This window comes from Tauraco erythrolophus, chromosome 4 (assembly GCF_009769465.1).
Source record: "Tauraco erythrolophus isolate bTauEry1 chromosome 4, bTauEry1.pri, whole genome shotgun sequence".
Lineage (NCBI taxonomy): Eukaryota > Metazoa > Chordata > Aves > Musophagiformes > Musophagidae > Tauraco > Tauraco erythrolophus.
In genome coordinates this window covers 44548914-44693092 of record NC_141468.1, presented here as the reverse complement: position 1 = coordinate 44693092, position 144179 = coordinate 44548914, and the positions used below count along the sequence as shown (strand labels likewise).

Here is a 144179-nt window from a genome sequence, read left to right as displayed (position 1 = left end):
ATATAGAGTTGAGAAAAAATGCTAGAAAAATATTTGTTTACTCCAAAATCAGTCCCATGGTGTCTATAAGGTAGGCTAAACAAGCACATTATAGATTTTCTCAGGGAGTGTCAGAAAGCAATGTTGTAAGTAATTTAAATTGCTTATATCTAGATATGAGATGGTATTGTATTGCAAGGAGATGCATGAAAGATGTAGAAATAAAAAACCTGGAAGAATTAGAACAGCTAATCTTTATGATGTCTGAGTAACAAAGAGTGAGGATAGGAAATACACACTAGAATCTTGCCTGCAGACACACCTTCAGCTAAATGATTACTTAAATTGGTTTATCTAATGTAACACCCTTATACAGAAATCCATGTTATTTTAACAGTTATTTGTTTGAATAGCCAGCTTGAGAAAAATGAACATAAAACAACTTAAGGCTGCCTACATATCAGCCTGCACTGGTGTAATTAAATGACTTTGAAAATGTCATTGAATTCTGTGCATGGATAAGACTTAAAATATCTCACTGGATACTGCTTGATCAAAATAGCCAAAAATACTTCCGGGGACTTTACTGATATCAGCTCCATCATTTTGGAAATTAAAGTTAGAGAAAAATCCATTTTTTCTGTCAGCATTTACAGGCCTTTGAGTGAAATGATTGTAAACATATCCATGCTTTGTATCTGGTACCAGACCTCTTGTATGGAAGAGGGGGAGGGAACGGGTTGCATTCGTTTTAATGAGGTACCTTGTTCTAGCATTGTGGAAACCTGTCCACCTATTGTCAAGTTTTGATACAGTTTACAAATACACAGAGGAGACACAAGAAGAGTTTTTTCTGCTGGATTCCGTAGATTGGAAGGGCACACCAGGCACATATCGCAGGTCTACAGGAGCTGAACATGGTTTTCCACCTTTATAGTTGAAGCGTTGTAACTCACAGCAACACGGTGAGCTGTGAGACCATTTCTCCCATGGTCACTTTATCAAAAGGATAAATAAGAGCCAGAAAATTTAACACCAGATGAGAGGCAAGGAACAAGTCGTGAAGAAATCTGTGCTGGCCTAACAAACAGAGCGTACAGAGTGTTTTACTTCTTAGCCTGTTTTAAGCCCATCCACCCAGTTAGCAAGGGAAGCAGCCTCACATGAAAGGCCAACAAATTGCTTACGAACAACTTCTTAAGCCACGTCTTAGGCGAGGAAAACCCTACAACCAGAAGAAGGCAAGTTCCTGAAGGGCCTAGATTAAAAAACCCCAGGAGATTCTTGAAAAACAAGTCTCCTGATCTCAGCAAACAATTGTGAGGCTCCAGAGCAATTAGATCTTGTCCCTCTACAGAGAAAATTTTCCCCTGATGCTATGAGGATCTACTCCATCACCACAAAGGAGACAAATCTGGTCCTAAAATTTGTGGTATGGCAGCTAGCCAAACTAAGGGCCAAATAATTGAATCTCTCTTCCCCTGCCCTCACCACTTTGCTCCTTGAGACACCTAGGAATCTCAGCACCACTCAGGTTTATGCACACAGGGCTACACATCCCCCAAAACTTTCATTAGAAGAACATCAGTGTCTGAGGAATGCAGTAAGAGCCAGGAAATGACCAAGAAAAGGGTACCTGTGCCGATTAGTTTCATCGTGTACATATGGCAAGATGCAGCCTTCACACAGTGCAATTACTCTTTCAGGCCAGGACTCCTGCCTGATACAGTGAAGAGGACATACCTGCCTTGGGGACAAGCAAAGAGTAAGTAAACAATAGTTGAGGTGTCTTCAAAGATCAAATCAGGGATATTTTTAAAGGTAATATATGCTAGTAATAACATTCAGACACTGGAAACATTTATTCAATTTCCAAATCATGTTCCAAAGGTCACCATCATTAAAAATACGTAAAGCTTTTTAATTAGGAAAAACCTGCGCCCATCAGGAGAGAGAATAATTCTCACCTGAGCCTACCGTTATGAAATCAGCAGGTTAGAGTCACTGCCTCTCACATTCTGCTTAGCTTTCCTTCATCTATAGGTGTCTTCCCTCACCCACAAACTCTTTTCCTCCCAAACCCTAGAGGTGAACCCTGTTCACTCTATTTTTTTCCTACAGCCTTTTCTCTCTCAGACTGCGTCATCTCATATTGCTCCGTCTCTGCAATTGAGACAATTGCAGGTACTTCCTTCACCTTGTGTCTTGCACCCCCCCTCCAAGTAAAAATTTCCTTGAACAAAACTCAACATGTCGCAAAACCGATCTGCATTTAATGTAATTTATTCTAGACATGATTGTAGAAATCCAAGCCAAAGCCCCAGATACAAGCAGCATGAAAACAGCTTCCTATTGCCAGCAACAGAGTAAGGAGCTGCGAATCCTTTTTTTCTGACAGTATGTTATTTATAGTAAGCAGGCAAGCACAGGGGTGACTGCAAGTGACTCCAGGCCAAACAGAATGACGGTGAAATCTCTCAGGATATGAGCTCATCATCACTCCCTCTCACTGTAAAGCACAGAAAAACAGGGAATGAGGATTTCCTGCCTGATACTCCAAGCTTTCAAATAGCCTGTTCCTCTACCTCGATACGAATATAACACAAAGCAGGCATTTCTTCCTGCAACGGAGTAATCAGCAAAATGCTGAGGCATGGGTTTTTCTGAGGGTTAAGTGCAGTGTCCTGTGCTTTTTGGCAAAAACCCTTGCAGTTTGGGATGAGTTTCCCTGCCACCTCCTAATGAGTTATAATACCCAAGATGCTGAAAGAAATAGCAGGCAGATGGAGCTAGTGATTTATGTGTCGTTGGGAACAGAGGATAAGAGATAGTGTTTATAGGAGCCATCTGTGAGCTTTATACACTGATCCTACAGACCATTCATTATATTTGGGCTTGACACCAGCAAGAGGATCTTTCAGTACAGAAGCGGCAGTGAACTATGGTGAAAGTGTAGTAAGATCAGTTGTAATGAAGATTTGAAGCTCCCTGGGAAGAGTAGCTTACCTCAGCCTTTTGCTGAAGAAGGAAGCTCCTGCTGAAGCTACCCCAATGTATTACTCACAGATATACTAGTCTTTTCAGAGTAAATTTTTCCTGTGTTCGAGAAACAAAGTCATAAATCCTGGCATGCTTATCCTCTGTAAATTGGATCAAATCCTTTGACTTTCTACTTCAATATTTCCACCTATGAAAAAAAGAGGATACTTATGGCATCCTATTATTATTACCCAGCTGGCATGAATTGAGTAATTAACTAAGGTACAGACCCTGCCTACAAAAGGTGGGCCATTTTCTCCTGGCTGTGGGAGATGCAATGGCATCCTTAGAGCTGTAGCCCAGGCTGGTGAGCAACAACTGGTGACCCTGATGTGATACATCTGAGAGACCCTGAAGACTGTGACTCCAACTCCCTCGTGAGAGCCAAAAGAGCCAGAGCTGGAGCGAGAGTCCTTTGGTGAAGAAGGTAAAGCTGCAAGCCCTGATGTGATATTCATGGGAGGGAAGTGTGCTGGAGTTGGAATGAATGGACTGGGTCTCTGCTTACTGCAAAGCTGTCTTGAAAAAACTTTGAAAACAAAAAACTGTAAAACAAAAAGGGGGAATTATGGCATCCTATTATTATCACCCAGCTGGCATGAATTGAGTAATTAACTAATTAACTAAGGTTTAGACCCTGCCTACAAAAGGTGGGCCATTTTCTCCTGGCTCTGGAAGATGCAGCAGCATCCTTGGAGCTGCAGCCCAGGCTGGTGAGCAACAGATACTTTATTTACCTCATACAGATAATGTGGGCATGTTTTTATATTTCTGTATTGTTTTTAACATGTGAATGCACTCTACAGTGGAATATGGTGCATATTACTTTGAAAGGCTGCTAGCCCATATTTTAGGCCATATGAAGCATGTGTTTTAAACCTGTTGGGGTTTTTTATCTACAGTAGAGATGGGTCCAAATTGTGGTAATTCAGACAAGGCTCACACTGTACCAAAACACTGTGTTATTTAGACTTGGAGTGCAGGGTCAGATCTATCTCCTATGAACAGACACTGTTCATGCTTTAGAAAATACTCAATGAAAAGTTAAATTAGAAAAAGATATAAATGTTAGTTTAATATAGCAGTGTACTGATGTATTAGAACTAGAAAATAATGATCAAGTGAGATCTTCTGAGTGCTCACAAGCGCTTTAAGGTTCTCTCTGCCCATCCACACAGCAAAATTTGTCATGACTTTCTTTCCAAAATGCATCCTAATAACCACCCTTTTACATGGGAAGAGTAGAAAGGATAAAAAGAGTATAAAGTAAAAATCCCACAGCATCCAGATAAGGGTAGAATCCCAGCCCCATTGAATTTAGTCAGGAGTTTGACAGGCCTCCTGCTTTAGCACTTTAGGATGGAAAATTTTAACAACGTCCTTTTGTTATCCCTCAGCCTATGGTCCATGGATCTGGGTAAGCAACATTGTGTTCTGGACTTAAAACAGAAGGAGGACTATTGCGGTGCATCCTCATGGCTCTCCAAAACTACAAGCTGGAAAGCACTGAAACAAATGTGGAAATCTATCTGAGGGACATTTTGCCTTATAATTCAGTACAGGAAAGGAGGGCCCGGAGCTAAAATGCCTCTTCACTGTTATAGATAAATCTTCAGTGACATCTTGAAAAATCCTGAGCAAGCTGGGACAGTCCTGACGTTGAGAAAATGAGTTCCAGGAAGTTTTGTTTAAATCTAGACATTGTAGCATTAAGATATCAACTTAGCAAGGAAAAAAACCCAACATATACTTGTAGTACTAATGGCAAACTGATTTCTGAGATTGTCCTTCACCTGAGGTCTCTGCAAGTAAAGCAAGAGAAGGAAAAAGATGTGTCTCTGGGGCTTTAGACTAAGATCACTTAAGAAGGCAACGCACTTTTGCAACCATTCACCACCCTCTTGAAGTGGTATCACAACTAATGTTTTCTGTAGTACATGATTTGCAAAAGTAGAAGAAAACAGGTCAAGCAAGAATTTCTCTTTTTTGAGAGAAAACTTAGACTTCTGTGGACAAAAGTTGTGCTTCTGTGGACAACTGTTGACCACAAACCGTTGTGGTCAACGGTTCAATGTCCATGTGGAGGCCTGTGACGAGTGGTGTTCCTCAGGGGTTGGTACTGGGACCAGTGCTATTTAACATCTTTGTTGGAGACATGGACAGTGCGGTTGAGTGCACCCTCAGCAAGTTTGCAGATGACACCAAGTTGTGTGGTGTTGTGGACATGCTGGAGGGAAGGGATGCCATCCAGAGGGACCTTGACAGGCTGGAGAGATGGGCCTGTGAGAACCTCATGAAGTTCAACAAGACCAAGTGCAAGGTCCTGCACGTGAGTCGGGGCAATCCCAAGCACAAGTACAGGCTGGGCGGAGAATGGATTGAGAGCAGCCCTGAGGAAAAGGACTTGGGAGTGCTGGTGGATGAGAAGCTCAACATGAGCTGGCAATGTGTGCTGGCAGCCCAGAAAGCCAACCGTATCCTGGGCTGTATCAAAAGGAGCGTGGCCAGCAGGTCGAGGGAAGTGATTCTGCCCTTCTACTCTTCTCTCGTGAGACCCCACCTGGAATCCTGTGTTCAGCTCTGGAGTCCCCAGCACAAGAAGGACATGGAGCTACTGGAACGAGTCCAGAGGAGGGCCACGAAGATGATCCAAGGGCTGGAGCACCTCTGCTATCAAGATAGACTGAGAGAGTTGGGGCTATTGAGCCTGGAGAAGAGGAGGCTCTCGGGTGATCTTATAGCAGCTTTCCAGTACCTAAAGGGGGCCTACAGGAAAGCTGGAGAGGGACTTTTTACAAGGACATGTAGTGATAGGACAAAGGGCAACGGATTTAAACTGAAAGAGGGGAGATTTAGGTTAGATATAAGAAAGAAATTCTTTACATTGAGGGTGGTGAGGTACTGGAACAGGTTGCCCAGAGAAGTTGTGGATGCCCCATCCCTGGAAGCGTTCAAGGCCAGGTTGGTTGAGGTTTTGGGCAACCTGGTGTAGTGGAGGATTTCCCTGCCCATGGCAGTGGGGTTGGAACTAGACGGTCTTTGAGGTCCCTTCCACCCCTAACCATTCTATGATTCTATGAAAAATAAACTTAGCTAACGCTTGATTACATTATTTTTTACAAGTGAGTGCCCTAACAGGGGCAGAGAACCTGGAAAGTATTTTGCCCCGATTTTGGTTTGTACCACGTGGAGCCATATGTTGCAGAAAGGTTCAGGAAGAGGCAGTCTCTACCCCATCATCAACAGGCTGACTGCTTTTGGCAGATGCAAAGTTGTACCTGATAGAAGACAGAGGAGGGTATTTAGAGGTGGAAACGTGCAATTACACCTGGATTTGGACTGGATGTAATTAGTAGCATTTCAGAATTTTTCAGTTTAAAATTTTTTAAAAGCAACATTTTCTTTTTAAATTTTTTTGCGTGTATATGACCAGTGGTATCAACAGTTCCATCAACAGCCTGCCTAGCCATTTTTGCAGTACCATATGAAACCATGGATTTACCAGAGGAAAAGGGTTTTATGCCTCTGTTAGGGTTGTGGATGTCGTGGAAGATGCTGCTGGGGACATGCAGCCCCAGAGAAACCTGAGGGGAAGGAGCGAGAAGGGAAGAGTGGTAGAGAGCAACCATCACACACTGACCAACACCTCCCACCTGGAACAACTAAGCATAACTCACAGTGAAACAGGGGACTAGGATGGGAGCAGGAGAGATGTTTGGCCAAACTAAAGCCTGGGGAAGGAAAGGCATTTCTCAAAGTGTTGAATTATGTTCTCTTCTTTTTTTTCCACCCGGTATCTGAATCAGTGATTGGAAGTTGGTGCTAACTGGCAGTAAATTAAGTAAAAGTTCCCTGAGTTGAGAGTGTTCTGCCTGTAACAAGACAAAGAGGAAAAAACATCCCAAACCCAGCCATCTCGCCTCCTTGCAACTCCTGGGAGTTCAGAAATACACCCACACATTTTTTTATTAATCCTACCAATGGGCTGGTTTTGCTGAGACTCACAGGTGACGTACCTATCTGCAGTTTTTCTCTCCCCCTCCCACTTGTGAAGGCTTGCCCTTCATCGTCCCACTGCCATGCAGGCTCTCTCTTTTCCTCTCGTTTGCTTTCAGGTCTCACCTCCACATTTTTTCTCTGGTGCCTATTCGTATGCCTCCCTCTGCTGTTGTTTTTTATTCTGTACTTCACAGCTGTAACATTAGTATGACGCACTGCAGGATAAAACACATTCTTCTAATGGGCAGTGCTCTTCCTAGGAGCATGGGGAGTCCTGGGGAAGGGGCAGGTGGTTTTAGTCCTACTCATAGTTACACTGCAATGATCACTCCACTGACTTAACAAAACCGTAACCATGAAGACAGGAGTGTATTCAGAATCACTACAATTTATTAGAAGTAATTATCTAAGTTCTAATTTGGCTATTTTTAGGGATGACAAGGATTACCTAATGAAGCTATTTGCTAAATTAAAACTTTCATTAAAAAAAAAATCAGGGAAACCCTGTTTTTCAGCTTTCTGAATGCAATAAGCTTGAATCTGCACCCACTCCTACAGGTGAAACTCAATTGGAAGAAGTGGGTTTATTTCTGTGGTACAGAAGTATCACAGAGCAGAATCAGATCAGAAATACACACTGGAGAATAACATAATAAAGTGTCCATTCATAGTGGGTTTTTTTTAATCATATGTTTTCATGGCTATTGAAGACAACTGGCACTGTGCAAATGCTTTCCTTTAGCAAATAAACACCATGCACAGGCTGGATGTCATGACATTACCTTTACACAAGCAAGAAATGATTAATGAATGTTTTTTAACATTTCTATTGAATATAGTCAAGTTTGTTCAAAATGAGGAATACTGTACCAACATTCTATGTGGGATTTTGTAGCTCCACCTGCAAGGCAGATATTCCCAGTTGTCTTCTGCATTTTTTCCATTCCTCCCTCTCTTGGAAAATTTTTATTACTAGAACTTGGCTTCAGTTATGTTAGCAAAAGACCTTAATTCAACAATATATTTAAGAAGATTCCAGCCTTCTTCCATCTTAGTTACATAGGGCTAAATCAAGATTGGTGGATTCCTATGTGTCTTTCTGTTTTCAGAAAAGAAACCACATGTCATGCATCACATGACACCAAACTAAGATGAGAAAAAAAAAAAAATTACTTCCAACTAGAGTAAAAACATCTGGAGTACTAGATGATTAACACAATTTTTAGTTTCCCTAAAATCTTAGGTAAGTCCTATCCATTGCAAAAAGAAGGATGTTTCACCTAAATATGACTGAAACATAACTGCTGTAAAAGTCAAGAGGGACTAGAGAGAATTATATGCATAGAATTTGGAATGGAGCACAACTATACAATGATTTCTTATTTAAATCATTTAAAGATGTTTTCTAAGCAACTGAACGTTGACTAGTGGTCAGTTGAAAAGTAATTGCTAGACACAATTCTGAAAGCAATTGGTTCTGTTAGTCATTGACAATCTCTCTTTGAGTAGAATAACACCTTTAATATCAAACGCATTCAAAAACAGTAGAAAAAAATACTAGATTCTAGCTTTCCTATTTTCCTCAAAGAAAAATTACCCACATAGGCAAGCCAGTTACCAAATATTGCCCATATAAATATTACCTGTTAGACCTACCAGTATAATTAGCAATAATAACAACCCAGCTAAGAGAGGTCAGTTTGGAACCATCACTGAGGGGTTAAACACTATCACATTCCTGAACGCCTGATTTCTAGGTATCACATGGATACTGAAATACCATTCATAAAGTAGGAGTTCCTTTCAAGAGGAAGCAGCATTTTTTGTCATGTCAATAATCTTCATGGACCACCTTAGTAGTAAGAGCATTTACCAGCTTCACTAGATTTTTGTACACTATTGGAAGCTTTCAAAATATTTTTGGTTTTAATCTGCTAGTTAGATGATTTAACTATGAATCTCGCTGCATTACACTTTTTGGAAACACTCTCTATTAAAGCTAAAAAATAATTTCCATTTATGGCCTACTCCTGGAATCTCATTCAAAAGTCTGTTTTTCACAGCAATGCCTGCCCAGTGTGCTCCTTGTCTAACCCTAATTTCATTTCAGTTTGGGTTGCTCCTTTCCATACTTTAAATTTAAAGATAGAGGAAAATTAAAGCCAGCATAACTATCACTACCAAAATACTTTCACATTAGTTTCAATACAGAACATAGAATTACGAATAGTATCACATTACCTTTAACCCTTTTCTAAAATTCACAGGAGCCACTGACAACTTTTCTGGTTTTCAAACCAGAGAATTAAGGGTAGATTATATCCCTACTTACAGATGTTGTATTAAGAGTGTATCTTCGTACTTAGTATTACTAAATTTAAGACATAACACATTGACATCCTGCTACTCAGAAAGTTCCTCTGGTAGAGAAGATTAAGGTAATTTGACATGATTTGTTCTGATTTATTAATGCCAGCTGTTGCTCATTACCTTGTTATCTTCCAGTCCTTATACATAGATAATTTATCCTTGCCTATTTCTAGGAAGTGAAAGTGGGCTAAGTGTAATTCTCTTGGTTGTGTTCTTTTCCTCTTCCATCCTTTTAAAGCTGGCCACAGTGATTTCCATTTTGCAGGCCTCTAGAATTTCCCTCATCCTTGATGATGTAGATTATCTTCTGCAAATAAAAAAAGGGCTCAGGTCTCCCAGAGTGTGGCTCATGGGTGAGTTTCATAACAACTGTACTCACACAGATAAAACCTAAAAGGAAAAGACAGCTCGGATATTTCATGAGACAGAAATGCAGAGCCATCTAGGCAACTTGCAACTAGATTTGTGGACAGCAAGGTCACAGCAGAGAGAAATGACAAGAAGTTTCCTGTAACTGGGGCAATGGTGAGTATACACATAATATTTCATTTGTGATGTTTATAGCTATTAAACATATGCTAAAACGAAGGACATCGCTCTCAGCTGACCGAGATCAGCATGTCAAGGTCCAGATGTGATGTACTGGCCTTTAATGTATTAAGAAAGTAACAAAAACATGGTGAAGACTGAAAAATAGTATTGCATAACACAGAAAGGACCTAAATCCACATGGATGAGTTGCTTTTGCATAGTTTTCTAAGCATCAGGTTTTCTTATGACAGAAATAAAGTGTCAGATAGCACAGGAGCTGTGTGGTACAAGAGCTAAAATAGAGCAAATTGCCTGAGTTGCCTTTCCCTGATCAGAAAATGTTTCATAAGCTTCTGACATGCTGGAGACCACATAATCACAACACACATTTGCAGAGGTGGATGGAGTCTTGATTCGATTGCCCTACTGCTAAATAAAAATCTTAACTAGACTCTGAGAGATGCCTGTGCTTTGCACTGAATTAATGAGTGTTTGTCTGTAAGAGGAAAATCAAACGTGACAGTAGACTTTTTTTTTTGACAAAACCCCCGAGCACTGACTAGATAACCACCCTGAACAGTGAATATATAAGGTTTGTTTTCAGTAATGATGTGCTAGAGACCAAGCATTTACAAGCTAAGTGAACTTAGCTATCTACCAAGAAAATGAAGGAACTGGTCATAAAAACTACATACATTAAGGGTGTGAATCAAGCTAGCAATCAAGGGTCAGGAAGGAGGCTTACAGCAAGACACAAACTTTAATTTGCAATCTGCTGAGGATCAATTGCAGTCGCTGCTTCAGCTGAAGCATTGATCTCAACAGCTAGTCACAAGGGAACCATATTCATAGCTGTCATGGTCTAGCTGAATGGGCTTGCTTAGCCAGCAACTGATAAAAGGTCTGAGAGAAGGGAGGGGCTGGACTCACTCTGAGTTAAAAGCACTTGCTTTTGTCCAAATTTAGGCTATAGATTAGTACTGCATCCAATATAGTAGACAGCTATTGAAAAAATAGGGGGAATGAATCATCCCAGGGAACAAAAAGAACCACAAAAGGAGACAGAGAGGAGAGCCTTGATTAAAAACCCTATTATGGAGGGACTGGTAGATATTGCCCACTGACTTGATAAGGGATCAGAAACAAGCCTCACAGCCATGGAGGTCTCTTCTATAGGTTATCTCCTTTTGGAAGAAAGGCTTATGACTTTGAGCATGTTTTCTTCTGTTCTGGACACTGAGAAGGAAAACATAAAGAACATGTCAGCAAGAAGTTCTGGAAAAGAAGGTTCAACTTGGAGCACCTTGATCTCAGTGTGCACGTGTCTTCCTTCCTTCCTGCAAAATTGACATGTGGTGGAGGAACTGTGCCAATGCGTTAGCCCTGGCCAGCAGCTCAGCACCACACAGCCACCCACTCATTCCTGCCCAGTGGGATAGGGGAGAGAATCAGAAGGGTAAATGTGAGAAAACTTGAGAATTGAGATAAAAACAGTTTAACAGGTAAAGCAAAAGCTGCGAATGCAAGCAAAGCAAAATAAGGAATTCATTCATTACTTCCATTGGTAGGCAGGTATTCAGCCATCTCCAGGAAAGCAGGGCTCCATTACGCAATTGCTTGGGAAAACAGATGCCATAACTCCTAATGTCTCCCCTTCCTCCTTTTTCCCTCAGCTTTTACTGCTGAGTGTGATGTCATATGGTATGGGATATCCCTTGGTCAGCTGGGGTCAGCTGTCCCAGCTGTGTCTCCTCTCAGCTTCTTGTGCACCCCAGCCTGCTCACTGGCACAACAGCTTGAGAAACAGAAAAGGTCTTGAATCTGTGTAAGCACTGCTCAGCAACAGCTAAAATATTGTTGTGTTATCAACACTGTTTTGGTCACAAATCCCAAACATACCCCCACAGGAGCTACTATGAAGAAAATTAACTCTCTCCCAGCCAAAACCAGTACACAATGGTACTCCAGTTATCCCACAGATCTCTGTAAAAGCTGCTGGTTTACACTCTTGACAAGCCATGCAAGTATGGAGTAAGTGCTGGACCATTTACATTCCTCCCAATCTAACATCCCACCTCTGGGAATCAGGGGGTGGCTTAATGGTAAGCTTTGAAAGGACAAACGTTAAGATCAGATGGGAGTCTCTGATCACAGTATCCATCTGAAAACAGAACACATGGACGACAGCAGGCAGGCAAGTGGGACAGTCTGTGCAGAAGACTACCACCATGTAGTCTTCTAGGTATAGTCCTGGTCACCAGCTTTTTTGCCATGGCTCTTCACCTTTACAATGAAATTGTGCTTCTGCAGTAAATGTTCTGTGAAGAAATCCAGTTGTGATGGCCTGATCACTGTGATGGTCCTGGTCCTGTAGTGGGAGAAGACTGACACCACGAAGTCTTGACAAAAAAAATACCCTTGGAAGCAGGGGAGCTGACTTTGACCAGATGCTACAGAGGCATATGCAGCACCTGCAAGAATCCTATGCTGTCAGCATTGGCTAACAAACTGAGAATAATTTAGATTGATCTCAACCTTACAGTGGTCCAGTTCAGAAACTCACTTTGGTTTTCTGTGATGCCATTAAAAGGACCAGAAGTTTCTCCATCTGTAGCGAGTATCTCATATTTTAAGAACTTTGATCACTTCATCAGTGAAGATCTTTTTCAATTTCTCACTGAAAAAGTCTTTTGGATTACATTTTTAGGTGTGTAATATTAATCATTTAATTATTTTTAGGCAGAGGAAGAATTATCTACGTTTCTACCTAGGAACAACTGCCAATGATATGCAATGCTGCAGAATCAGCCCTGTACTCTTCAGCTGCAAAGTTCAGATCTGGATTCATTAATGCCTGTGTACTCTTGGCCTAACAGGTTCTGGTCAATATTGCTGTCAAGCAGATATATGCTAAGAAGTGCACTGGGGCCTTTCACCTTCTGCCTCTTTGTTCCCTTTCTCCCTTTCAAGACCCTGGCCAATCCGAACTTCCCAAAACAAAAAGAAATGTTTCAAACCTGGGGGAGAGCTAGCCTGGTGGTGTCCCTTACACTTGAGGCATCTGGTATCTGCAGAGAGCCTTATAATGAAAAGTTATGAAATTCATTATTGGTAAAGGTTATTTCGAATCCTGGAAAGAGCTGACTTTCTATGTGACGTGAATATTTGACATCCTTTATGTACCTTTACTCTTTAGTGCAAGAGCGACGCGTTTTTTTAATCCATTTCTTCACAATACCAAATACTAACACAAAGAGTTCTGAGAAAAATGATTGCAAAGGTATGCAAGCTGAGTCGCAGGTGAAACAGGTGCATTAGGTCTCCTTGCTGCCAAGAACTCCCTCTCAGCAGGATTACTGGATTAAAATCCTACTGATACAGCTAAATATAATCTTATCAAGCTCAGTTCACTGTACATGAGAAACGTGAGGTTCTCTACATGAAAGTTGGAGGCTAAAAAGAGACAGATGGGGAGAAGGAGCTTCTCCAAGACAGCAGACGAGCTGACACAGCAGATATTTAAAGAGGACTTGTCAGACAAGAGCATACTGAAAACTGCAAAAATGACAAACTAGATCAGGGCTAAGAATACTTGAACACTGGGGATGCAAAAGAATAAAAATATGCTGGTGCTTGAAAAATACCTGAGTTGAATTAAAAATCCTATAACATCATGTCCTAAATAACTAAATATGATGCAGAAGGGCAGAACTGACATATTTCAGAGATGAGCTTAGGTCTAAAGGAAGAAGAAATGTACATAATGGCATTCTGGAGTGTCAATGCCTGTGACAGAATGAGTAGTTCTAGCATCTTATAAAATAAAAATGTGACCTAACAGTGGAGAAATAAGTTTGGATTTTTTTTTTTAAAGTTAGTGCAATGGGTGAACAGAGTACATTATGGATTACTGCGTACAAAAGTAATTTCATAAGGATAGCATTCTTAACTGTGAACAAACTGCAGACAATGAGAATTACTATAACGTAAACTAGAAATACATCAGATACCTGCAACACAGCTTTTTGAGTCAGAACTGAAATTTTCTCATCTTGTTTCTATTTCAATTAGTTCAACCACAGTCTTCAAATCAGAAAATCAAACCATTATCAGTAACATCAGTAGTTTTAAAATTTTGAAACATTTATTCTAAAATAACCATACATATCCAAACTCCATTATAAACAGGGTACTAAGTTGTCTTTTATAATAAAAATGTACTTACAACCAAATAAGGACATTTTTTAATTTTTATAAAAATTTTTATTTTACTAATGCCACAAAGCAGATAATTTCTCTAAAACAGAACGGAGCAGTGCAGTGAGGCAAGAAGTATGCAGTGACTGCAGAGCTGCTCTACAAGCAGTGCTAAGGCTTTCCCGCAGAGGGCAACGGAGGACCTCTGAAACTGGTTTTCTTTCCATGAGAAGAAGCTAAAACCATTTTAGGTGAACATTTAGCTAATAAGTCTTTTGCTGTTCTGCCAACCCGGGCTGCTTTTTAATGATAACCAAGTTTTGTTAATTATAACTAAGAGCTCAATTTTGACTTTTATTATAAACATTGTTTTCAAGCTGAGAACAAAATCCTCAATTGTCTTTGAGATGTGGGAGGCTAAAACTCCCGGGAAGAGCAAGGAAAGGGTAGCTTCCCTGAAAACATAAAAGTATTGATATCTTTCATAGTAATGTTTTTAATACAGTATCTCTAGTTTATTTCTGTGAGGGTTTTTTCTTTCTAGTTTTTACAGCTGCCTGTGCCTACAAATGTAGCAGGAAGCTAGCTATACTATCCACTTCAGAGAAACAACAACAAACCAACAACAACAAAAAAGTGGGGTGCAGAAGGCTCCCTTGCCAGGACTGCAGAATTTTCACGTTACTTCAGACTTTGCTCTTGCTTTTCGTCTTTCTCTGTTTTCCTTTACCAGTAAAGCCCCATATGGTATGTGTTACCACTAGATAATAAGATAACACCTAGCAGGATTACAATGAATAATCCTCTAGTGACTCTGCAAGTGTGTTATCTGAGAACAACGCAAATTTTCTTATCTTCTTTTCTGAATAGAGCTTGTTTGTATTCCTAAAGCATCTATCAGCCCTAATCATAGCCTGCAAAGATATGCACAACCACAAAACAAAACGCTCAGCCTTTTTGTTGTTGTTCACCTTCAACTCTAGAGTACTTTATCTTGTTTTCTGAACATGCAGTAGAGAATGCATGAACTTGAGAAGGAACCCTGAGAGGGCAGCACTGTCATAAGCTCTCATGCTCCAGGTTGAAGTTGTTCTTGCCTGCGGCTGAGCCTCGTGTCTAGCATATAGCTCTTGTGCTCACTGTTTCACTTTGCCTTTTGCAAGACTTGAGCCAGGAAGGAGCAGCTGTAGGTAACTGAGGAGAAAGGCTTGCTTCAATATATTATTGCAGATTTTACCCTGCAAGGAGGAAAGAGACTAGTTGAACTCTTTGTGGGTTCTGAGTGCACTAATAAGCCTTAATGGCTCTGAGCAGCCTCACCTGCAGCTTCTACTAGCACCCATAGGCCCGGGAGCTCTATTTAAGCTCAGCCCGGGGCCTTACCTGAGCTATGTTAGAAGAGTACTGCTTTCCAGTTCTGTTGTGTCTGTGCTACAGGAATTCTTGATCTGAGCCTTAATTTGTGGACTGACTTTCTGGCATAACTTTATCCTGGTCTTACTGCTATGGCTCTGCCTTGGTGATTGCTGGACCTGATCCTACCCATCACCAATGCATTTTGCTCCTCGCTTCACCTTGGACCTCTCTCTTCATCATCAGATTGTCTTGTGATCTGGACTCTTGGCTGAATGTGACTTCTGTCTCCAGGTCTGTCTTGCTGAAGTGCTGTGAGAGTGGATCCTGGATGGTGAGGTCCCTGAAGCTAGGTTATCCACATTGGCTCCCAGCTTGAATTAAATGTATGTGTATCGCAAACCAAAGAGCATTCCCGTAACAGCCAGGGGGACCGGAATTCCCCAAACCATGTGGATAATGAGTCCAAATCACCAATCTTGTTCTTAGGGAACAATCTTGTTCTTGTTGCTCCCCAACAACCTCAAACATCAGGTCCACCCTTGAGTTACCTGAATCCCTGCTGTTTGAAAGGGGGTGGAAATATGCCCTAATTAAAAGGCTTTTTCAAAGCTGGAACAGAACTTCTCCCCTTTCGCATAACAGTCTCTACCTCTTTCCTGACCCCTGCATTAACAGGGGTTGGTAGCTGTAGTCTTCCTACCAGAAAAACAGATCATTCTTTCCCTGATGCCTGTGGGCCTCCAGTTGTTTTATACCTGGTCACGGCTGCATACAATGCAGGCGAATGTTTTCCCTAGTGTCATTTGTGGTAACATTTAAGTATTTCTTCCACCTGACAGCCCGAATGAGTGAGGTACAAACTCCCACTGCTCCTCAGTGCTCTGTGTCCTCAAATCTGAGCACATGGTACTTTGTGTCCATTTCCCTACATTTTCCCTGTAAGAAGTCCTTTAGTACAAATTTTCTGTGACATAGTTCAGCTTTGTGCAACCTATGAAAACATCAGCATTTATGTCAATAAGTTTAAGCCATGTGAGCAGAGGCCTGAGCCTCTCCATAAACTATTGCTGGTTTGGTTTGCTGCCAGCCTCCTCCTTCTGTCACAGGCAGGAATACAAGAACTCTATAGGAGGGCACTCTAAGGAATGAGCAACAGGAGTTTACTGGCAACCTCCACGAGAAGCAGAAAGCATGGTATGGATTTACCCGGCATACTCACTAAGCAAATCAATTCCCAGCTGCGCACGACTGCCCAGTATCACATACTTTGTACATCTGAAACCGTGACCCGTCCACAGGTCTTTAGCACGACTTGAACTCCATGGTTTTTTATGGAGCTCTCAAAGTGCGAAATACAGTGTCCTTGAAAACAGCTCTAAAAGAATTGCTTTGTCACAAGGCAAGACATGAATGAGTCATGAATTGCACACGAGCAGGACTGTTTCCCAAAGCTAGACTCGGTCCGTTCGCTAGACCACGACCAGCCTTGTGAATTAAAGCTCTACAGTGAGAAAGCCTGTGTGTGTAACTTGTTGGAGTGAATTATCTCACTCCACGGCCCTCCTTTGGGGAGAAGTATTGTTTAATTATAGAAAGCTTTGTACAAAGAAACTTGATATCTAATAATAAAACCAAAATTTTTCTCTATATTCTTCAACATTTTGTACCTCTTTGCTGAGATGAAAAAGCGTCTTCTGCATACACATATCTTTCTACGAAAGCATTAAAAAGTACTGAGGAAAGAATACTCAGCCTTTTAATTAACACAGGCTATTCAAGGAACAGAATAAAAGATTGTGAGTGGAACATTAGCCCAAGATAATGGACTCCTAGCGACACTGCTACATAATTGAGGTACGGCAGATAATCCTATGAAAAATAGATCGAGCTAGAAGGCTTATTTTCAGAGCTGGAAACATTAATCCTGTGACGACTTTTCTTCGCCATTAGTTAGCAGGTCGGTGCTGAAGGTGCCAAACGTTTTCTGACTGTACTGACAGTATTTTTGAAATAAGTGGAAAGAAGATGCTCAGCATTTCCAAAAGTTATTCAATGTTTTGCAACAGTTTTCCGCCGTGTCAGCTGGCAGGTGATGAAAACCTGAGGTACATACTGATTTTATTTTCAGTATGGCAGCATATGCAAGCTGCTCACAGTGGTCTTATACTACTATGGACATGTTTAAAACCGCTAGGAAGGTATGTATTTTGAGATGGGAAAAATGATCCAAAGCAAGGTTCCTGTTGGTGTGCTAATCGGTGACCTAATTGAACCTCTTGCCGATTTATGGGTATTGTTCAGAGCATATTGTATTTCCACTGTTACTACTTTTTGGTTGATGAAGTCATCACTCAAAACCGCACGTGATGATTAATGCGATGCCGCGGTGCTGTCCGTGGCTGTGTTTGCCAGCACTATGCACATTCACAGCTTCTACTGGAAGGAACGGAGTCACCTGAAAGAAAGGGGTTTTCTTTCACCAGAGAGAAGTGCGGCCTCGGCACAGCTCCACAGGACTGTGGACCCCAGCAGCTCCCTCGCAGCTAAGCCTCCCTCCAAGTGTCCCCCAAAACGTTTCGGTTTTGCCCGTGGGACTACACGGTGCCTTTTATTCCTTGCGGAACGACGTCCGCACCGTCGTTCCCCCCTCAGCCGTTTCACAGATCCCTTCACGCTTCCCGCAGCCTCCAGCATTCTTCCTTCAGCCGCCGTTAGCGACCGGCAGCCCACCCCCCCCCCCAGCAAACCACGTTCGCTGCCGCTCCGGATCCCAGCACCCCCGGCCGCCCCGGCGGACCGCCCCAGGCCGCCGCCCCGAGGCGGCGCTGACGGCCGCCCGCCGCGTGGGGGCGCACGCCCCGTCCCGCGGCCGAGGGGGCGGTGCCGCTGACGGCCACCGCCCGACGGGGCGGGGCGCGCCTGCGCTCGCGCCCGCCGCGGCGGATGAGCGGATCAACCAGCGACCGGCCGCCGCGCGGGAGGACCGGGGCGCGCGGCTGCGCGCGCGCGAGGGAAGGAGCGGTCGGTGCCGCGCGCGGCAGGCGGAGCCCGCGGTGGGGAGGGGAGGGGAGGGGAGGGGTCGGTCCCGGCCGCCGCGCCGCCCCCCCGCCCCCGCCCCACAGGCGCACCGGCCGGGCTGTCCCTGCCCTGCCGCGCCTCCCGCCGGACCCGGCTGCGGGGAGAGGTGAGCGAGAGCTTGGCGGCAGCCGCCTCCCTGCCGGCGGGAGGACGGGCGTCCCTCGCCCCGCTGGGCCCCGGGCCGGAGTCCCCGCCTGTGCCGCAGTGGCAGGTCCGGGGCACGGGGCAGCGCCGCAGCCGCCGCGGCAAGGACCGGGGGGGGAAGGGGGGCCGTGGTGCCGCTTGGGTCCCCGCCGGAGCCGCAGCCGCGTTGCTGTCGGCGGCAGGAGGAGGTGGCGGCCGCCGTGTGCCGCCTGCCCGCGGTCTGCTGGGCGGGAAGGGTCTTCACGGAGTCCCCCGGCGTCTCCGGTAGCGGCTCGGCCTTGCGCCCAGGCGGGGGGCGGTTATTGCCGAGCTCCGGGAGGGCTCCGCGCCGGCGGTGCCCGGGGGCCGGGAGGCAGAGCTCCCTGCGCGCCGCGGTCGGGCTGCGTGGTGCGGTCGAGCCTTAGCGCCGTCGTGAAGCTCGGTTTTGTTTTAGGGCGATGGCGCGGCCCCGTGAAGCCGTGCATCTTCTCGCAGGACTTTTAAGCCGCTTCATGATCGACTTGCTTTTATTAATTGCTTAATTGCCGTGCTTGCGCCGTGGGCCCGCGAGGATCCACAAGCCACGGTTTCAAAACAGTCGGGTTAAGTACCGAACGCAGTTAAAATTTAGCTCCTTGGATTGTCGGTACCCTCCTTCCCCTCGCGCCGGGGAGGTAGTCTCCTGATGGAGCAAGGCCCTGGGGGATGACACCTAAATCCCTGTTACTGTCGCCAGTCCCGTATTGCTGCCCGCCGCCCTTCTGCTTTTAGCAGGCCGTATACGTGGCTCACTTCCAAAAGAGTGCGTTCGCCTGCTGTCTTAAGGGCGTTTTGCCTAACGTACTCGGTGGTCATTCAGACGAGCTGTAGGCGCTTGCTTGAAATAGTAGTCTCCATAAGTTGTGCGTTATAGAAATGCCGTATGGAATCTTTTTTTCTGAAAGGAGGAAAGCCTCATCAATTCCTCTGTGGCACTGGAGGCGTTTCTAACACGAGGTATTGCTGCTTGTGAGCTACTGTCCGAACACCACAGAGTTCTCGGGACTGAGAATGGGGAACCTTTTAAAACTGCTGATTTTCATCTGGAAGTTTTCTTAAGTCATTTCAACTTAATAACAGGAAATATAAATCTGTTTGATCCATTAAATGCTACACAGTTGAGACTCTGCTGATGCTTGCTTCATGTCGACCAAATTTTCGAAGTTTTGGAAAGGCAGAGGTTGATACCGAGTTGTTAGTCCACAGCAAACATTATGGGCAGTGGGGAAAAGTGTGTATGGAGTGGTGCTCCTGCTTGTCTTTGTCAGGTCTGTTCTCCAGCTAGTGAGAGTTTAGAGTTGATAATAGTATTGGCCTTAAATGAAGGAGGGGAAAAAGGAGAAGAGAAGAACATGATTTCACTTGTTTGCTATCGAGTAGCTGTAGAAGGGACTGGTGAAATAATTCGCTGTGTGCTGTTTCATTTTAGAGTTCCCTGCAAACTTATAGAATCATAGAATTCTTCATCAACAAACTTCTGAGGATGTTTGTTGTTTTAACCATGTACTAGTTTTTCTTCAAAACTCTGGAGCTTTGAAGTAATTTGTTTTGTGACTATATGACTTTCTAAAACTCAGCCGTAGAGCCCTCCTTTCTAGATGCTGGTTTAATGCTGGTTACTTCGAAATTGAAACTAGTTGCAAAAAGAAAGAGGTGTGATTATGGTCACTTGTGGGCTCTTTGGTTTAATTTTTCCGTTGTTGTGGAGTTATGAAGATGCTGTAAGTAAAGTGAATTTGTTAAGACTGATCTCACTTAGATTGAGCAATGAAGAGATCTTTCTTTTTTTCCTGCTTTAATCACGGGGCAGGGAAAGAGCTCCTTTTAAACATGCTGTTCGGTAAAATTAGTTTAAAACTGACTTTTCAGAAAAGGGCCATCCAGCTCATTTTTTTTCCCACTAATGTGAACTTCTGGGGTACTTCCAACTCTGTTTTATAAATGTCTGTTAAAGCTTGTTAACTTTTACAGCATAAGGAGGAATTTTCTTATCTTACAGGAAAAGATGTTGTACTTGTACACTTTTTACAGGGAAATGAGCCAGGACAGAAAGTCAGGCTGATGTGCTCCTGTTCTTTCATTAGCGCTTACTGTATTATCTCAGCGTTTGACTTCAAAGGGAAATAGAATGCTGAAATTAATAGAAAATTATAATGAGGGAAAAGAACTTTATTGAAGATTAATCTTTTTTTTAGATTGCTTTTTTTTTAATTCTGTTGAAGTGATCAAGAAGGGTCTTAGGTGGTGAAGTACTTATCCTTTTTCTTTTATCTGCTCTTACTCTTTCAAAGAAATATTTGTGCAATTGCCTAGTACAAGAAACTGTGCATGTTTTGTTTTCTGTGAAGTTGTGTTGCAGGCCCCTCTCCTTCCAATAAATCTTTGCATAGAGCACTCAGCCAAGATTTAATAAACTGTATCAAGTTAGTTACTAGGCTTTCATCTCTTCACTGACAACTGTTCTGCCACCTGCCTCCCACTGCATTTCCCACAACATCTGTTTCCTGAAGTCTGCAGGGGAGTTTTCTAAGGGATTTTTCTCCCTTCTCCCTCCCCATGCGGTAAAATCTCTGTCACTGTAGGATATCTGTCAAATAATTTATTTATTAGTCTCCTGGACTTGTCTTTTGGAACAGAAAAAAAATTTGTTGCAGATATGACATGCCATGATATAGTTAAAACTTCCCAATGGGCCAAGCAGTGTTTTTTTGGGAGAGGGTGTTCTTTTTTTTAATGAACCTACGTTGAGCTCTGGGTTATTCAAATTTATGATTAAACACAGGAGAACAACTTTTAGTGTTCAACAAGCTAGAGAATCATGATGGAAGACAGAAAAAGATTTTTGGTGCATAAATAGTGACAGCTGTTTTCTGGGAAACAGGGTAATGTTATTATCTAAAAGTGTGGATTTTTCTTCAATACTTGCAATGTGATAGAAGCACTATGAACACAGAAGCTGATGATCCTGTTCCCCAAACTGTAACGTGGAACTCTTGGTCAGGTGAATTGCGGTTCATAGTACAGTATGCAGTTAATAAAAATCTTGCTTCTACGGCAAACCTGCTGTTGGGGAGGAGGGGAACAGTAGCTGAAAGCTTTTTGAGGCAGGTATTTATACAGTCCCTGTTTTTACAGGAAACGGAGCAGCATAGTTCTTCACCTAGTCTGCTTTGCTGAATTGGTGAGGAAGTAAATACTATATCTAAATATCAAACAATTCTTTACTTAGTGAATGGTTTGGTTTTTTGTCCGCTCCCCTCCCATTCTGTTGTGGTCACAATGGTGCTGAATTAATAAAGCTTTTATATTTTGTTAAACAGCCTTTTCAATTAACTTTTGTTAGGTAGTTGGTGGTAATATAGTTCAGAAATACATCTCCTAAGATACAAAAGGTGATGGGCACAATCTTGGTGTTTTTTTTTTTAAAAAAAAACAACAATCAAACAAACAAAAAACCCCATGACAACAGAAAAAGTTTTTCCTAAAGGTTTTGATTCATTTTAGAGGACTGTTTCTGAATTTTGCTTGAGTGATTTCTTTTGCTATTGACTTGTGTTTTGGGTAAAGTTGATGACCTCTCTATTCAGCTTCAGCCTGTCAGTAGTTTCCTTCCTTCCCTCTGCTGCCTACAGCTCTTCCAGTGATACCGAGTGGAGAGTCATGCTCAGAGTTTACAGCTGGTGCAGTGTAAAGGGCTTTGTAAACCTCTTGCTTTTGTTGAAAACGTGTAAGCAAATATTGAGACAAGTGTGACTTTCAGAAGTTTTCTAGATGTTGGAAGGTCTAATTGTGACCTGAAAGGAGAAAAAGTAAGTTAGTTACTTTGAAAAATTAACATTCACTTTCATGGTATTGGGAATTAGTAAAGGAGATATATTGTTGCTGCTTTGTGGACTTGAAGAATCTGCATAATTTTGGGGATGTTATAAATTAACTTCTGATCAAGGAGATAATTTCTCTGCCTGAGAAACTTCATCAGTTTAGACACGGTAGAAGCAGCTCTCTGTAGCTTTGTCTTGAAACTAACGCTTAGCCAGCTCATGGGAACGGCAAGTTGCATGCTTTTCTGGTAATTTGTCTCAATCAATTCATTTTTGTGATTTCATATCATAGTAGAAAGACTTGGTGGAGCTTAACGTTTTGAGGACTGGCATTGACTTTTAAAAGGAAAGCGTATGTGCAGTGTTGAACCTCATAGACCGAGCAAGGGATGTTTAGGAAATATTGCTTGTAATAGGGCACTGATTAGCAGCAGATGCATTAGTCAGAAGTGTTTTGTTCAGAGTAGCTGGTTATGGATTGTACACAGTTGAAATTTGGTCCAGTATTTTGCTATGTTTGTTATAAAATAATGTTTTATTCCATCTGTACTCTACAACAAGAAAATCTGTTGCAGATGTAATGTGTGTGTTGTAGCATAAGAAGCCTCTTGAGAGCAGTGAAAAGCGTTTGACAGATGGTAAGACGCTTTTGGGAAGTGAGATTTTCGTTTTGAGGACGTAGCTTGGACTTCGGATGTTAGGAGAGGAATAAGTAAATCTCATTTTCTTCAGACTCTTAATTGTGGATGTGAGGTTTTACCTCAGATTGTTTGCTCAGCACAGGATGCAGCACTGATCCTTCATCCACTAAAAATGCTACGTCTGTCTCTTTGGAAGTTCTTAAGGTTCCAGTGACTTTGACACAATACGGGAGTGTGTGTATCTGATCTTTTTTCGTTCAAGCATTCATTCATCCATTTGAAAGTGTTCTCGTTGCCTCTAAGCTTGGACTAGTTCATATGCTATCTATATGTTCGTATGTTTTCCACTGCAATAATCCTGTCATCCAGTGTTTGTGTTGTAGTACGGCAGAAGCAGTTGAGATAAGGGAAAACAGCTTGTTTCTGCTGGAGTTACCTTTTGTTTGCCTGCAAACCAAAACCTTAGTATTTTGAAGGTTATTTTAAAGACCAGCAGGTTGCTTTTTAAAAGTCTAGGACTTGGGAGTGCAGCTGTATTCTTGGTAATTTAAACATGTGAAAAAGTATTTTTATTTAATTTAGTGTTCTTGCACAACTTAGGGAAGCATGCATGTGTTGGATAACTTTTTGATTGGCAGTGTTAACTGTTTAGGGAATTATGCTTCAGAAGCAAATAGGTTGGGTTTAATATTCATTTGTTTAAAGCTGACAGTAAGTGGATGGTCCAGTAAACTGAGTTGGATATTTGACTGTGGCTTCGGCTTCATTTATTTTAGGAGTAGCTTTAATAAATGATACTTTTCACCTCTCCTTTCCCCTCCAAAGTAACGAGTAACCCTGTAAATGATTTACTTGACTCTTCAATTACGGAAGCATCATTCCAAACCTGGGTTTGTCTCATGTATAGCAGTTTTTTTTTAAGTACCTGCAGAGGGCCTCATCTTGGTGGTTGGCATATTTTTCCTCAAAAAGATGTTCTTTAGATGTTGTATTTCTTAGAGATGATTTGGAGAGTTAAGACAAACAGCTTATTACTTGTAATTAGGTGATGCTACTTAGAGTGTTATTTTGCTGATAAAAGATTTGTGTGGTAAATTATAGGCTCAGCCACTGTCTAGTTCCTGAATTATAAAAGATTCCTGGCTGTATTCTAAAGGAGAAATGTGACATTTTAAGATTCAACACTTATTGCTAGGTACCCAGCAAGTTCCTTTGCTTGAAATTTTATGTGAAATTTTTTTCTAATTACTGTTAAGACACGTAATAAAAAAGTTACTTTTACAGGCAAAATAAGTGCTTTTCTAGGTAAAACATGGGTAACATTTGCTTAAATATTGCTTTGACTGATCTCATTTTCAGTTAATGTATTGAGATTTTATGGTCTTGCAGTCTTTGCAAGTTTAAAAAAAATAGTATGATGATGTTGTAAATCCGTAATTACATACTCCTCAAGTGGCACTGAATTAAGGAACGTGTTCACTTGACAGCTTAGCTTCCTGTGTTTAGTTATGGTATAGTGGAAAAGATCACTTGGTATGAGGTTACATGGTGGTGGATATAAGCCCTTTTCAGTACTAAATAGCATATTTTTTCTTTATTCTTGTGTGTTAAATTCTCTTGTAAATGCCTGCTTAAGAGCCACTATGTTTTCTTTGAAACAGTCCATAGCATGCGAGGTCCTCCATGGTCTGTTTCTGTAGGTGATGCTAATACTGTAGAGCGGATGCCTGGAGTTAGGGGAAAAATACCACTCTGTCATGCAAAGCTTTTGGAATAAATCTGCACAAGTCTGTCGCTCCCTGCGCAAGCTGTTCCTTCCAGACCCGTCCCAGAGGTGGCTGCTCGAGGGACCTGCTGCGGCGTCCTCCTCCGTGCATGGGGACGTGTGGTGGAAGGGAGCAGGGCAGGAGCCGCGTTCCTCATGCAGCGGGATGCCGGTGCTGCCGAGAGGAGAAGGTGGCAGCAGTTTGTTTGCAGTGGAGGTTTTAGTGCAACTCGTGGACCTTTGTGCTGCATAAAGCAAATACTGTTCTTAAACACCAAAGGGATAGCTGGGGTATTGTTCAGACACTAAACCAGCGAGTCTGCGTAAACTGCAGTTCGTTGTTTTGCAACGGCGGGAGTCGAATCCCGCAGCACCATACTGTGCCAGGGGAGTGGGTTTACCATTGTTTGCCGCTGGAGAACTACTCTAAGAGAAGGACTTGCAGTCTGAAAACAAATGTTTGACGTGGCTCTGGAAGATCACCATTCTCCTTCCTTGCGTGACTTTACTTTTGTCCGATAAGGGCTCCCTTATAAGGCTTTCAATGTGAGCACTTTCTTTTGCACAATCGACAGCTCTCGTGATGTTTCTTTTGGTTTTTTTTTTTCCACTGGAAAGCAATCACAAGTTTATTTGTGTCTCTGAACTGAGCTGGTTTAGGTATCAGTTTAGAGTAGCAGGTTTAGATATCCATTTAGAGTGGTGTAATCGACTGCAAATGCATGGAAAATGCTTTGGTTGAAACAGATGTATTATGACTTAATGTATATAATGCAGTCTGTGTTACTTGGGCCTGACTCTGGGTGTGAACCATTTAATTTTTTATTTCACCTCATCCTCAGACTCACATGTGTAGCATAAAAATGAGGTAGCTCATTTGCTTGATGGGTTCATGTATTTGTCCTTTCCTAGACAGTTTACTGTTGGTGTATCTCTCAACTTGCAGACAGGTGCAGATAGTCTTTGTGCTCCGTGTGTGGGAGGATGGCGGTAGTGCCGGCTCCTTGTCGGTATTGGCACCTGCACCCTGCCTGGTGAGCGTGAAGCTGCGTCTGTGGGTGTGCCTTACTGAGCAGTACCTCTCCGGAGTTACCCTTGGGAGGTAAACTCAATGTCACTGATAGTGGTGCTGGGTGGAGGTGGCATGGAGGACCAGGGAGGCTTTGTTTCAGACTTCAGTTGTTTCCAGGTGAAGAGAGCCTCTGAAGTCAACCAAGCACTTTAGAAAGCAGACCTCTCTTCCCCTGAATAATTGGATATATAATTTAATATTTTTGAAAGAACTCACCTCTCTGTGCTCTAATATTGCTAGTGCTGGTGCTACCCTATTTTTCCACTAGTTCTGGAAGCTGCTGCACTGTTTTTTTTTTGAGGGACTATTGGACACTCAAGATTACTGATTTTTTTTTTTTTTTTTTTACAATTTAGAAGACTGAGTAACTTTAAAAAAGAATAGATTTACTGCTTGCTATTTTTTAAAACCAGCACCTTGATTCTAGCTTGTAAGTAGGATTGAAGTTATACTTAACTGTCACTAACCTGTGCTGTTTTGATAAACCTTAATGCAAACAACTACATTAAAATACTAGTGATAGAAAATCATCGGGGGAAAGACGGACTTAAGGCCTGTGATATTTACAAGCAGGAAGAAACCTGTGCACTAATGCCACTTCTGTGTATTTGAATAACACACAAAATTATCTAGTTGTAAGGAGAGGTTTTAAGATGGATTTTTGAAATCATTGACAAGAATGAATGTTCTCCCTTGATGGAAAAAAGTTCTTTGTTATTAAAAAAGAAAGCCAGTAGAGGCAAGGAAGCACTGAGTAGAAAGCTTATACATGCTCATCAAGGTAGAAAACGGAATGGAGAGCAATGAACTGCCCTGTAAATGAGAGAGAAACTGGTGAAAAATAAATCTGAGAGAGTATACGGATAGGTCTGTACCATGTCAGCTGCTTGAATTAAAGATTAACTACACTCGCTTACTGTTGGTGCTTTAAAGAACAGTGCTTGATATTCCTCTCTATGCGTAAATCCATATTTTCTTTTAAGCTTAATAATCGGTTCTTTTCAGTGTCATCAGCTCCATTTGGTTCTCAGCTTGGGACAGGAAAACATGCTTTCTTTTTATGTAAACTAAGAACCAATGTAAGGAAATGAGGCCTGTGGTGTGAGAGGGTTTGTTTTTTGGTGGATTTGCATTGTTTTGTTTTTTAAATTTGTGGAAGACCTGTGTTCTGGTCAGTGTCAGACACAGAAATCTTGCCACTTTGGTTTTCAGAGGCATGTTCTTGTTGAATTAAAACAAGCTTGAGTACTTTTTTCCTAGTTTTGGCATATAAACTGTATTTGTCTTCAGTGAACTACAAAAAGTTGCCCTTGTGTATATTCTTGTTGATTTCCACTTTCTTCCCAAACAGAGCTTGATTTAGATCAAGAGGATGATTAAAGATCTGGTAGGTGGTAATTATTTTCAAGCATGAATATAAATATTCATTTTTTTGTAATAAAAAGTGGCCAGAACAGAATTTTTATGCGTAATTTTTTACTATGTGTTTTATTAATTATCATATTATATTTGATCCCTCTTTTTGAAATGAAAACTGGTTGTTTTTTCCCTATCTTAAGCCACCTCCCTCTGTGACTGACAGATTGTTTTTGTAAATACAACCCAGTCAAGAACAGAACTTATGTTGTCTTGTAATGTGAATATACAGAATAACCTCCATCATCTTAGTTGTCATATAAGCAGCATAGATGGAATCAGGACAAAAGTCAACATTCAGCTGTACTGTTTCAGTTGCTCTATTCCGTGAATGCTTCCAAGTATCACCTGTAGTCTGTCATTCAAAAAGAGAAGAAATTACTTATCTTTACATCCTATATAGATTAAATATTTGCCAATAGGAAGTTCAGAAAAATATATTGCAGCTGTTGCCATACATATCTTCCCGCATTGTAGTTCTTCTTTGTTCCCTTACGTGGGTTTATTTCTGGACTGCGTTGCTTAATTATTCTGCATAACAAATTGTGGATCCTCCTTCCTCCTTATTGCAGGTACAAGAATTCATTATGTCTCTGAAATCCTTACGAGCATGACAATTTTCATGCTGTGAACAGTTAAAAAAAATCTTATCTTTCCGTCTAATACGTTTGTTTTTCTTCAGCAGGACTCGCGACAATACCTTATGCATCAGGTTATTGAAGATCCTGCAGAAAAATTACACTACTGTGTGGCTAAGTCTGCTTTTGGAAAAAGAGACCAGTAACACTTGTGTAACGCTGTGGTCACTCGATATTGCTGAGTAGCAATGGGAGGCTCAGGCCCCTTAAACCTCTGGCTCTTTTCGGTTTTGTTTTTAATTTTAGACTTCAGGCACGAAGGCTTGTTGCACCTTCAGTAAATAGTGTAAAGGGTAACTTGACTGTGTATTGTTCATGAGAACTATAGGCTAAGGACAATGAGTTTTCAATGTTTTTTAAAATTCTCAGTGCAGAATATTTTCTGGCAGTTGACCTTTTGTGAGAATAGTACGTACAAAAGCATTCATGCTAGCAGACGTGGTGAAGGAAAGGGAAACTAGAGTGACAGATCTGATCTTGCTCTCAATGTATAGTGTCCAGAAGTGATAGTTGAAGCATGTCTGAGATATTGCACATAAGTCTGGACTATTATTCATTGTAGGCATTTTTGTAGATGTTTTTGTGGGTTTAAAAAAATTGTTATGTTTCTAGTGTTAATAATCAATTTCATTTAATCAGTTTTGGTTTTTTTACTCTTAGTTTCTTGTAGGTGTTTAAAACATAAACTGCTTGGTTAGCTGATTTCTATCTTAAAAATGTATATTTAAGCTTGGGTTGTGTTTCTTGCAAGATGAGTAGCATCTATTGTGAGTCATATGGCTCTAAGGTGTTGGGGGAAGTGTTGTAGAAGCAAGCTCTTGACTTGTAGAATGATTTTCTGGCTATAGTTTAGAGCCTCCTTAGAGATGATGTTTGAATTTGAGCCTCTATCTGTGAATTCTTGGATGGAGAGAAGGAAGAGAGGTTTTTTTTTTTGGTTGTAGATGGGTGGCTTGGTTTTTTGGTTGTTTTCATGGTTTGTAACTTGGTATAGCTGACCTTCTGCTGCAGCCTGCACTGTGTGTTCTGTGACAGGGCAGCCCAGACAGCAGAAATTCTAGAGTAATTAAAAGTAATTGCTGAACAAGTTTCCGGTTGGTGAAAACTTTGAAAAAGACCTGAGCGAAGTAAGGTGTGTGTATGTTATCGGGATTTTAACTTGCAATCTGAAAGTCCACTCTGAATCCTCTCTCCTTACTCCAGTGTCAAGAGTCCCAATAATTGAGTCTTGAAGCAGGAGGGAAGAGATGATGAGGCTTTTATGTTACCACTTAAAGGTGTAGTAGATAAAATTTTCCAACTTCACTCAGCATCTGCCCTCTTCTTGTGACGCAACCTTGCTATTGCCCTCCATACTGAATGAAAGCTTACTTTAGCTCTGGCAGGTTTTTTCTCCATCCTATTACAAGTTTATGTTTGCTTGGAATTTATTCTATGTTTTTTAAAACAATGGATTTTTTTTTTTTTATTTCCATGTTTGTTGTCTTGTAGCTACCTTTTCGATGATTGCTCTGTGTTGTTAACTGTTTCAGTTAGACTTCTCTGATTCTTTTAAATGCCTCTGCTCCTTCAGAGCTTTATTCTCAAGTTTCTGCTTGGATAACCACATTGTTTAGCATCACACGTAACTACCTTGCCTTACCATCTGATTCCATGTCCATATTAGTTTCATTTTTAGCCCCATGCACCTCTCTTTTTCTTTTTTTTTCCACTTAAGCATATAGTAGCATATTTGTTTTTCTTTTTGACTGCAGTTCTACCTGTCTTAGCAACTCAGAAACCTGGTAGTGTTCTTCTCTGTTCTTCTGCTTTGCCTTACTTTCTCTGGAGAAAAATACAGATTTTCACTGATTTGAGCTTGCCAACATACATGCATGTTTCGCTGTTTTGAAATTTTAAATATCTCTGCTTGAATCATGTGCATGGCAATCTTTGCTTGACTTGCAAAGATCATACTATTTTAACAGTGTGGGAGAAGCTGCGGTGGAGGTGCTTCCATCAGCAAGTGTCTCCTCCCTCCCCAAACAAATAACTACAAGCATAAGCTGTACAAGCAAAAATAGCAACACTCCTCCCAGTATTGTGTCCAGGGAGGCTGTTATTTGCATAAATTTATTTGCTAGGACCAACACTTGTAGGAACCCTGCTACTGATACTCATGGAATGCAGTGATACCAGTCTGCTCTCCATTGCAGCCTTGAAGTTTATGTTTGCAGACTTAATGAAGATGCCATGTTTCTGCATCTTGGCTTCTGCGTCTCCTTCATCACCATTTCCGATGTCTCATGCCTCTTGTTGTTCCCAGCAAATGTTTTGCTGAGCAGCCATGACAGTAATTTTGATCTTAAGAGAATCAGGCTGTCCTGTCTAATAGGAAGTGGAAATGCTGGTCTGTTATGAATTCTGATTTGTGAGCATTACGATGAGAAGCTCCCATGCTTGGTGTCCTGGGAGAACTTGTTTGAGCTAGCGTTTGTGTGCTTTGCTTGAGATGCATGATGAGGCTGACAGCTAGGAGAACGTTTTTAGCTGGGGAAGCATTGAAATTGCTGTTGAGGTGATTCTTAAACTATTGACTTGCTAGTGAGTGAGCTGTTTTTCTACCCATTACGAAATAAATATGAACCCACCATGATGGTGGCATGGGATTTTCATAGTTGTGCTGTACATTCAGTCTGCTTCTGATACGTGCAGCAGAATCTGTAAGAGTTGTAGTGATGGGATATAGCATACTTTGCTTTTCTCAAAGAACTGAAGTTAAAATTTTAGGAAGAAAGGGAATTGCAGATCAAGGCGGTATATACCTGAATGTATGTCACTTATGTTTTTCAGGAGCAAGCGGTGGTTCATTTTTGTTCAGCTCATGCCGTGTGTCAGAAGTGGGAAAGGTCACCTTTCAGACAAAAGTGACTGCCTCTGGGAAGTTCTGCATGGAAAGTGTGTTGCTGGCAGACTAGAGCCATCTTAAAGAAAGGAATTGGAGAGATTAGTGTGAAACTCCTATGTTTGGTGTGCAGGCCAGTATTCTCTGCAAAGTCTGTGCCCAGGTAAATTGGAAGCCCAGAGGATCCAGATGTGCATCCTTCCACATTTAAAAAGCACTTTCTAGTAAGGAATTCGAGATTATAACAGAAAACTTATTTTGATTTTGGTCAGCTGAAATAAAATGTTTGAGTGTGCTCAAATCCTATATACAGGAACAGTTTGTTGTGGGTCTCTTTTAAGGATGTTCTCTCACCTGCAGCAACATAAAATTTTTGTTTAATCGCCTTTATGGTATATGTCTTTAGCTAGTCAGCTGAGAAAGGACCAAGATTTTGTTGTTTCAAATTAACACATCTTGCATGCTTTCTTACTATGTACAGTATGTTTTGCAAATTCTTCAACTGAAGACTTGCAGCAGCCTTACAGTATATTCTGTACGTTGCACTGCTTCGCCCCAGGCTAAGGTAGAGAGCTGAGCTGTGTGAAATACTGCCATCTGCAGCACAGCTGTGTGCCCTGGCTGTCAAGGGTGACTTGGCAGCAATCAAGATAGCCTCTTACAGGAGTTAAACGCTTGAACTATGTCTTAGCTTGACGTGAAAATGATTCTGACTTTTAGCCACCTCATAAAGAGGCTTTTTTCAAATAGAATAGCTAATTCAGGCCTGTGTAAATACCTGTACAGATGCTTGTTAAGCAGTCATATTGTGTATATTTAAAAATAAATTTTAAAAATGGGAAAAAAAATTAATGCTGCTCTGAACTCCAGTAGTGAATGAAGTTATACTAAGATATAACACATAGGACAATGGAAACAGAATTCTGGTGTTAAAACTGAGTAGTAACTGTAAAATGGTGATAACCAGCTCAGATTCACTACAGAATCAGAAATGACTTTACTTAATTTTCTTTCTGTTGAAAAAGAAAAGTTGTGTTTCTACCTAGTGTTTTAGCTGGAAAAAAACCCCATGAATTTGTTTGCTCTGACATTAAACACTAATAATGATGATTAATGTGAAGGAATAGATGCAACAATAAACTATAGAGAGATCCAGATTTTTCTTCTGTTGTCATGATGCCACAGCCTCCTATACAGTATAGCATGAGAAAATTGCTATGTTATTAAAAGAGCAAAGTTTCATAGCTGGCTTAAAATCTTTTCGTATTATGTGAATTTCGAGCTCAAATGGGAAAGTGTGGAAACCAGGAATGATATTAAGCAAACCTACAGGGTGGTTTTGGTCTGCACCTGTGACAGTATTTGTCATGCAAAATAGCTCTTGTTCAGAGTCTGGATACTCTGAAAGGCTCTTCTAAGTGGCTGGACATTGCTCTGCTATAATCTTGTTCCTTTCATTATTTAGGGGTGTGACTATAATCTTCTATTCCCTTCATTATTCAGGAGTGTGGTAATAGAACAACATAATTATTGCCCCAGCTGCAACAAAACCAGGGGGTTAAAAAGAAACCAGATCATCATCTAGAGATCCACATGCATCTGAATTTCACAGCAGGTCAACATGATTTTTTCTTTTGTAAGAGGAATTATACCCATTGTAAAGTTGATAAATATATTTTTGTTTCTACAAGGAAAAAAATTTAATATTCAACAAAATGTTTTAAAGGTTCAGAACCGCTTTTGATTAGTTTAGACCACTTTGTGTGTCTAAACTGAAATGCTACCTCGCACTCAGAGATATTCTTGAAAATGGGCAATTCCTTGTAGTTTTGTGGTGTTTCTTTTTATTTTAAAGCCAGTTGGATTTACAGAGGCAATCTCCAAGGACACTCTACCGCTCTTAAATGTGCTTTTACATTTTTTCATGAAGCTTTCAATATGTAGGCGTTTAGTTGGCTGTGAGGTCTGTCTGAAGCCTTACTTTGCAATTAAGTATTGTAGCCCAGGATTTTCCATGCTTCTCACATCTAGGAAAGAAGCAGTTAGAGAGATAAGTGAGAATTCCAAGTCCACCTGCCTGTCTAGTCGTTCTGCTAATTTAAAAATGGCAATCATGGAAAAAGCACTTTTGGCAACATACATTTTAAGTAGCTTTCCTTGTCAATAGTTGATTCAAAAGGCAGAATGAATAAAGTTACCTTAGTGGGGGAGGATGAAGTTGATTTCTGTGAACTGTGCTCTGCAAGCTGGGAATGAGTTCTGGCCCATATTGATACGACTAATATCTGTTGTAATAGATAAGAGTGAAAAGGCAAAATCAAACCTCGCAGCCCACCTAGCTTATCTTTAGCCGTTGTTTCTATGCCTGTTTTTTTCTAGTAAACCTTTGGTTTTGCTAGGATTGAAGAGTTCCCTTCATCAACCTTAAATGTTTCAGGGTCTTAATGGAAAATTGAAGAATTCTTCAGTTACTGTTAAAATGTGATTTATTTATGAAATATGATTTTTACTAAAACAATTAACAGATCCTTGAAGGTGTCTAAGGAGACAATTGTGCTTTGCTTTTTTTTTTAAATCGAATGCAGTATGCCATTCTCCAATCCCAAAGTGGATAGACTGCTTAGCATTTTAATTGGTTTTCAAGCTGAATTCAGCTTTAATGTTCAAGGCTAAAGACAGGGTTATGAAGGTTAATTATACTTATCAACAGTCTATTCTCATTGCGTGTGAAGTGTTGGCACAGTGCTCTTCGGGGCGGGGGAAACTGACCTATTACTTCATGATGTAACTGGAATGCTTGTGTACTTATCTTGATTAGGTGGTTTTGATGGATAAGCTTCTCAGCTATTTTACAGTTTGGTGCTTATAAATGTCGTTGAAATATCCAAGTGGCTATTCACTTAAAACCTGGATTTTAAGAAGTTAATAGCACTCTTGGAATTTCCACGTCTTAATTTCATATTCCATGTGTGTTGCAGACAATCTGGATATGAAAAAGCTTTAAGCTATGAATGTCACAGGCTTTCTAAAAGCTATCACGAGAGTGTAAAATGTGCCATTGCATTAAGAACTACTGGCTTACAGTATTTTTTCTCAAGTTGTGACCATTAGGAGGACAGGACAGCTCATCCTTCTCTGAATTCTGCTGAGGGCTTCAAAATGAAGGAATGAAATCCTTTCTTATGGGAAAGATTGTGCAAGCCTAGGTGTTTTTGAGATTAAGGGGCTCTGCACACTTGTTGCTTTCATTGATATCAGTATTACATGTGCTTTTGCTTGACAGCTTTGGAAAAGAAACACGAACCAACAACTTTTATTCTCCTACGTGTTCATTATGAGACTTCTTGGAGAAATCAGACTTTTTAAAAATTAAAGCCTCTAGTTGTAAGTACAGTGTACCTGCTGAAATTCACTGGTTTTTATCTGTGACCACTGGTTTTGGATATTCAGTCTGGGTACTCAGTTAATAATGGATTGGAAACGCAAGACCAAACATCTCTTTTAGCTTACCACACGGTTGGAAACATGTAGTGCCAGTTATTCTTGCAGCTACTCCTGCAGGAAATCTAAATGGGTACATTCAGTTTTCCTCCGTCTGGCATCTCAGTGCGGTATGTGAAAATGAGCGTCAGAGATGGGATGTGCCCCAGGAAGCGGACTCTTGGCTATGAGTAAGGTGGGATGTATATTTCTGTTCCGTTATAGCTCTGAGACCCGAGCTGTTGCTGCCTAGCTCCATTTACATGGTGAAGCATGGAAATTAGCGTTTCATTCTTTTCCTAAATGCTAGACTTCCAAATACATGCATAAGCTGCCTTCAAGGGAATAAAATGCATAACATGATACTTAGAGGTGCAGTTAACTGCTGCGGCAGAGATAGAGGGTATTGAATTGCTTTATGCTAACATAATCTTGGTAGTTAAGCTAGCGTAATCTTGGTAGTTAAGCTAGTGTTATCTTGATATTGTGTGTGATTTTCAGTATGACAGTAAACTATAAAATGCTATTAAACTGATAACTCTTGTCAGTTTTGGTGACTATTGGAATGAGGCAATGCTGTGAAGAGAAGGATGTAGTTTTTATCCTTTAAAAAAATAAATACATTCTGTCTGGGAAGTATTCTTTCCCTTATTTATTGTAAAAACACCAACTGAATTTGCTGGAGCTCACAAGCATTGCATCCTTCCTTCCAGGCGTTTGTGTCTGTCTTCTTTATGTCCCTGGGGTTCCAAACTGTGCAGTGTCTCTCACAACCTACAGTATGTCATTCTGACTTCCCTTAACTAGCTGAGTATTGAGGGGATGGATAGAGGATGGTGGGGAAGCAGGATTCAAAACTTCATGTCACGCAGTCCTGTGGGATTGCACAACTGAGAGGACAGCATTCGCCTTAAATCACATGCTCAAGCTATCTGATGGCCCTGTTAACCCATATTATGGGAAAGAGAATTCCCAGTACTTATACAGATTGGGTGGAAGGGCAGGAGGAGGTGCCTTGCCCGTTTAATATTTGTTTGGCCCTGAATGGAATAATTCTTTGTGCAGGACTCTAGGTTTTCTCCCCTTTTAGTTTTCATCTCTGAAGCATTTCAAGGCACTTCCAAGGGAAGTATCAAGACTTTGTTTTTCTGACTGTGCTGTATGAAGTGACCTTACAACCACTCCCTGGTTGTCAAGGAACAGAACCGTATTGTCCTAACCCTGACATATACTTTCTTTTCTGCTTGAATAAATTTGGTATCTTCCATATTAGTCCCTGAAGCAGAACGTTAAGTGTACCCTGATAACATGTGGTTCTTGTCACGGAGAATCTTGGTGTTTTCTCCTAGTACCGGGAGAAAAAAAGCGTTGTGCTCTTCAGAAACAGGGTGACTTTGGGAACAAATATATTTAAACCCTGTGCTTGAGGGCTGGCTTTGAGCTGTGAAAGGTTTGGCTTCTATTTTCAGCTTTGACAAAAATTATTTTTGCTTGCTTATTGTTGCAAATAGTGTGAGCAGTTGCCTGAATTGCATTAGGCAGTGGTATTGAGCTTATTTCTGAGGACTGTGAATTGCAGGTAAGTTGTCACTTGGTGACACTTGTATCTCTTCTGTAGCTGCTTGTTGTGGCAGGTTAGGGGCTTCTCATGGCCCGAAGAAATGTCATGGGGGAGCATGTAATTCGTTGAATAGAAATGGGTGGGGAAACAAGAGTTGCTAGTGTTAGGTCACTTACCAAGTCTGCAATATTTTACAGTTCCTGTGGATCAGGTTATATTGTTTAAATGCTAGTATTCATCCTATTAAACTAAAAGCTATGTGAGATTCTTGCAGCAGTTCCAAATTAAAGTTGATCAGCAGTTACCCAGTAGCTTCAGAAGACAAGCTTGGATGTTTGGTGCTAAAAGCACTGATTCTTGTTAAGCCTGTGCAAAGGCTATTTGAAATACTTGTTTGTGACTTAAAAAAAACCCCACAAAACAACAACAATGAAAAAAACACTCATTAAAAAAAATTCCCCTTCCCCAAAAAACCTCTCAAACCAAAAAGAAACAAAAACACACAAACAAAAAAACAATCCCTTCAAAAAACCTATGAAAAATCCTGAATTGCAAACATGTAGAATAGCACTGACACCTAAAAAACCAGAAGTTAAGGTCATCAGCTCATTTTAAATTAGGCAAGCAGTAGAGTGAAAAAAACAAAACTTGGCATAAACAATGGAAATCTAAATTAGACTTTCTAAATCTTTTTAATAAACCATGATGTGTAAGCCAGATACTGTCACTGCCTGTTTGAACTTGCTGCTACTTTAAGTTAGAATTTCTAGGGTTTTTCCTATTGAAGTAGGCTCCTCTGACCTCTTGTTCTTGAATTCTCATGCAGATATCCTGTATCTTGAAATTGTGGAAACTGCCTTCTAGCAGTAGCCAAAAGAAATCCAAATGAAGGCCATTTCTTATGTCATCAACTCTATTTTAATATCAAGAAGAGACATTGCTGCCGAGACAAGAAAACTAAATTGTACATGAGAATAAACATTAGGTTCCTGTTTGAAATATCCAGTGTTTAATCCTGCAGAAAGTCCATTTCATAAAAACCTCAAGTAAGTTATAACTGTGTTGCAGCTGAGCACAGCTCGACAGACTTGTTCATCTGTTAAGTCTTCTTTCAAGCTTTTAGTCTTAGAACTTGCATTGATCTTTCTATTTTATGTGTCTCAGATTAGAGCAGAAATTAGGATTGTAATTACTCTCTTAGGTGAGCCCCTATGAAGTGTGTTCATGGTTCTCATTAGCAGGACCCAGAGTTTTCAGAAAACCCATCTCAGTTTTCTGAAACTAAGCCATTGGGGTATCAAAAAGTGATTCTGTACTTTCTGGGGAGCTCTGGAGGAGGAAACATGGTCTGTTTTATTCACTTCACGTTAGTGCTGCTCCTCAACAGTGCTTGCTAATGGAAAAACTATTACCACTGTTAGACCTTTGGAAGCCTGTAGTCTGGTGTTATTTCTAAATGAATGCAGTTAAATGGCATCACACTCAGAATTTGAATCATTATATTCTTCTTGGGCAGGTCATAGTGAGTTGCCCAATTCATACTTTGAGATTTTTTTTTTTTTTTTTCAGTGCACGGAACCAACTGCCCCACTCCCCCCCTTATGAAACTTAAGGTGTCCTTTCAGCAGGTATGAAAATTTAAAAGAGCTCTTAAGGTGTATTTCACCTCTTTAAAATGAGTTAGCCATCCTTTTCAGTTCTGAGAAGCAGCAAAATGCACAGTACAAAGAAAAGATCAAAAACCTAGTAGAATTGCCACTTGGAAAATTGGTTCTTTGCACTGACTCAATTTTGGAGGTTTGTTACTCGTTTTATGAATTTGATTTTCTTTTTGCTGTAGATCTGTGTCTACAGCAAAAATCTTAAATGATTCTCTACCCCCTCAACTCTCCATTTATTCAACAGTAACCGTTTATATTGCTTTGAACTTGAGAACCCTACTCACATTTGGATCTAGTTGAACTTGGTAGTGGACAGATACGGAACAAAAGGATAGTTTGTGCTCAAGGGAGCTTACAGTCAAACACTGACAGTGGTTAAGAGATAGAGTAAGAAAGTAAAGATCTCTTAAAAATATGCTTTGATTAGTTATTGTAATTTCTGAGAAGGCAGTGGTGGAACCTCAAGTGATACCAAAAATCTTATACTGTAGGTCACTTGTAGTCGCCTCCTTACACATTTCTGCTCTTGTGAAGGTGTGTGGGTTTTGGGTTTTTTGGGGGTTGTTGAGTATGGTCTGTCCTGCATATTCTGAGCTTTGACCTTTACAGCTGGGTGATTCAGAGGGTACATATATCCGTGAGTGTGATATCAATTTGAATTTGCGTTAGTTGCTTTGGATCTGTGTCAATTGTCCAAGAATGTACTGAGAAAGTTTTAATCACTTTTGTGGGCGACTGTTGCTCACCAGCCTGGGCTGCAGCTCCAAGGATGCCGTTGCATCTTCCGCAGCCAGAAGGAAATGGCCTGCCTTTTGTAGGCAGGGTCTATACCTTAGTTAATTAGTTCATGCCAGCTGGGTAATAATAATTGGATGCCATAATTCCCCCTTTTTGTTTTACAGTTTTTTGTTTTCAGAGTTTTTTTCAAGAAGGCTTTATGGTGAGCAGAGACCCAGTCCATTCATTCCAACTCCAGCACGCTTCCCTCCTGTGAATATCAGGTCGGGGCTTGCGGCTTTACCTTCTTCACCGAAGGACTCTCGCTCCGGCTCTTTTGGCTCTGGCTTGGGCTCTGGCGAGGGAGTCGGGGACCTCAGGGTCTCTCAGATGTATCACGTCAGGGCGGGGTCACCAGTTGTTGCTCACCAGCCTGGGCTGCAGCTCCAAGGATGCCATTGCATCTTCCACAGCCAGGAGGAAATGGCCCGCCTCTTGTAGGCAGGGTCTCAACCTTAGTTAATTAGTTAATTACATTCAGTTTCAATTCATGCCAGCTGGGTAATAATGATTGGATGCCATAATTCCCCCTTTTTGTTTTACAGTTTTTTGTTTTCAAAGGTTTTTTCAAGAAGGCTTTGCAGTGAGCAGAGACTCAGTCCATTCATTCCAACTCCAGCACGCTTCCCTCCCACGAATACCACATTGGGGCTTGCGGCTTTACCTTCTTTACTGAAGGACCCTGGCTCTGGCTCCGGCGAGGGAGTCGCAGTCCTCAGGGTCTCTCAGACGTGTCATGTCAGGGTCACCAGATGTTGCTCACCAGCCTGGGCTGCGGCTCCAAGGATGCCATTGCATCTTCGGCAGCCAGGAGGAAATGGCCCACCTTTTGTAGGCAGGGTCTATACCTTAGTTAATTACATTCAGTTTCAATCAATTCAAGCCAGCTGGGTAATAATAATTGGATGCCATAGGCGACAGTCATAGAATCATAGAATGGTTAGAGTTGGAAGGGACCTCAAAGATCATCTTGTTCCAACCTCCCTGCCATGGGCAGGGAAACCTTCCACTACACCAGGTTGCCCAAAGCCTCATCCAACCTGGCCTTGAACACTTCCGGGGATGGGGCATCTACAACTTCTCTGGGCAACCTGTTCCACTGCCTCACCACCCTCTGAGTGAAAAATTTCTTCCTTATATCTAATCTAAATCTGCCCTCTTTCGGTTTAAATCCATTGCCCCTTGTCCTATCACTACATGCCCTTGTAAAAAGTCCCTCTCCAGCTTTCCTGCAGGCCCCCTAAGTACTGGAAGGCTGCAATAAGATCACCCTGGAGCCTTCTCCAGGCTGAACAGCCCCAACTCTCTCAGCCTGTAAATCATCCTGTTACTCTAGGTGTCTAACTCCTGCAAAAAAAGAGGTAGAGACCATAAGTGAGAAAAGGGAGTGGCTCTCCTTAAGCAGAGGATTGTGTAGTCTTTTGGACACAGTCTTGAAAAATGTTCTTGTCCATCCTCCAGCAACAGAGACATTTTAAACATAAAAGGTATTGTAACATAAGTAATACATGCTCTGATGCCTGAGCTAGTTGCTTTCATGGCATTGATATTAAAACTGGAGACTGTTTGTAAACTCTTAGAAAGCAAAATGTTCTACAATGACTGTCTGACCAGGTACATATTCTGAAATCGTGACAAGCTGGAATCTTGCTTGTGTTTGCTTAAATCAGCTCAGAGAGAACCGACGTAGGAAATCAGATGCAATAGCTTTTGATGTTATAATGATGTGTCTGCATGATGGTGCTTATCTGTCCAAGCAGAGTCACTGCAGCTTCTGAAATACAGAAACTTTACAGTAGTTGAAGTTAACTTTTTACTGTATTTGCAATAAGTAAAGAGCACTCATCTAGTCACATATAGTTAATCTGGCAGTTGGTAATTCACTGATCTGCAATAGTCTGATTACTTGCCATTGTTTATATACAATCTCAGAATAGCTGAAACTTTTTTCCTTATAAAGTTGATTGTGTTCTTGACCTGCATGTGAGACTGAAAATATTTCTGTATCTATGGTCATGTTACGACCAAGATGTTTAGAGGATTTTGTCACCGAAGGTAGTATTCTGCATTGTTTTGAAGTATTAAAGTAGGCTTTCAGCATGCCCTTATTGAGGCTTTTTCAGCATGATGAATTAGTTCTTATATACTTAAAGTGTTTTCTCATATGCTTGAAATAGTAAGTGTCCTTTTTTTCGTTTGTTTTCCGTTTTAATGCTTTGACTCTGTATTTGACCATAGTGTCTGTCAAGGGGAAAAGACAAAAAATGTTCCTTTAAGGAAAAGCAAGGTTGGATTTTGTTTTGGAAAGTTCCACACAGAGGAAGTCCAGATCTATCTCGTGTCTCAGGACGGCAACTGATTCCACTTTGGCATCAGAAACGGAAGGACTTGTTCTGCCACCTGTCCATCTTGTCTGTGGAAACATCTCTGCTGATTTACCTTACTTTTACATTTCCGGAAAAAAAACTTTTAACAACAACAACATTGCTTTTCCTTTTGCCTTGGCTTGACTCCCTTCATTTCCTGCAGTAGTTTCCAGTAGGTGTTGGGTGCGTCTGCAGCTGTAGACATAGTCCGCGCTTACACAGACTGTTATGTTGGAACAGAGGTGGGTTGGGAGGTGGCCCTCAGCTGTTCTTTGCCACTGCCATGCCAGACCTGCAAGCAGAAAGGCAGATGCCAAGTCCCATGGCCTAGCTCAGTTTAAATTATCTGCATTTTGGGAGTGTCTGTTTAAAATAATTTGCAACAGTGGGAGTCCCCCTGACAGAACAGGGTTGGGGGACACCTGCACAGACAGGCTTGAGGGCAGGTCTGAAAGGCAGCAGCTGCAGTGGGGAAAGAGGAGGCAAGGACCAGGTGTGGAGGATTAGTGATGTCTTAACACCTTTCAGCTGTGTCTAGAAGAGCCTGTCACACTGCAAATTCATAGCGTTGCCAAAATGAGAGATAAGAAACCACAGGGAGTACCAGCTGGCCTCTCATCACAGTGCAGAACTGGGGTTTTTCACTCTGCTATATTAATAGGAGCATCTTGGCTTCTAATGCAAACCGCTAGATGAACATGAGTTGACTAGATATATGGGAGGATGTGTGCGTGTATGAGGCTATTAATAGTACCTTTTCAGTTGTGGAAGAAAGCTGTATGTGTGAGAAGAAAGGCAGGATTCCCTGACTTTAAATTGTTAAATTTATCATGTTGCTTTCTTAAACCTTTTTTAGCTTTGGACAGTCAAAATGCAAGGCCCAAATAGTGAATGTGCCCTTAAGTCACAGAGTGGAGTTCTGAAAGGAAAAGTTTGCAATATATCTAACCACTTAGTTTGAGTACATCTTTTTTTTCTTCAAACAAAGGCTGTCATTGACCAATTTAACCTTGTATAAAGTTCTATAAGGTCAGTGTGACATCCACTTGGTTATTTTGCTGGCTGATGCTGCAGCATCTTGAAATGTAAAAATAAAATGTTAGATTTGGCAATGTAAGGTTTGATTAAATCTTCTTTCCCTACTTTATCACAACAAAGCCCCAAAAAAATATTCTGAATATTTTATGAAGCTTCATGGATTCTCTCTGATTCAAGCTTAAATGAAAAAAAAATCCTAATGATTTATCGCCACTCTTATTCTTATGCTCAAAAGTTAGACTGAGCTGTAGGTAAAACTGGCTTGTGGAGACAAAGTGGATAATGCTCCAGGTAACTAGAAGCCTCTTAGGTGAAGACATAGCCATTTTTACCATTAAGACCAACAACTCGTTTGAATCTTGGGAGCAGTCTTGCAGAATATGCATCATGAAGACTGGGACAGGTTAGGGAGCTTTGAAGTTCATTTAAATGGTCAAAGTGCTTCAGAACACTTGGAACTTGAGCTTTTTGAGAGGATGTTGGATTTTAGTACCTGAAAATGGCTCTTACCACCTCTTCTGTACTCCTTCGTTTTTCTCAGGACAAGTTTGCCTGTGGGACACCTGCTTAAGATAGTAACTATTAAAGTTCCAGTGAGTTTTCAGAAATTTGATATCCTTTCTTGGCACTCATTGCCATCTATCACTCTCAAAAGATAGCTGAGGTATCTGGACCATGCTTCTACTTTCCAAGTTTTTTGTTTTCAAGTCTTGTTCTTAAGTGTTTCAGCTTTCCTGCTTTGCTTTTTTTTTGGTGGTGAGTTTTTTTTTTCCCTTCTGAAAACAGCAATACAGAAACAGGAAACACCTTTCTTTGCACATGGACTGTTTATTAAGGAAATGAGAAGGCAGGTGATGAAACTCAGGGTGGAAGGAAGCATTTCATAAGAAGGGTGTATTTGGTGGTGTTAAGTGATCACAGTATTCTTGGGGGACATACGTGATATAGATTTCATAGATTTCATAGATTTCTAGGTTGGAAAAGACCTTAGAGATCATCGAGTCCAACCGTCCCTAATCCCCATTAAACCATATCCTCAAGTAGCTCATCCACCCTATTCTTAAACACATCCAGGGATGGGGACTCAACCACCTCCCTGGGCAGCTTATTCCAGTGGCTGACAACCCTTTCAGAGAAGAAATACTTCCTAACATCCAACCTGAATCTCCCCTGACTAAGCTTATGCCCATTTCCTCTTGTTCTATCACCCATCACTAATGTAAAGAGCCCTTCCCCTACCTCCCCACCATCTTTTCTCAAGTATTTATAGGCTGTAATCAGGTCTCCCCTCAGCCTCCTCTTCTCCAGGCTAAACAGCCCCAACTCCCTCAGCCGCTCCTCATAAGTTTTATTTTCCAGCCCCTTGACCAGTTTAGTTGCCCTTCTTTGGACTCGCTCCAGGAGCTCAATATCTCTCTTAAAGCGAGGGGCCCAAAACTGGACACAATATTCCAGGTGCGGCCTCACCAGTGCCGAGTACAGGGGCAGGATCACTTCCCTGCTCCTGCTGGTCACACTATTCTTGATACACGCCAGTATCCCATTGGCCTTTTTGGCCACCTGGGCACACTGCTGGCTCATATCAAGCCGGTAGTCAACCAACACCCCCAGGTCCTTTTCCACCAGGCAGCTCTCCAGCCACTCCTCCCCGAGCCTATAGCGATGCTTGGGGTTTTTATACCCCAAGTGAAGGACTCTGCACTTGGCCTTATTAAAGCTCATGCCATTGGCCTCAGCCCAACGTTCCAGTCTGTTCAAATCCCTCTGGAGAGCCTCCCTACCCTCGAGCAGATCGACACAGCCTCCCAGCTTGGTGTCGTCCGCAAATTTACTGAGGGTACATTCAATCCCCTCATCCAGGTCGTTGATAAAGATGTTAAACAGAACTGGACCCAGCACTGAGCCCTGGGGAACCCCACTGGTGACCGGCCTCCAGCCGGATTTAGCCCCATTTACCACCACTCTTTGGGCCCGGCCATCCAGCCAGTTTTTAACCCAAAGGAGGGTGTACCTATCCAGGCCAGCAGTTATCAGTTTCTCCACCAGAACACTATGAGAAACTGTATCAAAGGCTTTACTGAGGTCCAGGAAAACTACATCCACAGCCCTTCCCTCGTCAACTAGGCGGGTCACCCTGTCATAGAAGGTGATCAGGTTTGATTGGCAAGACCTGCCTTTCATAAACCCATGTTGACTGGGCCTGATCACCCGGTTAACCTGTATGTGCTCATTAATAGCACTCAAGATAACCTGTTCCATGACTTTGCCCGTCACCGAGGTCAGACTGACAGGCCTGTAGTTCCCCGGATCCTCCTTCCGCCCTTTTTTGTAAATGGGGGTAACATCCGCCAGCCTCCAGTCCAGCGGAACTTCCCCAGTGAGCCAAGACTGCCCAAATATATATATATATAGTTGTTGACTCTGGTGTGGTTATACCTGGAGGAGACTTTTGAGCATTCAAACATTGCAATTCAGAGTTTACATAACCATGCAGTTCATCATCTATAACTTGTATATTATTACTGGTTTTGTCAAGCTCTCCTGACTTCACAGTAGAAGGAATTGAACCTAGAGATCTACTCAGCTCTCAAATTTCTCTTCTAGAATTGTAGAACAAAACCTCTTCCTAGTTCTTCCAAGTTCTTGTTAGCACGTGTAAGATGCTTAGTTTGAGACTTGAGGAAAATTTGTGATTTCTTTGTTTACCAGATCTTTTGCTGAATTGTGTGACCCTGTTGGCCCCACTCCATTTTTACCAGCAACTCAGCTTCAGTTCCTGCGTTCTCGGAGCTGGTCTCAGCAAACACGCGGTCCTTGGTGTGCAGTGACTCTGTGCCGTATGCCAGAAGCTGGCCTGACCTGCAGCTTGTTCACTTGGTGTGTGGGCTTGTGAACTGAGAGAGACAGTTTGTGGCCTTGCACTGCGACCTCGTCTGTACCTCCTCTGTTGCCCTGGATTCAGAGAGCCTGGAAAGGAAGGCGGGTGCCGTGATTGCCTTCTGTGCTGTTGCCGCTCCCCCGCTGCACGGAGCAAAGTGAAAGTACCTTCGCCCTCTCACGTGATTGCAGAATGACACTTGGATTGTTTGAGAGCCTCAGTTTGATCGCCCAGGTAGATTTAGGATTTAGATTTCTTTAATCTCTTAAAACTGATCGTACCCCTGTTAGCTCTTAATTTTTCTGAAACTTACTGTTCCTTATTTGTTTTTAGCACTTAGATACCTTTCTCAAGAGTAGTACCTTAAACTTCTTTATGGACTTCACTGAACTGAATGCACTGATAACCACACTTGAGAACTGCTTTACTAGGGGTCACCTGGTGATCCTGGCAGAGAGCAACGTGAACATGAGCCAGCAGCGTGCCCTTGCCACGAAGATGATGAATGATATCCTTGGATGCATTAGATAAAGTATTGCCAACAGGTCGAGGGTGGTAATCCGTCGCCTCCACTCAGCACTGGTGAGGCCACACCTTGAGTGCTGGGTCCAGTTTTGGGCTCCCCAGTGCGAGAGATGCATGGGCATACTGGAAAGTGTCCAGTGAAGGGCCATGAAGATGGTTAAAGGGCTGGATAATCTCTTATATCACAGAAGGCTAGGAGAGCTTAGACTGTTCGGCCTGGAGAAGAGAAGGCTCAGGGGGATTTCATCCATGTGTATGAATACCCAAAGGAAGGGTGTGAAGGTGACAAAGCCAGACTCTTTCCAGTGGTGTCCAGTGATAGGACAGAAGGTGATGGACACAAACTGAAACACAGTATGTTCCCTCTCAACACCAGAAAACGTGTTTTTGCTGTGAGGGTGACTAAATATGGCACACATTTCCTAGGGATGTTGTGTAGTCATCATCTTGGGAGATATTCAAAAGTTGCCTAAACACCTTCCTACAAAAGGAGGGTTGGACAAGAGGACCTCCAGAAGTCCTTTCCTACCGCAACCTTTCTATGGTACTGGTAATAATGTTTCTCTGGTACTGTTGTGATTCTGCTTTCCAGCAAGGACCTAGGTGAATTTTTACCCTTCTTGATGCCAGTGTAAATAGATTTCCTTTCTCCTAGCATGCCTCACCCATCCTTTTTGCCACACTGATCTTTGAAATCAATGTATTATGCCTGTGTCATCTTATGTGACACTCATCTTGGGCAACAGAAGTGTATTAAATTATTTTAGGCCTTAAGGAAAGAAGGCAGGTGTCCAGCAGAGCTTAGAAGGTCAGCTTTGAAGGTCAGAGCCCTGGAGAACACTTGGCCTTTGGAAAGGCCAGATCAGCATGCAGTAACCCTTTCACCATGTGCTCGGTGCAGACTGTTAGTAGGTCACGGGTGAGGCTGTCCCATGCCTCTGAGGTATGACGGTGGAGTGTAAGAGGGTACTCTGATGCTATAACAGATCACAAAACAATGTCACAGTGCAGATGCCATATCTAATGACTGTAGGTGATAGGACTTAGGGAGGAAACCAAAACCTGCCTATATAATACAGTATGCAGGTGTTCAAGTACCTTGGTCTATTGATTAAACAGAAAACGTATTAGATTCAGGGGTCATCTCTACCACTTCCACTTTGTGGCTGCACCTTGGCTGAAATTCAGGAAGGTGGTGGAGAGCAGTGAGGTTACAGGAGGCAGCATACCAAGCATCTAAACCTCCTCTGGCACAACTTGGGGCCAGTTCCTCTCATCCTGTCTCCTACTTGGGAGAAGAGACCAATGCCCAACTTGTTACAACCTCCTTTCAGGTAGTGATACAGAGAATAAGGTCTCCCCTCAGCCTCCTTTTCTCCAGGCTAAACAACTCCAGTTCCCTCAGCTGCTCCTCATAAGACTTGCGTTCCAGACCCTTCACCAGCTTCATTGCCCTTCTTTGGACCCGCTCCAGCACCTTGCTGTCTTTCTCGTAGTGAGGGGCCCAAAACTGAACTCGGTATCCAAGGTGCAGCCTCACCAGTGCTGAGTACAGGGGGACAATCACTTCCCTAGTCCAGCTGGCCACACTACTTCTGATACAAACCAGAATGCTATTGGCCTTCTTGGCCACCTGGGCACACTGCTGGCTCATATTCAGTCAGCTGTTGACCAACACCCCCAGGTCCTTTTCCACTGGGCAGCTTTCCAGCCACTCTTCCCCAAGCCTGTAGCATTGCATGGGGTTGTTGTGACTGAAGTGCAGGACCTAAGGCATACTCCTACAGCTTTTGAGATTGTTTTTTTTTGTTTGGTTGTTTTTTTTTTTTTTTAAAAGAGTGGGAGTTAGGAAGAGGTAGGAAGCCATGTAAGACATTCAAGTATGCACATTTATAGGTAGTTAGGTAAAATCATGTTCACACAGAGTAGTAATGCATGCTGTCCTTTGTTTCTATCAGAGACCCAAGCAGGGTTTTCCTGTTCTTAAGGTGCACCTAACTGAAAACCAGACTGTTAAAAAAACTATCAATGGCTGATGCAATCTGCTAAAATAAATTTACATTAAATACAGATGTTAACAGGATAGGTTGTCAATCATGTGATAAGTAGGATGTGTTTCCCTTCTGCTTTAAATATTCTGAGCTGATCACCCTAGATCGTCTTAACTGTTGAAGTACGTTATTTTGTGGTATGATTTGTCCAGTTGGCACAGCTGCTTCAAACTGAGCAATACCTTTCAAAGTGCCAGTTTATATCCATTCTCTGTAAAAGAAACATAGGTGATTAGCTGACATGCCATCATATAATTCTTTTCAGATAATTTCAGTTTACATGTGCCCTTCTGAGTATTTAAGCTCTTAAAAGTTGTGAGTTTTGAAATAAGAACTTCTATTAATTAAATCCCCAAACCAACTAGGCAGACAACCAAACTGCAGACACTTGTGAATGTGGAGAGAGCAGCAAAGGCATGTCATAAACATCCCACAAAATGTAAACAGATGATAATTTAAATTTGAAGTTGTGTCTTCAAATCTAATGGTTGGGTTAGCTGAAGTAGAAAAGAGCTCACTTACTCGTGGAAGCACCCCTCATAATAACCTGACTGCATTTACAAATAAATAAAGAAATTCCCCTTTCCCAGATTGATTAGACAGTTGTTTCAAAGACATGAAGCTCGGATGGTTGGAAGCATTCTGTAATTTTCAAAATAAATCTGTTTTCCAAGTTCATACTTACTTGCCTTTTGCCAATGTCTTTTTGCTGAGAGATCCCTTTTCCCTCTTTGATATTTATTTTGGCATATTTCAGAAGCAATATTGTTCACTTTCAGCCTTCGTTTTGCCAAGAAAAATAAGCCAAGCTGCTGTCTGCTCATAAGCTAAACAATGTGGGGGAAGGTAGTCCTTAACCGTTTCTGCACCTGCTTTACTCTGCATGTCTGTTCAAATGTGAGCCTGCAGAATTTCTCCCTCCCTCTCCCAGGTAACTTCTCTGCAGTCTTTGGGACCCTACTGGATAGTGAGTTTTCTGGGACCATGGATGACCATGGCTGCTAAGAATTAGATGTTAGGGTACCTGTCCGGTGATACTACCCTTGAGGCTGAGGTAGGGAAGGATGTAGTGGCTGTTGTCACATGAACAAATGGAGAAGCAGAATACACCAGGAGTGTTGAAAATAAAAATTATGAGTTAAAATATGTGTGTTAAAAATACAGGGGAGTTTAAAACTGTTTTATGGTGAATGTTGCTGTATGAGGAAAATTCTGTTTATTTAAATAACTGAGTATGACTGCAAGTTTGTGTAACTACAAAAGCTAACTAATTTAAATATCAGTGTAAACATCTGTTTGCAATGTCACTCATTTTTCATCCTGTTTAACACTATTTAGTGTTTCTGTAAACTGAATATGTGTGCAGCCTGTTCTTGTTGAATTCCCTGCTAATACTAGAACCTAAAATGGCTAGGAGTGGGGAGAGATGGCAAGGAGCAGCTTCCAAAAGACATCATCACCAAATTCTGCATCCCCACACTGCTGTGTGGAAGGTGCGCGTCGCAGTGCCTGTGCCCTGGGAAGCTGAGCTTCTGGGGTGAATTCCTCCTTCTGCAGTAATGCGATCTTTCGTTTTATTAATGCAAATTAAGCACTTTTAGTCATCTCCCTTCTGATGTCTACTATTTCTAATTTACATGAAAACATCTAGCCATACACTTTCCAGTTACGTGCCACCTCGATAATTACTCAGGTACTTGAGTAAGATCCTTGTCAGTTCTTTGAGTTGAGTCATAGGGAGCTATGAACTTTGCCGTTTCTTTACCACGCAGTCTTTTTGTTAAACTTCTTATTAGTGCTTCCTTTTGTGTTTTAGTGGCACATGTTATGGTAACTTACTATAGCGTGTTAATTGTGTATGTTCTTCCTAAGGCATTTTAAATTCTAATGTGCTTTACATAATACAAGAACAAAAATATGATAATAAAACCATTGAAAGCAGTTGAACAAATGTTGCTCATTATAGTGAGAGGTGTTTTCATGAGTGTGTATTTTCTGAGGCAGGCTTTGAACTGCAAGATCTTGTGGTATACTGTCCTCGTCCTCTCCTTGCACTTCTCTTGTCCTCCTGCACTCAGGACGTTCCTCAGGCTCCTTGGAAGGGGATGTGACGCCTCCTCTCATCTCTCTGTCCTCAGTTAATCTGCTTCTGTTAAAGCTTGAGCTGAAGCTATACCTTGGTGTATACCCATACCACAATATGCTAACACTGTAGCTTAAAAAACAGTCACTGTTTTCATGCTACCCTCTGTTCTTACACAAGTGTTAGTTTAGCAATCTGGCTTGTAATTTAGCTGCTTCCTGCCGCCCCCTCACCCCACCGAAGACAGGAGAAAAAAAAAAACAGGAAAAAAAAAAAGTCCTTGGGCTAATTCTCTGATCAAACACTTGCTTTGGCTGGAGAGGAGGGTGGTGTGGGCATGGCTTTGTGGAGAGTGGGACTGCAGGGTTTTCTCCCTGCAGGATACTGGATTTACTGTTTTGAACAGGTCAGCGTACAACCGTCTCATCTACTTGTGTCTTTTATTGATGGGAACCTTGGAGAGAGAAGCAGAGCAACAGGCTGTAGGTGGGCATCTCTGCAGGCATGCCATCCTGATCTGCTTCCCGCCTCAAATCCATGAAAGGAATGAATGGTTAAACTATGTTTTTTCCACCAAGTTTTGCTTGATTCCAGACCATTTTCTTGTCTCACCAGTGACTTCAAGTGTGGTGTGAATACTGAGGTTTATTGTAGCTTTCATTCTCTAGTGAAAGAAGTAAATAGGAAATGTGTGGAGAACAAGGCATTGCTTTCAGGCTGCCTGTGGTGACGGCCAGCTGTGAGTGCCTGCTCTGCCACAGATGCTCCTAGTTTGCACAAATCATTTAATTTCTGTGTCTCTGTTCCACAAAGCAAAACGTGGCTGTTTCTGGAGTTCTGCTCCAGAATAGCTTTTATATACCCAACCAGCCTATGTGCAAATACCTGTGGGCGCGAGTGGTGTGCTGCTGGCGTCTCTGAAACAAGGGGAAATACAGAGCAAAGCTTGTAGCTTTTGTGGGTTTTTCTTTCTTCCTTTCTTGCTTGCTTGTGGTGTTCTAGCATAGCTCTTCCTTATTTGATGCAAGCGTAGTTAAAAGTAAATGTCTCTGTGAGTGGCTTTTGTTTTGGCCATTTTACTTGAAAATATCTTCTCCATTCCTAAAAAGTTGTTTTTTATGGGTAATGTACGTGTTTTGCAAAGAACCGTAATATACACAGTTTACAATAGAAGACTATTTACTCTCTTAAAATGTAGAGAAGAGACAGTGTGGCTCTTAAACAGATTTCAGCCATTGAAAGTGAATTATTGTATTTTTCTTTCCCCCTCCAGGATCTCGAGTAGCAAGATGGAAGAATTCTAACTGACGGAGAGACAGACAACGTGCCCTTTCAGCATGGAGACCGTTCCAGTTGATGGGGAACTTGATAGAAATTCAGTGAGTAACTCAAGTGTGTCTTCATGTGATCAGATGAATGTGAAGATGCTTTTGCAGGGAGAGAATTAAATGGCTTGACTCTGTTCTAGTTTGACTTAAATTGATACTTTTCTGGTGAATACATTTGGAATATCACGTAGTATCACACATCGTTTACTAGATTCTCGCGATAAGGGGGCTGGATGTCAAGAAACATTCAGTTCTTGGATTTGATCCTTGGTGTCTCTGAGTCCCAAAAGAAAAAGGTATTCCTCTCAGTCTTACTAATTGGCACTTAACTAGTTAGTGACTATGGACAAAAAAAAAACCCCAAACCCAATTTCTTGGTGAAGCAAGGAGCAGAAAAGGCAGGAGGAGTGATAGTTATATGTTATCAGAGTAATTTCAGGTGTCAGAGTTGATAATCTGTGCTGATTATAAAATTTCTGAAGCAGTGAAAATACCAGCTCTTTCTTTTTAAGCACAATTTAAAAACAGGAAAGGCTAGTGGATACGATGACACTTAATCATCATCATAATGTTGAAATTATTTAAGAATTCAGTTTTTCCACAAGCTATGTTATATGGAAGCGCTCTAATAGCTGAAGCAAGAAATCTTTTTTAGTTTCGAAAGCTTCTTTCTGAGTCAAAGCACTGCCTCCCAAAGGCAGAATAGAGTATCTTTTCTGTGACTGAGGTGAAGCTCAAGTTTAACACCTCGTTGGTGACCAACTTTATTTGTGAAGGTTCAGCTATTACATGGAGCTATTAATTTGATCAAGTGTTTTATTATTGTTTTTATCTTAAGTGGTGAATTTGGAGGCAAGCTATTTTGCAGTGCATTAAGAAAATACTTGTTTTTTTTCTGTAATAAATACCTTCATTGACTTGTTGCAAGGCTGATGCATCTATATCCCAGGTGCGACATATTCTTGAGTATCATGTCAACTGTGCAACAGGATATATTTTTTCAAAAAATCCAACCTGACCATTCAGTGCTCCTTGTTTCCTAAAATAAAAAGCATTTACCAGTTTACAAAATAACTTGAAAATAACTTGAAATGTGCTAGTTTTCTTTTTGTGGCATGCCTTCACAATAGCAAGATTTTAAGAAGGTATCTTGAAACGAGGCTCTCTGTTTTACCAAGTCTGCTTCAGAAGAATGAGAAGTGTAAGGATAGATTTGCCTTTCATCCTATGTGCTTAGGCACCTCAAGTGTTATCTCAGAATAATTTTTTTTAACTGATAGTATACTGTGATTGGCTACTCTAAGCATTTATTACCAAAATACCATTTAGTGAGGTAATTCTGTCTGGCAGCTACAGTGTGAAGTGTTGCGTACGTCTTGCGCTACAGATGTTAAAAACATTTTTGAAAGCTTACCTGGAAGTCTAATATAAACTTGGTCTGGTGTACACCATAGTAAAAAAGTTGAAACTGACACATTAAAAAAAAATAAAAAAACGTATATTTTAAGAGATATTGAACCCAGTAATTTTGAAGACCTTGAGTGTGTACAAATTCTGACGCTTCCTAAAATTTTAAATTTTTTTGAAGGATCATGTTTGAGATTGCGGGTAAAGTCTGCAATACTAAACAATCTGATTTTTTTTTTTTCAAGTTCTATTTGTCTGATTAAAATTAATGAAATACATGAGTTGCAAACATGCATAAAGAACACTGATCAACATTTTGCTACACAGTTTAAGTAATTTGGGGGGTTTCTAGGAGGTACTTGAAAAAGACCGTTTTAGAGGTGTTGAGCTTTCTGGTGTGTTTTCTGCTTGCATGTAAAGGAAAAACAGAGGAGATCACAGAACTTAATATTGTGAGCTTTTCTTTCCAGATCAGTCTAGGGAGAAAAGTCTTACATGAGATGCTTTTCCTGTCTAATTATTAGGCTTATATACACTATGTCAGAACACAAATTTTATGGCAGCTCAGAAAGCTATTTTTGTAGTCTTGCGCCATTAAAGCAGTGTAAAATACTAGGCACTCTGGTTTGAATTCTTGTTTGAGAACAGTTTTTCCCTATTTTTCTAGAAAATAATAATTCAATTTAGACTGGCCTAGAACTCAGAACATCACATGGGAATGTCTGGTGTAAACCATTCTTTTTCTAAATATTTTCTTTTAGAAAACTTTCTAGTTGACTAATTTTTACCAAAACATGAATTTCATAAATACTTTGCATTTGATATAACTTTTACAGTCAGTCCTTGCTATTTAAATACATCGATAGACTTAAAAGTTCCTATTTTCCTTGAAACATAGAATAGAGATCCTTTTTACTGATCAGCTTTGTAGGTTGAGTTAGTGGTCCTGAATTTGTATGTAGCATGATCAATCTTAGTGATTTACATGTATTAGAGACTGATTTCAGGAAAAGCCTGTCTTCAGCAGGATGAAAATTCTAACTTGGCTTTAAAATGTGCATTTAAACTTTGTTAAGAATTTAGCCGTAAGTTTAGATTGTAAATCTAGTAAGTGTTTTTAACAAACTTAGCTTTTGTAGTGTAAGATTCAGAAATGCTAGCATGACATAGGTTTTTGCTTTTACCCTAATATTCAACAGGAAAAGGATTTTGTTTTATAGAACAAGTTGGCAGATATAATTTTAGGTTTAGTAGCAGTTGTTCTAAGCTTCATTTCTGAGAAATTAATGTCTAAAAATAGTGCTTTTCTGAAGCTCAGAGCTGCTTTAATCTAAAACTTTACTGGGAGGAGAGCTAGGTTTTGTATGTTTCGATAGTAACATTTTTAACTAAATGTGCCTCAGCAGAAGCTAAACCAATCATATGGTGTTGAAAACCTCCCTTGACAAAAGACATGTTCTGTAATTTGTAATGAAAGTAATCAATTAAATAAATGTGAAAATAAGGGTAGGCTGTGCCTCTGGAAATAAGTGTATGTTTCTCTTAGTTTTGTATATTTAGAATAGAAATTGTGGGAGATGATGGACATGAATACCCTGACGGCATCTTTTCAGAGAAAACATTGACCTAGTAAAGCTGTCATGTTTGGTTCCCTTAGGGGTTTGAAACTCCACTCTGCAGTGATATGAATTGCAGATGTTAGAGGTGCAACAGGCAACTGGAACACAAAGAAGTCTTTTTGGCCGAAATAGTCTCATTTCCATATCTTAACATCTTGCATCGATATTTAGAAACATATATCCTGCAACTTTTAGGTAAATCCACAGGCCCAAATAGCTCTAATGAAGAGAGGAGGTTGACCAGCAACGGAGGCAGTTTGGTGTGTAAACAGAATGTCTGTCGGAGAAGATCAGGGACAGAGTTAGCTGGGCTTGTGTTTCAGCCTCTGGCGTGGGAGCTGTTTGTACCAGTTCATAGGATTAACCATGCAATGCTAAAATATTTACATAAAAAGCCCCTGCATCGTCTCGGGTGACGGGTTGCCCTGCTCTGTGGTGTCATGTTGTATCTTGGTCAAGGCTGCTTGAGGGGCAGGCAGTGAGACGGGACCTGCTGCAGTGCTTTTTCGTTCTATTTCTTCAATGCGTAAGTACGTGCTGAGAGTGAACGTGCTGTCCGAGTCTCAGAAACTTCTGATCCTATATGTCTGTTAACAATCTATTTTTCAAGTTCTGTTGCCTTGCTTTCCAACTTTCAGTGTGAAGCCAAGCAGACCAGTGCTGAGTAGCAGTGTTCCCAGTCCTTCAGTCAGTTGCTGGATCTCTGAACAGTTACTGCAGGCTCCTCTATGTTGTTCTCCTACCAGTCACTATTCTCTTGAATCTAAAACCAGCATGGGGTAATATGGTTCCAGTCTGAACATAAATTATTTCCTAGTCTGCGTTACATTACCGGTACATTAAAAAGAAACAATTTGCCTTGAAATCTGTTGAATTCTTGAATGCCTTTCATGTACTAGTACCTAAACCTATCTGTTAAATTCATGGGTTTCCTTAGCAGTGTTTCACTCTTTGACCTAAATTTAGTCTCTGGTGGGGATAGAAGGTTGTTTACCAAATGCACTAATAATTTATTTCAGCTTCTCTTGTTTAATGAAGTCCTTTTTGCAGAAATGCAGAGTTATTAAAGAAGGGTTCCTCACCTTTCCCATGATGTGTACTGCAATTGCTGTATTCTCATGGCAGTACTTTACATTTGCACATTGCAGCATCAATTTAACACCCCTAGGCAACTGTGAGGGATGAAAATCTATGTTTTGAGCTCAGAACTCTAAGACAAGACTCCTGCTTGCTAAGATTGTTATTTTTCTTTTTGACATTTCCTGCTGTTAGTCCTGGTAACAGAGAGGCAAGATGGTTCTCTTTAAAGCAGGGCAAGGATTTCTCTCTTTTTATGGAGCAGAAGTGGGGTTTTTTTGGGAGTACAGAAGATACAGCGGGTTTGGATTTGTTTTATTTTTAAAGAGGAAATATTCATACTGATCAGTATTCCTGTTTTCTCCTCCTTTTCTGTTATTCGTGGGTTTCAAAGGTAGTAAATCCTTTAAGGCATAGGTGGAACTTACCTTACATCTGTACATGGCTGAGCACAGTGGAATCTTAGCCCTGATTGCGGTCTTGGATAGCAGTGATTTATAAAAGATTCCAGATCAAATGTCAGAAAGGAGTACAGACTATTACTATGTAATTACTCTCCCGTGGTGCCTATATTTGATGCATTCAGTGGGACAGAGATAACTCTTTATACAACTCGATTCTTTGGAAATACTTTGATATAAAATGTCCTCTTAAATTTAAAACTGCACTGCTTGTCTTGCATCCTAAGCAATTTAAAATGTTATCTGTGTGGGGAGATGAACTGCATCAGTGGCTTCTAAGTTTGTGTTTGTGTGCAAAGGCAGTTAGCCTTGGATCTGGCATTCGTGGGTGCTCACGTATTTCTGATGGCTTAGAAGTTTTATGTCTTTCCAAAACACCTGTCTGGAAGTGGAGTTTTGGAAACAAATTTTGTGTTATTTCAGCTTTCTTCAGAGCTTTAGTCTTCTGAAAACATTCCAGCTAAAAATTTCTTAAAATATATTGTGTATCAAGCCATATGAGCACTAAACTGCTGATGGAGAGGTTCCACTCAGAATTGGCAGTTGCTGTTTACTAACCATACAGGAGGATGGCTTCTAATAATGACTTCTCTATAAGCATATTTGTCAGTTTTGTTGCTTCAACTTTTCTGAACTGCTAAGTTTCTTGAGATCTTGCCTCTGATATTGAGGTGCATGTTGTGTTTTAGTTATAAACTAACACTGTTTTCATTGTCCTTCTTCTTTCCCGCTGCTGCTTTTGTGCACTTGCTTCTTCCTGGCCTGGATTTTTTTGTTTGCTGTTCTTCGTTCTTCAATTGTATGTGTGTACAGCATCATGGTGATAACAGAGACTCTCATGGACCATCAAGTAAGTGACTCCCCTCTCCTATAGTATGTTTGCGCATATGTTCATGATAGTCAGCATATATCTTTGCATATAGACTGTTGGGCTAAGTACTAAATTTTCTTCTGTATTGTAATTGAGAAACTGAAGTATGATGAAAATTTACTGTTGGAAGAGTATTTTACCTGGCATACTACTCATCTAAATATATCCCTACTTTGACTTTTTTTTTTTAAGTGGAAAAATTTTATTCTCATCTCTCTCAGTTATGGCTAGAAAATAATAAATCTTTTTTAATTACTTCCCTGGAAGAGGAAAAGATAAATTTATCAGTTTGAAATGAAACTGTCAAATGTTGTTGCAGTGTAGATATTAAAGACAGGGAAATAATGGTTCAGAAACAGTTTTATTTTCGAGCTTATCTGTAGTGCTATATGGTTCACTTAATTTCAATGAATGTACATCTTCAGAAGTGAACAGGTGTTTATACTGTAATAGTCAAATAAGGATTGGATCTGGTGTGGTGATAGGGAAAGTTTCAACATGTATACGTACGTGCGTGCACGCAGCCAAAGGCTTATTACTGACAGTGGTTCATGGGTGTTAATATGATTGGCAGAATAATTTTGCCTGGGATTAAGAGTTTGTGTATGTGGTGAAGGGAAAGATGCAGGCACAAATTCTTTCTTTTTGGTGAGAAATCTGTGCAGAAGCTATGGTCCTAGCTGATATTGTTTCTTACAGACATTCAAAAATAATGCAGAATTGAATTGTAATAATCCTTTTCCTATAACTGATGTCCATGTGGTATTTTCAAGAGTGTAGGCATTTTCACATACTCATTCTAGAATCAGAGGAACTGGGAATCTGCCACTTCGGATATCTGTTTTTTTTCATACCTATATCTGATGAAATAAATTGGTGGTAAAGACTCCAATTTGTGTTTCTTCTGATGCGTGAATCTTACTGACAAACTATATATTAGTAATTTTATGGCCAGTATGAGGAAATTGAACAAAGTATGTATTATCAACTCCAACAGTTCTATTGATATTGAAATGTGCCCTCCAAAGAGTCACGAGAAGGCTTTGATGTTTACTGAGTGATGTTACTTCTCTAAAATAACCCTCTTCTCATCTTGCAGGAGATAAATGGTACGGGTTTAAACTCACTCAGGTAAAGGAGGGGATGAACGGAGATCTTTTTTCTCTTGGATGAGTATTCTGAAGCCTGAGTGAAAGTCTAAAAATAAATCACTACTATGAGGCTTTTGAGTGGAAGGACTGGTTGGCAATGCCTACCATACCTAATGTATTTCTTGTTGGACATGTTGACCATAAGCCTACCAAATCTGTCTTTAAAGTTGCGGAGCTGGCATGTGAAACCTAAGAAGAAGTAGAATCATAGAATTGTTTGGGTTGGAAGGGACCTTTAAAAATCCTCTAGTCCAACCCCTCTGCTGTGGGGAAGGACATCTTCCACTAGATCAGTTTACTCAAAGCCCTGTCCAGCCTGACCTTGAACACTTCTGGGAATGGGGCAGTCACAGCTGCTTTGGACAACCTGTTCTGGTGTCTCACCACCCTCATTGTAAATATTTCTTCATTATGCCAATCTAAATCAATCCTCTTTCGGTTCAAAACTGTTGCCCTTTGTCCTTTCACTACAGGCTTTGGTAAAAAGTCTTTCTCCATCTTTCTTATAAGCCCCCTATATATTGAAAGACTGCTATAAGATCTCCCCAGAGCCACCTTTACTCCAGACTGAACAACCCCAGCTCTGTCACCTTTCTTCATAGGAGAGATTCTAGCCCTCTGATCATTTCTGTATGTGAGGCATTCCTCAGGAACATTTAAAAAAAAAAAAAAAATCGTATTTCGGTTTTCCTCACCAAAACTCACTAGAACGAGTGAGTACTTTGAAGATTAGTTAGAAACTGAGTGTGGGTTTTGAGGTACGCTGCAGGTACCCTGGGGACATAGGAGTCAAAAACTGTAAGTTTCAGTTTAGTATTTGTTATCACTGTTGGTGATCCTTCCATGCTTCAGATGAGTTCAAAATTAGTTATAAGGCCATCAAGCATGTTCAGTAAATGGATGACTTAAGAATGTACCATGCATTTTTATAGTGTTGATGAAATCAATCTATAAACAGCAGCAAGGAGCCTCTACAAAGTGCTGAGTTATTAATTAATATGTAGTAATTAAATCTACTCTTTTAAAAACATCTGCTTCTGAGTGGTAGGTGTTTGATGTAATGACATCTTGAAAACTCTGGTTTGTTACTAGTATAACTTTTCCACTTCTTTTTTCCTTTTCATGGTAATAGCTTGCTTTGTTTCCATCTCTGTCTCTTTCCAGAGCTTCTGCCATAAGATGCTTAAGGCATATCTTTACAGAGCTCATTAACTGCCTGAAGGTCCTGCTGATTTTACGGTTGTGATTACATAGGCACCTGTAAAAATCAGGTCATTAGTCAGTCTTTTAGAGAAAAAAGATGAAAGCCTCTTACTAGTCTTATTCACTATCCCCTGCTCAAACCAACAGGTGTGTTCTACCTTGCCTTGTCTTCCCACTCATCCCAAAGCAAAGGTCTGATCATTGGGATGAGGCATTTTGGAGGAGAGGGACAGCTTCTTCCTAGTGGCTGCTACAGCGTGGATAGACGTTTGTGATCTTAACTGGTTTATTTCCATTTGTTTAGTACTTTCATAATGCTTTGTATAAAAAGGAGATTTAAAAACTTTCCTGTGAGAATCATTCTTCAGCTTTATCAATTGAATTTCTCAAAAGCCCACTTGATTTAGGAAGTTCATCATCTTATCCCCAGGCATGTAAAGTGCTGCTGTCTTTGCAGGACCCAAAATTGAGTCTGCAGACTAATGAAGGAGCATGAATTTAATAGTGAACTTGGAGCTTGTAACTCCGTGGGTGTTACTGAGTTAACATGCCTCGGTTCAGTTCAAACTTCGGTAAAACTTGTATGCAGAGTTTGCTTTTGCTCTGAATTGCTGGCAGGTATCACCTGAGAAACGATTGCATCTCGACAGCTTAAAAAAACTTCAGAGTTTCCAAAGCTTAAAGCTTGAAAAAACTTCAGCAGTGCTGCATGCTGCTTGTTGGGAAATGAGCCTTCTGCACAGGTCGCTCGAGAAAGGGTTGTTAGTACCATCCCTGCTGCAGGGTCTCTGATGCAGCCGGCAGCGCAGCAGGCGGGGTGCCCACCCATGGGATGTTCAGCCACGGGGTGCCCAGCCACGGAGCTGGAGCGCTGCCCACAGCAGGGTGCTGCCTGGAGGCAGCTCTGGGACGGTCTGTGCAATTCCATTTCTGTGGAGCTAAATGGCCAGTGGCTCTTCAAGAGCAGCATTCAGCTAGCTGATCGAAAGTTGGTGCTACTTCAGTGCACCTTAAATATTTTGTGGTGCGGTCACTTCCCAAGACTTCAGCAACTCCCCTGCTCCCCTCCTTTCACCTTACTTGGAGCTGCATGAAAATAAAAAGCTAGTTTGGTGGTTCTACAAGAAGAGCAAAGTCAATCACTACTGTGAAGTATTGGCCTTCTGGCACTGACAGACCTGAACTCTGAATGGGTAAAATGAGCTCTTTGCTTCCCTTGTCCATCTCCTCACGTATTTTTCCTGAATAGCAGTCTGCATAGAATCATAGAATGGTTAGGGTTGGAAGGGACCTCAAAGATCATCTAGTTCCAACCCCCCTGCCATGGGCAGGGAAACCCTCCACTACACCAGGTTGCCCAAAGCCTCATCCAATCTGGCCTTGAACACTTCCAGGGATGGGGCATCCACAACTTCTCTGGGCAAACTGTTCCAGTGCCTCACCACCCTCTGAGTGAAAAATTTCTTCCTTATATCTAATCTAAATCTGCCCTCTTTCGGTTTAAATCCATTGCCCCTTGTCCTGTCACTACACGCCCTTGTAAAAAGTCCCTCTCCAGCTTTCCTGTAGGCCCCCTAAGTACTGGAAGGCTGCTATAAGATCATCCCGGAGCCTTCTCTTCTCCAGGCTCAATAGCCCCAACTCTCTCAGCCTGTCTTCATAGCAGAGGTGTTCCAGCCCTCGGATCATCTTTGTGACCTCCTCTGGACCCGTACCAGCAGCTCCATGTCCTTCTTGTACTGGGGACTCCAGAGCTGAATGCAGTATTCCAGGTGGGGTCTCACAAGAGCAGAGGGGCAGAATCACCTCCCTCAACGTGCTGGCCACGCTTCTTTTGATGCAGCCCAGGATACGGCTGGCTTTCTGGGCTGCCAGCACACATGGCCGGCTCATGTTGAGCTTCTCATCCACCAGCACTCCCAAGTCCTTTTTCTCAGGGCTGCTCTCAATCCATTCTCCGCCCAGCCTGTACTTGTGCTTGGGATTGCCCCGACCCATGTGCAGGACCTTGCACTTGGCCTTGTTGAACTTCATGAGGTTCTCACAGGCCCACCTCTCCAGCCTGTTGAGGTCCCTCTGGATGGCATCCCTTCCCTCCAGCATGTCCACAACACCACACAACTTGGTGTCATCTGCAAACTTGCTGAGGATGCACTCAATCCCACTGTCTGTCACCAACAAAGATGTTAAATAGCACTGACCCCTGAGGAACACCACTCGTCACTGGCCTCCACTTGGACATTGAACCATTGACCACAACTCTTTGAGTGCGACCATCCAGCCAATTCTTTGTCCACCGAGTGGTCCATCCATCAAAACCATGTCTTTCCAGTTTAGAGACAAGGATGTCGTGTGGGACAGTATCAAATGCTTTGGATAAGTCCAGGTAGACAATGTCAGTTGCTCTTCCCCTATCCATCAATGCTGTAACCTCATCATAGAAGGCCACCAAATTAGGCAGGATTTGCCCTTAGTGAAGCCATGTTGGCTGTCACCAATCACCTCCTTATTTTCTGTGTGCCTTAGCATAGTCGCCAGGAGGATCTGCTCCATGATCTTGCTGGGCACAGAGGTGAGACTGACTGGCCTGTAGTTCCCTGGGTCTTCTTTTTTCCCCTTTTTAAAGATGGGGGCTATGTTTCCCCTCTTCCAGTCATTGGGAACTTTGCCAGATTGCCACGACTTCTGAAATATGATGGATAGTGGCTTAGCAGCTTCATCTGCCAGTCTCCTCAGGACTCGCGGATGCACCTCATCAGGTCCCATGGACTTGTCCACCCTCAGGTTCTTTAGATGGTCTCGAACCTGATCTTCTCCTACAGTGGGCAGTTCTTCATTCTCCCAGTCCCTGCCTTTGCTTTTCGTGACTTGGGCTGTGCAGCTGGAGCTCTTGCCAGTGAAGACTGAGGCAAAGAAGTCATGGAGAACCTCAGCCTTCTCCGTATCCTGGGTTGCCAGGTCCCCTGTTTCCTTCCGGAGAGGGCCTACATTTTCCTAGATCTCTTTTTATCACTGACATATCTATAGAAGTTTTTCTTGTTGCCCTTGATGTCCCTGGCCAGATTTAACTCTATCAGGGCTTTGGCTTTCCTAACCTGATCTCTGGTTGCTCGGACAATCGCTCTGTATTCTTCCCAGGCTACCTGTTCTTGTTTCCACCCTCTGTAGGCCTTCTTTTTGTGCCCGAGAGCACAAAAGAGTGTAGTTTGTTTGGAGCAGAGCTTTAGATCATGTATCTGATGTAGAAAAATAGTACAGGTGGGTATCCTGGCATCCTTGTGTTCTTCTTAATGCCTTGTGTTTATGCTATGCTTTGCTGAAAAAATGTTTCTGGTACTGTAATAATAGTAGAAATAAAGCTAAGAGGAGCCTCTGTGCTTTGCAGATTCCATCCAGAAAATGCAACTTCTTTGTTTAGACTAGATCTTCTGTTGAACCTTTAAAACTGTTAGCAGAAAGCTTGGGAACACTTGATGAGCTATGTCGTAAATCCTAATCTTTTAGGCAGGTTCTTCTTCAGTAAGAATCTTTTGTTTCCCCCTCTGATCTCTTTCTGCGAGTAGATCTGCATCCACAGGACAGGCGTTGCTGAGTCAGCCATTCTTCCACTATCAAAAACTGTACAGTTTGTTGTATGCAGCTTAAGGAAACGTACAGACACCATAAACAGCATGGCTGGCCAGGTGGTCTTACAGATAGGTAGAAGACATCCAACAAGTCTTTCAAACTGGTAAGGTTTAAGGAGGATAACTCTTCTGCTTTAAACCTTTCCCTTCACAGAGTCTTTACATAATTGTTATTGATGCATATACTTAGGTTCATCTTAGCATTCTGGGATAGTGGCACACGTTGATCTGGCAAACCATTTCCTGGGTCAGCTGTGTTTTTGTTAGTTAAACCAAGAACTATCACAAAAGTGGCAAAGAAAGCAGGATTTTAGAAGTTAAGTAACAGCTCAGTGCTGTATCTGTATTCAGTAGTGGCTTTTCCTACCTCCTCCTAGTTTTTGTTTTCATCTTCTGTCTCATGTCTTAGACCAGTCTTGTTGGCTCCTTTCTGCTGTCTTCTCCAAAGCAAATCTCTAGTTTGAAATACTCATTTTTTAGAACAAAAAATTTTTCAATATGGCACTTTAATATCAGTTTCATAAATAGCAGTAAAGTTGCTAATAGAAATCTATGCACAAGCACATAACATCATTGAATGAGCATCCATTTTTGTATTTCAGCAGTGGTAACAAACAGCGATGAATCACAGCTTTTAACTCCAGGAAAAATGAACCAGCGCCAGGGGAAAGAAGCCTATTTTAATTTTACTCCAACCAAAGAGTTACTCCAGCCGTGTCTCAGCCCAGGAACTGCCCACAGCCATGGTAAGACAAAGCTGTTTTTTACAGAGGTTTTAAAGAACTTAAATGCTAACATTAATTAGCTGTTCCAAATGTTGATTCAAAACCACTGCCTTTCACAATAAAGAGGTAAGGAAGAAAGCATATTTCAATACTGTATGTAATTCTTTGTATCCTTATGTGTTAATCTGAAAGAGAAAAAAATGCAGTATGTGGTGCTCTAGTTTATTAAAGGATGCTATGATTTGTAGGAGAACAGTCCACATGATGGTAAATCGTTATCTGTGTGTAATCCTGTGACCGATGGTCATGTTAATGTCTCAGGTATTTAAGTTGTGTCTTTATGTGGAAGTGTTATGATATACCTCCTAAGCCTGGAACCTTTATGTAAAGATCTAACAATTACTTCTACTGAAAGATCCTTCCCTTTAGGAAAGGGAAAAAGAGTCTCAACGCTACTTTTTGCCCGCTTTCAAACAGTCTCTCTGCCTTCCTAAGCCTGTAGAAAACAAACTCTCAGTGGATCCATGTGAGCTGATCGGATGCAAAATGAAACTTGTCAGTAGATGTGTTCATAGTCTGTTTAAAAAACAAAAACCAAGCAATAGTTGCTTGTGCTTATTTGCATTTCGGACTGCTCGTATTGTCCTATTGCCTGGGATATCATTAGACGTGTTTGTTACAATGTGTGGAGTCCTTAGGGAAAACTTCAGGCTTTTTTTATTAATATTCTCTCTCCTTTTACTCTTCGCATGCTAGTCATCTATGCTTCCTTTAGTTCTTGCCGTGAGTAGTGTTCCTGAGACTCTTTTTTTTTTTTTGGTATGAGCCTCCCTAACTCCCATGGTTTGCTTTGTTAAAGTAATTATATTAGTCCATTAGAGTAATATAGGCAATTTCCTCAGGTAACTTTGAATCATTTTCTTGTTTTCCCTTTCAGTACCATTCAGAGAAAAAGAAAAAAAACTTTGAAACCAAAGATAATTGTTACCATGTTGAATCTGGTAGTCTTTTTGTGTACTTTAAGAATTATTATGGTATTATTTGTATTTTAAGAATTATTATGGTAGTATTTTCAGTGCTACCCACAGCTAGCTCTGATATATTTTCTAAAAGCTGCTGTTATCTCACTGGAACACCACTCGATGTTCTCTGGCTTGCATTGTGCTTTGTCTGGAATGATTTTCTGTAGAATATACATGTATAACTTGTTTATCACATATTTTATTATGTTTACAGAAATTTTTCGTTATTCTTTCTGTATATGTTATATGTACTGTGTTGTGTTCTTACTAGACAAATGTTGTAGTTATACTGAATATTGCTGTTAAGTCTTCCTTTTAATGTTGCTATTCCCACTAATAAAGGCAAACTTGTGCTTTTTTAAGGGCTTTCTCTCATAGGAAAGTCATTAAAACTTTGAAGGTCATTTGACCTTTGAAGGTCCCTTCCAGCCCTAACCATTCTATGATTCTATGATTCTAAAACGAGCTTGAAAAGCACTAAGACTTGATTGTACTATGTCAAACTCCTTGCAGATACTAAGTCTTCTCTTCTGATTTTTTCCCTATGGTTATTTCAGGGCTTATATAAGTGATTTTGAGATGGTTAAATGTATCTGTGCCTTTTTTAGCATCAGTTGTCACTGACTTAATCTTCTAGGAGCGCTACTAGAAATGACACTGTAGGTTCATGAAACAAAGAATTTGGCTTGCACTTAATTTCAGTAGTGAAAAGGTATGATGTGGGCTAGGCTTCATCAACCTTTAATTACTGACTTCTAGCCTATCTGCAACTCAGGAGGTGTAGGTTTGATTTTTATGGAGGTGGTTGACCCACATTTAGAAGTCAGGTGGTTATTCTGCGGTAGTTATTCTCACAGGGAAATTACAGTGCTGGTGAGAATGTGAGCGTATTACATAGGGAAAAAGAGATGCTGTGCAAGCCTGAAAAATACAAAGTAGAGCGGCATTTAGAGCGATGGAGTACTTGAGGCTGACTGTTGTAACTGAAAGCTAATTAGCAAAGGTCTTTACAATATACCCGTAATATTGTAGGATGAAAGTATGCAGAAATACAGGAAATGTTTAGATACAGTATTTAAAGGCACTTACTATGAACTAAATTGAAATGCTTTTAGTCTCTGGTGTCTGATTGCATCTGTAGGAGATGGCTAATGTAAATAAACAATTCAAAAGCATGTTAGGCACAGGACAAAAGAGAATTGAAACAGAAAAATGTATGATACAGTCTGCAGAGAACTGATTAAATGTATATAAAGGGGAGCTGTGACACAGGTACTTGGCTTTTGCCGCTGAACAGTTGGTCATTGTGGGATGCTATTCGACCACTGTTACCTAAGTTATGTTTCCTGTTGCCTGACTAAAAGAGCCTGTGTGGCGAAGCCAGTTTTGTGTAGAGTTTGTGGTTAAAAATAAACAAATTGGAAAGAAACAAACTCTGTGAAGAGGCAGTTTTTGGAGCAACCAGCACTTTGGTGTTAATGAGGAAACACCACTATGTGTGCCAGATTCTTTGGCCAGCCAGCAGCAGTCCAGGGAGAGGCATGCTCAGTGCCCATCACTTGGAAAATATACTAGAACAAGCTTAATTTGTGTCTTCTGCTTGTGTTTTAAGCACGGTCCCAATTGCAAGTATGGTAAGTATGATTAAAAGTAGGAGGGAGTGGCGGTAAACGTTTAACGTCTGTTTGGGCCATTTGCTTCTGTCGTGGTTTTAGGCTGATCCAGCAACTAAAACTCACACAGTCTCTCCTTCTCCAATAAAGTGGAGAGGAGAAAAATATAATAAAGGAACTGAGGGATGAGACAAGAACAGAGGGAGCACCCACCAACCATGGTCCTGGGCAAAACAGACGGGGCTTTCTTAAAAGCAAAACAATTTATTGATGGTTACTTAGAAGGACAAAGGGAAACAAAACCGATTACTCGAGAGGACAGAAAGAAACAAAACCAGATCTTAAAACCGACACCTTCCCCCCGCCCTTTCCTTTTCCTCCCGGCTCTACCTCCTCCCCCCAGCAGCACAGGGGGCAGGGACTGGGGGAGTGCAGGTCAGTTCATTCCGTGCTGTTACTGCCGCTTCTTTCTTAAAGGAGATGGAGTCCTTACACCCTTTTCCCCTGCTCCAGTGGATCCCCTACCCACGAGGAAAAATCCACAAACTTCTCCAGCGTGAGTCCAGTCCACTGGAAACAATCCTTCCCCACAGATTGCTCCAGTGTGGGCTTTACCACAGTCTTGGATACTTAGGGAGCTGTAGCCACTCGCTCCGGCGTGGGTCATCACACAGACTCCAGATGCCGCTCTGCCTTGTCGTGCATCCCAACACGACCATCCTCAGGCTCAGGCATCTTCTCTCCACGGGCTGCGAGTGGGTCTCTGCTCCACCGAGGCCGTCCTGGTTGCAGGGGGGCTGCCTGCCATCTCACCATCAGCCGCAGGGGAAACTCGGCTCCGGCACACCTCCTCCCGCTCCATCCTCACTGACCTGCTGTCGGTGCGGCTGTTTCTCTCAGATCTCAGTCCTCTCCAGATGAACTCAGCCCAGTGGGCACCCCGGGAGTGGGGTGCCCCCGAGTTCCCCAGCCGGCTCCGCCGCCGCCATTCTCTGTGGGCGGCGCCGGCCCGGCGCAGGCAGCTGCCCGGCCGGGAGCCAGGGAGCGGGGGCAGTGCCCTCCTCCCTTCTGTCCTCACTCCTGGGCAAAGCACCTTTTCCGGTTCCTTTGTCCCGACTTAAATAGGGCAATTCGCAGAGGCGCTGATTGGCTCAAGCCTGAGGGGGATGGGAGTCCGATCTGGTGGCCAGAACCAGGTCTGACCCGGTTCCAAAACCAGGGAGGTCACAGGGAGCAAAGCCCCTCTCCTGCCACCAGAACCCCCACCCCCTCCACATCAAACCATGACAGCTTCCTGTTTGGAACTAAGGGTGAACTATGTAATGTGTCATTGTGAAGTTGTAAGTGATACGTATTTCATGATTTTAAGTGCTCTTGTATATAAATACTGGGGTTTAATTTATGTAACCATAGTTCTGGATTTCAAAAAGCTTCTCTTTTCCTGTGCTTGGCTTCTTAGTTTAAAATATGATTTCTTCCTTCCTTGCTCCTTTCACTCTTGTGAGATGAAACGTCGTATGTCATCTGAGCCAGAGATGGGGGTCGTCTTTTTGGAGTCCACTGCGGATCTGTTTTATGAATGTGAAGTACAGCTTGATCTGGCAGCGTTATCAAGTGATTGTTCAGCAAAAGTCTTATTTATACTGTCATTGTTCTGCATATTGTTTGCAGGAAGAAGTTGCACTTTCTTATTTCACATGTTTTTAAGATTCTTGAAGGTACACTGTCCTTTATTCTGAGGATGAAGACTATCTTATCTTTTAGGCTACAGACTGGCCTTTAAAGATGTGGAGGTCAAACTCGCTTCCATAGAAAGCTTCAGCAAAGTTATTTGACAGAAATGTATTAAAAAAAAACTTATGGTGGGGATTATGCTTGTTTAATATGCTCACCAGTTTACATAGCCTTTAACACTGAAATTCTGAACTTGCTAACTCAGTTGTATATAGCATTGGTCCTGAGATAGACATGTAATTTTGTATTCTTGCGGATTTGATTTATTTCTGCCTTGCCCATCCTTAGTTAACTAGAGTGTCAGAATAAGGCAATCCTCATCATAACGCTGACAATTACAATTTGTTCTATAAAATAAATTTACTGAGCCTCCAAACATCAGTGACTTTAAGTTGGAGAATACTAAATTGCAAGTGTCATCTACTGCAAAAGCTGATAACACACAGATGTGTTGAGGTTCAAGACACACCAAAACAAATGTGAAAACTAGCTTTTTGCATCCACAACATGCAAGAAAGGGTTTAATATAGGCACAAAGTTGGCTTAACTGGACAACCTTTCACATTCTGTGTGGTACCAGCATTTCTAGAAAGCCAGCAATACAACTTTTTGTGAGAGCTCTAAGCTCAACTACACAAAGGAAAGCTTTCCAATTATGGAGCTTCTCAGCATCATAACTCAGGAACTCCTTGTGAAAGTGGCCTTGAGCAGCTCCACGTTGAGTTGATTTTGAAAACTGCTACTGATTTTCCTCAATTTTCATTGTATATGTGTTGTGGGTTAGGCTGAACCCCTCCCACAGCTGCTCACTCACCCTACCCCACCCCCAGGAATGAGGGAGAGAATTAAAGGAGAAACGGAAACCCGTGGGTTGAGATAAGAACAATTTAATACAGATGATTTAATACACAGGGTAGATGCTCACCACCCCCTCGTATGCGAAGCCCGTCTCGTCCCGAAGCTGCAATCCCGGATGAACTCGAGGCCCCGAAATAGAGAGGGGCAGAGAGAGAGAGAGTACTCCGAGAGTGGGAGTACTGGGAGAGAGAGAAAAAGAAAAGAAAACAATAGAGCAAAAGCTCAGCAAGCGCAAAAGAGCAAAAGCAGCAAAAGAGCCAAAGCGCAAAAGCCCTTCTTCCCGGCTGTCCCTCACTTTTATACTGGGCATGACACTGCATGATATGGAATACTAATTGGCCAGTTTGGCCCTCAGTCTTAAGTTCCACCACAAATCACAATGGGAATCGTCGCCCCCTTGTCCCAGCTATGCTCCCCCCTTATCCCGCCGTGCTTCTGCACTCCGGCACACTGAAAAGTCCTTGGAGTTTCACATCCAACCACAAACATCAACTTGCTATCAGCATTCTTCTCAGAGCGAGCCTCTGAGTAAAACCAAAACACGGAGCTCTTCTAGCTGCTAAAAAGAAGAGCTAACCCGGTCCCAGCTAAAACCAGGACAGTATGTTTAAGAAAGCAGTTTTCACTCAACAGCTCACTCAAATAGATTGCTTCTCAAATCAGGGTGGGAAATGATCAGTGATAAAAATTTGAAAGAATTTGCAAGATCAGACTTTCGGAAGGAAATTGTTCTTTTTTCCAACATACAGTCTTTAACTATAACTTTTGAAGTCTTTAATTGTCCTGTCATAATGTCTGCCGAGTTAGTCCTGCCTCTGACTTGTCAATGCTGTATATCGTATGTGAATGTTGCCTTCCAGTATGTTTTATGTTCAGATCGTTGTTGGTTTTCTTCTGCCTTATCTGCTAGGCAATGACACCTTCCTACTTCTCCGTGCCTTAGACATACTGAATGATTGTATTGTGGTTTTTGCTAAATATTTTATTTAGAATTGTCAGATTTGGAATTGGACCTAAATAATTCAGTAGCCTTTTGATGAAAACTTTAATGGGTTTGGTGAGTTAGCATTTGCCGTAAAGCTTTTGCTGTAATGCTTTGCTTATGTTTGTGGGATGGTGTGGTTTTAGGCTCTAGTGAGGTAGTGTGGCCTTGCCAACTCTCTAGGACCATATTTTTCTAAGTGTAGTGCAAATAGATGTTAGGACTGATAAAACATCTTTCAGTTCTAGCAGTTGACACATAGATTGAACAATGTTAATTTAGCTCATTTTCTGTGTTTGCATTCCATGGTTGAAAACGTTATTAACCGCTCATGGGTAAACAACTAAACTTTTATCAAGCTTATTTTTGGGTTTTTACTTTTTTTAAGTGTGACCAAAAGGAATCATTGACAAAACTATTTTACTACAGTTAGAAAATGAACATGAAAAATAACGAGTCCAAGACTGCTTTTTCAAAAGCTGTAGAGCAGAACTCTACTTGCTGATGTAAGCTGTTTATGTTGTTACACAAATTATCCCTGGTAAATTGGATTCTTGTAAATCTTGTTAACTCAGACTTACATCAGGATACTGCTTTATTTGTTTGATAAAATGGAATAATATAGAAATAGCGATGACTTAAAATTTATGAAAAATTCAGAAATCTCCTCAGAGAGGGTTTTTAATATTTTCTAACTTATACTGTTAAAACTTATTTTATGAAGTAAGCGTAGATGCTTAAATAATAATAAGCTGTACTTGTGGTAAAGTGAGAAATCTAGATAAGGTAGTAATAATAAAAATTCTCTAATAGCATGTTTGACAATGTCTGACTTTTCTTTTTTTTACCAGTATTTATATTGTCTGTTTATGGCTTTAGTGAGAATTTATGCTGTTCTTTGTGTGCTTTTGAGTGTATGTTACGAAGTATACATGATGAAATGCTTTTCTAGTTTTTTACTTTCTAGTGAGTTGCATATGTGTGTGTTTGCTTGAGAGACAATATCTGGACTTATTTCTTAAGAGTGTGGGGAGATGAAAATCCATGTGAAGAAGAGTGCAAAATTCACAACATTCATTATAAAAAGGTTTTGCCATTTTAGGTTTTTGTGACTTAGAGTGAGGACTCTAATTTGTACATGGCGCTAATGGGAGCATCATCCTTACTTAAACAGGAACAAATAGCAGTGGTGCTTGTGTTGACAGTATTGTATTTGATATTTTAAAACTGGCAACTCAGCAGATAACACATTACAATTTTGGAGCTCTAGTTTGTGTATTTCATATGGGGAACAGCGACCTGTGAAGACAAGCTTCCTGGCTTCCGAACTTGACTATATCAGCCTTCAGTATTTTTTCCATCTTTAGCCAAAGCATTGATGAGTTGCAGACAAGGTGAAAATGTGAGTAGTATCTGGGAAAAGTGTGTTAGGATGATAAAGATTAAGGAGGAAATATTTTACAATAATGTAAATCATTGAGCTAAATTAACCGTGTCTTGCTGTTGTCTGTTCTATCTTGGTTTGGTTTTTTTTGGGTCAGATGGTCAAGTAAAGCTAAGCAGTGAAAGTGTGTGCCCAGAAGGAGCTTAAGATAAGAAACAGGATCTGCCCCTCCTTTCCAGTAGAGTAGTAGTAGTTGTTAATTCAGTTTGCAGTATGATGAAAATGTATTCTGTGTTATGTGACTAAGAAACAGAAGTGGTTTAGGTGCAGGGAGGTGGATTGACAGTGGAAGCAGAACTATACATCTGCCAGTAATGATGATGATTGTAATGAATAGAAAGCAGGAGGGGAAGCTGTTTTTGGTGGAGAGTAAGAGCATTTTTGGCTGTGCTCAACTTGTGTGAACGTCTGTTTGCTCCAGAGTAGACATCTAAAGGACATGCCATGATTTTAATCTCTAGGATTCTGCATTTGGGGGAAAATACAAATTTAACTATTTTTGCGTGGGACAGAAGGCGCAGAGTGAAAAATATGTTTTCAAGCACTAGGTCCTAAAGAACACTTATTAACTACTGAATGGATGAGACTCCTTCAGCATGATGGGATGATAATGACCAAGAAAATGCGAGGCTTGGACATTGTTGTCTATGCAAGACAGCTAACAAGTTAAAGGTGATTTATTGTAGACCTGTACAACTTGCAGCCTTTAAAAAAAAGTTTGTTTCAGGTGTTTGGCTTATTTGCCAGCAATGGCAGCATGTTTTGTTTGTCCAGGTGGTAAGAAATATCTGGAGCTCCTGACTCATTATCCCTGTTCTGACTCCCTGGTGGTCAGTGTGCAAGAAGCTCTGGAGATGTAGGACACGTCTCCTTTTACCAGCTGTTAGAGGAAAGAGGGATTGCTGCGGTCCAGTGTAAGGAAAGATACAGCCCCGTGACAGTGAATTTGAAGCCTTTTCAAAGTATTAGCAGCAATTCCTGAGATGGACACTCGACTTCAGTGCTTTTGGCCAAGTTTCTGCCAGGAGGTCATGAGAGCCTGTTCCTTCATGTGGGTGCACCAGACTGAAGTCGCAGTGGAGAGGTGCTGTGTTGGAGCTGGAGAGAGGAATCCTGCATGCCTATGCTTACAGAAGATGTGTACATTAAGCACGGGGGAAGCTGTAACTCCACTGGTAGAATACTGAGTCCTGCTTTTCTTTCAGCTAGCACTTTCAGTGTGTTAATATTTCTTTTTGATAACAGTGTTTGGCTTGCAGATGGTAAAATCTTGCCAATCTATCTGGTTCCAAATCAAGCTATTTCCTGAATAGTTGGGTTGTGTCTAATTCTTGATAATGATTTCTGATTTTCTTCTCATGTTTCCTTTGACTTGACTCTACATCTTAGACAGATTTAGTCATGGAAGTAACTTCATACAGTCTCCTATTTCCCTCCACTATATCTCTCCTCTGAATAGAGAAACTGAAAAATGGCTAAATAATTTATTCTCTTGACACAGTAAGAACAACTTACTGCTAAGCATGTCATGCTTTTTTACTTCACTTCATCTTTCCATAAGTCTGTCTTAGCACTAGAGAGGAAACCGCTATAGGGCTTATTGAGGCCCTACAACAAGCTGGTATTTTAACACTTCCATATTAACATTAAGTATTACTTCTGAAGTCAGGCACCTTCTCTGTAGAGTAAGTGCAGGTAATGTCTTAGAAAAATATTAACGCTTTTGCTTTTTCCTGCTGCATGAGGATTCTGTCTGAAACCTTGCAAGCACTTGCACTTGGAGAGTCTTGTTCTCGCTGTATTCTTGGGAGATGTTTGTTTTCATTTGTCTTACCTTGTCTTTTGACAAAGAAGTATATGCTGAGGAAGTATTTTGTAATCAGGAGTGTATAGGAGTCATGTGGATTGGTAGTTCTTTTGGTAGTTCGGGGTTAATATCTGTTGTACTGCTGGGGGAACGTGACCCCAGTGACATGGGTGGTCACTTTTCAGTGTTCTGACAGAGTGTGTCTCATAGAGGTGAACCCCCAGTTCTGCAAAATTGTGCAACTTATTTGGAATAGCTTTAGTGATGCTTGTTTCAAATGGGATGTGAATGTGGTTCTTTTCACAGTAATCAAGGAAGAAGTTTGGCCACTAAATAATCTGGTTTTAACTTGTGTTACCAGACTGAATTTCTTGTGAAATGTTGTAAGTTCTGCTGTGTGTGGGTAGTCTCCTGAACCTATTATCTTGACCTCCTGCTTTTGTACTGTAATGCATACTCTGGCACATTCCTCTCTGCAAGTCATTGTGTGTTTATTATAACTTGCCATTTCTGAAATGCTACTCCACCCAGCGTTTGTGGCTTGGGTAAATTGCATGTGCTCCTGCCTGTGTGGGTTTTAGCTTTGTGAAAGCGTGGTACTGGGTTTGAAAGGCACAGCAGGGCTCATTACTGTGAAACTTCTCCAGCAAGTTCTCTTTCTCCATGGCAATCTCTGCAGAGCTAGTCTGCTTGAACCTGAACTGCGACCTTGAGAATTTCATAAGAGCTGGGATGAAACCTATGGAAACCTGAGCAGTGAGCAAGCCTATTTACTTTGGGTAGGAGGAGCTGAGCAGAGCGTTAGCGAGAGAGGAGATGCAGCCAAGGACAGTTGCCAACAGGGCCCAGGGAGCCTTGGTGTTCATTCATAACCGTGCTCAGGCGCGCCTCTGGAATTACTCCTCAGATAAACTGCCCTCAACTTGGAAATACCAGAGAACAGAAGTATATTTGGGGGAAAAAAGCTTGCCACTGTAAACTACCGACACAACTTGTAGTGTTGTGCTTCAGTTGTCTCTTTTCTGGATCAAATATTGGTGTCTGCAGGCAAGTATATCTTTAATACCCGTTTTATTAAATAGGAGCTTTTGTTAGATAACACTTTCACTTAAAGTCCATTTGCAAAAAACAGGTGTTGGATAAAACTCATTTATAGGTATGATAGTCTAGTAGTTTCCCTTTTCTGTTTTCTGCATACTGCAAAGAGTGTGTGTATACTACTGCATGTAGAGAATTATTTATGACCTTTTCTTTTGTTGGATGGGGAGAAGAATTCTACTGGGAAGCGTAATGTTGTCAAGATGTCAGGGTAAATTATTGTCAGACTTGAAGGGTGAGTCTAGAATGTTTCTGTCTCCTTAGCTACACCATCAGTTTTCCTTCTTTTTCTTCTCCCTTTAGCTTTTTCAGAGTTTGGTTTTAAGAAGTTTTAAGAGTTTTGGGTTTTCCTTATATACCCGTAAGGGGAAAAGGAGTATTTTTTTACTTTGCATCACTAGATAAACTCAGTTGTATTACTGCATCAGCATCAGTTTCATAATGTGTTCATTATTTTAAACTTCTAAAATCTATACAAAAAGGATTATTATATTTAAAATTTCTCAGTCACATAGTTCAGAATATATTTGATTTTAGTTCAATTTCCATGCCTGGAATTCATACCTACAATTCAGAGATGTCTTTTTTGATAAGCCTGTGGTTTATTCAGCTGTAAATACTTTTCAGTTAGAGAAATGTTTTAAAAGTAAAACCAGGCTTTGTGAAAAGTGTCCATGCACTGTTGGAATTGCTTGTCTCTTCTATTTGCCTTTGTTTTATATACTGAGATTTAAGTTTTGTCCCAGGCAATATCTTGGAAGAATGTCTTAAGCATGGGATTATGGTTTGTTTTTTCAGCCAGCATTTACTACTGAAGAAGCCCTGGTTGAGTAGCCGAGATGAGAAATGCATTCTGTCCTTTAGAAAATATGTATGACAGATAAGTTTTCCTCCTCTAAAGAGATGCTCAACAAATTGACTGAGAATGGATTTCCAGCTTCACCCCAAGATATATGAACTAAATATTTCAGTCATTTTTTTGTTATTCTTCTGATTGATTTAGGTATTGTATAAACTAGAAACCAGGAGCCTTTTTCTCACTTTCAGTGGTATATTTAGTCTAGTGCCTGCTTTCATGAAGTACTTAGCTTTTGGTGTGAGGATTATTTTTTCACATTTGGATACACTGTGGCACATACCTGATGCATTTAGGCTAGAGTTCAGGTACTCTCCTGGTTTTGCAGCCTTGTCAGCTTTGTCTGACTTCTGCAGTTGGACTTGGCTGTAGTTCTATCTGTGAGTATTTTGAAACCCTGTAAACTTCCAAGCTGTGTATGTTATTGCATTTCTAAGTATATTAATTATTAAGGCACTGGGAACTGATATCAAAAGGATAGAAGGCTTCCTGAGACGCTAGTCTAAGGTCATTAATGAATGATACTAATTCCAGTTTTATCAGCAGATTGACCTATTCTGTCTGAATTTATTTTCAGGGAGGGGAGAAGAGGAAATGATTTTTTTTTTTTTTTTTTTTTGGGGGGGGGGGGCATGTCTAATATGTGGTGGCTAATGCACCATTCCATTCTCATCTACAGAACATGCAAATAAAAGCTCTTCCAAGTCTGTGTCCTTTCAGGAATCAAATTTATTGCAAGGAATGAAAAGGGTTTCTAAGAGCTTTGGGTGGTGAATGTGTGGAGAGCAGAAATCCCTTTAGTATCACAGGCTGATACTCAAGAGTTACAATAAACTAAAATCACCTTATGGAGAGAATGCTCATTTTTATTAAATGTTACAGATTCCTTTTAATCTAACAGCCTTTTGGTTGTGTGTCAGCTGTCTCTCCAGCAACGTATGCTGCTTTGAAGTAGTTGAAGCAAATGAGCTTGTGTATACAAGTATTAGTAGGCATAATAAATCTCAAGCTGTTGAAAAGGTGGAGAACTAGTGAATTTTTACAGCCAAACCGTGTAATTAACTGTTGTACCACTGCAGGCTTAAGTAAAATATGAAGATGACTTGGTAAGGGGTAGGGAGATGAAGGAGGAAGCTTAAATTAGATTTTGTTCATTTCCCCTGCCTTTGTGGTGGTGAGACAGAGTCGTGTTTTGGCAAAAGGCACAGAGTCTGCCCCTCTTGGGTAGCTGTTGAGTTAAAGCAGAGGATACTTAGTCAGAATACCCAGCTAACAGCTTCCTTCGTTGGCAGATTGCTTCAGAGATGGGAAACGTAACATTATCTATATTGAAATTCTTAATTTTATCTACCCAAAGATTTCAGTTTCACTTCTAAATGGAGAAAAGGGCATATCAAGGAGAAAGGTTTTTAATCTGTTCTCATTTACATTTTTGGCTACGTGAAGAGTGTCAAGGGACCTGAGAGGGCTTGGAGAAAAATAAAGGAAAAACCTTCAGGATTACGTTGTTTCCTCAAACCCCTGGATGTCTAGCTGTTTTTTAGTAAAATGAACATAACGTGGCAGAGAAGCCTGTTGTGGAAGAACCTGGTAGGCTGACAGAGTCGCGCTCAGTAGTGGCTCCACAACTGGCTGGTGCAACAGCTGGAGGCACATGCAGACAAAGCAGTGGAGGTGGCCGGTGATGGAGCCTCCTGTTAGTCTGTGCGACCCTGCTGTTACCGTACAGGACACGGAAATGTCCTGATACTGGTGTCAGCAGAGTGTTTCTGGGCAGGGTCAGAGCCCTGACTCTGAAACATGAGATAGCGGACCCATTAACTGGGCAAGATAGGTCTCTAATGAGAGGATACAGTTCCTTCTGTGTGTAAAGAGAGTTTTTCTACTGCAGCTTTCTCTTGATTTTAATTAGAAAAAATAAAATGCATGTTCTGAAGAGATTTGTACCAAGGTAGTCTGCTCTGTTTTGTGGTTAAGAAGATAGATTTGGAGAAGTTTTATGTAGAGTTGTCTTTATTAAAAAAAAAAAAAAAAGGAAGAAAAAAGTGGTGTTCTCCCTTCTTGCATTTCCTCCTCCTTGTCCCAGCATTCCACTCCTTTAAGCTTTTCAACTGCTCTTTCTGTTCCTTTCGGGACATCTGAACAAGGACTGCTTCAACTGAGACAAGTATGAGACACAGTAATGGATAAATGGAGACAGGCTTGAATACATGACAGGCTCATCCTGTTTCTCCCTCTCCCTGTGCTCAAGTGAATAGAGTTTTTCACTTCTTGTACAAAAGAAGTGAAAGCTATGTATCACATATAATGGTTTCTATTAATGGCTCATATTTGTTTTTTTTCAATTATATCTTTTTTCCTTGGCATATGTTGGGACATTAGTCTCTTAAGAGGCATGAAGAAATTCTAGTGATTCATAGGATGCTGGAAGCTATAATGTTTCATAATCAGAAAAATTATTTTCAGTGTTTTCTGTATATGCCTTGCTGTATGTGTAGGTACTAATATACCTACACTCTGCACAGTTAAAACCTTTCATAGGGGTTATAAAATACTTCAGTCTACTGTATTATCCTTGAGCCAGTGTGAACTGAAATTACAGAGCTGCAAATAGTAAGTACGCTTCTTTGCATAAGCAGCTGGAGTGAACAGTATTATTTGAGGATTAATTAAATTCACAGTATCCTTGGTTTAATTTGTGGCATGCATTTCACTTTGTAAGAAGAAGAGTATGGAGTAAGGGAGAACACAAGTTCTTATTTTCAAGCCAATTCTTAGTGTCTTATTTTTCTGCTTTCCAGCAAACACAGTAGGTTTCAAAACATTTTGTCAGAAATAAGGTGTGATGGGGAAAATGGGATCAGCAGAGAAGCACCAGATGGGAGGGAAATTCCACATATGGAAGAGGATGGCCATGCACGCCAGTCGTCAAGGCAAAGAAGCAGCCGATCTAATGAGCAGTGATCGGACGAGGTTAGGGAGAGCTTATTTAACTTTGTTCTGGTAGCTAGCAGCAAGAGCAGGTTGGATCAGCTGATTTCTGGACTTGCAGCACAATTTGCTGGGCTTTTTTCTGTCTAAAATTTAAGTTGGTTCATTTAAGTGTTGTATTCATTGCGTAAAATATTTGAGGCATTAATAATAAAAAACGCTTTTTATGGAGCTTATTTGTGCAACTCTTCTAGGAGTCAGACTCGTTTGTATATATAAATACGGCAGAGTCTTAGAGAAGCAAAAGCTGTCACCTCACCTTTTAAATAAAAATAAGAAATTAAGACGTAGAAGCCATGGCAGCCAGTTGATGAAAACTGGCTAGGTAAGAGCCTGAACAGGAAAGTTCAACGTTGCTGCATAACGAAAAACATCAGCTCCCTTTTCAGATTCTTGTAGTGTTCCACAATATTGAACAGGGAAGCCACGTAGCTCGTGAGTTGTGCCATGTGCAGTATAAATTTGGAACTTGGAAGACCAACAGCAAAAAGAATTGATTTAACAAATTCTTAAAAACTTAATCATCGCTGGTTTTGTGTACTTAGAGAGCAGAGATGAGTAGGACCAAAACTGAGATGTAAAAAATGAGATGCGGTGTATTTATGGAAAAGAGAAGCTGAAGCAAAGCCATTCTGCTTTAAGTGTCCTAATGGGTTTGACGAGAGGAGTATAGTGTTGCTTGGCTCGCTGCTGATTTGGCAGCCTCTGTCTCTTCACTGCGTTTTTCACGTGTGCCCTTCGTTTGTTTCTTTTTTTTCCTTTTGTATCTTACTCATCAGAATGTGAGGTAAAAGGCTGTTACTGCAACACTCTTGTTCCAACCAGCTAATGCTAACCAGCTTTCGCAGAGAACATAATCCTTACACAAACACCTTAACTCATGAAGGAAGAGGGTCCAGTGCGACGTAGGTTTTCTTCGTGTGCTGGGATTTCATCTGTGTTTTCTTCGAGAACTGATGGCCGAAAGCTTGTCCGGAATGCTTCATTTGGAGGATATAACGAACTCTCTCCTGCTTTACCAGGTTTGTTTTGGTCTTGCATTTCTTAAAACATACAGAAGAGAATATCACTTCCACTTCAAATATTTCTACTTGAATGAAAGTAACGTACTGAGATGTTGGTAGAAATCCAAAAGAATATTACTTGTATGTGTTTAGATAACAGCACTTTGTAGTGGCAAGATTAGTAGATTGGCAAGCGAGTAAGTTAGCTTACTCTGCAGCAAATCTCTCTTTAAAATTAGTTCATGTATTTGATACTGACTGGAATGTTTGTTTCGGTTGTTTGGGCTTTTAGGACTGAAGTTCTGTGATAAGGTTTGTAAATGCCTTCCTCTCCTGTACTTTCTGCACCCCCTGCACACAATGGACTTGCTTTAAAATAGTCAGGTACAGCAGAAGGTTTTAATTCAGCTGCAAGAATCTATGTGCTTGTTGTCAGTGGTTTGACATGAAAATATGAGATAGAATGAGTTAGGGCTAGGAGCATAGCCTTGCTAAGCTCTAGTGCAAGATCTTTAAGACATTTAGCACAAGAAGGGGCTCAATCTTCTTTTGCTCAGATTTGTTCTCTTCTAAAAACCATACTGGAATATTGAAATGAATTTCTAGAGTTTCATTGTCAATAATTTGTACTTCTGATACAGGTAGCTGAATTTCAGCAGTTTACTTCAGGAAGCTTCGATGCTTGAAAACGTATTACAAGGTCACCTCTTCCTGAAAGGGGACATTGTAGAAATGGTACATTCCTACCAGAATTACGCTGTATGCGTGATTTGTCTTGTGCATGCGCACATACGGCCCATGGGGCTGGAGTGCTGGGGCAGGGGCACTGCGGGGGAATAAAATAATTTTCACTTTTTATCGTATGCTTTCTGCAGAATGGCTCACTGAATTCGTAAGCCCTGGCTCTGAAGTTGTGGAAAAGAGTTGGGGCGCAGAGCATAGGGGAGGTTGTGGGCTGGTGGTTAGGGAGCTCTCTGCATCACTGGATGATGCTGACCTGCAGAATCACTGGAGCAGCATGTGCAGCTGGGGGCAGTTGGTTGGGACACCATGTTCTATTAAACCTCATGTTTTACCCTATAACATTTCCTTTCACTCTGCTTCAGGAAACAATTAGCCTCTACTGAGAATATAACACTGAGTTTTATTCAAGCTGCTCAGGAAATAAAGATCTCAAAGCTTGAAAGCGTGGAGTTGGCAACCAGACAGATCCTCCCTACCTTTAAAATAAATGCATATAATCTGGTAATTACTGAAACACAGAGAGATTGATTTCTAGTTTGCTTCCTTCCTGTGTAGGATTCTACATTAAAGCTGATAGCTGTCTGTAAGTGGACAATGAATAGATTTCTTAAAATGCCGAACAAATGAAAAACAATTTTTAATTAAAAAAAATCAAGCGTAAACATAGAACTAAAAGATGTTTTATCTTTTGGAATCTTCCATGTATCTGAAGAATTTAAACATAAAATATTAATATGCTGGAAGGTATACTCTTCCAGTTTGGTTTAAGCAAGGAGTAGTTATTGCTTATCTAAAAGATACTAATGTATAGTTACAGTGAGGATATTCTTTGGTGGTTATTGTTTATTTTATATGGTGTTCGCAAAAGAAAACATGACCATGAGAAAATAGCTAAAAGGTCTTGACTTGCTTTTCTGATTAGTTCAGTTTCAAAATCCATGGAGGAATCTGAATTACTTAATACAGGATTGTATTCTTAAAACTGGTTGTGAGCAGACTTTTGAAAATCGGTCCATTGAAAAGACTGCTGTCTTCTGTGTTCAATTCTTTAAAAAGATTTCTTTCCTTTTTTTCCCCCTATGTTTATTATGTAACACCAATATTGGTATCTCCCACTAAGTATAGCCCATAGCTCTTGCAGAAGCATATAGTTTTTCAGCTCAATTACTTGTTCTTCACGACTGCTCATGCACACTAGTAATCAAATCAGTCTGTTTCTTGCTTTTCATTTGAAATTCAGTAATATTGTTGCTTGGCTTGCTATTTGTGATCTTTTCATTCATTGCATTGCATTTTTATTGATTCTTCTGTTTGTTGGGAAAAAGCCTCCAGTGGATGGTAATTCTTTCATTCTTTTTGGATTAAATAAATCTGGCATTAAAAAGTGACATGTTTTTTCTGATGTATTTTTCTTAAGTATCGTAATTGTCAATGTTATTTGCTGAAAGGTACAAAATCAGTATTTGAGATGTAGGAGATGTTACATGGTTGATTTTGGTGTTTCCCTTCTTTCAAGATTGGTTGAAGGAACAGATTGAGGGTGCGACTTTAAAGAATGATACTTGTGTTGTGCTTCAAAATTGAAATCCCTTAACCAAACCGTTTTGTTTTTAAGTGAACCCTACGACAGGCTTTATCCTAAAGATTCTTTAACACTGATATTACAATGTATATACTCCTAATTTTTTGTCGAAAATGATGTTTTGGAGGATTTTTTTTCTTTTGGTATTGACAGCGTGTTGCAGCTCACTCTCTGAAGAAGTGTCACTTGGTTTTGTTTCATTGGCATCTTGTATGTACAGAGATCTGGTTGTTCCATTGTTCCAGTTGCATGCACTTGTCAGGCTCTCGTCTCTGTCTGAAAGCTCATCATGAGTTTTCACGTAGATTTCTATCTGCAAGTTTTGGAAGGACTTAGTGAGTGCTCACAGTAGGAACGTACTAATGGACAGTCTCCCTTGGCCTCTAAGGTCATACCATGAAGTGTATCTGACTGCACTGGGATTTGGATCAGTTTTCACAGCCCATGGGGCCTGTGATGTTAAGACAAGGAAGGTCATGCTGGGAGACAGTCCGTTAAGACATAGTGTTGCTTTGAACACAATCCCTGATGTCCAGAACTGTTTTAGAGGCTACAGTAGTGGAACTTGTGTTTAAAATAAAAAAGTAAAAAATATCTGCAAGTGTCTTGAATAATGCTAGGACCTCAATCTGCAGGTCTGAAGGTTGACTAAAACTGCACTTGTTTGCTGTCACCTAACTCTGAAAATTGCTCTCATGAGTTAGGTAGAAAACAATATATGAACCCAAGAGATGTAATACAGAGGAAATTATGGAAAGAGACAGCGTCCTCAACACCTGAATTTCTGCGTTGTGAAATGTGAGCTCAGGTTATCTTATTTAAAAATTACTGGTTGAATTGCAGGATGGTAAACAGTAAACAAGCTAAAATATTAAGCCCCAAACCACTGCTGATAGACATTGAAAAATCCAAAACACATTCTTTTCATTAGACGCTGCCTCTAGCCTCTCATACTCTGCCAGTCTCTGCTCCAGACAGTTACTTCAGTGACTTTGTGGTGCAATTTTCAGTACCTCTGGGACAATCAAAACTACAAAGAGCAACAGCACAAAGCCTCGTTTAGAGGCACAGTTCTCTTGGCTTTGCTATTGTCTTTGTCAGAAATCCATAGAGAAAATTGGTCGTAACTGGTAGCTGGAAGGGAAAAGACAGTATTTCTTACTGATTCTATGAATATAATTGTTCTGATGCTGTTTCCTTGACCAAGTATTTCCATGGCAGTCTATATTGGCCGGAGCTTTTTGTGATTTTTCAATACAAACTTCCCTGCAGGTATTAGTATCAAACTGTTCTTGTCAGAAATGGTAAGACTGCTTATGGTATTGAGATCCTTCCATCTTAATAGAGGCTCCCCGGAAAACATGTCCGTACACTGGGTGAGGCTGTGCCTGGATCCAACACCTCAATTACTATTCATTTTTTTAACATACATTTTATCACGTAGGGAGAAAAGCCTTCTGTCTGTATTCTGAGTGAGCTTATCCCTTCTACAGAGGGAGAGGTTACAAGTAGGATGGTGTGGGATGTGAAGCTGACTGCTTGGGTTTCCTTGTAGGCTGAGACAGAGCAGGGCAAGATGTTCCAGGATCTGCAGCATCCTGACTTGGGCTCACTAGCAAACCCCTCAGACAGCACTTTACTATGCTTGTGAGTAAGGAAGGGAACAGCAAGTGTGGTGGCATGTTTATAAGTATGCAAGCACACTTCTTGGGCTTGAGATCCTGGAAGCAAGGAGGTGAGATTCAGGGAAATGCAACTGAACTTTGGTCTTTGGATCTGATTCTCTGGGATGCAGTTCTTGCTTCTGGTTTCATTGGCGATACCAATGAAAAGTGATTATGAAAATAAAAACATACATATGTTAGATAAGGACGCGTAAAGCCGTTTAAAGCTGCTGTGCTTTAGAAAGCAAGCTGTGAATTACAGCTTCTCCTGTGCAAGAACAATCCTGACTTTGCACTTTCTTGTTCGTTCCCATCACTAAGTCTTTTGTATGTGTATATAAATAAACAACTAAAAACTAGAAAGCTGTAAGAAAATGCCTGCATTGCGTTTTCAATGTAACTTGATTCCTAAGTGGGAATTTCTTTTGGGTGTGGGGATGAGGAGAAAAACCTCATTACTATGGTTCAGGTGTGTGTTTGACTGCCTAAGACTGGCATCAAATCTACTAACTTCTCAGTGAACTAAGGCAGGTGTGTCCTCTAAGGCTTGAAGCAACCTTTGTTTTCTTTCAGCACCTGATGAGTAGTGCTGTAGAAAATGTGCTTTTTTTATTTGTTGTTATATAGGAAATGTGGCTTCTGGCCTCTGGATCTTGACATGCCTTTTGGTTTGTTTCCAGATTCCCAAGTACTAGAAATCTCCTGCCTGTCTAGATACTTCTTTCCTGTGGTCAGGTAGTCTTCTGCATTATAGGTTTTCATTAGCTGAACAAACCTGTCATGGATCTGTTGGAGGAATTTAAAAACAATGGATTTAATGAACTGTGCACAGAGTGGCTTCTATGAAGACATGTGAAGGTTTCTTTCTGCGAAGCCATGTAAGGTGTTCTTTGTGTAAACATAAAATGAAGTATCAGTGTATTGCAGAATGTAATTTAAAAAAAATCTGATTGTTTAAAAAACAATCTCTGCAAAAGGTAATAAATATAAACAAAAAAAAAACCTCAAAAGACTGAACCAGATGAAAACTAAAAGGAATTTTTGATTTCTCATGTAATCTGAAGACCAACCTAATGCTTCTATAACTTAGTGAAACTTCTCAAGATGTGTATTTGTGATCAGTTAATCAATCCTGTCTTATAGTTTCTGGGTATCGTAAGTTGTGGAAGGGTGAAGATACAAGTTTGTGTTTTTTTTTTTTTAAATCCTACACTGAACAAACTACTCAACACTTCTACAGAGAGTTAATAAAAATTCTTTTGAAGCTCATAAAGTCTCCCCAGACATACACACACTCCAATGAAGAATGTGAAATCAGACTGTTTTTCTGATAAATCTTCTCATTTTAAAGATCTGAGTATCAATTGCTGTTTCAGAGTTCAGAAAATGTTCAAAGGGAAGCTCAGAAGTGCTTTTGGTGTCCATTTATGCAATTTATCTGCTGGTGTAGTGCCCTCTGGTGGGTGAAGCTCTAGGGTACTGCTGCCAGAGCCATGCAAGGCTTTTTGACTGCATGAATTATTCCTGAAATTCATGTATGACTTCATATTTATCTGCCTTCCACCTGGAGGTATGCAAATTATAACATTTTTACTTATTCAGATAAAGACCAAGTGCAAGGTCCTGCACATGGTTTGGGGCAATCCCAAGCACAAGTACAGGCTGGACGGAGATGGATTGAAAGCAGCCCTGAGAAGAAGGCCTTGGGGGTCTTGGTGGATGAGAAGCTCAACATGAGCCGGCAACATGCGCTGGCAGCCCAGAAAGCCAACCGTATCCTGGGCTGCATCCAAAGAAGCGTGGCCGGCAGGTCGAGGGAGGTGATTCTGCCCCTCTACTCTGCTCTTGTGAGACCCCACTTGCAGTATTGCATTCAGCTCTGGGAACCCCAACATAAGAAGGACCTAGACCTGTTGGAGAGGGTCCAGAAGAGGCCATGAAGATGATCAGAGACCTGGAGCACCTCTCTTATGGAGACAGGCTGAGAGAGTTGGGGCTATTCAGCCTGGAGAAGAGAAAGCTCCAGGGAGACCTTCTAGGAGCCTTCCAGTACCTAAGGGGGCCTACAAGAAAGCTGCAGAGGGACTTTTTTACAAGGGCATGATAGGACAAGGAGTAATGACTTTAAATTGAAAGAGGGTAGATTTAGATTAGATATAAGGAAGAAATTTTTTCACTCAGAGGGTGGTGAGCCACTGGAACAGGTTGCCAGAGAAGTTGTAGATCTCCCATCCCTGGAGATGTTCAAGGCCAGATTGGATGAGACTTTGAGCAGTCTGATCTGGTGGAAGGTGTCCCTGCCTGTGGCAGGGGGTTTGGAAGTAGGTGATCTTTAAGGTCCTTTCCAACCAAAACCCTTCTATGGGATTTGACAGTGAGTCACTCACAGAGGATAAACGTGGGATTGCGATGACTATTTTGATATAAAGCCTTGTAATTACGCTTATGCAGTGTCAAGTTGAAAGTATAAATTCCAGGCTAACATAAGCAACCTTTTCAACTTTCTTGGAAAAAAATGACTGGCAATCCTAATAGGTGTTTTAGATTTGCTTTCATGTTGGTGGTGTTTAACAATTATGTCTAGCTACAGAAATGAACAAACTAAAAAAGACTTTATTAAGTATTCTGCTCTGTGCATGCATGTATGCAGATAGGGGAGAGTAAGAAGATAAAAGGACTAAAATTTGCACATGGTATTTACAGTTTGTCGGGTTATTGGATCGATGCAGCACCATGCAAATACAGTGGACTGTTCTCACCTCTTAGTGGATATTAGTTTATATAATAGTAGCTGGTATGTTTTCAACTGATGTGATGGACTGTTATGTATACATTGTTTGAAAATCAGATTTGCTTGCACTTTTTTATGCTAAACACAATTTGCTAATTTATTTCAAAGGCTAGCTCATATAAAATGTTAATGTCTTCAAGTCATTGCTGTCTTTTCTTTAAGGTTTTGACAAAGGGAAGGATGATGTGTCACAAAGTAAAGAGGATACAGCACATTCTATGTCAAAAAGCAAGGTAAGGAAAGCAGCCTCCTAATCTGGCCTAAAAATGTCAGTGTGCAAAGGAGTTCTGCATTTTTAATTAAATGCAAATGTATTTCACATAAATTGTAGATAACCTTGAAATTTTCTCTTCAGATTCACCAATAGGTAAAGATTAAAGGGAATTTCTTAATATAGTTTTCAGGATGACATCACATGAAAATCTACAGTTCAAATTAGTGAAAATGAAACATGGAGTCTTCTCACTGTCATCTTGGGGTGATATGTTGCCTTGCCAAATGTAAGGATGGATGGAGGCCAACTCTTCCTGTGAAACAGAATTGAAAATTGTTTTAAGCTATAGGGGAAGATGCTGTTCACTGAGCTGTAGCAAATCTTCTAAGAATGTTAAGGAAACTATAATTGGAAAATATTTAGTTTAATGGCTTAAATTGCCAGAGTAAAACATACTTCAGTGTAATCTGTTGTCCTGTCTGTTGCAAGAGCTTCTGTACCTCAGCATTCAAGTAGAAAGACCCATTTCATTGAGATAATGAGAGTGCAAAGTAAAGCATGCTCAGCAGAATATTAAACTAGATATAATTGCTATGCATGTTTATACATTCTGGTAATCTTGATAACAGAAATGGAAAAGGCAGGAGCCAAGCATATTCATAATTATCATAGTCTAATCCCAGATGGAAAAGGCTTACTGAGATGCAGTGAAAACTGAGAATGTCCAAAGTGAAGTTGGGAGATGGACACTGCAGCCAACCAAAACCATAGCATCTTGGGGTGGCTAAGCTTCAAAAAGGAAGAAAACATGCACCCAAGCAACCAAAAAGACTTTTTTTTTGCAGTGATCCCAGGTCTTTTCTCTCTAGAGCTGTGTTTTGTTCTGATCACAATTATTTAAAGAGTAGATTGCCATAGCATTCTTATTCAGAATAAAATATTCTTTTCTGATGGTATGGAAATAGTAGGCACACACGTGATGAGAGATTTGTGTAGAAGTCATGGTAGTAGCATAGAGAAAAATCTACCATAGGTATCTTTCCTTTCCCAAATCCTTTTACATTTGTAGGATACAGTTCTAGAAGCTGTCAGTTTTAGGGCATTGTGTGGGCTGCTCTGATGCAACCTTCTCTATTTATTGGCCTATTGTAACTCTTAAAGTGCGTGAACATTTTAGTCAACAAAACTGCCTGGCAGTTTGAATTTTTATGTAGTGATTTTTATGTATTTAGAATGTGGAATTCCAGAAAAAAGTGTTTTCAATTGGGTGTCTCATAAAACAGGTGTCTCTGTCTCTTCAAGACATTAAAAATTAAAGAGAAGAGGGAAAGACTGCATTTTGTGGAGGTTGTGTATGGTTTGATCACTGAATGGAGTAGCTAAGTTCACTTGTTTTTCTTATTCAGGCATTGCTACAGGGTAAGAGTTTCAAGGCTTTAAACCACGCAACTGTGTGGTTTTCTGTTTTCTGCTATGATGTCCACTGTTTTTTACACAGGCAGATGTGGTCACAGACCATTTAAACAGATTGTCAGGGCACAGCAGGCGTGGGCTGCTCTGTAGGGGCAGGCGAGGACCTGAACACCTCTGGCTCCCGAGGGACACAGGGAAGATGCCTGGGGAGATGCCTGCCTCTCGCCGCTTTCACACAAGCTCCTTCCATCGGGGTCTGCTGCAGGGGTAGAGCTGGCCCTGGCTGCAGGCAGCTGCACCCCTGGGAGACAGAGGGAGTGCGCTCGGGGTCTTGACACAGATTTTTTCTCTGATATTTCGTGTGTCAGAGTCTTAAAGAGAAACTTTAAAGAGATATCGAAGGAAATCAAAGTGATTTCGCTGCTTAAGTGGCATCGTCAGAATTGCACAGTGGTGAGCGGGTTAGTTCCTGCAGCTGATGCTGCAGTTCTGAAGTGTGTAGCTAAGCATTTCAAGCTGTTGGTGTCTTGCATCTCACTTGAAATCGCAAAACTTCACGTCTTTCAGCTTTACTGCATTCTAGAGCCTCATTTGACGGGAGATCAAGGAAGCATACTTTACCATCCAGCTTGCTTCTGATCAAAATATGTATGTTGGTCCAGAAACATCTAAATCATTTTTGACTTGGAAATCAACTTCATACTGTTTCTTAACTTGGATTTATTTCAGACTCTGTTAATCATTAATCTTTGACTATCCAATTTGTTTTTTCTCTTCCTTGTATTTATTTTTCTTGATTCTGTTTTTTCCCAGATCTTAAGTCTTCATGTGCTTTGTCATTACTGCTATCAAAAATGAGACCAATATTCCTAATACATATTTTTCTTCATCCATATTTTTGCAATTACTGCGTGTGGGGCTTGATAAGACTAGTGGTTCCTTTGTAACCCACAAATAAACTTAAGGCTGACAGAAGACGGTAACTGTCACAGCTGTGGATGTGAAGTAGCAGCCCTTCTTTCTAAGTAAGGGTAGAAAAGCAGTGATGAGACTTGCCCAAAATCTTGTACTGAATGTACCTCGCTTGGAGTTGCAGTGGGTTCTCTTAAAATGTTTTCTTCTTTTAAATTTTAATCCCACCCACTTTGTTTGTATGTAACACTGAGAAAGTTACTAGCTACAAATCACTGATCTGTCTCATAATCTGTTGGACAGGTAAATACGGACCTTTACTCAGTGTCATATTAGTAAGCTTTAAAACTGAGAAGATGAGTTTTTGTAACCTATGATACGTACTAGTTTGGGGCTTTTATATGCATGACCTTTAGATTGCATTAGCTTTCTGTTAAGTAAAACATTCATAAATATTCTAGTTGTTCACTAAGTTGCTCCATTATAGCTTGCATAACGAGTTCATTACCTCTTCTTATGTGACAGTGATAAGCATTTTTCCCTCTTCTGTCATTACACTTAAAATACTGTATTTCCTTTAACTTCTAGACAGAAGAATCAAATTTCAGGTTGTATGCTTGTCTTAAAGCTAAGTTTTGAGTGTTAAGAACATATCTGTAATAGAAAATGAAGAGATTTCCTTCATTTTTCCAAGATGTATGTGGAAGTTAGAGAACATTTACTTATTGTTGAAATGATTTTGAGATAAAACTACTGTTTGCCAGTTATTTCATGTCTTTTTGACACTAACCATACGTAGACTCCTTTAAAGTCTTAGTTCTGAATTAAAAGCATCAAAGTTGAATTGCTTTATTCCACTTGTAAATCTTTAATTTTTATCTTTGGTTTCAGTAACTTGTGTGTTAAGAAAAAGAGTGCTCAAGTGCACTGTTCTTATTATTGCAGTAAGTTTTCTGAAAACTTGTGTATTTTTTGACTGTCATTTTATAGTATTACAAAATAGAAATTCAGTAAATAGACTCTGCATTGTAGTCTGAGATTTGAAATGACTAGTCAGAAATGTTGAACAACTTGAGAAAGCAGTTTTCATATACTGTCCTTGAACTTTAAACAGTATAGAAGGTTACATTGATTTTTCTTTTTCTTCTTTTTGTTGGTTTTTTTTGACTAGGCAGGAACTTTGGATCCATCAGGCTTATATTTCAGTGCACAAAGAAATGCAACTCTTTGTAATTTATCTGAAGTTTATGTATAGTGGATACCTACTCAGTGTTCTCTGACTTGCAGTAGGAGTGACGTGATAACTCTACAATAGACTCCTTTTTTTTTTAATTCCTTTTTTTTTTTTTTAAGAGCTCTGTATCCTAAGGTGACTATTTGGTGGCTGTAGTTCCCTTTCAACTAGTAGGCAGCAGATGCCAAGGAGTAAACTTTGAACCTTACAAGATGTGGGGAGAGGCAGGAGGGAGAAATCATGTGGTGCTGAGGCAGCGTTTTGTCCTGCCATGAACGTGGACTTGGGTTTCATGAACAAACCTGAGTCTTGTTCCCCTGTCTATCGCCACTGTGAGCTTCTTGAAGATGACTTGTGAAGCAATCAGAGTGTGGGATTAGGGAGGAAGGAGCAGAACGAGTGCCACTAGTGGTCAGTTGTACTCTGATGATTTATAGAGCACTGAATTTCAGATTGAAGAGGCTGTATTTTCCTTCATGGGTCATGGGGTAAGTGCTTCTATAGCAATCCATTTGGAGGAGCTGTCAAGTTATCAATGAAGACGTTGGGATTTGTATGACATGGGAATGACTCCTGTGTTTAAACATCAGGCTTCTTCTAAAACCTTGTCTGCTAAAATAATGTCTAACTAGTCAAGACTGCAACATATCAAGTAACAGGCTACGTGTGCTAAATATTTACTGTATGTAGTTCAGTTTCTTCTGGAGGAATCTTAAACTTCTTTCCCATAAAACCCTTATGAAAAAAGACTTCGTAAATAAATGACGAACAGCTCATGTTACAAGTTGTGGTTTGGTGGCTTTTGGTGTTTTTTTTGTTGTTTTGGGGTTTTTGTTTTTCTTGTGTTTTGGGGTTTTTTTTAAGTGAGAGAAGCAGTAGAGAATTGAGTGGGAATGGGAGCCTTACAAACATAACTCTGCATTTCAAACACTTTCTAAAATGCCTGCAACAGTAATCTATCCTTGTGTCTATCATTGTCATTTATTTATTATGTGTTTTGTGAATTTCAGTCTGAATCCAAGCTTTTCAATGGCTCTGAGAAGGACATATCTTTATCTTCAAGCAAACTTACAAAAAAAGAATCTCTCAAGGTGAACTAATTTCCAAGTATCTCCTCATGGACTATAAATGCATTCACATAGTTTTAATGTATTCTCTAACAAGAAGACAGAAATGCCAAGTAGTGATGAGACCTGTGGAATATTTAAGTATTGTGAGAAGTTGTGGTGTTGATTCTCTTCAAATCTTATTGTACTGTTACTTGAGTATGGGCTTCTATCATGCAGTCTTTAAGATGGCACAAGATTTATAGGATAACTCAGAAAATTATAGGATTATTCAGGTTGACGGGAACCTAGGGACATCTACATGCAATGAAATGATGAATTGAATTGTCAGAGTTGCAATTTGCATGCAGTACCTGTGATTTTTCTTTCTTCTTCCCCCTGTGTTGTAACAAGTCCAAACTCCACTGTTTGGCAGATGCGATGTCAGAAGAAATATAAAATTATTTGCCTCTCAAAGAAATTGATACACTGCTGCAAATTTCTAATGGAGAGGGAAAGCAATTGGTGGGTAAAGACTACTGATCAGATAACATACTTGTAAATCTGAATCTAGCCCAAATTTGGTTTTGTACTTTACAGCAGGAAGGGAAGGGAGGGGAGGCGGATTGGTTGGTTGGTTTTCCCCCTGACATTCTAACAGGAGTTTCAAAGTCATCAGTCTTAAAAGCAAATTGCAGAAGAATCTGAAATTGATTATGTCATAGCTGCTCTTGAAACAGAGCATGAAATAGTTGTTCACACTTGGAAGTCAAATACTGTGTTTTAAAGCTACTTCTCTGTATCTGTATTGCAAATTGAATTTAGCAAGTTTTTTCTCAGCTTGTATTGAAAAGTGTCTTTTTGAGCTCTGCATACTGGCTTGTGGCTGTGGCATTGCAAATATTTGTATTATTATTTACAGGTTCAAAAGAAGAATTACAGAGAAGAAAAGAAGAGAGCCACAAAAGAATTGCTTAGCACTATCACAGACCCATCTGTTATTGTTATGGCTGACTGGTTGAAGGTCAGAATCCAAGTGTGAAACCTGAGTTGAAGATGCAGCAGCTGCTTGCTGCTTTCAGACCAGAATAGAAAAAGCTTAATCTTTTACTTGCTGTTAATATTTTTCTACAAGCACAGTAGCCACTAATTGCATGCCACGGTCTCTGTGCTGAAATCCTAGGGGAATAATGGAGGAACCTAGCTCCCACTTACTGCAGTCACCATAGTCACATGCATCTCGTGTATAGCTGTTAACTTCAGATGAGTTGGCTTTACAATTCTTATTTTGTCCTTTTTATATTACACTTTGAATTGAAGCTCTTACGTCTGTAACAATAGTGAAAATGATTCAGTCATATTAGATATTTGAATTCTGATTTCTTTATTTCCGGTAATTTTCCTTTCGTCTCTTAAGAACTAACTGTCTTCCAGTTATTAACTGTCCTCCTTTTGTACCTCCTGGTACAAAAGGTGAGGAATTAATTTCTCAAAGATAGCAGTCGGTGTCATCAACAGTAGTGCAGTTTATATTGTATATAACTCCTTGAATTTGTAAATATATTCCTTGGAAATTTTACAAGAAAAAAGATCTGTTACCAATTTTTATAGTTAGCTCCAAAAAATAGCTTGTCTGGAAAAAGTTTCTCCAGTTTTTGAAAAAAATCAGTGTAAACAGACTAAAACATTGCTCAGAGGTCAAGTTGGCATTCAGTCCTACAGATGCAGAGGTAATTAAAATCCAGAGTTGTCAGAATTGATATGAGCAGTCTAATCAGATGTGCAAATTCAGAGACTTGAAAGGATCTTATATTTCATATATAGTTTGAAGCTAACAGCTGTTTTAAGAAGTTTTATCTAAGAAATTCAAGTATATCAGAGTTATTTTGTGAATAGCCTATTTTTCTTTTCAGGTGTCTGCCCTGTTTTCAGAGGAGCTCTGTTTCCAGAGACTATCCTGTCTTTATGCTAGTGATAAAATATATTCTAGATAGGAAAATTCATGACAATTTCAGATGAATTGTCATACTTGCCATATCTGGATGTGTACATACCCATTTGTAGCATAAGTATTCATCAAGAAAGGATAGAAGAGTGAGCATTGAAATTGTGCCTTTGTATTGTCTTTGATAAACCTGGATAAACTTTTGATAGACCTGATAAACTTTGCTTGAAATAAAAGCTAATAAATAATTTTAACTTTCTTCTTTTTGAGGGGGATGGTTTTGGTATTGGCTTCACTGAGATGTAACTGTAACTATTTATCTTCTAGATTCGTGGTACCTTGAAAAGCTGGACCAAACTGTGGTGTGTACTGAAACCAGGAGTGTTGCTCATTTACAAAACCCCCAAAAATGGCCAGTGGGTAGGAACAGTGCTCCTGAACGCTTGTGAACTCATTGAGAGGCCTTCTAAAAAAGATGGCTTTTGTTTCAAACTTTTTCATCCTTTGGAGCAGTCCATATGGGCTATAAAGGTTAGTGGTAGCATATATGCTTCTTAACTAGCATTAGTCAGCTATGAGTAAAGACACCTTAATGAAAAGCTAAACTTCGTTTTCCGTTATAACTTTAATGGTTGGTTTATTCTGAATATAAGCCTTCAACATCTAGTCCTCTTTGACACAAAAAGTATTTGATTTATGCTGCTCTGTATACTTGAATAGCTTCAGAAGTGTGGTGTGCAGAGGGATGCCATTAAAGACGTTAATGCCATCACTGACAATCATGTAAATGGAGAGAATGAGCATATACTGTCATATTTTATATCAGCTGAATCTGAGAAATTAAGGAGGAAAGTCATTTGCCAAAATGAAAGAGTTGAGATGTGTTATAAACATTTCTTGGCTTCCAACTCTATATTAAGGTAATAAAATGTCAGCCTATTTCAATTTGCCTGTAAGAGTAGAAATTCACATTACTTCCTCGTGTAATAACAGCTTATACTGCAACTTGTTAGCCAAGTGTGTTCCTTTTTGGCTACAATTTTTGGAAGATAAATTCCCTAATGTTTTCCTTCAGTTCTGATGTCTGTTTGCTTTGTCATACATGGCATAATATTGTGAGCAGCTCTTATCTGTAAGTGTTGAAAAGCACAGTGAGTTCTGCACAGCGAAGGTTTATTTCATTTTCTTGTAAGAATCTTATGTTTGGTGCTACTTACTGTTTATGTTCTAGTAAACAAACTATAGTAGTCCTTGTTTTGTGTTTGCGTACGGAGAGGGGGTGTGGAAGCACAGCAAAAGTGAACATATCTACCTCCTGAAATTACGTCTTGCTTTAGATGAAATTAATGTACAATATTAGGACCTTTGTCGTAATTAATAATGCCCTCTGCGACATACATGTTAGAATCTCACAACCAGTAGCTATCTTATCTTCTGAATCTTGAATTAATATAGATGTACTGTCACATCTGTAGAATATGCTGCATTGATTTTGTCTTCCTTATCTCAGACTAGGAAGTCAGTCGGCTAGATAATTCCTGATGTTTGTTTGTAGTCTCTCTGAATTGTTATCATTGTCAATGTTATCTAAATTTACCAAACTTAGATCAAATCTTTTGTAGTTGCTTTGGAATTACTTTATTTTAATATTGCTTAGGAGGACTTTTCACTAATTAGTGGTGATCTCGCATTTGCAGAACACAAACTTCATATCCGTTTTCAAAGGTATAGGGTTTGGTGTTAATGTGCTGTAATTATTTATGATCATGTATACATACGTTGCAAAGTGGTGGCCTGTCTGCAGAAGATCACAAATCAGTCGTATGTTTCTTTATTGCTTGGCAATGAGAAATGGATTTGTTTGTTTTTTTAACTAGATATTTAGAATTTAGAGGACATGCCCTACCAGATTTTTACTTTTGTAAGGTAGGTCAAATTTTGAACCTGAGCAAGTTGATATTGTCCATTCTAAATGTGCTGAGAGCTGGAGTGGCGTTTGTTCATTTTGATATGGCTATTTGCAGTTGAGAATTACTGGATTTAATTAGATGAAAGGCCTTGAGGTTTGAAACCTTTTTCTGCCTTGTTTACCTAGTCAGTTATAATGTCCTAGTTAGAGATTCATTGTCACGAGGCAAACTTTCTGAAGTGTAATAGCAATTGACTGATTTACAGAGTAGATTTACCAGAACGAGCCTGAAGTCTAAGGCAAAATGAGCCTTTTTTGCAGTCAGTGCAGGAAGATGACATTGCAAGAAACATTTACGCAGGTGTAAGTACTGCAGGAGATTTTCTCACTTGGACACACTTCCCATAGTGTGTCTTTCTGGCAGACTGGAAATTCTCTTCTGCAGTAGTTTGTGGCCAGTCACTCCTCACACTCCTCTAAGCCTGTTGCTGTGGTCTCCGGTGTTCCTCCTACACTCTGAGGTAGCTGATGCACTGCACCTTGTTCTGTCTTCCTCATGTGCCTGGTCCTGATGCTGTTTCAGTTTTCTAAAATTAATAGCTAGAAAAGTTGCTGCAAATAATCTTTCATGCATCAATTTACTCAAGTGTGACTGCTTGTCACTTTTTATTACTTTCTCTGAATGTTCATGGCATTTGAGTTTTATTGGCATGAATATTCTGTAGGAAGTGAACTTCAGGTTTTTTTAATTAGTGGAATTTTTAACTTGCCCATTAGCTTGTATTTGAGTAGTTGTACCATTACTCTGTCAGGAGCAGAGACAGTCAAAGAGTCACTTGACAAATGCGAACTAATGTCTCACTTGGACAGAACACTAACATACTGAAAATTGATTTTGAAACCATTATGGGTGATATCAAAGAAAAACATCCAGTGCTTTTGGAACAGTAATCAATTAGAGAAAGCTGAGATCTACAAGCAGTTATTCCAAAATAAGGCAACCTACTTAAATGTTCGCTGCAAATTATTCATTCAGTTTTAATCAATATATTGATACCTAGGGGAGTACAGCTTTCCTGCATTAAAAAAAATAAAAACGCCCAACACCAAAACCACACTTCATCTCTAAGTTACAGTTGTTTGGTACAGAGTGAGTAGTGCACCCTGCATGCCCACAGCATAACCCTGAAGGGGAGATCTCACGGGCAGAGGTCTGCCCTTAGCCCGTGTCCTGTGACCTGAGAGTTTTGAGGACCTGTGATGGCTGAGGCCTTTGCACGGTGCTGGTGCACCCACAGTGCCGCGGTCCCCTCCGTGCCATGTCTCAGCACCTCTCCCGCCCCTGCCTGGTGCTGCACGGCGCCAAGGTCTTTTCCCCTCCCCAGGGACCAGCGAGGGCAAGACCTCTTCCCTTCCTGCCACCCTTGTGGCAAGGGGTGCTCATGTGTGGGGTTGTCCCTCCTGGTTCTCCTAGTCCCTGCTAACTCCTAATCCCCGTGTTGCCACCTCACCAAAGACTTCTCATAGGCGCGCCTTTCCGCTCGCTCAGAGGTTTGGAATCTCATTTCGAAGACTTAAGTCACTGTTACTCCACACTGGCTATTTGGGAGTTTCTCAACATCATTTATACAAGCACTAGGTTGCCTGTATTGGTATTTTAAGTGCCACCAAGACTCCTTGTTACCTGCCTCTCGCCCTCAGAAACGTTCTGGCTGTCTCATTTGCTTGCTTCTAAAATATTTGCCTTTATCTGCTTTTGCGCAAAACTTCTGCTGGCTTTCCAATTCCCTCTTCTAAGCCTTGTAATGGCTTTTCATTAGGCTTCTCTGGGGGAAATCAGTCAAGAGCAAAATGTCTTAACTCATCAGTTAGGCAGGCTTAACCCAGCTTTCAACAATAGCTTCAAGTATGTTTAATGCAGCCCTCTTTGCCTATCAGTTGTCTTAAAGTTACCATAGGTAAACTATTTTTGAAGGGACTTTAAAATCATTGTTTAGCATTTTATTTCAAAATGAAGCTTGACAGAAATGGAAAGGTCTTTTGGATTTTATTTTTTTTTTTAATTCGGAATGTGAAGAGCTTCATAGTGAAATTGAAATTTTGGCATTTGGCATCCGCTGTGTGTCTTTCAGTTGAACGTGATGTCATAGTGTCCTGCTGATACCCTTTATAGAAAGACTTAAGCATCTAAGAGTCTTTTATGGACCTGAGCATCATCTTGGGTTTTTTTCTTATTTAAATGCCAAGCCTGCAGTTAGGCACCTAAATATTTTATGGAATGACTGCTGGATAGGTAGAGAGGTTGAAGGGGAGGGAAATAGGGAGAAAGGATGAGTGGGTTGCTATAGCAATACATAGCGTTTGGGTGGGAAAAGTTATTTCCATTTTATTTAGATATCGATTGACTCAGTCTTCTGAAGACAGGAAAAATTATGCAGTTCTGGAGCATAGGATGCTGCTGAGACACCACATGTATTGTCATGTACCGTAAGCATGAAGAGAATCCCTGAAGAAGGTCTCCTGTTCTGTGCAAGGGTTTGGCTTGCCTCGTGTCTCTCTGTGCTATGAACCGTAGCATCCTTGTAGGAATTGAGAGGAACCTGTGCTCTCATCAAGAACGAATGGGACCGGAGGAGGAAGAGCCAGTTGCTGTACAAGTATGGGTCCTCTATGAGGCAGCATTTGTTGTAAATCAGCTCTTAAAACACCCCACAGACATGTCTTTTGTTTTGTTTGCTTTCAGTCTTACCTCAGCTGAAATACTGAGCTGAAGAGGAATAGTTTGTCCTTTGTGATCTCTCTACATCCATCTGCAGGAATCCCCAGACAGTGAGGGTGACTCTCCATGGCATTCTTCTTGATGCTTTTGTCATCTTCCTATAAGTAGCATCAGCAGAGCATTTCCGAGTTACTGTACCAAGTCTGATTTACAAAAAAAAAAAAAAAACAAACCACCAAAAATTATTTGAATCCCAAAGACCATTCTTTTTGAAGTGGGGTTGAATTGGGAGCTATACTTAGAATGAAGTCTTTGAAGAAGAAATCCAGTAAAAGAGGGCTGTTCATCTTTCCATTCATGTTTTCATTAGATGTTGCTGAGTGACAGTAAATAGCCCTGCAGTGTGTCAGCTTGTTATTACATTGAATGATGAACTGTAAAACTGTATTAAAATATCTGATGCTGTTGTTTGTTTTGTGTATTTCAAGGGTCCCAAAGGTGAAGCAGTTGGTTCTATAACTCAGCCATTGCCCAGCAGTTATTTGATCATCCGAGCTGCTTCAGAATCAGATGGTAAATAGATATTTCAGTGTTTTTCCACAGTGACAGCAGTTAGTTGTTAGAAAGATATGGTTTCAGTTGTCTTACCATGTCTTTTACAGCACTGTAATTGCAGTTTAATCATTGTTAAGGTTCTGCCTTAACTTAGTGCATTCTATTGTGTTGGTAGTAGTACTTTTTCATGGTTATTAATGAAAAATTTTGACCTGAAGAAAGTGTCATTGAACTCCTTGCAGTTGCTTTGCATTGGCTGGGTAGAGGAGGAGGAAGAGGTTATTTCGGATTTAACTGTATTAATGTATGTCTAAATATTCAAGCTAGTGCCTTTCTAAAGTGCTAATGTGGACATACTTTCTAATGAAGGCATTTGTGTGTTATAAAGTGCAGCAGTTGCACAGAGTTTCAGTATTAAAAATTCCCTCAAAATACAGTTTTGTAACACCCTTCATCACTAGGAGGTTAGTGGTCAATATGAGTGCAACCATCTACAAAAGTTAGTGTGGAAACAAAATTTAAGACTGTTGTGTAACCTTTCTTGCAGCTGCATTCCTTCTACTGGTTAATTAAGCATACTTCTGCAAACTTTGAAAATAGGACTCTATTTGCCTTATGTATTGAAAAATGGATTAAATGCATGGAAATAAATGCATGGAAAGAAATAAGGAGCAGAAAGAACACACAGATTTGTTTAGTTACTTTTTGCCAAAAAAAAATTAGAATATCTGCTGTTTTATATTGAGATGGAATTTATATGCTATCGTTATAGCTTCTTTTCCATATTGTTATTGTATTACATGAGCAAATTTTGCCAACTGATGCAGTTACTTAGTATTCAAAACTGGAGTAGGGCTACAGGCAACTTTGGAGGAATTCAATAGTCAGGGCCTGGCTGGAAGCATACTAACATTAAGGAAGAAATGCTGGAATGTGCTCTAACAGAATCATGATTTACCTTGCTTGTCCTACCCTGAAGCATCCCTTGTACCAGAACAGGGAAGTTGTGAGTTGTTTTTATGTCTCTATCAGATTATAGTACGTGTAACATGGAAAAACTCTGAAGTGTGTCTTCAAAGGCAATGTATGTAAGCAGACCTAAAAGAATTATGAAATTAAGTAATGGAAGTTGTATAGTTTAGTTAAATCCTTAATTTTTAGTCTAATAATAGATTTGTCTTTAGGCAGGTGTTGGATGGATGCTTTGGAGCTGGCCCTGAAATGTTCAAGTCTGCTTAAACGTACAATGATTAGAGAAGGTAAAGAACACGATTTGAACTCTTCAGCAGACAGTACTCATGTCTCTCTCTATGGTCTGCTTCGTGCTAACAACTTGCACAGTGGAGAAAACTTACCGTAAGTGAATTAATTACTAAACCTGATTGTCCTTCTGGTAGGACTTCGTAGTGATAACTTCTCCACAGGGAGAATCTCTGTCTAAGGTTGCAGTTCTTTTTGCTCCTGAAATCTCTTTATATGCCTTATTTGCACTGTTTTTTATGTTGTACGTGGATAAAACAAAAAAATCTTTTTTTCAAGCAAAGTGGATACAGAGGAAAGTTTGGCCCAAGGAACTCAAAGTTGAGTATCACATCAGTAAGCTTAAGTACTCAGTTAAACTGTTAAAGTTTTAATGTTTATACCTTGAAGTTGATATCTCTTACTAGCTTCACTTGAAAATAAGAAGTTTAGTACATGTGACAAAAGTTGGTAAATGTGAATTTAAGTTGCTATTCTCTTTGGTTAAAGAAATGAGTAAGCCTATCGGTATATAAATGGTTTCAGTATATCTCAGTTTTGAATCATCAGATAGACGAATAATGATTCAGTCACCCTATTATTATATTAAATACACAAAATTTGAAATTATCTGGTATCACCTGGTATCTAATATCTGAGTGCCATTGAACATCTCCCTGTTTATTTCAGTAAATACTTTCAGCCAGATTTTTGGGAGCATAAGCTTTTGTGGAAATATGTTGTTAAACAAGTATGACAAAAGAGTGATGTTTTCAAACACTTGAATGGTGGTACCAAAGCACATTAGAAAATATAAAAGATTTAGTCCTTTATTTGAAATAATTGGGTCTGACGCTTACGCCATGCACAGTTTCTCTCAGTAATCTTCCACCAATTTGGTATACTTTCAGGTGGACAAAAATTTATTTCAAATAATTCCTCCCACCCAGGAAGATTTAGCTGCTTATCTGTCTTTTCAGGTGGGCAGTAATTTTGTACTGCTGGTAAGAGTATGTGCCTCTATTTGAGACAGAAGACCTTGACTGGGAGAAATGTCATTCTTTCTGGCATAGATAGTCTGAGAAAAGCACAGAAAAGGCAAATTATTGCCCCAGCTCAGATTCAAGGCCCTATCCAGATGACCAAGCAGGCTCAGCTACAGTTTTGCTCCTTCTGTTATCTCATGGAGACAGTAAAACTGCTGTGTACAATTCAGCTGGAGGTCTGTACTCAGCAATAGTAGTTTAATATCAGCAGTTGGCCCAGATTACAATCATAGCAATTAGCTACAACTGTTAAGTCTAATTAAGACTAATGGTTTAATTAAATAGATCTTTGGATATAGCATATTGTAAGAGTATTCAGTGTACTTAATTATCTAAGCAACAAAACCTGCAGGCCTAGTTCTGATGGAGTTGGCAGGAGAGAGAGAAGAAAGGTGAAAGCAATTTTAGCTTCAACTGGGAGCTAGCTTTTTGAGTATGTTAATAGCAAGAAGAGGTCTAAGGAAAACACTAGACATACTTGTTGAAAATGGCAACCTGAAAAATAGGGATGAAGAAAAAGTGGAGACATTCAATGCTTTATTTGGCTCAGTTTTTAATAATACTAGTAGACCTTGAGTTACCTGGTCCTCTAAGTTGGAGGACCACAAGTGCAGAAACAGTGGCTTTCCATTTGTGGATGCTGAAATTGTAAGAGACCAGTTGTATCAGCTGTATGTTCCTAAGTCCATGGGGCCTGGTGGGATTCATCCCAGAGTACTGAAGGAGCTAGTGGATGTTACGGCAGGACCCCTCTCAATGCTCTATGAAATGTCTTGGGAGTTTGAGGAGGTTCCCAGTGACTGGAAGCTAGCCAGCGTTATTACAAGGGTGTGAGAGAAGACCCAGGAAACTACAGACCTCTTAGTCTAACCTCAATACCTGGAAAATAATGGAGAACATCACACTAGGTGCTGTTGAAAGACATTTAAAGAGTAATGCAATCATTGGGCACAGTCAACATGTGTTCACAAAGGGAATGTCCCGTGTAACTAATTTGATATCTTTCTATGATAAGGTAACCCACCTAGGGGATGAAGGGAATGCAGTGGAAGGCTTTTGATACTGTCCCTTATAGCATCCTTCTGGACAAGTTGTCCGACTGTGAGATGAGCCGGTTCATGATGCGCTGGGTGAAGAACTGAGTGGGTCTGTTCTGTTCAGTATTTTTAGCAATGACCCACACACAAGAGTTGAATGCGCCATTAGCAGGTTTGCTAATAATACTAAGCTGTGAGGTGCTGTTGACTCTCTTGAGGGACAGGAGGCCTTGCAGAGGGATCTAGATAGATTGGAGCATTGGGCAATCATCAAAGGCATGAAATTTACCAAGAACAAATGCCGGATTCTGCACCTGGGACAGAGTAATACTGGACACAGGTATAAATTGGGAGAGTAGTTGGAGAGTAGCCTTGCAGAAAGAAGTCTGGGGATGCTGGTTGACAGTAGGTGCAATATGCGGTGTGCCCTGGCAGCCAGGAGGGCAAAACAGGTCCTGAGGTGCATCAAACACAGCATAACCAGCTGGTCAAGAGAGGTGATTATCCCACTGTGTTCAGCATTGGTACAGCCCCACCTGGAATACTGTGTAGTTCTGGACCCCACAATTTAAGAGGAATGTGAAGGCCCTTGAGTGGGTCCAGAGGAGGGCAACAAAGCTGGTGAAAGGGCTGGAAGGAATGTCCTGTGAGGAGCGGCTAAGGACTTTGGATCTCTCTAGTTTGGAGAAAAGGAAGCTGAAGGGCAACCTCATCATTCTCTACAGCTCCCTGAGGAGGGGAAGTGGAGGGGGAGGTGCTGAGCTCTTCTCCCTGGGATCCAGGAATAGGAGGTATGGCAGTGGTTCAAAGCTGCGTCAGGGGACATTCAGACTTGACATTAGGAAACGTTTCTTTACTGAGAGGGTGGTCAAACACTGGAACAGGCTTCCTGGGGAGGTGGTCAATGCCCTAAGCCTGTCGGTGTTCAAGAGGTATTTGGACAACGCCCTTCATAACGTGTTTTATCTCTTGGTTAGCCCTGAGGTGGTCAGGCAGTTGGACTACAAGACCGTTGTCGGTACTTTCCAATGGAACTGTTCAAAACTTGTGCGTTTTACAGTTCAGTGAGAAGAGTACATCCTGTATGTTTCCAGCGAGGCTATTTTGACATTGCTGCCAGATCAGGCTTGATATTGGCAATTTTATTGAGTGTTTTATTAAGATCCTGGTTTGGAAACATGAAATTATTCTGTGACATTGAAGATTCATTTAGCCTTTATATTTTGTAGATTAAACGACAGTGAAATTGAAAGGCAACACTTTAAAGACCAAGATATGTACTCTGACAAATCTGATAAGGAAAACGACCATGACCACGAGGAATCTGATAATGATGGATTGGGGAAAAGTGAAGAAAGTGATAGCGACACATCAGAGCGACAAGATGATTCTTACATCGATCCAGAACCAATTGATATCAAGGAAACTACTTATTTAGAACAGAGTCATGAAGAACTTGGGGAGGTAAAAGTGCTGTTTTACCTTGGGGAGGTAAAAATGAGCAGGCAGCTTCTTCAAATAGAAAACTGGTGTTTTAGGGGTTAGACTATGCTTGAAAGCTGTCTTACAGGATTGGCTTTCATTTTTCCAGAAATAATTGGGAGGGGAAGTTCTGTTCACCCGTGTTCTGCTCTGCTTTGCCACTCTTGTGCTTGTCTCTTGAGATATTGACAGAGATAAGATTATCTGGAATATTGCTTGGATAGAAGGTGCTCAGTTTGAAAGGGCCACCTGCAGCACAAGTTGACCATGTCTACCCATCCTTTTGTTTTATTTCTGTTTGGGGGTTTTTTATTAATTTACTCCTGTTTTTTTCTTCAAGTAAAAATCTTCAACTTGAAGATTTTGATGCAAGCTGACACCTCTGTTTTTCTACTGCAAGAGAGGAGTTAAGCAGCTGTGGGATCTGCAGAATTCAGTGCAAAGCTTGCTATGTTTCTGATGTCACCTTGCATTTTAATATGATGCCCTAGAGCTTCCATTTCACTTCTGGAGGTTGTCTTATCTACACAGGCAAATATGACAGGGATTTGTATGTTTTACTAGCTATAAAGATACAAAAAAACTTAGAAATTGAGATGAGCTTTTTCAGTAATCTCCCCTTTCTTGGGTGCTAACTATGAGATTTTTTTTTCATAGCTATGGGACATAAATTCTTCTTGCTTTATTGCTTTTAGTAGAAGAAGCAATAGTTTAGGAAAAGTTGAGGAGTGTTAAGTTGATGACAAATTCTTGAGCATGTGGTTTAGAACTGTTCTGAAAAGTGATGCTTTTCCTACAACCTTTACTTTTGATTTCAGAAACTGTAAGGAAGAGTATCTCCTGTCTTCTTGGACAGAAAGGAGCATATTGGAGTGTGGCTGCTTGTTTTACTTTCTTATCCCTAAGTAGTGGTTTTCTTTAAGAAAAATCACTGATACTGTTGACTGATCAAGGCAGTGAAAAGCATAAATGTGGCAGCTTTAATGATGGGGGAAAGTTGGTAGAATGAACTACCCTTTGCTATAGAAGTCTTGCACAGGAGAACCCAGGGTGACGCACTTGACGCCTAGGAAAGGAATAAGGGAGGATTTCTGAACAGCATTCTAGCTGAAATTTTTCTGTTCTTGGGCTGAGGAAAACAAATGCAGTTTTTAATGCTGAATAGTAGATCTATCATAGTTCATTAAAGATCTATCGTAAGTGTATTTAGAGAAACTTGATTTTTCTCCCATAGTTGCTTCAGCTTCTCTGAGTGGTTCATTTTAAGTATCCATTTTCCACTCTCATTGCATCCTTAGAATATGTTGACCTATATTCTGGAGGATTATTTCTTCCTCCTTTCTTTAAGCAGTTTTTTGTTCATCCTAGGCAGGGGAGGCTGCTCAGACCGAAGTAGTGTCAGAAGAAAACAAAAGTCTGATCTGGACACTACTGAAGCAAGTCCGGCCAGGAATGGACTTGTCCAAGGTTGTACTGCCTACATTTATCTTGGAACCTCGTTCTTTCCTGGACAAGCTGTCTGATTACTACTACCATGCAGACTTTCTGTCCGAGTGAGTCAATCTTATCTCTGGTTTTTTGTTCTTTTCATTTTTTAAATTAAAATGGGGTAACTGTGTACTGAAACGTTTGATCCAGTCTACTTAAACAACATTGTAGACTGCATAGAGCTTAAATGTTCGTCTGACAATTTATCCGTCATCAGATGTCCTTGCTTTCTGAAAGCTAACAGCCTGAGAGCTCACATGGTACATCTTGAAGTGTGGACCCTCTTTGTAATTTAATAGCAATTGTGTTGCAAACATTTCTGGTTTAGCTTTTGGAGACTGGTTAGAAGACTTCTCAAAATTAGTTTGTTTTTGGTTTTGTGGGGTGTTTTTCTTCTCTCTAGGGAGCATATTTAAAATGGTAAAACAGTACGAGTTAACCTTTTTAATACAGTGTTAAGTTCCATTCAGATTTTTAGTTGCCCGCTCAAATGTAGCTAATAAATTAAAGACTGTAAATTGAAATATTATTCAACTCTGAGTTCGGTACATGAGTAGGCCAGTTCTCTAAGGTAGTATCTTACAAATGGAAGAATTTAGTAGGGGTGGAACAGGACTTAGTGTTACAAAGAACAGACTCAATTATGGAAATACCATTTCTGGTTTATTGTTTGATTTCCATTTTCAGACAATTATTTGAAAATTTTTGAATTTGATGCAATCAGGCCGAAAGTTTTACAGTACTGCAAATCACAAAACCTTTGAGTTAGTCAGCTCCTAGATTCAAGATGTATCACAATGATAGTGTGTTGTAACTGAAACAGTTACAAACTGGTATTTGATCTCTGTGTTCTCGTTTCCTAGAGCTGCTCTTGAAGAGAATGCTTACAACCGCATGAAAAAAGTAGTGAAGTGGTATTTGTCGGGATTCTACAAAAAGCCAAAGGTGTCCTCTCGCATACTATTTTATGTCTTTGCTTTAGTCATTGCGTCTAGTTTAAGACCTTAGAAATGTGCTGGAGTAGGTTTTTCTTTTTAAATTTTGTTGCTATGCATTTTTCAGAAGCAAGGTTAGGGTTTTGTTATTTACACAAATGCATCATGGACCTTTTCGGTCCCTAGCCATGCTTAAAATAAACTATATTCAATGGCTTTTTTCTCTTAGAGTAGGAGTCGAACTAAATGTTTTGTGATAAAGTTGAACCAGTTCTATGTTTACCATTCTTCAGTGATGGCATGCTGCAGCTGGAGGATTAATATTTCTACTACTTCAGTTAGCTTTACACTAAATACTCTTTATAGTAGTTTTGGTGGGAACCTATGTTGAAAGAAGAAAGTACTTACTGCCTAACTTCAGACAAATGATCTGTAACAATTCTCCTACCAAAAAAAAAATAATCTTACATTCTGTTTGTCTTTAAGTGTAGCCTGGAATAGTTTAGCAGATACACTAAATCTATGCCCATTTCCTTAGAATGAAAAGCAGAGTAACTGAGCGTAATGCTCAAATGATGAAATCAAGTACAATGTACTTCAGCATATCTATTATGATTTATTTCTTTGTGTCTCTTACCTTCAGTGACAGACAGATAAAGTATTTTTTGAGTTCTCTACCTGCATTATGTGGTTACTCTCTGTTTTATTTCTGTTTAGGGACTAAAAAAGCCGTACAATCCTATACTTGGTGAGACTTTCCGCTGCATGTGGATTCATCCAAGGACAAATAGCAAGACTTTTTACATTGCAGAACAGGTAGCCTCAATAAGCGGAACAAATATTTTCAAGAAAAATAAATGCATTGCATTTTTGTGCTAGCCAGATGATGTGGTAGTTTCAGAAAAGGTATTTAAATGTATGAATAGTATCCTAAAAGCTCTCCTCGTGAGCAGGTTTTTTTACAAATGCCTTTTTCATAGTATCATAGAATGGTTTGGGTTGGAAAGGACCTCAAAGATCATCTAGTTCCAACCCTCCTGTCATGGGCAGGAACATGTTCCACTAGACCAGGTTGCTCAAAGCCTCATCCAACCTGGCCTTGAACACTTCCAGGGATGGGGCTTCCACAACTTCTCTGGGCAACCTGTTCCAGTGCCTCAGCACCCTCAGTGTAAAAAATTTCTTCCACATATCTAGTCGAAATCTCCTCTCTTTCAGTTTAAAGCCATGGCCCCTTGTCTTATCACTACATACCCTTGTAAATAGTCCCTCTCCAGCTTTCTTGTAGGCCTCCTTTTAAGTCTGTCTTCCTAGAGAAACAGAGAGAAACGTATTTTTCAGCATTTCTGTTTCTTCTTCCTCCAGTAAGTCAGGTGCTAATTTTCTTAACTCTTGAAATTCAGTAAGTGCTTGCTCGATCTCTAAAGATTATAGACACGTTTCACATATATTAACTGTGTTCTATTATGTACAGCTTGAATTTTGCATTATTAGCTCAAGGTATATGCTATATTACATGTTCTTTTTTCCTTTTTCAAATACATGGGTTTTTTTCAACAGGTATCACATCATCCTCCAATATCTGCCTTCTATGTTAGCAACCGCAAGGATGGTTTTTGCCTTAGTGGTAGCATTCTGGCCAAATCAAAATTCTATGGTAAATAATGTTTTTTGTGGTTGTGCCTTTATTGAGGAGTCTAAAATCAGTACAAACGAGTTGTGTTTTGTGGATGAAAGAAGGCTGGTAGAAGAATCAGGGCTTTCATCATTGTATTATCTTTTCTTTACGAAGTTTTTGCTACTGGTCTTTGGAATTTTTTTTGTTTGTTTTTAGAGTATTTTAATTTTTAATTGGATACACTGCGTATTATAGTGGCTTCACGAGACAGGATAGATTGCAATGCTAAATATACTGATGTTTTTAATTTTATTGCTCAGTTAGGAAGCATTGACTGTTGTCTTGCAGGGTGAGAAATGTGATTTTCTGTCTTTGAATTTCAGGGAATTCATTATCTGCCATACTAGATGGAGAAGGACGACTAACATTTCTAAATAGGGGAGAAGATTATGTAATGACAATGCCATATGCTCACTGTAAAGGTAATGGGTTTTACTAATTCTCTAGATTGCAAAGTTGTGAGAACAGAAGTTTATTATTCTAAATAGTACTCTGTGTTGGATTCGAGCTTGTCATCTGAGAAGTGTTCTGAACATTGGCAACGTTGGTGCTCTAGGCTTCCACGTATTGTATCAGGAGAAAAATACATCTGTTCTTTAAGCAGTGATCTGTTTTTTGGCACAGAAAAAGCTTTTTTTTGTAAATAGAAAGAGCATATATATAGCTATCTGTCATTACATGGCAATAATTTACTGTTTGAGGTGCTTTTTTTTTTTTTGAAAGAAGAGTTTTGAGCTTTTCCGGTATTTTGCTCTTGTAAACATAAAAGGCAATGTAGTATCTACACTTTACTGTGTGATTTGAGTGTAAAACATGACCATTTGTCTTCAGTTTCACAATGGGAAACTACTCAGTAGTTCGTAAAGCCTTCTGGTAGCTCAGTAGTAGTACAAAATACATTGCAGAATTGTTGATTTTTAAACTGTTACTTACTCAGGTGTATCTACCCATATATTCTCTGCCAGAATTCTCTTTCAGAAGCCTTGTAGTCAGCAACTATAGTATTTTCTTATTTGAGATGTATGAAAATCAGTTAGCAGAATTAGATAATCTGACATTAGTTTGGTAGGCTCTTCTCTTTCCATTGTTCATTGATGTTTTTAATATTCTGTTGGGTATTTTTTATGGCTTTGGTGACAAAAATAATAACAATTAAAAAGCACGTAACATACATACATTCGAATCAAATAGGAAGAAGGAAAGCTAGTGTGACTAATAAAGCTGATAGAGGGGGAGAAAGGTAGAAGAATATGCAGAGAAGGAGAATGTGCATGGTGAAAAAAACATGTTTGCACATGCATCCGCTGTATGTAAAACATATTCAGTGTTTCAAATGCTGGATTGCAGAGGGAGAGACAGTAATCACAGGAAAGAAAGAATATTCAGCATTGTTGACTTTGTACTTCCAAAAGTCTTCAGGGGTGTGATCAGTGTTGTCTCATATTGGTTGTCCATGATTGTCTTCACCTGTGGTCTGACTGTACAAACTGCTTCTGTTCAAGTGAAGTTTTTCTTTGCTCTCTTTGTTGTTGAATTATTTTCCTGTCTTAACCTCAAAAGCTTCCCACCTCCAATTATCTCCAATAAGACTAAATACCACCCTTGCTAATGCCAGCAGCATATGCTGCCAAAGATATGTCTTAATAAACCGTTTTTTCCTGCTTATCTGTAATCCACTGAGATCTTTTGCTTTCTGTTTGGGTTATCTTACTTGGCAGAAGGATCATGCTTATCATTAGCCAGGGTCATCTGAAAAGATGGTTTTTCCTCTGGCATAGACATGTTGAGGAATTGTGCCCAAAGAACTGAGGTTTTTTGTCTTGTTCAGTGATAAATGTTCATTGTAGCTGTTTGGTTTTTTTTTCTTTTGCAGGAATTCTTTATGGTACAATGACCTTAGAGCTTGGGGGAACAGTCAACATCACCTGTGAGAAAACTGGCTACAGTGCAACAATTGAATTCAAACTCAAGGTTAGTAAATGCTGTGGGTGTGCACAAGAAGGAGAATGAGCATAATGATAATTGAAAAAAATATTAAGTCACTGCTTAGATAATGATATTATTTTATATGGAATTGTCTTTTTATCTTTTTGGAAACATATCCAGCTATATGTATCTAGCAAATTGTGATTTTTTTTTTTTTTTTTTTTTTTTTTAAAGGAATCTCTTTTTCTTAATGTATTCTTCTGGGTCCAGAGGTTTTGACTGAAACTTACAGTGCTGTTTTCATCTTTGGTGATAAGAGATGCAAACATATTGCTAGTTGTATGAATCTTAACAACAGCTCTAGTGGGGAGAAAACAACATTCTGTCTTATTTCCCACAGTGGCAACAGTGTGTGTCTAGGAATGTGTAAGAACAGGGGAAGTGTTTAGTGATCTGATCAGTGGTTCATGTATTTTTTGTATCATTAATATACCTGGATGATTTTAAATTCTCTAAAATGTGGTCTTTTTAAACTCCTGGAGAGTCCTTGAAGGAGAACTAAGGCCCAGGTTCCCCTCTTCCATCTTGAGTAAATTTAAGTTGCTCATGACACCTTGAATAAAGATGGTGCAAAACCTTTGGCTAACATTTATATCAGCCTAATGCCCAGCGCTAAGCAACAGTTTACATGGACTGTTTTTGGCAGCTGTGTGTGCTGTAGGAGCACCTCCTCACTCACAAAAGCTAAACGAAGTTTTCTAAACTACTTATAGATGGCTTGTACTTCTGAAAAATAAGTTTTCCGTCTTTGAGGCAGAAACTAATTTAACGCTGAACAAATAGTTGTTAAGAAGTGTGCATGTGGAGGGAAACAGCATTCAGTTGAAATTAGAGGGGAAACATAAATGTTAGGAGGCTGTATTAATTGATATTTTGCCTTGTCAGCCCACAAGATACATGTGCAGACTATCAAAAAGGCCAAAGAAAGTCCCTGGCAATCTTTTTTGTTGTTGCTTCTGCAAGAGTTAATCTCTAGTAACAAATGGTCCTTGGCAAAGTGGTGAAATTAGTGTAGCAAATGACTGTGTTCTCCAGGATTTTGTTGTGTCACTGTTTTCTGCGTTATTTTCTGTTTTCTTTCCACTTTTCTTAGACAATGCTTTTGCTTAGCAAATCTTTTAAGAAAATACAGCACAAGAGAAGACTTTACAACAAGTTTTAGACTTGTTTTGAGGATTAAATAGGCAGAAGTTATAATACTAAAAGCCATCAGGGCTATTTACAGAAGTTATAATATTAAAAGCCATCAGGCTGTTTACATCACATTTCATAAATTCATTTTTTTCCTTAACACTAAACATAAATGCAAAAATAATTTGCTATTAAAATAAACATGAAAGCATTTTTCTTGTTTTGCAGCCTTTTTTGGGTAACAACGACAGTGTTAACCAAATATCAGGGAAAATAAAGCTTGGCAAAGAAGTTCTGGCTATTTTGGAGGGCCACTGGGTAAGTAGTGAGTGATGGTATTTTATAAATTCTGGCTGATAGTTGAGACAGGTGAAAATAGCACTTAGTTACAAAAAAGACTCAAGTTTAAAAAAAGTTGATTAAGTACCACTTTTATAGAAAATATCTCTTTATAGTTAGACAGTTCTCAAGAAAGTATAGAATCAACATGGTGTTATTTGCAACTGCTAAAAGGTGGAAAAGTTGTGGACCTTTGAATAGTTCATGAAGAAAACACATTTCAGCTTGTGAAATGTTTCAGTAATTGGGTTAGAAGAATTGTTATGGCACCAGTGTGAAATGTTTAAACTTGTTTCAGTTCTGATGAGATGACACTGGCACCGCTGGTTTTTGGACATGGTAATGGTTCCTTTGCATTTCCGTTCCAAGTTAGAACTAGCACAGAGTACAGAAATTGAATTTTAAAGTAGCATATCTAATTACTCTTAACTGCATGCATCCAAAAGAAAATAAATTCTCATTACAAAAAAACATTCATTTATTCCTCCCTTTTGTGTTATTTTGGCACTCTTTGAGATCATTACAATTAAGGTAACTGAATTATATACGTTACAGGACAGTGAAGTTACTATTAGTGACAAGAAGACAGATGATTCAGAGATATTCTGGAACCCAACATCTGATATCAAACAGCGTAGATTACCTAGATACACAGTGAAGTTTGAAGAGCAAGATGACTTTGAGTCAGAGAAGTAAGTTCACTTTAGAACCATGTATAATTATTTTGACAAAATAGAGCTCATCATTTCCAAATTACGAACAAATTACGGTTTCTTTTTTTCCCATGTTGGCTGATACTGGCCTGTAAAACAAGAAAGCAACACCATTAAATACAAAATCACTATTTACAGACCTTACAATCATGGAAAATCTTGATGGAAATGTAGATAAAACTTGTATTGCAACATGGTAATACTCTGTTTAGACGTTGGTCCATTTACTTAGCCCATAATTAAGGAAATGTTTACAATTATTTCTGTCAACCAAATTGTAACTCTCTATATTGCTCGTTTGTCAGACTTTGGCAACAAGTGACAAGAGCAATAAATAACAAAGACCAAACAGAAGCTACTCAAGAGAAATACGTTCTGGAAGAAGCTCAGAGAAAGAGCGCCAAAGAGAGGAAACTCAAGGGTGAAGAGTGGACGTGCAAGCTGTTTGATCAGGATTCAGTCACAGGAGAATGGCACTACAAATACGCTGAGTGAGTCTTGAAGTGCTTGTAACAAAAAACCTGCTTGTTAAATGCTTGGTGATGTTGCTGAGCCTCTTCCTGTGGTTTCAGGAGCAAAAGAACTCTCATATATAGCTGAGTTCAAACTTGTGAAATATGCAATGCTACTTGATAATTTGTATTTATGTATTTTAATTAAAATGCACAATTTTTTAGCTGAATGTGGTTGGCTCTTTTAGTGTCGAAAAGGCAGCGATTGTGTCATGTAACCATTGCAATGGACTTTATCTGTATGTGTTATGTGCCTCTACAAATCTGTGCTATGTTCTAGAATTTCTTGGGCGTAGTACTTTGGGATGCATTGTGCTTCTTTCCCCCACACTCTCCAGACTGACCAGAGCAGCTACACAGATTTTCCCAGACTGGAAAATATGATACATGTGGGCATACCAACCATCAGAGTGTCTAGTGTCTGGAAATCAGAAAAACTTCTGCTTAGTTGAACAGAGCCGTTTAATTTGTTATGTTAGAATAACACTGAGAATAACAGGTTTACAGCAATGGTTAATGCTGGGACCAGGTGGCTCTCCTCAGCTGTCAGATATGCCCCGCACACATGAGTGTATGTGAATCTTTTTGTGTGATGATGTGGATCGGAAGATGAAGATGTAGCTGTCCCCCTGACTGCTGAGATGTGTTCTGTGTTCTCAGGAAAGCTTGCAAAAGTCAGCTTGGAGCTGAGCCCTTTGCTAGTGATGGTTTTTAAAATCTGCTGATTCTTTTTCAATACCCAGCATGCTTCTATGTTGCAGGGATTGTAAAAGTAAAATATCCAAAGATGATACACTCTGAGTTAAGTAATTCTGAAGTCGTGGATGCTGGGAGTATATTCCCATGGCTAAATCTGAGAACCCTTCACCTTTCTGTATAAGAATGGCAACATAGGGGCAGTGGACTAAGTATATGTATAGGGAAGAGTACAAGAGTACAAAGAGCAAATTTAGAATTCAGAGGTTTCCTGGAACCAAGCAGAGATTCTGTGTATTTAGCAACTCTCAATAGATTTATTTTCCATGAATTTCCTTGGTTTCTTCTTAAGTCTGTGCAGACTTTCACCACCCAAAACATCCTGCAAAAGGGAATTCCCCAACTACACTAAAAGGTCTGTGAAATACCCTCTCTTGGTTTGAACCTTCTAGTGCTGTTGATGCCTTTTCCTCTTGGAAGAGCTGCGATTAGTCCAGCTGAATTGACTGCCCACACTGTTGAACCCTGTGTAAAACCATCAGGAAAAGTACTTGCACTTCAAATCTGTTAGGTCTTAAAGCTGCAGGGGGTAGTCTGTCTTGTTTAACTTGTGTTATTTCTTGTCTCCTTGAGGCCTCGTGGTTCAAGGATGCGCCACAGAAATTTTACTGCGTGCTAGAAAGCAGTCTGCGCTGTCAGCAGTCCCTGGAAGAAACTTGTGTGTCTCTCTATGCATATAATGCCGGCTCACGACCTGGTCCGTGTAGAGAGCAGCCTTTCACGCTTACTGTGAAAGATGCGCTCAGTCAGCTGTGGCAGTTGTTAACGTATCTGGATTATGGATTTAGGCATCTGGATTACAGATACAAAAGACCTTTGGGAGAGCAATGCCTAGTTCTTACCCAGTTACCTTAGATGACAAGTATTTAATTCAAGTCGGGTTAAGCTAAGATAAAAATGCAAACGTTTTAAAAGCCATACAGGAGGAGAAGAAAGGGAATTCATGCTTAAACTACTCTCACTAGAGCTGTGCATCAGAATGATCTTCATGCAGCTGACTTGCAGTGTCTATCCTGAAAAGGCTTTAATCAGTAGGGATGCTGGTCTTTGCCTGTGGCTGCTTGTTGTTCTCCAGTGAGCTATGTGTCTTTTGCTTGATGGATTTTTTTTTTTTTTTTCTTTTAATTCTGTATCAACCTATACTTGGACAAGCACTCTTAAAAAATTGGAACAAGCAAACTGTGTAGCTCATTAGTGCCTCTTGAAACCAGTCTTGACTATCATTAGCCACTTTGGGATGAAACCAGTTTTGAGGTGACTGATTTTTAACTTCTCCTTCCTAGGCTTCTTTTAAAGGAAAAAAGAAAAAATTAAAAAAGGGCAGTTCAAAATAATATTTTAAAATCCTCTAATTTCCCTGTGGTTCTAAAATAATAACTGTACATTAAGAAGAAAATCTCTCCATATTTGACAAATACATATCACTAGCCAAATACATTAATAGTGATATTGTTGGTTAATACAATATCTTGTACTCTTAACAGCTGGCTGAGGGTTTGACCTGGACATGAAGTATTTTTTGGCTCTCTTGGCCCTTCAGGTTAGGACTAGGCTATAGGTGGAAGATAAGATCACTTATTCTATGTCTGACTTCTGTATAGGAAAAGAGAACTTTAATCTGTTCATACTGAATAGTTTGAGCAGGAAAATATTTAAATTGCTGTGATATTAATCAATTATATTCACTTTGTTTAGTACCAGACCGTGGGACCCTTTGAATGATATGATCCAATTTGAAAAAGATGGCACCATCCAAACAAAAGTTCGACATCGGACACCAATGGTATGTTCCAGTTCTGTTAGCAGGTGCAGCAAGATCCAGGGACTTGTATATGTTGCATTATGTATATAAAGGTCATCAAAGCATTGGGAGAGATGGGAAATACTATTGTTATCCAACAAAAATGTAGTTTACTCCATCCACAGTCTTTTGTGTAGCATCTTAGGGAGTAGAGAGAACTTCATTGGACAGCAATATGAAATATGCAAACTTGATCTCAACAGTTTAATGTGCCTTTTCCTTTAAGTGGGAATATGCACAAACTTCAGACTGCTTATACATCAAAAATTTTAACTTGGACTTCTATTAGATACTGTGCTTTTAGCTGTTATTGTTAGAATGTGCTGCTTTGCTACAGTTCTGGTTCTCTGAAGATACTTCATAAGTTTATCAATTGTAGGTTAGTGTTCCAAAAATCAAGCGAAAGCCAACCAGTCAGAAGAAAGGGGAGTGTGGTTTCTCATCCCCGGAGCCCGATAACCAGGATTCCTCTGGGAGCGAAGGTAGGAAAAGATACATTTGCACACAGAAATAAGAAGTTTATTTGACAGTGAAAGAGAGTTTGGTAGTCACACATGCACTTCTTATCTCGAGGTTTGTATTATGAAAGAATGCATGCTTTAGATGACAGTTCTGTCCAATGCGAAGCACATTTTGGAAAAACAAAAGCAACAGAACGGCTCGTGGTTTTAATTGCAAACTTTCCTGTCCTTTGAAACATCAGTATGTAGCATAGGTAGGCCTACGTGCTGCACATATTTTAGTATCTGGGGAGGGGGGAAGTGTTTGTAGACACTTTTCTTTCTTAAAACAAGATGAATCGTTTTAATTTGTAAATCAGTATGTTGCTGGAAGGCAGACTTTTGTTGTTGATAATGCTTGCAGAAATTAAACAATACGGTGAGTGTTTTAAGAGATTTCAAGTGCTTACTTGCTGTCCTGTGCTATAGGTGACTGAAAGCTTTAATTTTCAATAGAAGTTTAGTGAGAACTCTCCTCATTTTTGTAATTGGTTTAGTTTGTCATTAGTTCTTTGTTCCTTTTTTGACTTAGCAGTCACATCTGTGAATCACATCTGGCTGTTGTGTCTTTCTAGCGCAACTTCTAAAGCACAACACAAGAGTAAGGAAAAAAGGCGCAGACCTTGGTGAACTACAGAGTGCCATTGAATCTATAAAGGAAACACAAGAAGACATTAAGAGGTAGTACTAAATAAAATGCTTTAAAATAGAGAATACTAATTTTCTAGCTTTTTTCCCTTGGAGGCTGATATGTATCTTTCTGCTTTAGAGCCTTGATGTCTTTATACTACTACCCTTCTTCGCAAATGTTGATCGCTCATTGACATAATTTTCCTCAAAATCTGTCTTCTGTAGGGCGCCCTAACATACTAGAAAATGCCGAATTGTGTAGATTGTCATTTACAGGATATTATTTTGTATCTTACAGGGACATCATGGCTCTACGAAATAGAGTCACTTCTCATTCACCACCCGCGGACTACCATTTCTTGCAGTTTAAGCACTATGTCTTCATTTTACTCGTGGTTCTGCTACAGCTTATCATTAATTTCCTGTTCAAATAGGAAGCATGAACAAGGGCCTTTCTGAACTGGAATGATCGAACTGTTACCGGGGACCATATTTTAAGTCGGACTTTAACTGATGCAATATTATCTAAAAGAGCCCTGTAGCAACAACTTACAGAACTTTGCCTCAGCGTCCATGGTTCAGAATCATACTCCCGTCTACCCAGTTGAAGTAAGAATTGTGTAAGTGCCAGTACACTCTTGCTCCTGGTGTGTGCCTCTGTCTCACAGACATACGACATCAGCCTTGTGTTTTATATTCGGTCATACGTTGTACTGATGAACCTTCACCACAGAATAGATGAAGTTAAAAATTCAGAGGTCAGACCCTGTAGGTAGGATGTGAGTCCTGTTATGATAAAATGATAAACAAGCCTACTTTGTTACATTTAAACTTACAATTTTTGTAACAAAGGAACTTTTGAAGTAGCCAACAGTTTTTGTAAATAGCGTTGGATGTTTGGAAGTAAACTTTTGTTTAAGGTCAAACAAACACATTATTGTACAAAGATCATGAGTGTTAGGACTAGCAAGTAAAAAGCTGAAGTCTTTGGGAATTCTACAATGTAATGTCCTTGATTTGTTTTGGAAGTATGACAGTTTTTATCCTGAATTACTATAGTGGCTTGTAAGCCAGCTGTTTTATTTTTATAGTTTTAAAACTTCAGATTCTTCATAAAAACATTCCTGCATCTACTGTACAGAGCACATTTTTAACAGTACAGCACCTGGGAAGGTACTGTCTTGGTCCACTCTGTCTCATAAATTGCAAATGTCAAGGATTTACTGTATGTTTGTAAGTCTTGATAAATCTACAGCTTTGGATTTACATTTGTGTATAGCCATGTCACAGTAAGCAAACAGACTGCTGATGCCAGGACTTCTTCCTTTTGAAACAAAATGTGAAGATGCAAAGGTGCTTAGTATGTAGCTTGAGTTGAACCTCCCAAAAGACAGACGATGTAGAACAGAATGCAGGCACCGTCGTGAGTTCACTTGCAAACAAAAAAGTGTGTGTTTGCAAGGGGAAAGTTTTCAGAAATTGTGGGATGGCTAACAACACACATACCAAAACAAATGGGAGTGAAACCCTAAGTCTTTGTTGAATTCCTCCTTACTGCAGTATATACTACCTAACAGAACACATGGATGCACCTATTTGTTATGCTGTAGCCATACAGATTAATGTGAAGCTTAAGTCTCTATTAAAACCAGGGTTTATAACATTTTTTATTTGAAGAAATATATGCATGTATAGAACTTGTAAAATTCCAGGAAAAAAAAATGTAGTGCCAGTGTTTCTCTGGTGAATTCCTTATGTCAGTCAAGCGCACCAAGTCAAAAGGGGGCTGTAGTGTTTATTGTGAAGGTGATCTCAGTAACCCAGATGAGACAACAGGAGGATGTGCGGCACAACGCAAAGGGCAGCTAAGTTTGTTTCCAGAGGATCCTCTCAGAAATCAAATGCATCCAGGGCAGTGGAACAGCTGAAAGGTCACGTTTGGCTTTTTGCCATGTTCCTGTTATCCCTCTGCCTTGGGCAGCCTCCCTTACTCTCCAGGTGATCTACCTTTCTGTTCTGCATCAGTCTCAACTAGTATTTAATGAAAATACTATTTACTCATTGTGTATCAGTCTAGCTCATATATTCCTGTGGCTGACATCTTCACAGACCTCCCCTTCTCTTTTACCTTTCTCCTTTGGGCCTCAGCTATGTAAGTTTATTGCTTAAACAGTCAACTTCAGCTTATTTCTTACAGCTTCGTATTAGCCAAGTTTGGTCTTGAATCATTTTGTGGAATGTCGTACCTTAAGCAGAGTGATCTTGTATATATGAGCAAGACCAAACTTGATTGGACTTCCAGTGTATACTTCCATGTATAAAATGGCATAAAGTCAGCAGAATATTGTAGCATTAATTTAATGTTCTCAGCCTGGAATTTGGCCATTCATTATCACATTCAGATGTCGAAGCTTCACTTGTCTTAAGATCTGTTACAAGCCTTTAAGCGTACTCTGTACATGGGAGTAATACAAGAGGAAAGGAGTGAGAATTTGGGCAATAATTTCAATCCCCTAATATAGTACTCTGCTGAATTACAATGCTGAAGCTCTTGAACTGATAGTTACAAGCTTTTATCTCCCTTGTAAATAGAAATGTCCTTCCGCCCTTTCATGTTGATTTTCTTTTAATCACTTTTATTCAAGATCAGTTAATAACACAGTCTGCATGTACTTTTACACAGACCTCATGGTATTTAAGTGTGGATTTGACCCAGCCAGCTGTCAAACACCACGCTGGCAGCCCGTGTCCAACTAAACAGATAATCCATATCTGAAATTCATGCTCGGCTCAAGATGAGTAAAAGACTTGAACAGAGCGAAACAAAATGCCTGTGCTTATTTTCCTTTCAACTTATTTAGACTTTAATTCTGCTGTAAAAGCAGTTTTAGTGATGATCCAGGAAGGTAAAGGATATATGATGAAACTTTTTGAAAAGTAAAATTGCAGACTTCTGTTTGACTGTATGATTCTGAAATTCTAGAAAGTACATAAAAAACCTAGTTAATTCCTATTTGGGTGGGTTTTTTATGATGTTCCTTCATGTGTACAGAAAAAAGAAATTTATTGCCTCATTTTTACAGTACAGCTGGTCACAGGCGTGTATGAAGCCTTTTCTTAGCGCATCACCATTGTCCTGGTGTGCAGCTGATCTTGAATGTGACGTACTTAAGACTGAGCTCTGCACCGTTATAAAAATCGATTGTGCAGTTTGCAGATGTTTGAGGGCTACGGCCTCCTACTAGTTTTTAAAGTTTAAAAGAGCACTTGTTTTCACATTTAATTTACAAATTTTGTTTGTTTTTTTTTTCCGTGTACAGGAAATATTTTCAGAATTTGTTGCTATGTGGTTTTGTTGTTTTGATTTGGTTTGTTTTGGTTTGTTGTTTTTTTTTTTTCAAATGCACTCTAAGCCTTTAATTTGTCATTTAGGTACAGATGACCTATGTAAGAAAAAGTAAATATGCCATGTGAAATGTAGCAAGTATCAGTTTCAGCAGTAGATGATGCTTCTTGCATTTCACATGTTGATTCCTTTTAAATAGTTGACATGACCTAATGAGGGTAGAGCCTGGTTGTTTCCCCACTCCAGTTAAATCTCAGAAATTATTTGAAAGGTTGTCCCATAAAATGTAGTGATGGCAGTTTCTTCCTTTTTTTTTTTTTTTTTTTTTGTTAGTAGTTTGCTGCCCTCCTGTGCCTTTGGGAATTTTTTTTTTTTTTTTTTTTGCTAGATCGGTGTTTATGAAACAGACTTTGGATTGAATGTTTCATGTAGTTTCTTAAAGCCTATTACTTCACTGCTTGTGTAAATAACATATAACAAGGATTCTGTACGTTTGTTAAGTTTCAATTATTGTTATTTCAAGGGTATCCTCAAATCACAGCAAACTTAGCAGATATTCGAGTATTGTAAACAGTGCCTTCTTGATGGGTTTCTTGCTGTTCTGAGACATGTGAAGATTTGTCAAGTTTGTGCCATATGTACCATCTGACCTTTTGTGAGGGCTTTTGTGTTTGAAAACTAACTTTCCTGCGTGGTCAGCCTCAGGGGTGGGGTGGGGTGGGGGAAATCAGCTATTAGAACACGTTCAGTTATTCCGTCTCCAGTGGAGGATTTCTGGTGCTTGATGCACCGGGAAGCTTCACTACCGTGTGCTGTTAGGGAAGCAGCCGTGACAGAGTAACAACCTCACAGGCGGAGGCTGTTCCGGCTTTTTTGCGCCTTTCGTTTGACCAAGTGGGAAAATCAGTTTTCGCAGCACCGAGCCCGCCGCTGCGCATTTGTTTCGATTCGTTCGCCGCTGTTTGTCACCCGCCCTTCCCGCTTGTGTAAGGGACGGGAGCTGTTACCAGGCGGCGGCAGCGGGCCGGCGCCAGTTCTGGGGCCGGCCTCGCCGCGCCGCCTGCCGCCGCCGCCCCCAATAAAGACGTGTAGCCCCTCCGTGCCGCTGGGTTCTGTGCGCCGCTCCCCGTGCCGGGCCGCGCCCCGACCCCCGCGTCCGCCCTCGTGGCGCCGCGCGTGCGCCGCGCCCCTCCCGCCATTGGCCCGGGCCGCTCGTCCCGCGCGCGCGCCTCGCGGCAGGGCCGGGGCGGCGCGGTTGCCATGGCGGCGCGGCCGGAGCTGGCGCGGCTGGCGCAGGAGGCGGCGGCGCTGGCGGGGGCCGTGAGCGGCGCCCTGGGGCCGCGGGGCGGGCGGGCGCTGCTGGTGCGGCCCACCGGCGAGGCGCTGCTCACGCGGGACGGGCGGCGCCTGCTGCAGGCGCTCAGCCTGGAGCCGCCGACGGCCAGGTAGCGCGGCGGGGGCGGGCCGGGCGGGGCGCGGTTCGGTTCGGTTCGGCCTAACCGCCCGTGTGCCCGCAGGATGATGGCGGCCTGCGCCTGCAGCCACCGCGCCGCGACGGGGGACGGCGCCAAGACGTTCGTGGTGCTGCTGGCCGGCGTGCTCCGCGGCCTGCGGGCGGCGGGGGGCAGCGGCGGCCTGCGGCGGGCGCTGCGGGCCTTCGAGGCGCAGGTGCTGGAGCGGGCCGTGGCGCAGGGCCTGCGAGGGCACCTGCTGTCGGCCCTCCCCGGGCGGCAGGCGGAGGCGGAGCAGGGCGCGCTGGAGGCGCTGCTGGAGCCCTACCTGAGCGGCCGGCTGGGGCCGGGCGAGCGGCGGCGCCTGGCGCAGCTCTGCTGCGAGTACTGCCGCCGCTGCGCCCCGGCCGCCGCTTCCCGCCTGCAGGTGCTGCGCCTCCTCGGCCGCCGCTTCGCGGAGCTGCACGCCGCCGTGGCCGGCCTCCCCGTGGCGAGCTCCAGGGTCCTGCCCGGCCTCATCCTCCGCAGGGACTTCGCGGCCTACTGCCCGGCGGGCGGGGACCTGCGGGCCGTGCTGGTCACCGAGCCGCTCCGGCCCGCCCTCTCGGCCCCCGGCGTCGAGTTTGTGGTCGACTCCGAAGGGCAGTATCAGGCCTCGGTGCGCTGGATCTCAAGGAGGACAGAAGCCTTAATGAAACACTTGCAGAGCAACAACATTAAACTGTTACTGTCGAGCGTGAAGCAAGAGGAAGTAGTTATCTACTATGCAAAATTATACGGTGTGTCTGTGGTAGAGAGCTTATCGTCGGAAGAAATGGCCCTTATCTGTGAAATCACAGGAGTCTCGCCTTACGCTCCTTTTGGTGATAACGTACACAAAGAAATCACTGAAATTGCAGTGGCAACGTTCTGCCAGCCCTTGCTGCTCGGCTCAAAGAGATGCGTTCACATCGGCTTCACCAGTGTGTGCGCCTTTCAGCCCCATTGCCTAATTCTTTGTGGGCCGGTCGATGGTGTTAATGAGCAACACGCTGCTGCTTTACAAGGGGCGTTTACAATGCTGCAGCAGCTATTTAAAAGAGTTCATCAGAGAGAGGAATGCAAAGCAGAAGGTGAAAGCCAGAACAAAACCACAGATGTTTGCAGCTGGCATTCTTCAGCTACTCAGAAGCAACTCGTAACAGAAAATATTTCTTGTAACAGTAGTCAGGTTTCTGAAGGACAGCTGAAAACACAAAGGGACGAAACAGAGACACAAATTGTAGACCCTGACTTGCAGGGAAGTGAAAATCCAGCATGTGTGCAAACAAACTTGCAAATACCCTCAAATCCCATCTCAAACATCAAAGAATTCAGTGTTGCCATTGAAGGAGATGGCTCTTCAAGAGACTTACAGAAACCCAATGCAAAATGCGAGCATCCAGGTGACGTGCAGGAGAGCTATAAAAGTGATTTATTTGTGGACAATCAAAGCAGTTACAGCACTGCTGTATCAGCAGCACATGATGCTAATATAGTCATTGCGTGTGAACACCTATGTGTTGGCAAAGATCTAGAGAAAACAAGTTGCAATATAGTCCCATTTCAACATGAAAAGAGTTGTGTAAGTGTTGCACAGAATTATTCGGACTCCCTCATAGAAGCAGGATCAGTTTTGCCAGTAGGAGGTTACTTTGAAGTCCTGTTACATTATTACATTCAGTACTATGCAAAAGACTTTCAGCAGTCAGAGGTAACTGTCGTATCTAATGTAGTTGCCCATGCTTTGCTAAGTATTCCCAAGTCCTTATACAGGACAACAGAACGGAACAGCTTTACCAAATTCTATCTCAAAGCCGTAAATGCACTCAGAAAAAATCAGCCACTGCCTATGACCGAGAAGGGCTTAGAATTGGTGTATTGCAAATACCAGTTAGTCATTTCAGTTCTTCATTGTGTTATGGACCTTCTCTCCATAGATTTGATAATTGGTGTTAAGCGGCCACTGCAGAAAATTGAGGATAACAACTTGGAAGATGACTTCTGAAATTTTTAATAAAGAATGTTTTGATTATGTGTTTTCCCATGTCTCCTTGTAAAATGGACATGTTACAAAATTCAGTGCTAGAGACTACAAGATACCTTTTTAGGCCCAGAGACTTAACGTGCTTCTTTTCTCTTAGAAGAAAAGGAAGAAAAAGGATGACCAGCTGAGATTTGTGGAAAGGTGGGTTGTGAACAGCACAAACTTGACATTTCAAACATGAGAAAGCGTAGCTGATTTCCACTGCAGAAGATCTGCAATGTCTTTTCCATCCACACGCGGAGGATCCTGTGTACATTCTAGCCAAGTGTGAACTTTGCCTCTTCCAGAGGTTTGAGTGTTTATGCAACTTGGATGTGATTAGTTTTCCTCACACGTTAAAAGTTGACAGTACGACATGAGCCACTGAACTTGCCAGTTGGAAGCAAGGAGTTTTTTTAGCCTTGGTAATAGGCTGGATCAAATGTTATTTTAAATAAAAATAATTTTGTATATATTGTGGTTTTGAATGTGATGGGGAGAATATAACTTGTTAGCCTGTTCAGGGCTGGGGCAGGCAGTGGTGGGCCACTGCAGTATATCCCAATGAAGGATTTTCTCGTCTAGTAAGAGACGAGACGTTTTTATCTTCCTTTAAGCTCACTTCAGTCAAACTAGTAGAATTAAGAATAATTTCCTATCATGACTGGCTGGCATGTGCTCTGGCAAATTAATTTGTGTGACATTACTGAGTACGACTTAATTTTAAATACCCTGGGTTGAGTTGTGGTGCTCCTATAAAAGGCTGTGTAACCATGGGAAAAGCTTACACAGACAGTAACGCAGTTTTGTGTGAAAAGCCTGAGGCAATGTTTCAGCTCAGACCTCGATTGTTTGGGATTTTATTCTGGGGGTTGTTTGATGGGTTTGTTCTTTCTTTCTTTTATTCTTCCCCCCCCCCCCCCCCCCCCCCGCAGGATTTTCACCCTAATGCAATCTGCTTTAAGCTCAGTATCACCTGTATGTCAATATACTTATTTTTCTGCTGTGTCTTAAAAAATCCTGGTTTGGTGTGGGAGGTTTTGAGTAACTAAACAGCTGCAGCTGATAATGGTATCACGTTGGTTCCGCATGTGCCATTGCCAGTATTACACATTTAGAAAAACTGAATTTTCTTTTTTAATCTGCTGTTAAGTAAAATTTAGTGAGGATATTTAAAATCACAGGCACAAATCATATTTCTGCTATACCTGGGATGGTTACAGCTGGAAATTAGATTCTTTTCCCATTAATTTATGCTGTTGCTTTCCCTTTTTTGGTTTCTTTGGAAGAGTCCGTCTCGCAAAGTTATTTCAGGTGTTTTGGCAGCAATGCTTTGTTTGACTACAACGTTCTGTTGAAAGTTTATATGTATTCTTGGTAATATAAAGCATTTTAATAATATTTTTTTTCCTGACTGGTACACTCTTATAAACATCTGCATACAAAAAACAGTGAAACTCAGTGTTCACTAGAGTCATTTCTTTAATGAAGACCTAGGGGCAGTAATTCTTTTTTTCAGAATCATTTTTGGTGAGTGCAGAGGAGAGGGAGAATTTAACATGGAGGAGAGGAAAGAAACATCACATTCTTGCTGTTCCCACATGCTTTTGGTAGCGACATATCCATATGAGCGAAGAGAAATCTCCGTTGTGGAAGAGCTGGTGTTTCGGAGCTGCGTGCCCTGCTTGCCCGGACAGCCTCGGGGCCGCTCGGGAGCTTCTGTCAGCCCTGGTGTTTCAGCAGGCTCTTGGGTTCTATATTTTAACTTTGCAATGAGCTGCTGAGAGAGTTTCGCTCTCGCACAAGTTTCTGTGTACTCTCTTCAAACTGCTGACCTACTCGCTGGCCAAAGATTGGAAAGTTCCTTCGTGGTGGTCTGACAACTGCGGCACAGAGCACGTGAAGCCTGGCAGCAGTGGGGGTTGTCTGCAGAAGCTACTTTTGTATTGTGAAGCTAGGTATTCTCTAAAAACAGTTAAAATAAAGAGAATACTGTATCACTTCACATTGTTTTATACTATTTGCACATCTGCACACTTTCAGTTTTACTGCAGCTCCTTGAAAATGGTTAAAACAAAAATATTTTGTTACGTGAATGGCCTTCTGGCTGTTTGATTTAAATTATGTCATTGAGAAGAAGAAAGTCCAAAAATTTTATCCTATACAAACCCTTTATTTTTGTATGTCAGAAATACAAGGGAGAATTTAGAAATTACGATTGTGTAAAACTTCTTTTTCTGGCCGGTTTCTGGTGAAGCCTCTCAAGTCTGAAGGCTCATGGAGTCAGGTGCTATGTTTCATTGACTTCTCTTTCATACTTTGTGAATGATCAGTTTTCCCTTTTGAACTACTGGTTTTCTATTTCGTATGGAGAGCTGAGGACATGGCACGCCTTTCCCTTGGAGAGGAATGTCCCCTCTTTGTTCTGGACTGCTGCGGAGGATGCTTGTTCAGGACCTGGCTGTTTGGTTTCCAGTCCTGGGGTCTAAGCACGTTACAAGGTGCACACCGGCTTAAGGAGAAAAAAGGCATTAACTTAGTCTTTGGGGAAAAGAGCAGATTTACTTCTGGATTCAGCTCTTTCTTACCTTTAGGAGTCTTCTCCAGTAATTAGCCTGGCAGTGTAATCGTGACCTAATCTTAGAAAATATTTTGGATTTGCTGTCCCATCTACTGTTAGAGAGAAGGGCTGTTGGTGGCCCTGAGAAGCAGCACAGCCTGTGTGCTGGGCTGCAGCTCCGGAGCCGTCAGAGCCGTTTCTCCTCTGCTGATGTTTCCAACCCGCTACAGCAGTTGCCCTCCGGTTGCGGAGGCTGTGGTGACCCCAGTCACCCCACTCAGGCTGTTACTGCTCGTTGGTACCTAAGCCTTCGGCAGGAAGTTATTAATGACATCTTGCAGCTATCCCAAATTTTAAAGCTATATATAAATGTTACTTGGCCTTTGACAGGTGGCCTGGGGACAATTCTAAAAGTGATCTGGTGACAAAGTGGCAGGGACAATGAGGTCACCTGGGGCAGCTTGGAAGAACGTGTTTGCTCAGTCAAAACCGCAGGGAGTGGTATGTTTGGGCATGCACTAAGGTTGTAAAAGCCTATGGGTTTTTTTTCTTGCATGGTTTCCCAGAGATTATTTCTATTTTGTGCTATTATTCTATTATTTTTATATTTCTAAACATGGATTGGCCTCCACACAAAGTGAAAGTCAGGTGCATGTGGGCATGTGTGTGGACTCAGGTCCAAACTCGAAATACAATATAAAGCACAGAGATACTGGTGGTAATAGCCTAAAATTAAAAGAATGTTTTTAGAAAAATCTTGATGTTTCACTCTCCTTTCTGCAGCCCCTAGCAAACCTATTTTCTACCTCACATGAAACCCATCAGAATATTTTAAAGGCGCTCACGGAGCCACAAGGAGCGTGGATGTATTCCGAGCAGGGTAATCTCATTTGTCAGGTGGCAGATTCACATATACAGGCAGGTAGTTTATTTTTTTTAAATTAAAAAAGAAGCAGTTTTTAAGACGCATGTATAGTAATGTATAGTGAGACTGCTGTGCACACAGCTCTTGGGAGTGGGAATAATGAATTTACACAACGAGGACGCACCGTTTTTGTTTGTTGTTTTGGGTGGGGCTCGAGTCTCAACAGACTCGGAATCCAAGTGCTGGGATGGCACTGAGGCAGCCGCCCTTCCCCAGCGCTCCCACCGCTGCCTTTCCCCATTGCCTGACCCCGGCAGCGCACCGCTCAGCACCTTCCTCCGGCCCTTCTCGTTGACCTCCAGCATCACCAGCTCCCCAAATGGGTGTTGCTTCACTTTTTTAGTGGAAGTTAGGCAACCTAAATAGGGCCTTATATTTTTGTCCATGCTTAGCTGGTTACTGACCTCTAGCCTTTTTGGCAGCTGTACAGAGAGTGTCGCTAACAGGAACCAGTCACAACAAAGAGTATTCCTCTGTTGTGTCACAAATCACACACTACTGAATCACGTTTCCAAGAGGGATTAGGGATATGCAATAATTTGTTTAAGAGCGTAACTGTATAGTGGCATAACTCTGGTAATTTGATATTGTTTCTGTTGTTATCTTTATAACAGTCATCTTCCAGAGTCCACAGGTGGGTGATTAATCATACCACGTGAGAAAATTAAGGAAGATTAAATTCTTCACTTGCATGTATCTCCTGGACTTCACTAGAATTGTGTTCATCTGAGCCTGTGCTTAATTTGCTTTTTGTTGTGTAACAAATCTGGTATTAGTGGGAGAGACTTCAATTTTTGATTACTAAATTTATTTCTATTTTAAGTTAATTTGTCCCCTTTTGTCTTTTTTTGGTGAGGTTCTTTCAAATCTCATATTAAGAGGGAAGCTATCTAAACGTTCAGTTGCAAAATTCTCTGTAGTTTAATTATCTTGAAAACTAAGAAACCTTTTTTTTTTGCCACCAGTAAAACCAAAAATTTAAATACTGCTTTATTTACTCTGCTATTTATTGCATTATTACTATTAAGACTGAACAAGTCGAGAGAGTAATGTCTGAATTTGTAAACAGTAGCTTTGGAAATGTGTTGGCTATAATTAACACGATTATAATTTTGCAGTAGTGTTTTGTGTAAGGCGTCATTTGTATTCTGTTAATGAAACTAGAAATAGATGTTTGGATCTAGGATTATACAAATTACTTCCCTCTGAGAATATTAAGCTAATAATTACTTCCAGGAATAAGAATTTTAATTTTAGCATTCCAAAACTAAAAATAATGACAGCAAAAATGTAATAGATTTAATATGTAGTAGCTCCTTCTTTATTATATGATTCAACAGAATACTAGACTTTGGAAGCGATGCTTATTCCTGTGGTAGTTACAGCAATGCACTCTTTTTACAAACAGTTCTGGCAAAAAGAACACAAAATAGTTTTCCATAAGAAAACCATTCCTGCTGATTCAGCAGATAGTTTGTTTCTTATGAAATCATGTCGTGGTTTAAGCCGGCTGGCAACTAAACACCATTCAGCCCTTTGCTCACCCTGCCTCATCCCTGGGGAATGGGAAAGAGAATTAAGGGGGAAAAGGGAAGGAGATTCATGGATTGAGATAAGAACAATTTAATAACAATAATATAAAATATTGTTAATGATGATATAATAATATATGAAAAATCTATTTTAAATATGATAATAATATACACAAACAAGTGATAGTGTAATTGTTCACCACCTGGTGACTGACACCAATCCCATCCCAGCAAGTAATCCCGAAACAGGTAAATCCCAACACCTCAATCCCAGATACACGTGATGCTTGAAAAGAGAGAGAGGGAGAGACAACTCTGAGGGTCTAAGGGAGTCCTCCCAGAAGAGAGAGAACAATTCCTGCTTCGTGGTACACCCTTGTCTATACACTGGGCATGTCGTTGTGTGATATGGAATACCTCATTGACCAATTTGGTTCTCAGTCCTAAACCTAAGTTCAAATCATAAGGGGAGTTGTGGGTCCTCTGTCCTGGCCGTGCTCCCCCCCAGCCTGTTGTGCTCTTGCACACTGGCAAACACACGGCAGCTGAAAAGTCCTTGAGGCTTCAGTGCCAACTATAAACACCAGTGCGCTATCAACATTCTTCTCATAACAAATCACAGACTAAAACCAAAACACAGAGCTCTTCTAGCTGCTAAAAAGAACAACCAGCTCTGTCCTAGTCGAAACCGGGACAAATCACTAGCAGATAAAAGAACTGTTACGCTGAGACTTTGATTCAGAGCGGGATTAAGGGCACATCAGAAACGTTGCTGCTTGTGTGTCTGCGTCCTAAACCACCTACAGCAGAGCTCACTATAAAAGACAGCATTTCCGTTTAAGGTGTTTTTTAAAAGGTATTGTTTTACCAAACAGAATTTCTAACCTGTTCTTATTTTGAGACTCCCAGTAAAACAATCCAGCATGGTGATCTTTCTTCTGATAATAATCATGACCTACTTTCAGTGGGTGTTTTCATTTTCCAGGCAAAGCATCTGATTAAATATTACCTTAAAATGTAAATGCGGAGAGTGAACACATGGCAGGGATTTCGCTGTGTATGTGGGGAAAAGACAGCTCCGGATGAGCGTTAGGTCCATGGAGATTTTAACATCAGACTTGATACGCGTCTGGTATCATGTATGAGGATTATATTTAGGCTTTTGGAGCAATTAAAGTCATTGTAGAAACTGAGGGATTATATTCTTAAGGCAAATAAACTACGTGGAATCTGTTTCCTAACACCAGAAATAACTCTGAGTCTCCTGGTTCCTGATGCAGTAGTGAAAAGGAGTACAGAATAGTTACCTAGTGCTGCAAAAAAATTAATCTGTTATCAATGTTGACTGTATTGGAGATGTTTATTGGCATAAGGGTTTTTTAATGTACTGGTCTTAGCAAGACAGTCCCCAGGACCAGTGCCCTGCTGCGGGGCTGCTTCTGCCATTCCTGTCGGTACCGGGGGTGGCTCTGCTCTTGCACTCGAGCAGCCATCTGTTGTCTCACTTTTCGGCGTTTCTAGTACGTGTGGCTTCAAGTAATCTGTTGTTTCAGTGCAACTGGTGCATTTTTGATTCATAGAACAAAATAAAGGGCAGCTTATTTAATTTAGTGATTAATGAATTTGTGTATGTGAAACCTTTCTTCATAACTTATGCATCTAAAAAGAAAAGTTAAGAACTGTAGTACTGTAAAGACAATTTTTAGTAAGAAGTACTCAATACTTCCCATTATGAAGGGCAGGTTTTAATGCTTGTAATTCAGCCTGGATGCTCGCTTTCCCCACACTGTACAAGCAATGACTGCTTCCTGCTGACTTACCCGGGAAATGTTGACCAAGCGGTTCAGTTGTTTCCAGACAACAAATTAGAAAAGATACTTTGTTTTGCCTCCATTTTGTACGATTGATCTTTTCATTGAGATTGTTTGCAATCCCTTTGCTTCCCTGCTGGGAGCATGGTTCTCTACTTCTTCTCTGCTAAGAGAGCTGGAAGGAGATATGAACCAGGGAGCAAAAAAAATCTGAACCCAAATCCTCTACTTCCTGTCCTGGGTCTCTGAAATAACATGCTGCTGGGCCACCTCCTCACCGGGTTCACTCTGGTGGCATGTACTGAAAATGCAAAAGCTACTCAGTCACATATAAGGAGGTCCTACTGTGCCAAGCTTAGATGTGACACAGTTCAGCTAGCTGTAGTGTTTCTGGATGAATTTGACCAGTTCAGTAAACCTTGCAAGCTGCGATGTGGGTAAGTGGAGGGTTTTTGTGGCATTTCCAAACAACCGGTGCTTATAATACAGCAAGTATCAAAAATCAGATTTGCAGTACGATCCCTGTAATCGGAGACATTTTTTTCACCTTGGAGAATTTTTCAGTGAGACCTTTTTAAGCCTTGGTGGTTATCAGCAAGTATTATCAGCACCGTTTTGTTCTGAGACTCTCCTCTATTCCAAAGGTTTGCCACCTTGGCTGTAATCCGAAGTGTTGCAGAGGATACCTGGCTTGGATCAATGAAGAGGAGCCAATCTGTAATCAAGCAGAAAGCAGAAAATTCTCTCCTCTTGTTTCATTAGGTTGTTGCTTCTACTCTCTGCTTGACGGTAGAGCTCATGAGACAGTGTAATGCAGTAGTAAGTCCATGGGTGTGTGGGTGGAGAGAAAGAAACAAGAATAAGAGAACACAGGAGATAGAAGGCTCAGTTCAAAATGAAGAGAGGAGGAAAGATGAAGGTTGAATGACAAATATAGTGTAGAAAAGGAGTGTTACATAGAAGGAAGAATGTAGATTCTCAGATATGTGAATGGGAAGAAGCAACCCCAGCTTCCACATGTCTCTCCCTGGAGATGCAGTAGCAAAGGGAAGACATTAAGTTCTGCTCTCCTCTTGGAAGAGTGGCAAAAGACAGTTGCTAAATGGAGAAAAAAAAAAATCCATGAAATTGATTTTCTCCTATGCTGGGGTAGGAGAAGTAGCTACCTCAGAAAGCATTAGGAGTGGTGGAGACAGCCTGTCTGCATATCCCAAGGCAGTTTGGGCTGTAAACTTTCGACAGACAGAGATAAGGATTCACAGTTCTATTCCCGAAGCTTAAAGAGTCTAGGGGTGGGTGCAGAAACTACTGTGAGTGGATTGCATTTACTTAGATAACACATCTTGCCCTCACTGGCCTGAGCCTCTGGAATGTGCTTTGAACCTTAGGTGCTTCCAAGATACAGGCTGAAATTGTCAATAATACTGCGTTTTGCTCCCCAGCCTCAGTGGTGGGGAGTGTTCTGGGCTTGAGCTTGTGTGGCTGCTTCTGCCCAGAAAACACTGCACAAGTTCATGTTACAGGTCATGCAGTGAATAGCATGGGATTGTAACGGGAAGCTGCTGGGTTTAATGCTTTGAAAATAATTGTACAAACTCCTATTGAAGTCATAAATCATCATCTGATAAATCTGCCATCTGCTAGGCCTTAGATAATTAATCTAAATTTACTTGTGTTAAAGTGTAGAAAGCCAGTCTAGGACCTCTAAGCTTATTTTTCATAGGGAAATACAACAAAGAGTTCAGTGCTTTTAGCCTCCTTGTTGAATTGTAGGGAAAAATGAATTTTCTTGTATAGTTCTGACTTCTTGTAAGACTGAAAAGCTTCAAAAGAAACAATTACTCTAAAAAGCATAGATTTCCAGCATCTCAAATACCAATCTCTTTTTGACAGTGTCCTGTTTATTGTATAGCAAGCCCTCGTGACCATGAAAAAGGTCTATCCCCACTGAAAAGAGGTTTCTACTTCTGCATATTCATAACCCAAACCTTTAATCCAAACATATTCAAGTGATTGTAAACAGAAGATACCGAATTTACAGGGTATCAGACCAGTAAAACTCATTACCTAGTACTTTGGAGTGGAAGATAATCGATACTGTTTTTTTTCTAGTTGATAATTCTCATTTCTTTTACCCGCTGGAAAAAACAAAAACCAAAAAACATGGTTGAAATAAAATGCATGAACAAGATCATAGATCGTTCTCTTGCTGTTGTATTTAACATATTTGAATTTTAACCATTCTTTCTGTGGTGTCTATACAGTTTTGTAAATATGGTTAATACATGATTTTAAAAACTATACTGATTCAGTACCTGCCTGACTTTGGCTGTAGCATTTTAGCTACAGAGATCAAATTGTAATAAAAATGTGGCAAACATCTCTGAATATCTTGAAAATCTATTACCATGAACCACTGGGGGAAAAGAGTGAATTTTGTCTTCTGGAGTTCTGTAACAATGGATGCCTGAGGTTAGGATTGGGTCCCAAATCAGCAGGATCTGCACACTGTGTTTAGTATCTCATAAATTGTACAGCTTTTTAACAATTTTACCTTTACATTTTGGCATTGCTTGGGTTTATTGCAAAGTCTGAATCTATATCGAAATGCAGAGAAATAAATTTCTCATCATTATTCCCTCTGGATTCCTGTTGTCAGAATGAGTGGGTGTTCACGTCAGAAGGTAGGATAGATGCTACTGCCTTGAAATGCTGCCTCTACAGCTCCTGATGTTATTGCACTTGTCATTGTGAGCTTTCTAAATGCTCCAGTTTTGAGCTTGGAATAAATTTGTTCCACTCGTAAAAACACCCACATGTGTAGGAGGAAATGTGTGCGTGTACCTTTCTTTAGTTTCCATAATGTGACATGTATTTTCCGTCACTAATTTTCCTCCTCCCTTGCACTGTTTTGATGTGCCATGTGACACTGGCCATTATTTATCAGTGTTTTTTCCTCAAGCTTGAGAGTTGTCATGTTTTGTTAAAATCTTAGACGCCAGAATTTCTCTTGACGTATTACTTACCTGCTCATATATATTTTAATCACCCTGTTCAAAAATTATTTTAAGAGTCATTGAATGGTTCAATAGAGAATAGCAGATATGAATATTCAATTTAAAGAAATCAAGTGCTGAGGACTTTCCAAACTTTTCACTGTCATGAACAGCACAGGATTAATATCTTAGAGTTGATGATAACTGGATTCTCTTAAAATTATTTTGTTTACCAGAAATTTCCAGGATGGCTTTATAGTTGGACAGTATCACCATATAATTAGTTTGCTATTATTAGTATAATTAGTCGGGGCAAAAGCAATACAACAACCTACATTTCTTGTAAAAATTACTAACAAACAGTTGGTCTTCTGCTGGAATAGCTGTTAAATATCGTGGGGTAAAGACATCATCTAGAGGAGGAGGCAGAGGTTAAGACTCCAGGGTTTTATCATAGCTGACACTGATTTACTGCAAAGCCTGGAGTAAGTCACTTAATGGCTGTGTGATATCATGAGGTACTAGTGGGCTTCATATTCATAAAGGTTTCAGGCCTTGCTTTAAAGCTCTGGGAATCCGAAGATGGATGCAGGTGCAATCATCATGTGTTAAAAAAAATAAATACAACGTATTGGACATCCTCTCAGTTTCTCAGTTATCTTTTTAGAAAGTGTGGAAGACTGTTTTTACTAGCATTGCAGATATTGTATATTTTGTTCTGACTTTTACCCCTGACTACTGCAGGAAAATTGAGATGTTAATGAGGAAGCAGACACCATTCCTATGTTCCTTTTTCTTCTAATAGAAGAAAAACTCCCTCACATTTTAAAGATCTCTGCATGCACTAGGGTGAAATGTTTAATATGCAATGGTTTTAATGAGCCCAGCCCTTTCCCTTGATGCAGCCATATATTTGCTTCTCTATGGCCCTAAGCCATCGCACATGACTTGGACTCCAAGCAGCTCGGAACAAGTGATAACCAGAATATCTGGCATAGCCCAGTCAGGACCGGTAGCGGTGACTTCCAAAAGGTGCGAAGAGGAGCCCTGGCTGAGCCAGTCTTCAAGGGTGAGCTACCTCACCTCCAGAGCTGGCTGGAGGAGGGGTGTGCTTTGTCTCTGTCCTGGTTTCAGCTGGGACAGAGTTAGTTGTTCTTTTTAGCAGCTAGAAGAGCTCCGTGTTTTGGTTTTAGTCTGAGACTTGTTATGAGAAGCATGTTGACAGCGCACTGATGTTTATAGTTGGCACTGAGACATCAAGGACTTTTCAGCTTGCTGTGTGTTTGCCAGTGTGCAGGAGCACAACAGGATAGGGTGGAGCATGGCTGAGACAAAAGGTCCACAACTCCCCTTATGACTTGAACTTAGATTTAGGATTGAGGGCCAAAGTGGTCAATGAAGTATTCCATATCATGCAGCGTCATGCCCGGTATATAGATGAGGATGTACTGAGAAGAACGGTGTTTGCTCTTCTGGGGCTCTCACTCTCAGAGTGCTCTCTCTTGTTGCTCACCAGCCTGGGCTGCAGCACCAAGGACACTGTTGCATCTTCCACAGCCAGGAGGAAATGGCCTGCCTCTTGTAGGCAGGATCGGTACCTTGAGTTGATTAGTTAATTAGTTCATTATCTTTAACTCAGTCCAGCTGGCTAATAATGATCAGATGCCATACTCTCTCTCTCTCTCTCACTTTTTTTTTTGGCCTCTCACTCATCCAGGATTACGGTGTTGGGACTTACCTGTTTCAGGACCATTAGTCCAGGCTGGGCTGGGCCTTGGTCACTGGGTAGTGAGCAATTACACTGTGCATCACTTGTTTGTATATATGATTATCTTTATAATAATATATATTCATATATTATTGTTCATAATATTAAATTGTTCTTATCTCAACCCACGAGTCTCCTTCCCTTTTCCCCTTTAATTCCCTTCCCCATCCCCTAGGGGTTGGGGAGGCTGAGCGAGCGGCTGTGTTGTGTTTAGTTGCTGGCTCAAACCATGACAGTCTCTCTCTGTATAAGCATCCTCAGACTGGTAAAAAGAAATCTAGGCAGAATGTATTGCTTGTGTTACAGGTAACTAACTTTCCCCTTTACCTGAAGTACCGGGCAGGTGCACGCTCGCGGTGCAGTGTGGTGCAGAAACACCCCAGCCAGTTGTGCCAGCCATGGTTCGGTCTGCGTGACAGGGCACAGCTCTGGGCAGGGACATTAGCACGGTCATGGGAGCAGCGTGGCTGTCCCTGTGCACGTAGCGCCACGCTCGTGTGCTCATGCTGAGGCCTGTGCAGATGGCACAGAGCTGGATTGAGGCACTAAAAAAGTCAGCAAACTTGGAGGTTTTGGTCTTGGCCTCCGCATCTGAATGAGGGGATTGGGATTCTTTCAGAAAGCATGTCTGGGAGCATAAGTTTATGACCCCGGATGTGCTCTGTAGGTTCCCATCTCAGCTGAATGCACCATTTGATTATTAGTCTTCTGCTCCTCGTCGCTTGGTTTGACAAAGTGGTATTTCTTCACCCAGCTCTCTGGGTAGCCCTGGGCTCTTCAGCCCATGCCTAACATATCCCGGCAGCACTGGCTTCAGCCCAAAGTCCCTTGCGAAGATTGAAATGGTCCAGGCGTCCAACCTGGCAGCTGATGTCACAGCACAGCAATTTGCCTTCAGCGTGAGCCTCGCTGGAGCCCATCACCACCCACAGAAATGCTATAAGGAGCAGGTTCAGTGCCTTGTTGCTTTTTTGTCTAAACCTTTGTGCCCACCATCTAAAGATGCCAGTGTTTGCATAAAGCCAAGTAAAGAATGTTACTTTTGGAGAGCTAATTGGTGGGAAGCTGGTCTCAAGGGCACTACACAGCATCTTTGTGACTGTACAACTTCATTTCCTTACCCCGCATGACTGTCTGGAGCTCCAGCATGGCATGTGCATGGTATAATGGTGTCCAGTTCAATTATATGACCTTCTCCCTAGCCGACCGACTAGAAGTCTTGTCATACAGCCTGGCACCAGCTCTGTCTCCTAAAAGCAATGGAGGAAATGTGTATGGAAAACCACTGCATGGGGAGCTCTGTCTCTTCTTACCCTACAGCTGTATCTTTTGATTTGTTAGTTCCTTAATCCAAGTCTAGGTCTAATTTTTGAGGGAACAACAGATGCCGAATTGTTACCTAGTGTGTCATTTGGTTTGCTAAGAGAGCCTTAAGTGTGCAGCAGACTGTCCATGTAACGCTGGATGATTATATTGGAATGAAACATATAGAGACAGAGACCATTTAGTGGGTTATGCGTGTCACGTAATTCCAAGATGTGCTTCTGTTAATCATCAGCACAGGTAAAAATGTCTTGCGATTCTCCTTTGACTGCTAAACTTTAACAGTCTTCATGAAATAGTCTGCATGTTGGAAGACTTATTACTGCCATTAAAATAATGAGTCCAACACCTACATATTTCTCATTTGTCTATGGAATTTTGCTTCTTTCTCCTTAGGTATCGGAGATCCCTTTTTTTTTTTAAGACTAGAAACCTTGTGTTTACACTAGTAACAGGTCCAACCCAAACCTCTAGGTCAAAGTAAGATACTTACCTGGGATCCTAATCCACAGTTTTTCAATTTCAATGCATCAGCTTTAATGTACATAGGAGAAAGAAGCAATTTTGCTCAGATATCGTCCCACTGGGCCAAAAGCAAACCTGGTTTTCTTTCTTTCTTTTGGGTATGAGAGACGATTTGCTTGGGAGATAGCTGTATAATACCTAACTCACAGGATGCCATTTCTATAGCAATTCCTGTACTCTGAATGTGTAAAGTATCAGATGTTTATTTGCAGACTCCAATATATTAGTTGTAGTCAGGTTGTTATGATGCTCTGACTTTGAACTTTCATTTCCACAGGTGCGTTGACAGAGCACCCTTACAGCAAGGAATAGGACAGAGGGGTATGACTGTATTAAAAAGCTGACTAATTATCCTGAAGGTTTTATGTAGAAAGTCAGAGAGAACTGAATCATGTGCTATTAGCAACTGAAACCCCAATTTTCTATTAAAAAAAAAGGCTGATGCATATTGTTGCTCATAAAACAAGCAACAGATTTGGTTAAAATCTGGCTGCTGCTGCAAAGGAGATTGACTGGAGAACCACAACCACACCAGCATGTAGGTGACATTAAATGTCAGAGCACTGATGGAACTGGGAAGGAGGGGAAGGGTTTTTTTGGCTTTGCCTCGCCCAGGAGGGACAGACTGGTCTCATGCCCTGGGCTGTGCATAGCTGGAAAGCTGCCTTGCCTTACTGCCTGCTGAAAGAAGTCACTTGCAGTGATTTGTCCTACTACATAAAAATCAAATTCCAGAGCACAAATGAAAAAGATGCAGAGTGTACAGTCCTGGAACCTAAACTCCCCTCTGTATTTGGTGAAAAGGAGACCTCTTTTAGGTTTTATGTTTTGTAAATTTATTCCATAAATTCAAGGCATTCCACAGAACATGGATTCCCACAGGATGGAGGTTTGAGGGATTCAGGTTTTGAGGCAAGGGGCAGTTGGGAAGGGCTGACCCTGAACTCAGGAGAGCTGCTGAAATGCTCATATTGCCTTCATAAATTTGAATTCAGATGGTAAATGATGTGAAACGGCAATAGGAGTTGGGAATTGGACTGAGGGGGGCTGTTTGCAGTTGTCTCTGGTTTCATTGAGAGCACTGTGCTTGTTTAGCGAGCCAGGGATATCTGCTGTCTGCCAGGCAATGACTCCCAGTTCCTGCTGAGCTGCCAAAGCTGCAGGAGCCAGAACTGGCCGTCTTCCAGAGGCGAGCTACCAGCACTCCCCGGGATGCGGCAGCCTCCCGTGCCGAGGTTGGCAGTCTCTCTTTGACTGCTGCTCACAGCTCTAGAAAACCTTCCGAAGAAGAGGATTTTTAAAAAGGAAACAATGCTTCGTATTAGTAACGAGAACAGATGTTGACCTCAGATGCCATGTCTGCCTCAGGTATCCTGGATGCACTTCCATGCCTTACACAAAAGCAGTTTAGGCACATTTGTACCAAATGAACCTGGCTTCCCTCTACCTCCTTTTTTACTCCACATGAAGGGAAGCCTCCTTCTTTTCTCTTTCCCTGGAGGCCCTTCCTTCTATCCCAGCATGTGATACCATGTAAATGTTCTATGTGCTCCCCATGTTGTTGGTCTGCTTGAAATGTCACCAAATGATGAAGGAGGAACCAGAATCCCAAGAGAATTTGCAGACATTTACTTGTGAGGTGCCAACCAACAGGTAAAGGTCTGGAGAGCCCCTTGGCCTGAGCTAGTAGTTCTGCTGTTATCTTCTGGTGCCTTTCTTCCTGTCCGCTTTCTTCTTTATTGTTAATATGTTTTTGTAAACTATTAGCCAGCAGCTCTCACTGAAGCATCTGGTCTCCTCCAGGCTGCTTCTTGCTCCTAGTTCCTTCAGTTCTTTGAGGCTGAGAGGAAAACCAGCTCCAAGTATAGAATAACATGGTATTTTTGGTGATGCATAGGATTTGGATTTTGAGGTTTTTTAATCCCTGCTTGTCTCCAGATTTGAGACGTGAGGGTATGTGCCCCCTGGATTTGTCTTAGGCCAGCTGGGTCAGAGCCATGAGCTGTCCCTATTTCTCATGACAGTTATGCAGTAATCCAGATTTGGATGTAAGAGAGAGGCAGACTGCAGGGCTTAGTGTTTCGTAGCTGTCTAGGCAGGCTGCCTTTCAGTTCACATTAGCTCCCTGTAAGACAGGCTGGCACAGCTCTGTCTACAGCCAGTGTTGCTGATGGGATGGGATGGGATGGGATGGGATGGGATGGGATGGGATGGGATGGGATGGGATGGGATGGGATGGGATGGAGAAAAGCACGTCACACTGTCAGAAATCTGCCTAACGCTCCCTACTAAATACAAGCCAAGAAAGGCTCCTCTTCCTGATGATTGCATAGCAGGCAATTGCACATAAATGCGCACTGTTAAAATTCATATCTGTGTATAATTATATTGTGTCCACAGCTGACTTTGTCCACTTTTCAATTTGATTTGTGTACAGCATTTATTTAGTGTTTTTTACTGAACCGTGGCCTCGGTGTAGTCAGCAGTCACAAGAAACAGCAGAGGAGAAAGTTCTTTCCATAAGCAAGCCATGGATTAAACACAATGGCTGTCCTGGAAGAGGTAGTAGTTGATGCTGAAGCGTTTCAACTTTCTTCATTCGCTAATGCTGTAAAAGTTGGCAGCTCTTGAAATTGATGATGGCCCTCTAAATTAATCAAGCTTTTTATTTCTTTCAAATAAGTAATACATCAGAATGGCAAAGTACCTTTGGAAAGAAGAGCATTGTGATATTAAGTTTATCTAGAAGTTACAGAGAAAAACACAGCCTGTCTGTTAATTGTTTTACTTCAATGCCTTTTGCTGATATTAAGAGCTTAGAAGAGCTCAGTAGCGATTTCAATTACTTGAGTATAAATCCAGAAAATGACAGTGGAGTTGGTTCAGATTTACGTAAGTATAAATGAGATTTTAAGAAATGTCTGCATAGTTTCCTTTCAGGCTTTAGATCTAATTATCTTAATTAGCCTCTCAATTCAAGGGTCTAATTTGCACCACGGTTAATGAATTGCATTTATACTTGGTGACTGAATTATCTTGCTATTTTTTTTAGGAAATATTGTAAAGATTCCTAATGAGAAAAATAGCCTCAAAGTTCTCCAGCTTTGTTTTTCCAAGTGTAAAGATTTAATATAGTCTATGTTCCCCAGAAAATGTGAGTGAGAGGGATTAGTAATTCATGAACGTTGTGACACATTTACAGTCCTAACAGCACAGAATTCACTGTGGCACGGAGAACATCAAACAAAACAACTCGATTGACTTTAATGCATTTAAAACAATGAGGAATAGAGGCTTAATCCAGACTAAAACTGCAAATTCTCCCTGGGTTTACTTAACCTTGATGAAAATATTATAATAAATAAGGAGTAAGTGGAAAACTGAATTTTAAAAGGCTGAAAAATAATGAATAAAAGCCCCAAAGTGTTAAAAGTTGTAGTTGAAAATGAAGTTGTGTTCTGTGAGAAGGCTGTCATTTGCTTAAAGAAGTCTTTTGGAAAGTCCTCCCCAAACCCATGGCTTGTATTCAATTGTAAGTGTTTTAAATCCCTGCCAGCCCTTTACGAGAGGTAGAATGTTGTCACTATGAGGAGCCCTTCGAGTCTACGGTATTTATTAGCAGTTGATCATTTTCACATGGTTTTCTTTAAAAGCAGATCTCAGCACCGAGTAATGGGGTCCTCAGGTTCCTCAAGCCTTACTTAGGAAGGGATGTCCTTGCATTTTAAGCTTGATGCCCTGAGCGAGGGTGGAAAGGAGAGCAGAGCCGTGCTCCTAAGCAAGGTGACTGTGTCCTGCCTGTTATCAGTTTGTGGAAGGTAAACTTGTGTGGCAGCTGCCAGCGGGGCTCCAGGCCATCCAGGTGGCTGGGGTGGCTCTGAGCGAGGATGGCAGAGCATGCTCCAAAGCCCCGCAGAGGGACATGACACCAGCCAGACACTACCATTTCACACAGCACTCAAGTGCTGCAACCACCTTCACTCCTTGCTATCTGTATAGTACTCCTGCAGTGCCAGCAAAGGAGCAGCAAGATTCAAATGTCCTGAAACAATCAGGTCAGCTACTGGATCAAATAACCTTTAAATGATCGGCGTATCTCCTGATCTTGAGACGCATACTGCAAGCCTGTTTTTTGCTCTGTTGCCATAAAGCAACGCAGTAGCTCGAGCAGGAATTACTGCCCTTCCCAACGGAGGTAATGTGAATTATCCAACAAAAGGACTTCTACTCACTGTCTTAAAATATTGCATATTGTATTCTCAGAACTGGCCCTTTCCCTAATTACTGCCTCGGTTTGTTCTCCGCAGCCAGCTTCTTAGAGCACAGCCTGCTATTTGAGCCTGCCTCTGTGCATGACTCCAGCCCAGTCTTTTTCTAATGCCATGCTTCTGGAAAAGGTGAAGTTGGTCCAGCTGCACCTCCAGTAGCTGTGAGTAGGAGAAGGTATTTGCTGGTTTCTGTTCCATTAAAGAAAGAACCCAACTTCTTCTTGGAGCAGATTTGCAAGAGTGCCTTTGAGTTGCATTGTGTACCTCTGCATTGCTTCAGGTATAAATCAACCACAGCAGGCATTTGCTGCCTGCTATACTACAAAACATCAGATATGATCCGTAAGCACCACACACAATTTTGCAGTGGTTCAGTGAACAGCGTACATGGCTGCTGTGCTCTGAGTGAGTCAGAGCCCTAGAAATGAGCTGTTACTGAACAGCAGGGTATAAACTGGGCCTTTCTTTACTCAGCTGAAGCACATAAAGCAACTTATTGCTGGAACTCTCTCTCTAGGGCCTTTTCTTCATTGCAAAAAGAGGTACAATCCTAACGGCTGTTAGAGATCCAAACTGCTTATTTGCCTTATTTATTGTAGCATTTTAATCCGCTAGCTCCTGTGATGCTAATACAAATGTAAAAGGCACCTTTTCCCGTGTGTGGTTTTGTTCTTGGTGTATCCAGTGCAGCAGCTTCGTCTGTGGAAAACCCAAAAGCCATCTTTTTGCATTATTTCTTTTTAACCTATTAGGAAAAAGTCTTTACGTTTCTTGCACTGGAATCTGCTAATAATCCTGCACCTGTAAATCTGCTAATAATCCTACCCCACCAAAGAAAGCAGCCTAGGAAGAAAACCTTGCCTGGGTTTGGCCACCTTCAGGAGCTGGGTCCGAAGGAGGAGTTAGGCTGGCAACCTGTCTGCCGGTCACTGGTGGCACAGCTGGCTCCAGCTGAGTGCTGACCCTGGTTTCCCTCGAGTTTCACCATGTGTGGGCCGATAAGAAAGCAGCTGGTATGACAGGCGTTCGATTTGTCACTGTGCTGCAGTAACCTCTGGCATTTGAAAAGCACAAGCATAGTTTTTCTACGGAAATCTCCAGCCTTTCCTCACGTTAATCCCTGGATTAAGCAGTAGGAGCCTCCTCCGGTACATGTGAATGGTGTAATAAAAAGAAAGCAGATTCCAACTGTATTCGTGATGGCTGACAGCAGAAGCCTCGCTGTGCCTCAGGTCCCCACCCGGTTCTCTGTATTCTGATGTTTCTGTCTCCCCCTGCCTGGCCTAGCACTGGATCCCACCGCTGCCTGAACCCACAGCCAACGCCATGAGCCCTCCTAACCTCCCCTCAGAGGCCTTGAAGCCAAACACCCCTGGTCTTACACATCACTATCTGAAGCTTTGCAATTGGGAGGTCGGCTTCTGCTGTACTACGCAAACAACATTCCTCCAGTCTTTAGCCCCACCTGCCAGTTGCCCCCTCTTCTCCTTTGGAGATAGAAGGGCTACAGTAAGAGGGCAGCTTATCATTTTCCTCAATGGAGTTATGTCTCCTGTGTCCTACCTCGTTTCAGGGAGGCACAAACAAGCAGAGAAGTCCCGGCTGCCCCAGCGGTTACCGTCCTGTGTCCCACAGTGCCCCTGTAGACAGAGGGGAGGCTGCCAGTCCAACCTGTTCATTTTGCTGGAAAATGAGAAACAAACCTAAATCCTCAAGGGAAGGATGCAGGGAGGGCTGAAGGGGAAACATGAGATCGCTCACTTGCCAAGAGACTCCCTGAAGGGCTGGTTAGCTGTGGACATGGCCGCGGTGCTGGCTGGCACGGCTCTCATGCACGGTTCTCTGCTGCGTTACCTGTCAACACATGGCTCCAGCGGGGATGGTGGTGCTCGGATAACTGGGGAGTTGCTGGGGAAAAACTTCAAGTCAGGGGATGTAGCCTAGCGTTAGACCCAGGGGGGTTGCCGATGAAAGAGCTGCAGGTACACTGAGCTGACTCCATGCTTGCCACATACTGGAGCCTCTTAATTTACTGAGTTGAGAGTCAATGCCCCTTGTCATTGCCATCTCGTGCTGGAGTCCCTGTTGATCCTGGACATCAGTGTCTTCTGTATCTCTCTCGTACAGCTCTGTAACCCAGCACACAGCAGCTGGATTTTTGGTAGTAATTAAACTTTTTTTAATCACGATTACTCATTTAATCTAGACTTTCTGTCTATTCCTCCTCACTGTCTTGAACAGGTATTTTCAGGCACTTGCTCTCCTCCCCACCTTCTAATGAAGGACATCTGTAGGGCCACTTTCTCACCATGTCTAAAGAAAGATTTGTCCTTTTTACATTATTTTTAATTGTCACCACTGGCCTTATCCGGGGTGAATCTGTCTACTTGGTTTTTCAACAAAGATCAAAACCCTTGGGTTTTGCCCCTGAGGCAACATGGTTATAGAGCAGTGGTGCATTGAGTGAGGACCCACTTCCTCTGGTTTATGTTGACTCAAGTGGCAGGTCACTTTCTGTGCCTTCCTTCTAGAGGCACTAGGGATTTTATAGACCTCACACCCCTTTCTCTCCTTCATTTCTCATTTCCAAGCAGAAGACTTTAGCCTTTCTCATACAAAGCCTTTCTACGCTTCTATGTTCATCCCCTCACCTTTTTCTTTATATTTTCTATCCCCGCTATATGTATACACACATATGTACATTGAAAAGAACAGATCAGAACAGTGCATGATACCCTAAGGCATGTACATGCCCAGGCTTGTTACAGTCACAGAAGGGTATTTCCTCTCCTCCTTGCCCCTAACATTGCTTCCCTTGTGACCATCACTTACCTCGGAGCTGGCATTTTGAGATTCCCAGTGCCTTTGAGGTCTCAGTCCTGAGTGGCCACAGCTTGCCCACTGCCAGTGCCATGGATGGATGGAGAGCTATACCCACGCAGTGGGTGGTGGTGGGGCCAGCACTGTGCGTGCACTGCTGAACTTCATCTCTCTTTCACTACCCAGCATCTTGACACCACAAGGCTGTGATCCACAGCTGTCTCTGGGCACCAGCGTTGGAGCGAGTGGTCCTTGCTGTCCCCGAGCAAGCCCCTTTTCAGGACCTACTCTGAGTTGTGCTTTCAAAGGGTAAAAAGCTGCTGAAGGCAGATACCAATGAGTGGTAGGAGAATACAGAGAAGGCAGCATCTGCAATTGTCCAGCTGCGCTGGTAGGCAGCTCCAGCACTCGAGTGTTTTATCACCTTCCAGAGAGGAAGGATCAAAAACGTCACATGTGGTCCCTCGTCCCTGTGCTGTCTGGGAGGAGTACGGTCCAGATGAGCTTGTGACATGACAGGAAAGTCCCTTCGGTCCATACGGGAAAGGGGAACATGCAATCTGGGCAGGAGCCAACTAGTGCTGCTGGGCCCAGCTCTTTGATCATATCTTGGAACGGTTACGATGCTGTGGAAAACTGATACCTGCTGATGAGCCGTGCTGCCATTATGCTATGAGCATAACGCTGCAGCCTGGCTCAGGAGCACCGTGTCTCCATGCCCTGAGCAACAGTCACAGCCCAAGTGCCTGAAGAACGCCACGTCTGTGCTCACAGCCTGGCTTCTTCCCACCTGATCCACCTAATCCACAAAGTCTGTGGGGTAAAAACATACCAGTTAACAGAATAAAACAAGACCGAGCAGTTCAGTGACAAGAACTTGTCATCGCCGTGATATTGAGCTAGCAGGCAACCTTTTGCAGTGTGAGTTGTTTTGCAGGAACAGCCAACGTTTGCTTGTAGAGACAGTAACACGAGAGCTGAGCCAATATGGAGCCTGTCCTCCCAGCCTCTGCACCTCTGGACAGATTCATTTACCATGATAATTCCACCTTGTACAAAGCTCTTATTCAAGAGGACTGTATTCTCCCCAGCCCGCCCCTTCAACCAAGCCTTCCCTGAGCTTTTAGTCTTCTTTTGGGAACGCCTTGACTCCTACTAAGCTCTGCCACTTTAAGCATCTCAAGAAGCCTCTGCCCTGAGGGTCTGGGCTGCCCTTGGATGCCCCAAAGGTTCTCGGGATTCACCCTTTAGAGACACCTCTGAAGGGTGGCTTTGTCCCCTGGCAGCTGAATCACTCCTTGAGGGGTCCCCTCTTACCCTGACACAGGGAGGTCCTAAGCTGTGCGTTCAGTGCCTCGTAGTAGGTGGGATGAATCCAGGCTCTTCATGAGCGCCAGAGAGAGCAGTGTCCCATCCCTTTTGGCACAAGGCCAGGCACTGGATTCTTTCAGACAAAAACAAATCTTTAGGATTAATTAATAGCTCCCTTACACTAGCACAAATCTACTGGAGTGATTAGAGCAAAGTAGCAAATTGAAAGGACAGTCACTCCTCTTATTCTGAGGGAGGATGAAGTCTCAGGAGAATTATTTTTCTTAATTTTGATTCTTTCCCTTTTGATTTTAATTTAAGCCTCTTCTCAACAAATAAAGACTTCTAAATACAATTTGCTTTGCGTGAATGAACCGTCATGCTTTTTCTCCCTTGCCTTTAAGAAACATTATTGGATGAACAATGTTGCCCGTGTTGAATAAATAGGAAATAATGAAGAAGATTAAGTGAAATAAGTGAATCTCGCTGTCCATTTTCAGCTGAGATGACTGTAAGACAGAGGCAGGAGTCATGAGCTCTCAGCTGTGTGTGGCCTGCAACCAAAAATCTCCCTGAAAAGTGGGAGGAAGCTTTATGTTTCTCACCGGCACACAGACAGCAGACTTAACCAGTTACAAAAACTGAGGATTTATGATATCTTAAATCAGATAAGAGGAGAAAACGCAGATCCATTTTCCTTGCCACGGAGGTCGCTGCTTGCACAGCTGCTGCAGGAGAATCGTGCAAAGCTGAGCAGCAAGGCAAACTCAGGAAAACTCTGAGCCTATTACTTAGCCAACTCCTGCATGAGCCATTGGCATCAGGCTGGCAAGAGATCAGCTATGAGAGAGGAACAGCAGACTGCTTGGCTTAATTCTGGACATTTTGTCTGGGGTTTTGGGGGTTTTGTTTTCATCTGGGCTGCTTATGCTTTTTTCCTATTTTCCTTCTTTTTTCCTGCCTTGTGCACCTATGGCTCTTCTCTTTCTCAGACCAGGCCATCTTCTCACTAGTCTCTCCTCCCGGAGCATTTCCATCCTCTGCATGGCCCTAAACAACAGCTTTGGTCTCAAGGCAAGGGTGCAGAGCTCTGGCAGTGGCCTCCCTCAGCCTGCCTACTCCTCTCCTACCAGATCTGCAGAGAAGGGCTACTGCAGGTACTGCGAAACCCACTTCAACTGGATTCAAATAAATCTTATCCTTTGCACCTGGGAAGGACAACTGCAAAGGACATCTTACATTGCAGTCGCTTG

The 144179-nt window shown here is 41.0% G+C and overlaps 2 protein-coding genes across 4 annotated transcripts; both read left to right on the top strand.

The window, feature by feature from the left end:
* Positions 1-50707: 50707 nt before the first annotated feature.
* Positions 50708-117180, top strand: OSBPL8 (oxysterol binding protein like 8). Of its 3 annotated transcripts, none has more exons than XM_086610889.1 (22): positions 50708-50747; positions 62714-62857; positions 85189-85259; positions 89810-89890; positions 90768-90869; positions 92118-92321; positions 96907-96991; positions 98158-98329; positions 101525-101759; positions 103146-103330; positions 104129-104210; positions 104918-105016; positions 105761-105857; positions 106202-106300; positions 107752-107849; positions 109224-109313; positions 109890-110026; positions 110353-110538; positions 113011-113098; positions 113496-113598; positions 114192-114297; positions 114545-117180. In XM_086610889.1, the coding sequence occupies exons 2-22, from the start codon at positions 62761-62763 to the stop codon at positions 114678-114680; spliced, it is 2553 nt and encodes an 850-aa protein (XP_086467015.1). In that variant the 5' UTR covers positions 50708-50747; positions 62714-62760; the 3' UTR covers positions 114681-117180. The 3 variants fall into 3 exon arrangements, with proteins under 3 accessions (XP_086467015.1, XP_086467014.1, XP_009976397.1); XM_086610888.1 differs by having other exon boundaries at positions 50713-50747; positions 62717-62857; XM_009978095.2 differs by lacking the exons at positions 50708-50747; positions 62714-62857 and adding an exon at positions 78122-78263.
* Positions 117181-118852: 1672 nt separating this feature from the next.
* On the top strand, positions 118853-121088 carry BBS10 (Bardet-Biedl syndrome 10). Its single transcript, XM_086610469.1, has 2 exons — positions 118853-119037; positions 119110-121088. The coding sequence occupies exons 1-2, from the start codon at positions 118853-118855 to the stop codon at positions 121067-121069; spliced, it is 2145 nt and encodes a 714-aa protein (XP_086466595.1). The 3' UTR covers positions 121070-121088.
* Positions 121089-144179: the final 23091 nt, after the last annotated feature.

Excerpts from the sequence above, each read along its gene's own strand:
- OSBPL8 (XM_086610888.1), top strand. Across the intron at positions 96,992-98,157 it reads AGCTGCTTCAGAATCAGATG|GCAGGTGTTGGATGGATGCT; the intron begins GTAAATAGATAT and ends ATTTGTCTTTAG. Across the intron at positions 105,858-106,201 it reads GGCCAAATCAAAATTCTATG|GGAATTCATTATCTGCCATA; the intron begins GTAAATAATGTT and ends TTTGAATTTCAG.
- BBS10 (XM_086610469.1), top strand. The coding sequence starts at position 118,853 with ATGGCGGCGCGGCCGGAGCTGGCGCGGCTGGCGCAGGAGGCGGCGGCG. Across the intron at positions 119,038-119,109 it reads CTGGAGCCGCCGACGGCCAG|GATGATGGCGGCCTGCGCCT; the intron begins GTAGCGCGGCGG and ends GTGTGCCCGCAG.